This window comes from Indicator indicator, chromosome 9, assembly GCF_027791375.1.
Source record: "Indicator indicator isolate 239-I01 chromosome 9, UM_Iind_1.1, whole genome shotgun sequence".
In the NCBI taxonomy this organism is placed as follows: Eukaryota; Metazoa; Chordata; class Aves; order Piciformes; family Indicatoridae; genus Indicator; species Indicator indicator.
Genome location: NC_072018.1, coordinates 6,796,654 through 6,919,333, shown reverse-complemented (window position 1 = coordinate 6,919,333; position 122,680 = coordinate 6,796,654). Strand labels below are relative to the sequence as shown.

At 37.8% G+C, this 122,680-nt stretch overlaps 2 protein-coding genes across 2 annotated transcripts; one reads left to right on the top strand and one right to left on the bottom strand.

Annotated features, from left to right (window-relative positions):
- Positions 1-32,487: 32,487 nt before the first annotated feature.
- Positions 32,488-36,031, bottom strand: LOC128968858 (molecular chaperone MKKS-like). The gene is made up of 4 exons (XM_054383479.1): positions 35,020-36,031; positions 34,362-34,537; positions 33,586-33,696; positions 32,488-33,084 (listed from the first exon to the last, which is right to left on the bottom strand). Exons 1-4 carry the CDS (start codon positions 36,008-36,010, stop codon positions 32,644-32,646), a joined length of 1,719 nt encoding a protein of 572 aa, XP_054239454.1. The 5' UTR covers positions 36,011-36,031; the 3' UTR covers positions 32,488-32,643.
- Positions 36,032-56,409: 20,378 nt separating this feature from the next.
- Positions 56,410-114,962, top strand: SLX4IP (SLX4 interacting protein). Its single transcript, XM_054383747.1, has 7 exons — positions 56,410-56,523; positions 77,806-77,895; positions 81,268-81,391; positions 97,138-97,215; positions 99,882-99,970; positions 112,569-112,678; positions 114,149-114,962. The coding sequence occupies exons 1-7, from the start codon at positions 56,410-56,412 to the stop codon at positions 114,960-114,962; spliced, it is 1,419 nt and encodes a 472-aa protein (XP_054239722.1).
- Positions 114,963-122,680: the final 7,718 nt, after the last annotated feature.

The window sequence follows — 122,680 nt, the reverse complement described above, 5'->3', positions numbered from 1 at the left end:
TCCTTTCCTTGTTTCTATTTTGGATTCCTTTCATTTTCTCCCTCTCCTCATTTTGTTCTGTTTTGTTGGTTTTTTTTTTTCTTTTTTTTAAAATAATGTTTGCTGAATGACAACACTGTTGGAATGCTAAACGTGCTGTTAACCTTTAAATATACAGTATTGTTCTTGTAAAACTGTGACAGTCCACAGAGCTACTGCCATGCTCCTGTCTTTGGGTATCATGATGTTCAAGCACCTCCACCCGCTGTCTTCAGTTCTTCATCTCCATTATCTGTTGTTATGATTTCATGATTAGACAATGTGGAATTATATTACTATAACAAGCATTGCACTAAAAAGTGATGTGATTTATGCATTTATGCATGAGGAATAAATAGACTTTTAGACTCCTACTTAAACAAGATTTTTCCCATGGCAGTAGCACACCAACAATGACAACAAAAGCATGCTCAGTATTCGGACTCTTTTGGGACTATGTTATACCAGCAAGTTTGCAGTTGTGCCACTTTTTTCTTGTTGATATATATATAGTTATTAATCATGATTTTTTTTTTATTATATATAAAAAAAGGAGGGGTTTGGCACTCACCATTTAGCCATTGCCAGCAAAATAAAAGCTTGGCTGAAAATATGTCAAAGACAAAAAAAATAAGTGTATTATATTGGGTTTGTCTGCTGCTTTTGAAGACTATCTTTTGGAGGAAATGACTACCATGAGAAATGGTGCAAAGAAATGTAATTTTTATAAGGCTCTCTCTTATTAGTCGCTATCCCATGTGGTTTGTTATCGGTACAGTTCTCTGTTGCTTACCTAGAGCTATGCACACCAAATTGCTGAGATGTTTAGTAGCTGACTTAAATAAAAAAAAATAAAAAAATCTAAATGAATGAACTCTAGATAAACTGTGAGATAAATATAATTTACAGCATGTAATATGAAAATCCTTATGTCTCCTGTCAGTTTGTGACGTGATTGACATTTTGTAGCTAGTTTAAAAATTATTAAAAATTATAGATCTCAGAATCCATGCTTGCTTTATCCTTTGTTGCCATACATGTCAGGGACAACTAGTTATTTGCCACTTACCTGGAAAAAGGAGAAGTGCAAAGTCTAAAGACTCTTTACAAGCTGCTTCTGTAACACATGGGAAACTAAAGATTTCTGTTTGCAATACTGTATAAAAGCAGCTTGCTCTAAAACTAGCATTTTACACTCAGCACATTCCAAGTGACTATTATTTTAAATAACATGGCTTGAATTGCTAAACACTGAATCAAAATGTATTCTCTGTTCAAGGGAAAGAAAAACTGAAATAAATACTATAATACAGGTAGATACAGCTCCTTAGTCAATAAATTCTATGCTCACAGCGAATCTAGTAAACCTGCTAGTACACCACTTTTCAGGGAACACTTTGAACTAGTGTTTCTGCAATCCTGCTAAGAATAATTTTCTCAAATGACTGACAACAACTAGTATTTACTGGCAATGAAAAGTGTTAGATTTTTCCAGGGTTTTTTTCCCTATATGGGCAAATTATAATTAACTCTGCCTGAGTGACAGTTCACTCATGTGTCTCATGTCCCTAAGTCAAAACACACAAAGAACACAAATGCTTGAATAATTAAAATCACATGATAATGTAGACAAACTATACTTTCTTTAGTGGTTTTTTATTTTTAGTACCTATTAAAAATTTATTTATGCAAATGTTTTTCCCTCACTACTTCAAACCAAAGACTAAACCTGAAGCAAATATTTTTAATCTCCTGACCATTTCCAATCCTGTTCATTCAGAGGTTCTAGTATTTGTGACAGCACTATCACTCTACAATGCCCAAGCCTACTGAAGGAGGGCAATAACTGTGCTGGAAAATGCAACAATATGGGAACACACAAATAGAAGAATATTTGAGAAAGGCAAGAAATACATAAGAAAGTAATGAGGATATTAATGAAGGTATTAGTCCCATCTGTTTGACAAGATTGTACCCTATCTGAAGAAGATCACACTTCCATAAAGTTAATAAAAAATATAAGCTGTGGCTCTGAAGGAAGTCACTTTGTTTTGACATCTGTTTTTGTCTTGAGCAAAGATCAAAACCTAGGCTATTGGAACTTTTTTACCAAATGGAAGGTTTAAAGGATAGAAATATTGAAATGTTCTATTGCATTTATCTTAGTATCCTCCCCAACTGTATGCATGCTGTCTTAGGAGCTGGCTAAGAATAACTGAAGTAAGTAAGTTTAATATACTGGATTTCTTTGATGTTTTTGGAAATTGACTCTTCCAGGACTAATTACTTTTGAAATAATTCAAAGAAAGGCTTAATCTCATGCAGTTATTAGAACAATCCACTTCTGTATGTTAAGTTTTGTGCACAACAAACACCTGATGGGGCAGCTGACCCAGTAGGGAAAAAAACCTGCTGAGGGGCAAGACTCACTGAAAGGAAAGTTACACATCAAGGATCTGGAATTACAACTCTCGGAAGATAAAATGGTCACCTTGATTGTGGAAATATACCACCTCAGTTTTCTGAAAGCAAAGCCTTCTTTTCCTGGTAAGAAATTTCTCGTTGACCATGTCATATTTTCCAGTCAGTAACTTCTTTTGTCTCTGTAGCAGTGCCATCTGGAAATCCAGATTTGAAAGGGGGGAAAAAATGAGGGCGTTCAGAAACACAAAGTTCCATGAAATATAATTTATTTCTAGACTCGTAACACAACTTTAGCAACACTTTGTTACATCACAGGGTCCTCATATTGGCATTGGTTTGAGGTGGTCATATGGAAAAGGTTTTGTCATATTCTCAGGCATCACACCTGAATGAACTACTCAGAAGGATTACTTAAAATTTTGCTTGAGAACTGAAGTCCAACTGAAAGACAAAGTTCTGCTGAGCTCTGCAAATCCACAATTAATGACTTCTTACATACTATGCATTCCTTTTCCTCCTTTTCTAGTTTAGGTGACAATTGAAATCTCAAGATAATCCCAGCAAAAGATATTTGAACGTTATTCCTCAACAAATCAAAATTCATAAGTAGTGTGATACCTCATTAAAAACAAGAACAACAACAAAAAACCAACAACAACAAAAAAAACCCAAACATCAAAACAAAAACACCACACCTTTATTATAATATCTGGCATGATTCCAACAATGAAAAATTAAGAGAGAAAACTGGAAAAGCTAAGTAAAGGTTATCACAAGGAAACATTAAAGCTTTTAGGATGTTTATGATTCCTAACCTTAGAACAAACACACAGACTCCAAACTTAACAGGCACTGTTATGGCTTTGGAGATTGACACAAATGCATGAAAAGAGACTCTGGATTATACACAGTACTTTGTGGTTTGGTAGAACACATCTTATAAAAAGGAGATCAACATGGAGGTACAGAGGGAGAAATAATTATCATAGAATGGCTTGAGTTGGAAGGGACCTTAAGGATCCTCTAGTTCCAGTCCCATGCCATGGACAGGGACACCTTCTACTGGACCAGGTTGCTTAAAGCCTCATTCAACCTGGTCTTAAAACAGGCTGGAATTAATATTTCTTGCAGATTTGGTGGTGTTTCTCTATATAAGAGAAACTGGTAACTCTATGTCATGGGTTGGGTTGAATCTGCTGTGATGAGTTTAGATTGTTTTGGTTTTGTGTTTTTCGTTTTTTTTTTTTTTTTTTTTTTTTTTAAGAAATGTGAATTTTGTTAGCTTACATTGGCTAAATACAATGCAGCCTTCATTTCTGAAGAACTAAATATGTCAGAGTTTGCATGCCAAACTGTAAAGCACCCCCTTAGAGAGATGCCTGTGCCGTATGACACTTATTACAGATATACTTTAAATTTAAAAATATGGATAATTATCCTCCACACTACTGTATGCCACACAGGTAACTGATACTCTCCACTGGCTTTTGATTTGGACCTGAATCTGGAGAGATTGATCAAGATTTATTTGAGGAATCCAGAGGCAGACAAATATATTCCTTTTCTTTTTGTCCTCCTTCTTTCTTACCCTGTGTGTACATATGCACATATAAATCTTCTATTTAAAAGGCATGGAAAGGCGAGAGACAAGTACTTGGTAATAAGGAAAATTATCTGTATTAAAGACAGCTTAAGTATATGCACTGCTGCTGTGTGTGCCTGTGGGCGTAGGTGTGCAGGACGTGACTGCTGTCTGCTGAGCCATTTTGTTGCCTTTCTACAAAGAGATGAGGACAGTTTGTTTGGAAGTTAGTAGAATATAAACAGAGTATTTTTAAACCTGCAAATAGCTACAAGAAATGCAGAGATGGGAGATAAACCCTGATGGGTGTTGGGATGGTTTGATGGGGGATGCAGGCTCTAGCCAATTTTTTTTGCAAACTACTTGCCAAATAGTGTTGGATCCTCTCTGTAACAGTTTTCAGAGAGATATGCTTGTGATGTAAAATACTAAGCACTTTTAATGTGTTTAATTTTAAATATTTTGTAATTTTTTAAGAAAACAACCAAAAAACCTGAAAACCAACCAACTAACCAAAAATCTGAAGCAACCCAAAGCCCCCCAAAACATCACACAAGATGGCATAAGGTAAATTAAACTAAATCATTATGTGACACCATGCTGATTCTTACACATTTGAGATCTATTTCAAGATCACTGCTGGCCATGCAAAAACTGCACCTAATGCAGTAAAGAGTTTGGCCAAGCAGTGTGGAGCAGATGGAGGGGGTGCTCATTTGCCCAGTAGGCTGCACAGCTGCTTGCATAAAGCAAAAAGTAGGGCTCAGCAATTGTCTTAGTTAAAAACTGTGCTGGATGGAATCTTTCTAGGAACAGTCCCAGCCTTGAACTGTCTTTTTTCCCTAGACAATAGCTCCCTCCATACTGCTCCTACTCCAGTGGACCCTGCACCTCTGAGCTGCACTCTCTCTGCACTCTCCTCTGCACTCTCCCTTCTGCATCCCACAGCACCAATCCAATTGCTTGTTCCCTTCCCATTTTACTTCTGCTGAATTAGCCTGTTGTCAATTCTGTCTCTTCTTTCACTTGCTTCATGTCCCCTCACCTCCATGTTTTTCACAGAATCACAGAACCAGCCAGGTTGGAGATCATCAAGTCCAACCTATTACCCAACACCACCTGACAACTAAACCATGGCTCTAAGTGCCACATCCAATCTTTTTTTTTTTTAATACCTCCCTGGGCAGCCCATCCCACTGGCCAATTACTCTTTCTGTGAAGAACTTTCTCCTCACCTTGAGCCTAAACTTCCCTTGATGCAGCTTGAGACTGTGTCCTCTTGTTCTGTCACTGGTTGCCTGGGAGAAGACAGCAACCCCCAGTAGTCTACAACCTCCTTTCAGGTAGTTGTAGAGAGCAATAAGGTCTCCTCTGAGTCTCCTCTTCTCCAGGCTAAACAACCCCAGCTCCCTCAACCTCTGGGCTTCCAGTTAGGCTCTCTCCTCCATGACTTCTGTAGGAGAAGCACTGAAGAAACAACCAACATCCTACTTTCCACTCCACAGCTGAGCACCATGCCAGTGCCGCCTGGAGGGACACGCAAAAAGGCCTTGCTCAGCCCTGACAGTCCCAGAAGGCAACATGTATATACTGCCAGCTGAATCTTTTGGGTAGTCCTTCTGAAAAGATCTAAACAAAAATCTCCATAGGTTGATGAATACAAAGACATTAGGACAGTTGAGGGTAGACAGGAAAGCACCAGGTAGGTATTTTGTAGAAAGGCAACAACTGAAAGGTCCCTCAGTCTGCTAAATTTGATCCCCTTGATCCACAGCACAAGGGGTTAGTTGTGTTTCTCCAAGAGACAGCTAGAGAATCTTGTCTAATATGGTCAAAATCATATTAGATTTTGATCTTCTTCTTTTCCAGTTTTCATTCATTAAAACCATAAGGAGTTTTTTGTTTGTTTAGTTGTGGATTTTTTGTTTGTTGCTTTCTTTTTTTTATCATGGTGTTTGGTTGGTTTAAAAAGCACACAGATTTCCCTCACCCACCTAGGATAACCACCAAGTTCTGGGTTAATTAAAAATCCAGAATAGCTCAAGTTGGCATAAAAAAGCCAAAATTAAATACTATCTCAGACATGGTTTAGTAAACTTTTCTATAGGCAGTTCTAATTTAATATGCTAAGTATTAACTTAAATACAGGCAGCTGTAAGTTCCACTTACAGCACAGTAGGCTTTCGATGCAAATTCTATCAAAAGTTCATGAAAACGAACAGAATGTATTTTACTCATTCGTGGGGGGGTGATTAGACTTCCAAAACACATATATCCATAAATAGCACTGGACTGAATATTCTTGGGTATCAAACCCAACAGTGTGCAACCACGAGCAAAATACCTTTAAGAAACCTTACCTGGGTTTGACTTTACTGTATGAGCAAAAATAAATTCAGCTGATGACAGTATTTTATTAACTGCTTTGGATGCTCTGCAGGACCCCTAAAAGCCTACATGCCTCTAGAGTCTGTTTTATAAACTCCATGAAAACACATGCTGAAAAGTTAATTTTGAAGAAACAGCAGCTATCATTCTGAAATTAAGCCTTAAACCCGTATCTAAAAACATATTCAATGTTCAATGTGCATTTCTGTTTCTTGGATTAAATTAGAATATGAAGTGAAACTGAAAATATATATAAAATTTAATGAACTGCTGCCTTTTTGGGGACAATCCTTACAGTCTTATCTTCAGAAGACAGCTCATACTCACTCTCTTGCTGGGTCTTGAGGTGAAAAGAGAGAAAGCCTATTTGCCCTCAGTCTAAAGTATAATTAGGTTTAAAACCCCTAAACACACCCTAGAAGCACTGGGAAGTCAGACAGCTGGAGATGGGGAAAGGGCTGAGGCCAGAGGAAGGTGGAGAGGACAGGCAATCAAAGCTGAGAATGGACACAATAAAACACAAGCTGCAAAGCAGAGCTGCTACAGTGGATGTGAGAACACTGAGAACTTAAGCAACACCTCTGTTAGAGTGCTCTGCTCCACAACGACTTCATTTAAAGACACAGAAAGTGAAGAAAAGAGTAAGGACTTGATAGTAGAGACCACTGTAAAATCTGACAGCTACTTGAGTAAGCAAAGACTTGAGAAAGATTAGGGGCTCAGTTGATACTAAGTGGAAACCTAGACTGCCTATTACTGTATTGTGAAATTACTCCAGAACAGTCCTGATTACGCTCAATAATCAAAGTAAACCAAGAAAAGCAATCTGGGGATCAAGAGAAGTCTATCAAAGTATCTTAGTAGCTATTCAATATTCTTGCTTATGACTGCCTTTAAAATATTTGTTTAAAGCCAATCAGGAGAACTAAAACCAGTACTTAGTTCAACTTCAGTCGCTAGCAGTTTACTGCGGGAAAGAGTTTGACTCGTTATGCATTATGTGTGAGCCAGGTGTTCTTTGTGCTCATCAAATCCTCTGCACCAACAGGTCTTGTGTCACAGCAGCACCTCAAGGCTTCTACTGAGGTCAGCATCCCTTTCGTACAAGCACGTAAAGCCCATCACTGCCCCAGGCAAGCTTACAACTTCAGTAGACAAGACAGACAAAAACGTAGTTAGAGAAAAGGAACTGTATGTAGGCACTTCGATCAAAAGCCAACAGAGATCAAAGGGAGAAACTGAACTGGCACAGGACTATCTTCTTTCAGTCATCAATAAAGGTCCAGTCTTAGTTAAGTCTGGCTGGTGAATGTGTTGACGGTGCAGAAGTCGGAGTGAAGGCAGCTTTATTTTATGGTAATCTAAACACTCTGATATGATGCAACTCATCCTAGGCTGATCATGGTCCAACACAGAGCATGTTTCTGCAAAGTTTTAAAAATGAGAATGGCTGCTGAGAATTGACTCATTACTAAAGGAGTAACATACATAAAAAATACCATTGCTATCTATAATTTTTCATTTATGCCTCTTATTTAACTGTCCAAAACAAATAAGCATGATGCTAGTTATTTAGAGTTCCAGCCCAAAACCAACCAAACAAAATCCAAACCAAACCAACCAATCAAACAAAAAAATGCAAAATTGAGAAATGATGAGTGGGGTTACAGCTACCACAGAACTCTTTAAAGTGTACTTTACCTCTTGCTATTGCCTGCCAATGCTCACTTGAGCATGTTTTGCCTAAGACAAACTCCTGAAGCTCTGAATACCCTGAGATGTAAGAAACACTTCAACAAATTCAAAAGTATTTCTGCAAATCCTTTGAAATATAGACAATCTTTTGAAAGCAGACAAAGCGCAAGATGAGGGTGACAGGACTGAAGACTATGTTTTGTTTTGAATAAAATTGTGACAGAGCACTAAGCAGAACATTTGTTCTCCTTTCTTTTTTTTCCCTGAGACTTCTGACAAAGGCTGCTGGTCAGGTTTGCAATCCTGAACCAGCACAGCAAACTAGCTACTTTCAATATTAAGCCTGAAACTGGGTTCCTCAAAAGGAAAGTAAGTAACACAAGTGAATTCACTCCATGAAGTGTCACACGTAACAGTAAATCTGAAAAAGAAAGTGCATGTTCATACCAGCTCTGTAACAGATGCATCTCATCACAGGTAGTCTGAACAATTGTCATGGTCCTGCAAAAAATCTCAAGGATTAAGAATCCAGTTTATTGTATAACATTCTTATACAATCAGCTTTCTATGAAGTTAGTGATTCAGGGAGGACCCAAAATTAATGTATTGTGTAAATTACAAGAATTAAACATGACAGAAATAAGTAAATGATGGAATTACGTTGTTGCATGATACAGAAGGACAGTAACTTACTACCAATAAGTCATAGAAACAGAAAATGTTAATAACTAAGACAACGAAAAAATAAGATAATCTGAAAGTAATGTTAAGGAGGAAAACAGCACTCTGAACAATCCCTGTCCATCTGTTCAGTGAGAAGTGGCAGGAAGGGACACAAATAGATCATCAAATCCAACCCCCCTGTCAGAGCAGGACCATACAATCTAGCTCAAGTCACAGAGGAACACATCCAGATGGGCCTTGAAAGTCAAAGAGAAGGAGACTCCACAACCTCTCTGGGGAGCCTGTTCCAGTAAAGAAGTTCCCCCTTGTGTTGAGGTGGAACCTCATGTGCTGCAGCTTTCATCCCTTGCTCCTTGTCCTATCACAGGGGGCAAGTGAGAAGAACCTGTCCCCTCCCTCTTGACACCCAGCCCTCAGATAAACATTTATTAAATCCCCTCTAAGTCTTCTCTTTTCCAGACTAAAAACCCCCAGGTGCCTCAGCATCTCTTCATAAGGCATGTGCTCCAGTCCTCTAATCATCCTCGTAGCCCTCCGCTGGACCTTCTCCAGCAGGTCCCTGTCCCTTCTCCAGCAGGTCCCTGTCCCTTCTCCAGCAGGTCCCTGTCCCTCCTAATCTGGGGAGCCGAAGACTGAACACAGTACTCAAGATGAGGTCTCACCAGGGCAGAGTAGAGGGGGAGGGGAACCTCCCTGGATCTGCTGGACACTCTTAATAAACCCCAGGATCCCATTGGCCTTCTTGGCCACAAGGGCACATTGCTGTCCCATGGATAACTTGTTATCCACCAGGACTCCCAGGTCCTTCTCCACAGGGCTGCTTTCCTCTCTGCCCAGCTCTCTAGTTTATCCAAGTCTTGCTGGATGGCCACACAGCCTTCAGCTCTATCAGCGAAGCCTCCCAGTTTGGTGTCATCAGCAAACTTGCGGGGCAAACACTCTGTCCCCTCAATGTCGTTGATGAAGATGTTGAACAGCACCGCACCCAGCACTGATCCCTGGGGGACTCCATTAGTTACGGCTCTCCAACTGGACCTGGCATCATTGATCACCACTCTTTGAACTCTATCTTATAACCAGTTCCTAATCCACCTCACTGTCTACTCTTCCATCCCACACTTCCTGAGCTTGCTCACTAGGATGTCATGGGAGACGGTGTCAAAGGCCTTGCTATCAGGTTAGTCAAGCATGATTTCCCCTTGGCAAATTCATGCTGACTGAATTGAACACTTAAGTGACAACACAAAACCCCCAAAACTTTTGGGTCTGGTACAGTCTGTTTTTCGGTCCATCTCTTACAGAGTATCCTTGCAGATATTTTTTTCCTCCATGGGTATTGCTTCCTATAACATCTCCCTACTACCTAGATTATCTAGCCCTATTAAATTTATTTTCACACTAAAGAAATTAAGTATTCTGAGCAATCTCTTTCTTTCCTAAGAAGGGTTTCCTTAAGAAGAACTTCTGTTTTTCTGTTTAAAGCAAAACAAACCAAGCAGCAAACCCCAACACTCTGTTTAGGCATGTCTGAAACAAAGTCTAGTGATTTCAAAACTTGCAAGTGCAACTCTGGTTCTTATGTTTGAGCTGAATTTCATTGTTGACAGGTGCAGTGTTGGTGCAATCATAAGTAATAGGAAGTAATGTGGGACAAGGAAGATTATGCTTGGGGAGGTGAAGGGGGAGTAGCAGTAGTGTGAAGAGTAAAAATGATTTTAAAAAAACCCAAACACAACAAACAACGAACATTTCTCAGTCAAATACTATTGTGGTTTCCCAGCCCCTGTAACTTTTATATTGGTTTCTAGGTGAACTACACTTTGTTCCTTTTTTCCCCTTTTAAATTAAAATTAGTGAATTTTTGGCAGAAAAATATATTGTTTTCAAAATGTTCCTCCATTTTTCAATCATCTCTGTCTCCTTCAAGAAATGCCTAACACCTGCAGAGGCAAATACTGCAGCATCTGATTTTCACAGCTGAGAGTAACTTTGACAAAAAGGTTTGCAGCTCAGAGTAAAGAAAATATTCTGTCAAGAAAAACTGCAGCTGTTTAAATCATTCCTCTGTGCAGCAATGGTTCCCACAGGGAGAAGTCCAAGAAGCATATTTTTGCATCTGCAAATGCCTTAGCTGCTCTTCTGCCCAGCACAGCGTGGAGAAAACCGAGAAGATGAAGTCATGCTTCCAGAGCTTGTGGTTTGGGTGGTTTGTTGTCGCTGTTTTTTGAACAAATACTTCATAAGAGAAGAGGACATTCCTCCCAGTCTTAAGCAGCCCTACTAAAATCAGCATGGCTGTACAAGCAGTATTAAGCATTAAACAGAGCATGTGCACCCTGGCTGTCAATGGGTTTAATTCCCAACTGCTGCAGCTTATCACAGCATGGACCTAAGGATAGTACTGACAAAACACTTAGGGATATTCCTTCTAGTCTTACTCCATGGGATGTGGCTGCCACAACAGGAGACACCTTCAGGAGATCCCTATGGCTGTGCACCAAATTCTTTTAAAAAATGCACCAACTTAACGTGAAGTTGCTCTTGATAACAGATAGTGCAGGGTAGTGATTGCTTCTACACATCCATATCCATGGCATGGCTTTATGCCAGGCTGTGCTGTCTTGACACTGGAGGCAGTCCTGAGATGCAGTTTCAGGAAAAAAAAGTCAAGACCTCAACATCTATATTTGCCCCCCCCCCCCCCCTAAAAAAAAAGGAAAAATGTAAATAATAATTATTTTAATAATTATTTTCCAGCCAGAGCCAAAATATACAGTCTATACTAGGAAAGTAGGGCCATAAAAATACTTAAGTAGAAAAGAAAAATTCAGTCAGAAATAAGGACTTAGGGGTAAATTAAGAAATAAAACAGCTTCAAACCTGTCATTTTCAAAGAGGTGCTAAGATTCATAATAGTAAGAAAGGGCTGTGCAGCAGTAACCTGAAATTACATGGTTCCTGCGGGAGTACAGTCTGAACTCTCAGCTCACACTGGCTCCACTCGTGGAGCATATGTTCAGGTGTTTACTGCCATGTAGGGGAACTTCCTTTCTCCAAATGCTAGGAGGCATCTCCTGACAGCACAGGTATGAAAAAAACCAAACAAAAAAAGCAAACAAAAATCTTTGCAACTTTCACACTTCTCCCCAAACTACACTCTTTGAATTTGCACAAATTACTGTGACCCCCTTTGCTCACCTCAGGGAAACAAGTAGGATCTCTAGATAGTCTTTGGATTTGGCCATGCAAGGATGTAAGGACACACAGCACAATCTGCACGTCCCCAGAGATGCACTCATGAGGATTTGTTTTAGAAGTCACTGATGCAGAAGTCACTGTCTTGGCACATCAGCTCTTTGCTTTCAGTGCTGGCTCTTCCAGGCACCACATTTACTTGTGTTGCTGTTGGCTCTACTGGCAGAGGGCTGGGGAGCAAATCCGGCTGGGGAGCAAATCCAGCAGTGCAGCCCATGGCATTCTAGTGCAGCCTTGCCCTGAAGGGCTGTGGTCATCAGAGATGAACAGAGACCGATGGCTCTGCACACCCTGGCTTGACCTCCTCTGAGCTCTGTGCAGCACATGCTGTCAGCAGACTGCTAGCCATTAAGAGTTGAGCTGAAAATGCCAAAGTAAAATTTGTTAATGCAGCTCTTCAGGAAAGTGCTGGATTAGCTTGGATTAGCATCTGACATTGTGGCTGCACATAATGAATTATGTGAAATGGTCCTGTTGGTGTAAAGCAGATGTACTACCACATGACTTCAGCTGCAGGCACAGCCAGAAATAAAACAGAGCGGATTCAGTTAAGGGGAGGATAAAAAGAGGATTTCATATACTTTCCAAGATGCACTGTATCATACTGCTTATTCCAATGATATTTGAAAACAACACAATGCAGTGATTTCAGCAAGAGAGTGTTCAGCACTTACAATTAGAAGAAACCATTTTCCTTTGCCTCTCTGTTCACAGCTACATGACTCAGGAAATACCACATGAGCCTCCAGGGAAGGAACAGCAATTGTCTATAGCTACTCTTTGAAAAGATGCTGAAGATAGTCTAATCATTTTCCATTTAAACAAAAATGCTTTCACCTAATAAAATTAGTCTGTGTTTTGATAACATACTTCCCTTTAGAGTTAGCTCTTCTATCAACTTAAATGAACCCAGCTGCCAATTAAACAACTAGCCATCAAAGATAAATATGGGAAAATTAACCACTGGGAAGAACAAAAGACAGGACAGCTAATGTTTTCAAAACAAACTTAAATGAGATTAATTTAGATTGAAATGTGGTCAGCATTCCCTTTAGATATTACACAGGAAAACACTAATATTTGGAGAATATGACCCCACAGTTCAGTGATATCAGACTTTTCTTACCATAGGCAAACTTCACACAAGCAAGTGCTAACTGATGTAAAAATATATGATGAATAATTTGCCTGCAGTGACTAGATACAATATCAAAGGCAGCACATTACTCTGTATGGTGACTAAAGGTAAAAGCATGTGATTTGAGCCTTTCCCTTCTGCTCGCAGTTCTGGTAGAGAGACCTCGCCTGTTGCTGACCACTACCAAGATTTCCATTCCTGAACAACCTCATAAATGAACTTGCCAAATCACAGCCATTAGTTCCTCTAAAGCTTACCCTTTAGTTCTGTCACTGTCTGAGTTTGAGCTGAGACACAAAACTGAACATATATTAATATCACTTGTGCATGATGTGTTGTCAAAGGAAACACCTGTCTTAATCTTCTGAGATGCTGCTGTGCTATCCAGCAATAGGAAAAGACCTAAGTGCCAAGGTTTTAGGGGAATGTACTGGTATGTTTCTAGCCCTTCTGGAGAGAGAGATTTCTCCCTGTGAAAAGTACGTGTACCCTCCAGAAGGAAATTCACTTACCAGAATCAAACCTCTTTCAGCACCAAATGAGATATGCAATCCAAGACTCCAGGGCCAGCCATAGGCACACGTCATCTATTCCTCCACCTTATACAATTTACTACTAACACTAACAATTTGCATAAGATCATTTTAAGTCTTGTGGATAAAGAACAGCCAAAATATCCGAGGTTGGTGTGAAGAATAGAGAAATAAAAAGACTTGATGCTTATTTTGTTCAGCCTGCACTTCATGCTAAAGGCAGATACCAATGGAGAGTCCAGGAGAGGCTCTAGAGATTTCATCCTAGCTCAGGTGATGAGTAAGACTTGGACCTGTGTACTTTGTAGCATGTTTATATACATTACCTGACACTGTACTAGGACACAAGTGTTTACATGTCATAAATGAGCTAATGGCTAACTAGCACAGGGAAAAATGCCAGCATCAACAGAGCAGTGCTTAAACAACAACAATCCGATAATCCTATATTGCTATCTCACATCTGTGATAGTTTTGGCACAAAAAAGCACTATAGAAAAAAAATAATTAAAGGGAAAAAAAGAATTCCTAACGATCTGAGCAAGCTAGTCTTCATATCTGTCTGTTAAAGTAAATTGTGACAATAATTTCAAACCCATTGATTTTGGATGGCTTTTTTGCCTTTCAAATTGACTGCTTTCAGAACAATGTGGTTTATATTTTTCAAGTAACTACCATTCCCTGTAGGGGTGTGGCAGAGGAAATAGAGAGTATTATTAATGCTGCCTAGTTCAGAATCTAGATATTTGTCTGAAAATATAAAGTAGTTTGAGAAAAGATTTATAAGCAAACAAATCAAATGGCACAGAAGTTGCCTAGAAATGTATGCTGCAGCATCCTATATTGCAGCATTCTGAGCTGCCGACGAGCTCTGTACATTTGGGTAATTTTCATTTAAATTCAGCGCATTACATTGCAGGGAGGGAAGTCTGCCAATGATTTTATTTTTAAGATGCAGCAGCTACGTGACCCATTTATGCCTTTGACAACTAGTACCTTCTCTCTTAAAAGAGGAAAAAAAAAAAACCAACAAAACCCCCAACAAACCCAAACCACAAATCAGTGCAGATCTAAGTATCTGTCCTGTGTTTTGCTTTCTACCCCTGCCACAGAAATGGTGTGGAAAATCAGCAAGGATCGACAGTGGACAGCTACTGAGATCTGGCTCTTCTCCTTCTTGGCACTCCTGTTTTTCATCTCCTCATGTCTAGAAGAAAAAGTGAAAGACTGTAAGAGAATTTACTTTGTTAGCTGCCAAATAAATTAGCACATGCCTATTATTTGATGAGGTCCTAACAACAACAGAGATGTTGTCTGATAGCATCAAGATAACAATGGCATTTGCCATGTCCTCCAAAACAGCAGGGTTTCTCTTCTACTCCCACACATCCCAGTTACTGCTTTGGCTGCATGTCAGCCAGCTGGTCCTGTCACTGCAGACATGGCACAGGTCTCAGGAGTCCATTTTTTATATAACACTACAGTGAAGAATAGGCTGTTCCTTAGGTTTCCTATGGCTCACATTTTCAGGAAGAATTACACTCACTGCCCACTGGAAGGAAGAAAGTTTACTTGTTCAATTCCTAAAGCTGGGATGGACACAGCAAAGTCAGAAAGTGTGAGGGCTGGGAGAAAACCAAACCAAACCAACCCAAAAGCCTCTAACAGTAACTACAGAACTAATAGACATGACCAGCCGTGCCGTGGGAAAGCGTGTCTCACTATGCACATTAGTGGGGAAAGCAAACGTGCTCCTTATGCATTTCTGGGACAAAATTCATCATGCCTTCCCACCTGGGTTCTCCAGCACATACACTAATCTAACCTACATTTTAAAAATCAATATTAGTCATGTCAAAACTTTAAACCCCCTCCAATGCCCTTCACCCACTTCCCTTATAATCAAGTAAACCAAAAGACAGGCTTTATAGTTATAGATTTTCACCTGTTTGGGAACTGTCATATTCATATTTCCAAGCTTTTCTGTATTGCATTAAGTATACAAGGGACTCCAAATGCTTATAACTGCAGGAAGAAGCCAAGCTCATGGAAGCTTTTGCAGGAAGTGCAGGTATAGCATTTCCACTGCTTACACAATTTAACTCTTGATATTTGCATCTGCTAAGTTAAATCATTATATCTGACCATTTCACACTGCAGTAGAGGAATACTGTAGGCTCCATAGACAAGAGTGGACACTCGCAGCATGATCTACAAGGAAATAACCAGATAGGCACAAACTCCTGCTGCAAAAAAAAAGGTGGAACTACTTGTGTTTATGCACATTCTCTATCCTCCCAGGAGATACTCAAGATCAGTAAATGGGCATAAAAGAGAATCTTAACAGAAATTAAGAAGTTAGATTAGATTATCCCAAAACCAGAGTTATGGGACAGATTTCTTGCTATGTGCTGCCTGCATTTGCCCTCTGTTGCACATATATCCTCACCATAAATCTATTAGCTGCACAAGAACATATATAAAGGAACAGTGAGGCCTTATTTATGATCCAAATATGCCAAAAATAATATCACATTTTTGAACAGTTTAACAAAAGAGGCATTATTTGATTTTTCACTGTACTTCTGTAGAGATGATTAGGACTCAGTTTGAGACTAACATTTCACGATGGCCGCTTCTCTTGACTTGAACTCCAAACAAAACCCATTTATATACATTCATTTATGAAAGCATATTAAAGCATAAAACATTCCAGTGCCTGACTTCACAGGAATGGATGTGGCTGGTGGTGTGAAAATGACAGGATAAGATGAAACAAGGCTAAAGTAAAGCAGTCTAACTGCTTAGGAGAGAACTCTCCTAACCTAAAGAACCTAAATTAATTCACTTATTACTTCTTGGAGGTTAACTTGGATTTTTACCATTAGCTCCTATAATTTAAGCTATTATTATTATTACTATCTCAGAGTAGAGCAACTATGATTATATATATATATATTTTTTTTTTCTTAAAGAATAGTAAAATATCTCATCCAAACTCACAAATACCCGAATTTCCTGATATAGGTCTTGGACTCAGTGTTCATCCTCTGTCCTAGCTCTCAGGGCACTCCTATGTTCAGAGGCCTTCTGGTGGTTCACATTTTAGAGCTGCAGTAGTGAGAAGTAGTAAAATGAAAACCTCCTGCATGGTATTGCTCTTTGTATCAGACTTTTCCAGCAACTCTCTACGCATTTGTCACTAAAATGGCTAAGAGGCAACCTTCCTAAAAGCAGCAATACGCATGCATGATGGGTGTCTGAGAATCCAGATAGACTGAACATCACTTGAACCAGTTCTCTAAAAAGATCAAGGGACAGAAAGATCAGTGCAACAGGGCTTGGACTAATAATAGTCAATCCACTCCTGGGATGATGAGAATCAGATCTTCAGAGAGCTTTAACAAAATTTTTAGGCTTTCTATACTTCTGAATGTCTTTTGCAAAGTCAGAATAATTTGAGGAGGGAAAGGAAGACACTGGCTTTGGATTCAAGATGGGAACTGCCAAAGTCCTAGACCTTAAGTCACTTTAGAGAAGAAACTATAGGATTTAAAAATACGTGTGTCTAAATTCACAGAGTCACCGACAAAGAGGAGTATTCTGGAAAATTTTACTTGTAAAGTTTAATCTGGATAGAAAGCAAAAGCAACACAGGAAACCAGTTGTAGGAAATAGACTAAAGAATATTTAACAGCCATTTCTAAAGCAAGTCAATGGGCCAGAAATTCTGGTAATTTATGCTGTGAGTGCCCACGAATTTTTGTGTTCCTGGGGATCTAAACCAAGGACTTTTGGTGCCTCTGCGCATAGCAGCCTGAATCTCTTTTGTGTTTGTAAGAGTGTTTGCTTCTTTTATTTGCTGTTTTGAGATGGAAGAACACAAAAAGCTAGCGACAGACCATGGCACAAATTATTTTGGTAAAATGTCTTCAGCAAAAAACTCATCCTTGCTTTTTCAGGTTAAATTTAGAAATCTCTTGATCAACTACTAGACCAAGCACACTAAGGAGCCCTGTGAAGGGCAAAACTAAGACAATTGTGTCCTGCAATCTCAGATTTTTCCTTCTAGTCCTGCACAATCCTGTTCCCCACAAGTTTCTCACTTGACTTCTAATTAGAATGAGACCAATATTTTTCCATTACCTGCAGATATACCTATGAAATATCTTTTGGGAAAAAAAGTAATAATAAAGAAATCCTTGTAACTGCTATGTAATAACTTAGGGCAGCATTCAGTACTCATCAAGTAACCTTTAATGAGCATATTAAAGTGTTTAAACACTCAAATCACAGAAGTTTTCCTCAAAGCTCTGCAGTAATCCTCTTTTCACCATATCCTTGGGTAATCAAGTAACATTTTATTGTATGTAAACCTAAAACACACTGAAAAGGAAGAAATCACAAAGCGATAGTCTGAAATAGACTCAAACAAGTTCCTGCAGGGAAACCAGTCTAGTTAATGATTACTTTAATCTCATCAGTATTTGATGTTAAGCATTTATTTGCTCTGTGCTGTTAAAACGCTAACAAAAAGGACTTTGGATTTTGTTTTGCTTTTTCTTTTCTTCTTTGTGCAAAACACCCATATTTTCATTACAAGACTACTTCAGTAACATAAGTACATTGTATTGCCCAGAATGCTCTCTTTTAGCAAGCAGATTATAAACCATAGCATTGAATTCTGAGAGCTGGTTGAATAGTTTAACTCTGTCAACTCTGCCCCCAAGATTCCCATATCCAACTAACCAAGCTGGCGGAATGACATATTCAGGCAATATGTAAAGTCACCTGTCTTTTTTTTGTGTAAATAAATTCTGCTGACACCAATAGAGAAGACATCCAAGCTCCGGAGATAGGATACCCTGGGATAACCAGAAAATACAGAGGGCATACAAAGAAGACATGCAAGAAATTGGAGAGCAAGAGTGATTATTTTTCAGAGGAAACTATTTCTTGTCTGGTACAGCTTACTGTAAGGAATCAACAGGGACAGCCTGCCAGCAGGCAGAGTACTTAGGAAGCCCACTGACCACTTAACAACCAACATATTACCATTCATAGTAAGCTCAGAAGAAGCACTAGCCTGCGCAGATCTTTACTAGCTCATATCAAATAATCAAAATATATCAGAAAAGGTCTGCCTAGATGTGAATTGATAAAAATAGAACAAATAGCATAGCTGTAGGCCTGCCACAGAAGTGCCGAATCACTCCTACTGTTGAGTCACAGCAACAGGGCATTGTGAGTAGGTGTGAAGCAGTTAGAAAACCACAAACCTATCACGGGATGATGATGGTCAGAGATGACTTGTGATTTTTTGCTATGAAACAGTGTGTGACTACTGCAAAAACCTCAACACTGTCATTTAAGAAGTTAGTGCTTGGCAGCTTCTGCAGATAGGTCCCTTTGGCTATGGCAGCTGACTATAAAGGTACAGTCGCTTTACCTCTGAAATACACAAGGTCAGGATAACACGAGATGTCTTAACAGGGCTTATAGCTCATGACCAGCTCTTTACTTTGCAATAAATATGCAAATTTAAGCACTGAACCACAGTAACAAGTACCTATTGAAGTGACCCCACATGTTTGCCAGTACAGAAAAATCTATTTTAAAAAAGACAGAACAAACGATAGGCTACAGGGAGGGGATTTGCTTGAGCCATGATAATGCTGTGTAGGTGAGATACGTTACATGGCACTGCTGCAAGGTTATGATTATCCATCACATGCCAGAAGCATTGAACACTCATGTAACTCAGTCTTCTGAATCTCATGATGCTCCTAGCTGTGCAATTCACAGTATCACAGTATATCAGAGGTTGGAAGGGACCTCAGGAGATCATCAGGTCCAACGCCCCTGCCAGAGCAGGATCACTTAGGATAGTCCGCACAGGAATGCATCCAGGTGGGTTTTGAAAGTCTCCAGAGAAGGAAACTCCACAACCCCCCTGGGGAGCCTGCTCCAGTGCTCTGTCACCCTCACTGTAAAGAAGTTCCTCCTCATTTTGAGGTGAAATCCTCTATGTTCTAGTTTGAACCCATTGTTCCTTGTCTTATCAATGTAAACCACCGAAAAGAGCCTGGCCCCCTTCACTTGACATCCCCCCCCTCAGATATTTATAGACATTGATCAGATCCCCTCTCAGTCTTCTCTTCTCAAGACTAAATAGTCCCAGGGATCTCAGTCTCTCTTCATAGAGGAGATGATCAAGTCCCTTAATCACACTCGTGGCTCTCTGTTGGATTCTCTTCAGCAGGTCTCTGTCTCTCTTGAACTGGGGAGCCCAAAACTGGACACAGTATTCCAGGTGTTGTCTCACCATGGCAGAGTAGAGAGGTAGAAGAACTTCCCTAGACCTGCTGGACACACCTTTCTTGATACATCCCAGGATCCCATTGGCTCTCTTGGCCACAAGAGCACATTGTTGTTCCATGGAGAACTTGCTGTCCCCCAGCACTCCAAGGTCTTTCTCTGTGGAGCTGCTTTCCAGCAGGGCAGCCCCTAACCTGTACTGGTGCCTGTTATTATCTCTCCCCAGAAAAGTTCAAGTAAGTACTGAGAGGCATGCATTAAAGAAAAAAGTTTCTCAATTTCTCAAGGTACACAAACCATATGCCTTGCTTTCTGCTGCTGGAGATGACTCCTGCCAATCTCATGGAAAAGAAAGTATTTCCCCACATGCTTCACCACCACCAAACCAAAGACAGACCAATAGGTGCATCTAGTAAATATATTAGAAAAGAAAATAATTATATCAGAACAGTTTCAGGCTTGCACAAGGACAGTGAGTTAAAAATTTTATCTTAAAAACAGAAATCATGAGACAGAATCATGGTCAGATATGGAGGGGAAACATATGTTCAGTGGAAGTTGCTTTATATATCGCATTTAAAGAAGAAAAGTTGAACCCATTAGATAGTCATTTTAATACAAAACTCACTGTACACACTGAAATAGTACCTGGCACCCAAACCCAATACATTAGCTTGACCATATGAAAAAAACCCAAAGCATTCATGCTCTACTTAGTCACTATGGAAAGAGTTATTTCTGTTCATCTTGGACACACTGGTAGAAAATTCAAACCAAACCAGATCTCTAGTTTTTCTGCTTTCAAAACCACAAAAGAATGTTTTTATAGATAGATCTCAGGAGAATCTGGATATTGTTTTTACCTACTGAAAAGGAAAAAAAAAAATAAAACAAACCAAAAAAGGCTAGACTTTCCATAAAATGCTTTTCAGCCATCAGGACTTGTTTGATACTAGATTTGTTGGAACATATGGCACAACAGTACCTCCTAAACAGCGGCATTTATTAAAAAATGTGGCTATAAATATGGATCAAAATAAACACTTTCAATGTGAAAAAACTCCTTTGTTGAGCCAGGCTAGCTCTTCCTTAGAGCACAGCATACCACTCAGATAGCTAATGGGTCAGTGCAGATCATTACAGAGCACATTATTGTACACTTAAAATTGACTTCACACTTTCCCCTACTGCTGCCTGCTCTGCCTCCCTTTTCCAAGAACACAGATATGCCGAATTCCAAGGGAAATGTAAAAATGTACATTTGCTACTCAACTTTACCATAATTCCAAACTTTGCAAGCATCTTGTGCAAATTACTTCCATCAAATTAAACCCAGACATTGGGAGGTTGGTAAGGTGCCTGCCTTACCACAGCAGCATGACTACAGTCCCATGACAGTATTGCAGCAAGCCAGAGTAATTGATGACTTCGTCTTATCATAGCAACCGAATTTATTTATTTTGCTAAAATAAGATTGGATTTGGAAAGATTGGACACCTGCCACTTTCTCTGTCCCTCACTTAGTGCCCATCTGCAGCTGATAAAATTGTTAAAGTATAGAAATATCAAAGGAAAGAAAAGCTGCAAAAGTAAAGCATCGGATCTTTGCTTTGTGTAGTTACTCCAGACAAAAAGTCAGCCAAAGGCACAGATTTCCTCTCTTTTATGGTTTCCCTAGCCTAGGAATTTACAAAATAAAATACATTAAAAAAAACCCAACAAACAACAATAAATAACAAAAAACAACCCCACAACAACAACAAAAACACAAACAAAATCAACCACCCAGCAAATTCTAGAAGAATGGAGCTCCTCATCCTTGATATCAAGGGCATCTCAACTTCTAACGCAGTATGAACTTCAGTGTTAACTTCACACACAGGTATAGGACAACTGTGATACGGAGATGTAAAATCCCAAATGCCCAGATCAAATGAACACTTACTCTTTAATTTATAAAGATGTGGATGTAAAGAAGAAACTCTCAGGCCCTCTTTAGACAAGGCATGAGTTTAGGACTCATGAGACAAAAGATCAAATACCACCTCATCTCACCAAATGTGTGACCTACAGCATCTTAAATGAGTCCTCATCTCCCTGCACTTGCTCTGTTGTAAGGATTATTTAGCGAAGTAAGCCTGACTCTGCCCTTTATTTTATGTGCAGACAGTGCCAACTGAAAAGCAATTTTTGTTTGCTTTTTTAAAGTAAAACCAGGAAATATACATAGATTTTTATTTTTTTTTTCCTTTCAGAAGACTCAGCCTGGCAGTTAGGACACTACCATAAGCTGGAATGCTGCCAGAACAGAAGGATTTTAACTAAATTCTCAAGTGAATGCCCTAAGCATATCAGCTATATCAGCTATACTCAAGTGGGTCCCTCCTAACATTATCCTTGCTTAAAAAAAGCAAATAGGACTTATTACTGTATTTATTATCACAACAGGAAACAAGTCCAAAGTGAAGTCCCCAATGTGTGTTCAAAGATCTGGTAAATCCACTTTGTGGTCTCTTACTACTAGCGCTTGCATTCTGAATAATTCAAGGCTGCTGCAAAGGACAGTGCTCCATCATGAGTGGTTTCTCCAGTCTACACGGTGCATTGCAATTGTGGTTTTTATTCTGTGTTTTGCGCCCTTATGAGAACTTCATTTACTCAGAGCAACACAATCATTTAGGCATCAGGAACCAAATAAATCTGTTTGGATCTTAAGTTCATACCTCTTCTCCCCATTGAATAAAAGTGAATTCTATAACGTCATGAGTCTTATGACCAAATCAGAACCTGAAAATCTCTCACTAAAGCATGACCAAGGACCTTAGAAACAGTACAAATGCTTTTGTATCTCACCTGGACATTTCAGTCATTTCACCATGGCTTTTAGGTACTGGTGTTACTCAGGACTATTTCAAGCAAGGCTGAGACCAAGACATACTCCTTTGGGGAGCTGAAATTTCAATTGAGCACTTGCTTGCTTTGACCCCTTTCTTTTGAGCCAGATTTTAAAATAATTGCTCATTATGTGGACATAACTAAAGAAACACAAACTGAGGCATAACTGAGAAATAGTCCTAACAGTGCCTGTTAAAATTGACAATCCTGACCCAGAAGTCCTTAAATTGCCTATCACCAGAAGCTAAAAGAGCAGTCTAGGAGAGTTCTTTCTGTTCTTCCCTCAGCACTTTAAGGCCACTTGTAGGAAATAAAGATAATTGTATCTCATCTGAGAGTGTGCTTACTTTGCCTCATCATCAGTCATACCCTTTGAGGCCAGGGACCATCTTTCTGTTCTATACTTTGTTTTGTGCCTCCTGTACTCAAACAGTATAAAGGAAGAGACCAAATTCTCAACATGGTGGTAGGGAAATCACTTTTCCACACTTCTAGGACAAAGATGAGACAAAAGTCTCTTTGACATTCTTAAGATCTGGCACAAATTAAGAATTTTTCCTTTTTAAAAAGTTTGGGGGGAGGGGGGAGAAATTCAGATTTCTCACAAGTCACTGTAATCCCTCCATTTTAAAAAAGGGAAAAAAAGCTTAACATATCAGACAATCTATGATAATAATAAACACTCCACGTTTTTAACAGGCTAGAATTTCATTAACTCCAGCTCTTGCAAGCTAAGCTGAATGTCCTGTAACAACATCCTTCTTGCACCTTGTTTAAAGCCAAAATAAACCAGCAAGTGTTGTGCAAAACCTGAGAATGCAACAGTTCATGCACCTACCATCTAGCTAAAGCTGCAGCTCTCTTTGGAAGAGTCACTTTTCACACAGTCTCCAGGTTCTCCAGCAAGGCCTGACATACTCTGACAATAACCAGACCAGTGACAGTCTTCAAATCCATCTCAAGAAGAACCTTCTGTTGAGATAATTTCTTTCAATGCAATCTACAACAAACCTGTCCTTGAAGATTCTTCCAGGAAGACGCAGAAGCACAGAGTCTCCACTTCTGGATGTGTCCTTAGGAGCAGCTTGCCCACAACAAAGACAAACATCACATTCAGCAGGACATGTGCTGACAACCAGATTCATGGGGGTCTTTTTCCTTACACACACACCCCAGCCCCCCTATTTTTCTGTTCAGTTCATGTCAACATCCCTCTTGTGGATCAGGCATTTCATAGACAACAATTACATCCTCAAAATTTTCAGGACTGCTCACAGGCAGGAACTGTCAGGAATCACTCAAGCAGTTTCTTTCTCCCAGCAAATCACATGTAATGCCCCAAAGTAATTTTCTTACAACTATATTTAAGATTTTAATTTCAGGCCTTTGCAATCACTTAATGATGTTGTGAATTGAAAAGAAATGAAAAAACGGAGGGAAGAACTCCCCTTATCATCCCTCTCAAAATATCATAAGATTTAAAATAAATAAAATCAGGATCTAAAGGTAGAAAGAAAGAAAAAAAATCAGTTATTTAAAATACCAAGACCTAGTAAGATGATTCAAATTGTGCACTTACTTGAGTAGTCTGTATGTGCTTTCAAAGCTTTTAAAATAGCAGAATTTAAACATTAAGATCCAGGCCTCAGGAGAGAAACTAATAATTGAGGATAAAACTTACAGATAAACAGGCATCGTACACTTTCGTGCAGTGCCAAAGATGTTGAAAAGTACTAAGCTTTTTTCTTCTGTAACAACATAGATTCATGTAGACTAATTTACTTAAAACAGGATGATGTGGGGCTATACTGTTATTTTAGTTCAAAACCAAAACACCACAGTTCTTTTCCTGTAAAGCACAATTCGATATCGTAAAACTTTTTTTTTTTTTCCATTTCTTAACCCAATGCAGGAACAACTCCGTCTTCTTTCTTTTAAAGGCACTAGATTTGGACAGATGTAGTCCTGGGTGACTTTATGCCCATAAGTAAGAATTTTAAGCAACTTAAACAATCTATTAGGAAGAAATATGTTGCTTTCTGCTCTAGCATCTTCAGAGTAAATAGCAAGGTAGGCTTTAGATCCCTACCAGTGTGTAAAACCAACCAAAACCACCTACACATTGGAAATTACATTTTCAAGATTATACTGATCACTCATGGCATCTATTATGAGCTTGTGAATACTTGTGATACTCCTTGTGACACACAAAACTAATTTTGCCACCTTGCCATGAGATTTTTGGCTTATATTTTGCAGCATGCAGTACACAAAGTCACACAACATGTGCATATTTAAATCAGCACTCCTTTAAAGAAACTTAAACTTTACATTATGGGTTCCTATACAAATATATCTTTTATAAATTTAGCAATTATGACCAAACTATGAACACTGAAATGAACTGCTCAATTTGCTGTAGTTTGCTTAAAATGTTAACTTCATCCTGAACTTAAGAACCATAATGTAACCTTAACACAATTGCTTAGAACAATTCAGCCATGCAACTGTATCTTTTTATCGGTTAATAAATAAGCCCATAGTTTTAAATCAAAGCCATGCATTAGAGAAAGGTATTCATTGCCCACATCTCTTCATAAATTGGTCCACTCCATGCCAACACACAGAGATCAAGTGAAAACAGTTCACAAAGAATGTTTTTCTCGGACATTAAACAGCAAGCAATAGTTAATCTCGGAAATTCTGCAGCGCATTGTACCTATTCCTTGACATATGCCATATTAAACATCAGCAATAATGTCACACAGGAGTTACTCTTGTACAGGAGTGAATTCTTCTCTGGCCCACATAAAGACTGGAGTGACACCTGCTGTTTCGCATGCAGTTTCAGGAATAAGATTTTTTATTTAGAAGCCATTTTGATAAGACAGATGCAATGGACCTTCTTAACACCTAAACCCAACACACACACACACTCACTCTTCTCAGAATACTATTCTGTTTTGTTATAAAGAAGTCCTTGAAAAGACTTTGCATTCATAAAGATATCAAGTGCATATACTTTCTCATATTTGACCCTACAATATTTTAGTACTCAAAGGAAGATATTGCACAGAAATTCTCATCATTAAAAATCTAAACGAATTTCTGTGGTGCTTCACCTTGAAGTTGAATACTTTATTTGCAAAGGCCTGAGCCAAACCATTAAAATAAAATAAAATAAATAATTTTTAAAAAGACTGGATTAATCAATGCAGCGATCAATTATTCCATGTTCTTAGCATTTTGTACTCAATTCTTCTAATTACCAAGACATATAAACTTGTTTATTTCAAAGGTAAGAAACAGCAGAGACATCAGCTACTCTCTTAGATACTGCCTGATTAATTAACAGAGAGAACCTTTTAATTAGAAATGTTCCCAGACGAGCAACATTAACACATTTGAGTGGCCAGACCAAACACCTCAGTATCCTTGTGTAGTATTGAAAAGGCATAATTTATGGACAAATTAATCTTTAGAAATAAAAAAATCATAACAGGACAGTTCAAGACCAGTGAAGGCATCTGGAGCAAACACAAAATATGGAAGTTGAAGCAATGTTGATTACAACTACATACACTTCAGCCACACGGGAAGAGATGGTTTCAGGAGACATTTTCTAGGATCACAATTTTAAATACCTCAAAAGAATTCAGGTACAAATAATAATAATAAAAAATCCCTAATTTTCTTTTTCTCACCTCAGTTGGCTGACCCCAATAAAGAAGAAAAACAGAAGGAGAAGGTTAAGGCAGGTAAAGCCAAGTGAAGTATGCATTCTGCCTTTGATAGTTACAGAAAAAAGTATTTGCTAGCTTGATTAAAAATGAAAAATGGAAAAAAAAATAGAATAAAATGGCTGACATAGACAGACAGCCATGCCACACATTCCCCTATTTAGTAGGCACCATGCTGGTGTGAAGTAAATATAGAAAAACTCACCTTTTAAAGTCAGCTCATGGATTGCAACACTCATGCAAACGACAGAAGGGCTGTGGGTCGATTCCCTGCCTTTATCACACACGTGGTTGTATCCTCAGACCATGCTTAAGAAAGCTTTTATAGGTGCTGGTAGGTGGTCTTCCCATCTGAATTCCTGCCAGGGTGCCCCACACGACATGGTTCTGGCACCATCCTCCTTCTCAAAGACACAGAGGAGCCATCTCAGCCTTCCCAGAAAGTGCTCAAGTTCCTCGGTCCTTCAGCACACCCTCAATCCCTCATTTCTCCACAAATAGGTCTCAGTGATCTGCCACTTAGAGGAGCATGGCACCTTTTCCATGTGCCCTAGGTACCAGCCGTCAGTAACACTGAGTAAAAGGCGGGTTTTCCTTTTCCTGGTTTTTTTTTTGAAGCCTGCCATTTTGGCTGGTTGTTCTCCAGTAGCACTTGTCCCTCCTCGTTGGTCCATCGCACAAGGAACATCTTTTTCCCAGCACCTTATTGAGGATCAGGCCTTGCTAACAGCTTTAGTGAACTTCCTTGGCTCTTTTACCCCCTCTAAGTAACTTAAATATCTTCATATTCTTCAGTATTTTCCCACATCCTCCTGTGGCAATTACAAGGTCTCACAAAATGGTACCCCGTGAGGTACAGAAGAGGCACCAGCAGGGGGCAGCGCAGAGGCTGGGGGGAGAGGCAGGTTCACAGGGCACAGCCCAGCCCCTCCGCCATGTTGGCAGCACCTCTGCAAAAACACTTAGGAAGGGCAAAGTGCCCCTCAGCAGTCAGGAAAAAGGGAAAAAGTGAAAAAAGGTGGGAGGAGGGAAGTTTATCTTGATGCAGGAGGTTTTTCATCCTGTTGTCTTCCTCTGTCCTGTTGCAGCAGAGATTGAGAGCTGCTGGGTAGACAGCCAGCCATGGACAACCCACAGAGATTCACCTGCAAAAGCGCACCCATAATCCAGTCAAAAGTGCCACAAACCCCAAGATAAACCCTGATAGAACTTAGGGTCTGCTGGCACATGAACAAGGTGCAAGAATTTTGTTTCTGCCTCTCACAGTCACAAAGTCTTTCAAGAACTGGAACTACCACAGTTGCCATAATTCCCTGAAAAATCACTCAGCGGAGGATCCTGCATAGCCTCACACGCAACTGATGACTCTGAGAAATCACCACGGACTAGGAAACTTATTTTTTTTTCTCCGCAGACTCCCACTTTTTTGACCCAATACTCACCAGGTATAGTAAATCACAGAGATAATATCAGAAGCCTTAAGGGAGAAGATATCAAGTATGGCTTCCAAAAATTGAAGAGAAGTGATTCAACTCCTCCACTTGTAAAATGGCTTCATGGTTTACAAAGTTATTGATAAAGAATAGCTGTTGAGGTTTGGTATACTGCCACACACATGCTTAACAGACATGGAATAGTTAGCATAATAAGCAGCTAGTTGTTAATGTGCATTTAAAATGTACCTGAAGAGAACTGATGTTGTGAGAACAGAAAAAAAAACAGACACCACTAATCAGGTTGCAAAAGCAAGATAGTACACAGCTGTGTCCTGCAAGGCACATAAGGAAAGGTTTGATAAAAGGTTTTCATGTACATGCAGATTTGAAAGTTGGAGTTTATAAAGATCTTTTTAGTAACGAAAACAAAATTCTGCAGGAGGTATGCCTGTAAAACATTTACATATGTTTAATGCAAATCTAGGTCAAAAATAATGTAAATCAGCATAATTAAAAAGTGCCCAGTCCAATCATGGAACCTATTCTGCCATTAATTTTATTGGTGTCTGGACTAATGACATGGTGGCTGTATCTTGATATGCTGTGACTATATTTCTGCTTCCAGTACAAAGAATAAATCTGTATGTACTTTTGAGCTTCTAATGTGACTAATTCATCAAGTGCAATGTAGACAGAAAGTAAAGGTATAAACCAGTGTTACTGTACAAAAAGTTATTTCTTTGTAGTGTGCAACTTGCCTTTGTTTACAAGCAGGTGAACATAAATTGTATTTACATTGCTGGATAAAAGCTACTAGAAGTCTCAAAGGAAACATTTTAATGTGGCTAGTAACCAACTTCTCAAAAAGCTTGTCTGCACAGATTATGAGCATGCTGGAGGCAGCCCTTTTGCAATAAAAACAAACTGTTTCTGCATCTTCAGAACAGTAATAAATGCAAATCTAGTTAAAGTTCTTCCTATGACAGCAGCTGACTCATTGATATTGACTTATTCTAAGACTGAAAAGTATAATACTTACATGACTCATTTCACCTGGCACTGCTGAAAATGTAACAAACAGTACATTTTGCCACTGAGCAGAACAAAATATGGGCAAAAGTAAAATTCAAAAGTTCAGGTTTTGGGTAAGGTGACTTGCTCTGTATGTGCTCTGCTGTGCTTGCAACATGCCAGGCTTGTAAGCTTTGACAACCGTAAATACCCTCTTCCTTTACTGGGGCAGATGGAACACAGTAACAGCTGATTAACCTAAAAATGCCCAAAAACTTCTTAAAAAAAAAAAAAAAAAGAATTTAAGTAAGGTCATATATCTGTTTCCACCCTGTCTTCAAGGATTAGCATTTGGTCTGAAACACATGCAGAGCACAGATTCTGAAGACATGAATGACACACTAAGGATTGCTGAGATGTCTGACTGCTCATTTTGAAGTTCAACCATTCCTGCACAGGAATTTACAGTCACTTTTCCAGGTGTGTGTACTGAATATGTAAGGCAATAAACTAAGTTATTGTTAGCAACAGTAATACAGGGTTGCTGAAATTTCAGAGAAAAAGCATCTAAGTTCAACATAGAGGGAGAATAAGTGTTTTAGCTAGCAAACTAGTTTGAGTCTTATGTAAATTCCACTGAAAGTTCCCTTAAGTGACTAGAGTATTTTAGCCAGGATTCAAATTGATTTTGAATTATCTATTCCTTTGAAGCAAGTAGTTCTTCAGTTCACATCTGGATCTTACTTAGAACTCTTCACCCACAAATATCCATGCACTAAGACAAGTTACCTTTGTTCCCATTTTATAGCTAGGAAAACAGACAGAAAAACTTTGGATGTGGCTCAGAGTCAATCTGCAAACGCACAAATTAGTAGCAGAATCAATAAAAAGCAAGTAGTCTGCATTCTTTGCCAATGTCAGAATAGCAATATTTAATATTATGTCTACTTGAAACAGGAGACAATAATGGAAATAGTAAAGATCCCTAAATTAATCAGCATTTTTAGGTCGTCTTCACCTTGGGGTTTTAAATACCAAATAGTAACTGAAATACTGAACTGAGGAGTAACTATATTAAACTAGACTCTTACTTAAATATGCTGACCTGAGTGATTAAAATACCAGCACTTCTTTTTGTTCCTATTCGGCCTGGAGCACTAGTACAGCTGAGAAGGCTGAGATGAATGTTCTTATTCTAGTGCACTACCAGCAGAACTATTAAAATTTAAATTAACAGCCTCTGAGCAATCTGTGGGAGCCAACAGACGTAACTGGGGTCATGACCAGAAAACACTAGTCTCTTAATAATACTTGTCTAATTCTAATTACACAAGTAATTAGAACAAACTTTAAAAATCCAGGAAGTGCAGGAATAAAACCAGAGTGTCTTCTCAGAGGCCTTGCAATTCAGGATGTATCATTTCGTCAGTTTCAGAACACAGGAAAGTCCATCATTTTTAGACTTAAAAACTTCCATGTTTCTTGATAAAAATTATGTTGCTCTTGGATTGAGAGTCAAAATTCTATTTACTTGCATTTTGAACTGTATCCCAAGTTGTATTCCTCCCATGTTATGCATTTGAGGTAGGGTAGCACTAACCACTATAGGTTCAGGAAGAACTTAATGTGAACTGAATGTGAACTGGCCATAGGCAGCACTGCCAGCTGCTTATTTGTATCCTCTCCAGTCACACTGGGAGACAAAAATTCATTGCTATTAGAACTATCTATACACGAAACAATCTTTGGTTCAAGTATAAACATCTATTCACCAATTTTACTTTTTCCCCCACGGTTTTCTAATATTCAGTTCTTAGACCTGTGAGGGAGAGGGGAAAAAGAATGCAATCAGAGCTAACAACAGTTTTATAGAAACAGTGAATTGACTTTCAAATATCAATACAAAAGAAGACTAGCAACTTCTTCTACTTAAATATTGTTTTAATTTTCACTTCACAGCTGTAGTCACTAAACATTTTTGCACTGCATAACAAGCTGCTATTACAGGAAGCAAAATACTCAAATTCAACACTCCAGAGACTCATAATTAGATGAAGTATTACCAAGATCCTTCTGTGTCTTAAGATATACACCATCATTTGGCTTCATTATTGCTGATGTTTTCATATGGTTCATGGTATATGGGAGGATCACAATATGAAAGCAGTCTTTTTAGTAGCCAACTCTGAACACTCTTCCACGAATTCCCAAATGATGCTGCCTTATAGCACCTCAACAATCATTTCAAGTCATAAAAAGATAAAGAACTTTACATAACTTCATTTTTTCAGTGAGAAAATTATTATTTATGCTCTTAAAATGAAAACTACTTTGTACAAAAGGGCTACAAAGATCTGGTTCTAATTACATATTTCAAAACTGAGTTATACAAAACAATTTTACTGCTTATACTCAGTAAATATATTAAAAACCTAAGAGACCAGGAAACTAATACGCAGACTAGTCTACAACTAACTCTGATGTTTTCTTGTCATGAGCAATATGTTCCTTGTGACTGAAAACAGAGAGAGAGGAAAAAGGGCAAAGAAAGTGAGTTTAAGTAAGGAACTGTAACACGCTTTTTCATCTTGCATGCAAGCTGAGAATGAGAAAATGTTTCAATCAGTCTACAGCCTTATTTAAAGATCGAAACAAGCTTGTGCAGCTTAAAGCCTACTTCATTAAAAGAAAAGAAGCTATGCACAGTCAAAGAGTTAATTGAATGGTAAGCAGGACATGTGTCCTTCCAGCTTTCCTTAAATGGTAGGAACGTCATTATTTAGAAATGGTCACGTATTGCACAGAAGACAATCAAGGTCCACTTTACACAGATTTTTTTCCCCACAGTCTTACATTTCTTTTCAAATCTTCTATTATCTACCAGCTTCCATAAGATCTTCAGATAGAATTTTAATAACTTGCTAAATAAACTATAGGTACGAATTAAAATCTTCCAAGCATTTACAAACAGATTGTGCATATTAGTACACGGTGACAAACTTGAGAGTAAGAGGCTCAAGATACTTGCTAAGAAAAGTCATCTTTTTTACCTACAAAATTAAAAATACCAGTGATCAAGTTCTGCTGCAAAACAAAATTGTTAGAATGTGTAAAGCTTTTGCTAAGACTACATAAATTCTAATATGTAACATACGCTCTCAGTAAGTGAATCAGTTTTTCCCATTCCTTTCAATATGCCACAGAGCTAACAAACATCCAAAACTTTGCTTAATGCAGAGGGAGTATCAAAGTGTCATTCACTGTTCTGAATACACTAATTTGGATACTTGTAAGTCATATGTTACTATGATTCATTGCATTTTTGGCTAATCATTTAACAATTCCTAATACAACATTAAACATTTGAAATGCTTTAGGGCACAGTACATTACAAATCAGAAGGCCAACTTTGATTTAAAATTCATGTCTTGTGTCCACATTCTAACTATTTAAAGTATCTTAACATATATTACTGTGCTTTCAGTTAATTATCTTGCTGAGCAACACAATTCATGTAAAATCAGAGCTAATTTTGATCTTCAATGATGTAGGAGAGATCCAAAATCAAGTTGGCTGTCTCCACGGCTACTTGTAGGCCACTACACTTTGCAGAAAAACAGTCCAAAGTCAGAAAGTTAGCAACTTTATCCAAGGGCTCTTTAGGGCAATCCTGTATAACAGGAGAGCCAAACTGGCCTTGCAAAAGCCTCCATTTGATATTTTCAGTCTTACCTATAGTCCTACAGCCACATTCTGAAACTACATCTGACCAATCTGAGTCAGAGGGAAAACCTGATGGAACAAACCAACAGTGTCCATAAACCGTATCAGTAAGGATTTCTCCATCATCATGATTGAGAGAACAAGCTACAGACTCCAGGGAACGGCAAAACCCATCAGCAACCAAGTGGAATTGTGTCCAAGAACAATCTACATCTTCCAAACTGCTGCTGGACAGGCTGTAACTCTAAAATAAACACAAAACAATCAACAACAACAAAAAACACAAATGGGAAATCAGAAAATTAGAACACGGTTTTAGAGAAATAATCTTAATGAAACATATATTGTACTATTTTCCTAGCCAGTTCAGTCCTAACTAAAAAACCAAAAAAAACCAGTAACTGTTCATGTGATGATTACTCCACAAGAGAGCTCTAAAAAAGTCAAAGCTGAGTTCTACATGATTCTTTCAATATAAAAATTCTACATTTTTAATACTTAAACCCCACATATTTACTGTAAGAGATACTTAATCTTAACAAGTACAGATACAGTATTAACAAGTCTGAAAGATGTAAATAGCACTGAGTGCTTCAAAGAGACCCCTTTGGTTTATATTAGTAGTTAGCAAAAATGCAATAATAATCTAGAAAAGACAAGTGTTTTAACTGTAGCAGTGATTCTACATAAATTCTTACTTCTTAAATATATCAAGCAGCTCTAAAAAACCTTGTGTCTTACATACTTTGTGTCTTATGTAGGAAGCCAGGTGAGTTTCTGTACAGCCACCTCCTAATAATGCCAAAGGTTCCTTGATTGTTAACTGCAACACATGTTCTGCTGTTTCACAGGCACGCTGTAAACCATATGGGTTTGTTGTTAGACATACCATGATTAACAAGATTTGCCCTCATTGACAAAACTACTGGAATAAGATTTTTAGTAGTTTCTGGTACAAAGCTGCTGAGTGGTTTCCAAACCCATGTTCACTTAATGAGACATTGCCTTTATTTGTCCACAATAGTATGGAAAAGAAGAAATAAAAAGCGTTATGTTAGTCTTTCTTTTTGCAAAACAAGGTGATATATAAAAAGTCAATCAGTATCAATGACATTTCTATAGCAACAATGCAATTCAATGCAAAACTATATTTGAATACCATTGCAGGCATTGCTGTTGGCCTTTTATTGGGTAATTTTTACTTTATGCTTTCATAGACCAAGTAATGAGAATGAAAATGTTTGTTTTTACTGGCCTCCAGAGCAGATGAAAAATGTTTCTGTCTCTAAGCAATTTCCCATATTAAAACAGAGACATTAAATGAACATGAACACCTCAAGGACTTTGACATTCAGGAAGGAGGGATGTTTCTGAATTGCTTTCTTGATACTGTACACCCAGATTCTAACTGAACTCCCTTCATGTACTGAATAAAACCCACTTTCCTAAACTCACCGTATTTCTCATGATTTTGTTATTTAAAACATGACTTTTCAAGAAAGAGTAAGAAAATTTGCCTACCTTCAATTCATCCCATGCTGTTTCATTTCTGTTGCAGAGTACCAAGCTGGAGACAACTGCGTGGTTAGGAATTAGATGCAGGAAACGTTTTGAAGCCACAGTCTCAATGCGCACATCTTTCAAGCTGCCATAACTACTAGGAGACAACAAATGTGTGGATGCTATAGGCTTTGAACCTGTGCAGTTAAGAAAAGCAGAGAACAGTGTTGCTGCTATCAGAACAGCTATCTGTTGCATTTCATAAAGCAAGAACCCTTTTCCTCTTCAGCTTTTTAAATGGTATTCAACACCTAACATTTCAACCTATACAGGAAATGAAATAGAAACCCAACATGTTTTCAAAGTGCAAGACTTAGTGAGAGTTCAAGATTAAAAAAGTAAATGGTTTAGAGTTTGAAAATAATCTACATTTGCAAGCAGTTAGTATAATTGGATATTCCTCATGCAGCAATCACATATGCACTGTATCATCAGACCCTGCAAAAGACCTATCTCACCTTAACACATGGTTCAGACTAGAACAACTCTTGCTCAGCTGTCAAACTAGGACACAGACAGAAACAAAAGAATCCTTACTCTGCAATACCAATCTAGACATGTTTTGACTTCAACATGAATGCTAAAGGTGACTGTTTAGCACAGGAAACTTGCTTCTTACCCGTCATCTGACTGAGAGGTTCCATTGGAGATAGCCCAGCTCTGTCCACTGCGATGACGTGGTTCTCTTTCAGATACTGTTTCAAGGATGGATGGATAACTTTCTGGCACACTACAAGGCCAACCTCATCATTAATCAGCTGCTTTCCTATGTTAAGCAACTGATTCAGCTCTGACATTTCTAGGGAAATTCCACGATGGACTATTACAGTTCCTCCTTCAGGGTCAAAGCAGTCTCCTGACATAGACACAGAGAAAAGCGCTACCTTGATCACATTTGATGAAGTTCTTTTGACAATAGGTTGTTCTGCCAACGGAATTTCTGGTGTTTCTAGAAGCAGTCCAGGAAGAACTGTAGATTCCATAACTCTTCTGCCTTTCACAGGTACTATTACACATTTTCCTAAAACAGCATTAGTCTTAACATGACATGGAATTGTAAACATAAAAGCCTTTAAAATCAGCATTGTGAGATGATCGACTTCTGTTTTAGTAAGCATGCAAGCAGGTTTGCTTGTTAATATGCTACGTACCAAACAAAGAAGGGTCTCAACACAGCTAAAATCCACGGGCACTCGGCAACCACAGGCCTCAGATTTGAGGTAGTCCATGCACAAACTCAAAAGATGCTTGCTTATTTTAATGATAGTGCAAGCTCCAACATTTAGGCTTTTAAAGTTTTCAATCAAACTACAGCAAAGAATGGCAGTAAATAAGCCACAGTCACTGAAGCGGGATATATGGTTCTGTACAGAGGCTGTCAAAACCCGTAACACAGGATGACTGACGGAAAGATGACGGAGTACAGCTGAAGACTGTGAAGTTGTGCAAACATAGCCACCCACTCCATTGTGGAGCTGTTTGAGTCTACCAGCAGGACCATAGCATGACTTTAATACTCCACTCAGCACAGACAGTGACTGACTAACTCTACCTTTAGTTAAAGGTTCATGCGTAAATAACAGAGGCTTTTTAGCTTCCAGGCGAGACATTTTCAAAATAACGTTTTAATTCTGGCCAACAAAACAGATTTCACTTTTATTTGGATCTATAAGTCATAGTGTTTTTAAAATTTAAATTAGTACATTTTCATTCTTTGCATTTATTATAAATGTGAAACAGTACATATAGTGTATATAACATTCCTGTGACTGATCACCACCTAGCTCTTAAAACAAGGCTTAAATCCTATTGTGCAATTGATACATGAAACCAGAAGCCTATTTCATTCACGGTGATCTTTTTTAGCTTCTGAATGGGATCGAGCAGACTTTTTTGCAACAAAGTTTACAAGTATGCTTCCAAGATGAACACCTATAAGTGACAGTCCTGCTACAAGCAGAAAGTTCTTTCTGCTCCAGCTAGTTTTCCTCATCTCTTCTGACAACATTCACAGAGAAGCTTCAAAGCTATTATACCTATAATAAAAAACATAAAGGTATTAGGATAATCTCATTACACTCTTGCATACCCTGAACTGATATTTTCACCAAAAAAATGACTCAAGGACAAACACCAAACTAGAATGCTTCTTATTTGAAAAAGTCTATTATTATACATAATATCTTATTATATATAATATCTTTGTTAAAGTGTATTAATTCAATTCTGACCATTCATTGATACTGTTTTATCTTTAGGTCTATCCTTGATGCTAAACTGAGTAAGTGTGGTCTCGACAGTCAGGTAGCGAGGTGGATTGTGAACTGGTTGAGTGGAGAAAAGTCAGAGCTGTGGTCACTGGGACAGAGTCTTGTTTGTAGCTAGTGGAAGTCCCCCCCCCCAGGGGTCAGTACTGGGTCAATACTATTCCATATATTCATCAATGACCTGGATGAGGGCAGAGAGTGCACTGTCACCAAGTTTGCTGATGACACAAAACTGGGAAGAATGGCTGACACACTGGAAGGCTGCACTGCCATTCAGGGAAACCTGGACAGGCTAAAGAGTTGGGTAGGGAGAAACTGAATTAAATGCAAGAGCAAGTGTAGACTCTTGCATCTTGGAAAGAGCAACCCCATGCACCAGCATAGACTGGGGGCTGATTTGCTGGAGAGCAACTCTAGGGAAAAGGACCCGGGAGGTTCTTCTTCCCCACTGCTCTTCCTGATGAGGCTGCATCTGGAATACTGTGTCTAGTTTTGGGCCCCTTAGTTCAAGAAGGACTTCAGGGAACTGGTTGCAAGAGTCCAGTGTAGAGCCACATAGATGATCACATGAGTGGAACCTCTCCGTTACGAGGAAAGGCTGCGAGAGCTGGGTCTCTCAAGCCTGGAGGAGATTGAGGGGTGAGCTCATTAATGTTTATAAAGATGTGAAGAGCACGTGTTGGTAGGATGGAGCCAGGCTCTTCTCAGTGATATCCAATGATAAGACGGGGCAATGCATGCAATCTGGAGCATAGGAGGTTCCGCCTAAACATAAGGAAAATTTTTTTTCACTGTGAGGGTGATGGAGCACTGGAACAGGCTGCCTGGGGGGTTGTGGAGTCTCCTTCTCTGAAGACATTCAAAACCCTCCTGGATGTGTTCCTGTGTGACCTGCTCTAACAGGGGACTTGATCTTTCAAGGTCCTTTCCAACCCCTAATTATTCTGTGATTCTGTGAAGTATCAGCCCACCGCATTAAATTGTACGAAAGGGTCAAAAGTGTAGCAATGTTAACCTGGCTTTACTTGAGAACAAAACGTCTGAATTACTCAGCACTGTCTCCCACGCAGTCACTTGAGAAACAAAAGCTTTTAAGCCTCAAACGACTTTAAGAACACTACTTCTTAAAGATTCTTACTTCAAGATGCCTTCAAAACTTAAAGAGATGTTTATTTACTTTCCTATGTAATGTTTACAATAATAGAGTTCTCTCATACTTACTTTTGTTTGTTTTCTATTGTAATTGCCATCCCTACTAAGACCACAGAACATTTTACCGTGTAAAGTCACATGTCTGGGCAGATTTGAACTGTGGCATACCCAGTCAAAAGAGTCTGATCACTGTCCTGAAGTTACTGGAGTTTTTATTAACCCAGACTTAAGATCTACAATACCATCACTTAATTGATCCTACCACATGGGATTTAGCAGTAGTTTTTGACATGTATGATGCATTTTTTAGGCCCATATAGCTACCAGATTAACTCAGTTGCAAAAAAAAGAAACAAACTCTTGGAAGACTAAAGTTAGAGCCACAAGACTGAATATTAGAAAGTTCTGATTTAATTGATTCATCTGCTGCCTCAAAGAACAGACACAATTAAGCGACTTACCCACAAAACACAGGCAGGGCTGATGCTATTTTTCCTTGTTTTCCTGATCACTTTGCATCACATACGACACAATCCCAGGTTCCACAACAACATCCTGTGTCTTCACTTGGAAAATAGGACTGGACTTGATGTGCAACCACCCCCAGTGTACCAGCCCAAGGCCAGTTCCCATAACAATCAGAACTTTGTAGTCCTTCCAGATGGTTTTAAGACTCATTTCAAGCTGGCATCTACCTAAGTAAAGATAATTTAAGTATATTTGAAAACTTATTTTTGTACTCTCTAAGAATAGCACAGAACAGATGCACCTGAATGTTAATATCTTTAATTACAGTGCAGCAAATGATTAAAACACAAAATGATACCACAAAGTCTTACTTTGTTATTTTTTTTTAAGCTATAAAAATAACCTCAATTCAGACATCTTGAAACGTTAATTGTTGCATTTGCTTCAAGCTTTGACTTGCCAAAGCTTTGTTACTTTGTTATGTTTACCTAATTACAAACGTTACTGCATCAAATGATACCTGGTCTAAAATAAAGCAGTTTCAAAATGCACCATTTTCCCCCTTCACCCCAGTTAATAATGACTATCCAAGCTTCTAACACAATATGCAACTTCGAATTTGCAGGCCAAACACGTTGAAATGCTTCTGACACCACTTTACACTGCCCAGGCTAGCAGCTATGCCTACTCCCTTACTCCTTGATCTTTGGAGGCTACAACAGTATCAGTACAAATACAGTAAATTCACCTTTATTTAAAAAGGATGCATAAATCTCTACTTTCCACAGGATTTCGCTAAGAAATAATAAACAAAACGAGTAACAAAAACCCAAAACACCCCAATCGAACAAAACAAACGAAAAAAAAAGGGAGGAAAGAAGAGGTATAAGTACTCAGGTTTCATACCAGAGTAACTTCTTAGTTTGAGTAGAAAGGTGCAACTCAGAGTAAATGTTCCTATACCTGCCCAACTTCATCCACCTGACAAGCACCCTAGTAAACTCCCATCCATCAGGCTATGATTTTGCATCTTCACATCCCTTCTGTGCAAGCAAACAAGACTTAGAGGTCAGATGCATGAGGCAGCCGCACTTCAGCTGCGGACAGATGAAGAGACACTGAAACAAGCGACTGCGGCCCGGACCCAGCAGGGCGGCAGGGACTTTGCCCTCGGTCATACCGTAACGGTACGACTATTACCGATAATAGTACGCATACTTGTCCATATACTACTGCCCTGCGTCCAGCGACCTTGCAGCGCGGCCACCTTAGAGGGCAACGATTCCCCTCAGGCCAGACAGCTGAGGAGGCCCGGGTCAGCGGGAAGGACCGGAGCGTGAGAGAATGACGCCGCACCTAAGGTTTCTCTCCCATTTCCTCCCGCAGAAAAAGGTTGCGGTGTGAGGAGACACTATCCGGTCCCTTTAGTTGTCCTCCCGGTGCTCACCTCTGCTCTCTGCCCCAAGAAGCGAAGCGGAACCAGAGCTGCACGCCTCCCCGTAGCAGGAAACAGCCCCAGACAACCCGGAAGTGCGGTTAGCACCCCACCTTCCGGTCTGCACTAGGAGCGTTCACCCTCTCGCCTGCTATTGGCCAAGTCTGCGTCACGATACCGCAACACGCCCTCCCTTCCTCGCGGAGGCAGCCTCGTGAGGCTGCTTCGACGGCCATTTTAGGTTCGGGCAGAGTGGGGCGGGCGGTGGCTACTACTGGCAGCCATTTTGGATAGGGGAGAAGAAGCTCGTGTGTGGCAGCCATCTTACTTGGGGGCAGGAGCCGTTAGAAGCGTTAGAGACAGGCGCGGCGCAGGGAGGAGGTATGGCGCGACTCCATCGGTAGCCTTGCTACCTGGCTGGGACACTGAGCCCGGTCCTGGTCCTCGATCTCGTTTTCCTTCCTAGATAAATGTTTAAGGTGACGGCCTAGGGGAGCTGCTGCTGCGCGGCTGGTGCCAGCCGGCTTCCGCCGTGCCTCCCACACTCCTTTGGTTCCTTTCGGCGCCGCCCTTTGCGTGAGCTCCCCCTGCCAGGTTTAAAATTATGTGTATCTCCGTGATCTTCTTTCCTTGCTTAACTCGTGTTGTAGTCACATCTCATTCCTTCTGCTTTTACCTGCTTAAACCTACTTGCAGGTAGACAATATTGCCCTGACTAAGACAAGAAGAAAACTTTGTCGCCTGTCACAATTTTTCTGTATTTACCATTCTCCTCTTTTCCCCTATTCCTGCCGTTCGCTGTCAGGAATAGCTTGGGCTATATTCATGTGTTAATTGATGGGTGTAGTTTTGTGCAGAGCTTACAACTTTACAGGGAAGAAGTTTTTTATGCCCAATCTCCATACAAAAAGGAACATAACAATTCTTTAAAAAGTTTTGTGAAACAGCTGAATGCAGTGTTCATTGCATAGTTAATAAACGTAGCTGTTCTGCAAAACTTTTTAAAAAAGAGCTCGTTCAGCAATGCAAAAATGTAGTAGTCATTCTGATGTTACTCATATTCTCTCATTCTTCTAGTTCTATGTAGTTGTTTCTGAAAATGGATTGTTCAGCTTTAAGGTGAATTAGCAGCTCACGAATGAAGGACCACGGATAAGGAGCTAAACATATGCTAACCTGTTGGAAGAGTTGTTTCCAAAAGTTAAGTGGAGAAATTGACAACAGGGGGCCTAAAAATCTTTATGCTACAGAATGTAAAGATTCTGAGTTTTTTTTTTTTTTTGTTTTTTTTTTTTTTTTTAATTAGAAATACTTTACTAAATATATGAGTAACCAAGTGTTGCACTGCTTGTCCTAAGCGTGGGATGAGCTCTCAGAAACTGACAAGTGATGCTGGGTCTGGACCGGACAGCATTTGAGTATGTAAAGACTGGAAAGTTTAGAAAAACCCTATTTTATGTTGTGTGTGATAGTTAAACTACAAAAATAGTTAGCATGCTCTAGAGAATCCCTTCATTAGCACTTGTAATTTTGTTTCTCCCTTTTTCAGGTGCCCACCTCTCCCACAAGTGGGTATGTGTGGCAGGAGTTTTCAGTTCCTCGTTCCTGCTGAGTTCCAAATTCCCTCACCACAGGAAGCTACTTCTTTGCTAAGGTAAGGTGCAATTCATCAGCTGGCAGAAAACACTTGAGCTTGCTCTCTAGGAGGCAGTGTTTTCCTGGCTTCTCCTGATTGCCTACCATTCCATACTTAACACCAAATTTGAGAAAGAAAAATATTCTGCCACACTATTTTTGAGGCATCTCACTCTTAACTGCAGGGAACCGATGTGTTTAATTCTAAATCGTATTTTCTTGTGCAGACTGTCTTGTCAAAAATTTAGATGTTGAAATAATACAAATACCGTATCAAGACTTCTTAAAAAAATTACGTATATAATTTCTGAGAGTTTTTATTCCTTAAGTGCTTAACTTTGCATTTCCTCATATACAATTTCCTTTAGAGGTTTGCATTAATTTGCAACAGATACAGTATTCCATGAAACAGAGTCTTGTTACCAAGTAGTAGGAATTTTAATAAAGCTGGGTTTTTTGTGTTGTTTTTTGTTTGTGCGTTTTTTTTCTTTTTTTCCCCAGTACAGAAATTATATTCTAGATCTTGTTGTCCCTTTTTGTTTGGTGATTTTCCTCATTTTCTGATGCCTTAGTATCAGGTATTTTTTCATCTGTGACAGTTTAGTCATTTTCCTGATGGTTCACGCATTAGGTATGTTCTTTTTGGTTTTCTAAGGATTTGCTTACATTTATTCTGTCTGCTGTATTTCTATTTGTCTTATCCGTATGGCCAATGCAAAGAATGGGATAGTTGGCAAACTCCCAAAGTCGGCTTACTCCCATGAAGAGCCAGTTGAACCAAAGTTAACTTATCTTGTGCTTCTTTGTTGGTTTGTTTATTTTATTCTGTTTAGGTTGATTGTTTGTTTTGTTCGGCTTTATTTTCTTCTATCACTTTGTACATTCCTTTTAGAGAAATTTTCTGCCTGCTAGTAGTTATTCTGACATCAGTAGTAGCAGACTTGTTGCAGTGGTGTGGCAAATAGTTAAAAAAAAAAAAAAAATTGCTGATGCCAGGGTAAGATCAGCTGATTCATCCATGTGCTTTGTTTGTTCCTAAGCGGGACATGAGCAGAGATGTGATGATGCTTTGGCATACTTTGTTGCAATCTCTCTTCATATTATTGGTACTGTAGCAGTTAATGATAAAACATTAGCAATCCAAGTATTGCTCTTTAGATCACAGGCCTGCAGTACTGTGGCAGTTTAGGCTGGGTGCCCCCTGCCACTGCTGCATGAGATACACCTCTGGTGTCCTGGGTGCCCACCCAATAGGGGTGGACACAGGAAACGGCGTATTTCTACCCATAAATCCTGCACCCTATAAATCCATCTGCAAAGTCATTCTCTTCCTCTTTCTTCCCTCTCTGCTCCCATGGGAGATGCTCTCTCTTATTGGATAATGCCAGGGGAGTATCCTCAAGGCCTCTTAGGCCTGTCTAGGCCTAATGCTTGGAGGAGAATGGAGGGGGGGGGCAGTCTCAAACCTGGCCAGCCTGAGACTTACCTAGCAGTGGGAGGGGGAAGAAAGAGCCCTGGGGGTTTGGGTAGACCCTCAGGTGGGAGAAGGGAAGGATTGGAAGCCTCTGGGAATTGTGTAAGGGACTCTGTATGCTTTAGGATGTTCTTTGCCACTATGCTTTGTAGTTTTTCTGTAGCTTCACCAATCGCTTTTCCATTTAAACTCTCCATCACTCTCCAATCTGTTTGTGTGTGTCATTGTCTTGTCCCTTTCGGGGCAAGAGATGTTCTGGCTGGCCTCAAACCAGCACAAGTACCATCGTGAATTGTGTGACATATGCATCTCAAAAATAACATACAATCTAAGTGAACTGTATTCTTGGAAGCATGAAGCAAAGTACTTTGCATTTGACCATATCCCAAGGTATAGGTAATTCTGTGTTAATGTTGGCTTTGTTCAATACTGTCATTGCTGCTGTAGGAGCTCTTTGCTGATCACAGAATGTTAGGGGCTGGAAGGGACCTTGAGAGATCATCTAGTCCAACCCCCTTGCCAGAGCAGGATCGCTTATACCAGCTCACACAGGAACTCATCCAGGCGGGACTTGAATATCTTCAAAGAGGGAGACTCCACAACCCCCTGGGGCAGCCCCATTCCAGTGTTCTGTCACCCTCACAGTGAAATAATTTTTCTTCCTGTTTCCGTGGAACTTCCTATGCCTCAACTTCCACCCATTGCCCCTTGTCCTGTCATTGGGCATCGCCGAGAAGAGCCTGGCTCCATCCTCTTGATGATGTGCTCCAGAGCAAATTGTCTTTGGAATTACATTTAAGTTAGATTACCTTAAGTTAGATTTCAAAACTTAAGGTTACAATTCTAGCTGCTTGTAGAAGAGGCTGTACTATTCAACGCTCTCACACTTCATGCTGTTTCTTGTGTCCTGTTTTTTCTATTTATTTATGTATTTATTTTTTCTTTGGGTGGGGCTTAAGAGGAGGAAGTGGGGATTTGTAAAGCTCTGGATACTAGTCTTTCATTACAATTAAAAACCCAGTACTGAAATGCTGCTGAGACTTTTTTTAAGAGAATCTGGTGAGTTGTGCATGCCCAGGTTTTGTGGTGTTTTGAAAGGGCTGTGATCTATCTTCACTTTTTGGTTTTGCATGCTGGTTTGGGTAATCCTTCCTTGAAATTCTTGAACACCAAGAATACAATCTTGTACACTGGGATAAGGAACTGAGAAACGCGTTTGGTTTTCATTTGATGGCTGCCATTTCTCTTTGGCATTCTTCTGACGTAGTTGTAGCAACTGCCATTTAAAGAATTTCTGTATTTTATCTCCTGGTAAGATTCTTCTTAGAGTTGTTCTACTATGTTTACTTCTGTAGAGTAGCTCCTCATTATCTGACTGCATTGAAAATATGATGTCCCTAGTGGTCCAGAGCACTGTCCCTTACATATTCTGTCAAATAAGTGACAGAATTTACTCTGATAAGATAAAAATGTTTCTAGGGCTGTTTTGTGCAAGAAAGAATGATAGTTGTGTGGCACTGTTACTGTGCAGCTGATGAAAGCTTGAACTTTAATAAAACGTTTCAAGTATGCGCTGAAAACCTTTAACTATATTGAAGTTTATTTTCAGTAGCTACATGCAGTTTGAACTCATTTTGACCTGGTTACAGAAACAACCATTTTCCATCTTGCTGTTTACAATCCTTTTACTGTTTCTATCTCCTACTGGTTGGATAATGATATGATAAATAGGAAAATGTCATTGAGGTAATTGGGAGTTTTCTTTGACCCAGTGTATGAAACTGTGTCTTTGGTGGTCTCACATTTGATTTGAAATCTTAAATCTCATCATTTGGATATTTGGAAAGGAAGCACTGTGCAGAAATGTTTGGGTCAAAATAATTACTGCTGAATCTAAGGATCAGAATTATCTGTGCTATGCTGTGTAGTTATAAAGTGGGTCTTTATCTTGTTTTGCGCTTTTTTGAAGTTAAATAAGGATAACAACTGCATTTGATATGTGGAAGTGTAGTGCCTGACTGAGACACCTTATCACCAACCTGACTTGTATCTTGAAATTTTGACAGCTCTATCACAGTACTTCAGAATAACATGAAGTATGCACTAAGAAGTGGGTTCATCTTCCTGAATTCTTACTGTTTTCCTATATCATCCCTTACAAAATTGGCCAGATTTGTCCATTTTATAAGAGAGTAATCATTTATGAAATGTTAGATTGTAAAACACAGCTCTATTCTCAGTGTAGTTTTTATTACAGTTCCTCTATTTCAGGCAGCAACTACTGAGACTTGTTTTCTTTCTTGATTTTTGAACTGGATTGTTTGGGCACCCTGTATTTTGACAGTGTGTCGAGCACCTTGTTCACATGTTTTTCTGTCCAATCTTAAGCTCTTTCTTGTCTGTTGCCTCTTTCCTGTCCTGTGTAAAATGTTTTAATTTCTGGGCTTTTGTAGATACTAATTTGGTACCATAGGGCCCATTCCACATCTTTTCTGAATCCAAACATTGTGGGGGTAGCTGGAAGACTGATGAATTTAACCTGGTTTTAACAAGTGATTGTTTATCTCCCAGCAGTTTTAGTGCTGTCGCTGTTGTTAGTTTGGAAAACCAAAAAAAGCAGTTAAAAATCAGTGTGGAAGATGACTAAGACTTGTGGTTTGACTTGCAAACCAGCTTGAAGCATGTATTCATTTGAGTGAGATACAGTGGTCTTCTAAGGAGGTGGAAAACAGTCTTACCAATGAATTGAAGGTTTCTTCATGTACTCGAGAGGGTTCATTTGACTTCCAGCATGAATTAATGCTTCTTGAATTTCTTGTAATGGTCTAAGACATAGTCAGGGTCTGAAGAGCTAAATGTACCTCACAATATCCTAAATTAAGCAATGGAATTCCTGTTTGGGATAAACAAGAGAAGAGGATGTCCAAAGTTCACTTTTGTACAACCACAATAATTCTCAAGTCACATTGCTTTATGCCTGTAGTAATCTAAAATTTTAAATAGACCTAGTATGTGTGTATGTATGTGTGCATACTGGGTATGCCAGAAACCAAAGTTTCTTAATAAAATAAAAAGCTGGCTCTGCTTTGTTCTTGAACTGGTTTAAACATTTGATACCACAGCTTACCAGAGGTGCAGGTAGTGAATGGGTATCTCAGTTCTGATGTTTGCTTATTGCTGCTTCATCTGAGCACATGTGAAACGTTCTTAAGAGTTACTAGGCCCTTGTTAAAAAAGCATGATGGAAGGGGTTGTTTCTATAGGGCTACAGAATTATGCAGGCTGTTTTGGGCTCCCTAGCTAAGCAGAGATGGAGTAGCCACGAGATAGGAAGGGATGAATTGTGTGTAGGGAGGATCTAGAATTCTCTTGACAAAAGCAGGTATTTCGTGTATGAAGACTGCTTTTTCTTGAAGACAATGCCTTTTTAATTGTGTACCTTTTCTTCCCTCTTCTTTCTTTCTTAAAGCTATGCAAAGGGATTTTATGTAAAACTATTATTTTGAAACAGAAACTGCACCAGGATCTGTATACATAAGGGTCAGTGGTTGAGAGAGCAGTAAAGGAATATTCCAGGTTTAGTTTGCTGCTCTCTGAAAGGCTTCTTGAGCATACATTAGGTTGGTTTGTCTCTATTGGTACTGTCTGAAAAACAGTCCTGATTTTGTATTTCATGTTGGATCCTAAGTGCCTGAGCAGTTACACTGTTCACTAAAAGTAAGTGACACAGTTAAGTGAATCTCCTTTAAATAAGAGTTTTCCTTGGTTTTCTTAAAGCAGAATATAGCATTTGAAGGACAGCTGTGATGAAAAAGTGTAGTAATTTTTAAAAATCCTTATTGGTTTAGAAATCTGAGGTTTTTTTTCTCTAGTAGTGATCACTTTTAATTAATATTTTTATAGGACCTGCTTACACTGACTTACCATGGCATCCAACAAATTTGTCATTAAGGTAAGTACAATGTCATAGCTTTCATTTAAAAAGATCATAATCTGTAATACTGCTTATTATGCATGTATGTTAATTTAAAGGTTAATGATGAATTTCAGGCTTCTGATCATAGTAGCATATTTTTTTAACCACCTTTTTTCTCTGGAACAGAAATTGTATCACTGATTTGTTATGGCAGAGTATGTCTGAGGTCAGCCGAAGATTAAAGCTGTGTAACTAAAAGTGATTAGTTGTGTAGTGAGAACTAGAATCTGCATGAATTCTCACTAAAACAGAAATAAAATTCAGGATTGATTCTTCTCTTACTGTAATCTTGCAATATTATTTGTGTACTTCCCCGGTAATCTAAGAGTTCCTGGCTTAAGGTGTAGCAGTGTTCTTAAAATGTTGATTCTACTTGACTCATTATTTGCATCTTTTGTGCCTCTTTTCCTACTTCCAGGGACTAGTTATCTTGTATACTGTAAAATACCATTGCTGTTTATGTTGCAAATAGTCTTGGGCATTGTTTGGTGGAAAGTTGTGTGACCTTCTCTTTTGAACCTTCTCTCTTATTTCTGTGTTCCTGTATGTCCTGAGTAGTTCAGGTAGTGCATACATTCCTAAGTGATTAGTGCAATGTATTAATCTCTTGGAAGTGTGTTTGACAAGAATTTTCCTAACAGAAGAGACTGTGAATTAGCTTAGTAGTTTTGGAGGGCAGCTACAAAAGCTTTCATTGCTGATCAGGCTGTGGAAGCTGTTGAAATTTGACTTTGTGGGTACCAACCTGTTCAACAGGCAGACCAAATGTTAAATTTTTGTGTGCTATGTGTTACTTTCCAAGGATAACCACTGTTTAGTGGGATGTTTACTTCAATTTTTTTGCTGTTTAGCATGGTTATAAACCTTAAATTGACAAATACCACATCTATACTTTTAACTGCTTCTGAATTGATGCAGGAGTTAGGAAAAGTATCTTTTGTTCTGAACACAATTTAGCTGGTACTCTGAGTCTGTATGCTGCTGTTGGGGGTAACAAGATGAGCTGATGCTTCATCTCCATGCTGTGTTTTCTACATTATTCTTAAGTTTTTAGATTTTGTAAGCATGTTTATGTTAATCTTTTTGGTAAGAGAGCAAAAAGTCGAGCTTACCATCTTTCAAGTCTTAGTTGACTGCAGTGGAATTTAGAGGCAAACACCTATAATGTGTTTTAATGGCTTTGCTTTTGACCAACGCATATGTTATAGGAGAATTTGTCCCCCCAGTGTAATGGTCAGTTATTTTCAGTAGAGGGAGTAGTTGGCCTATTTTTGGAAGGCAATCCCATGATTGGTTTTATGGGCAATTAAGAGTGATTCAAATAACGTGATTGATGCAGTAGAATAGTTTTAAACCTTAATACAAGAACTGCACACTCTCCTAACACACTCTCTTCACTTGACAAGTGGCTGAACATCTATAGCACATCACAACACAATGGTAATATTTTATGCATATTAATTTGATCAGCAAGTTTCAACTTTAGGAAATACTGATACTCATGGCAAAATAAACCCAGATCTAGAAAATAAGGCATATGAATTTAATTAAGCTTTCTCTGTGTGTTGCTAAAATATTTTACTGCTGTTCTGAGACATAAATCTTATCTTAAAGCAAAATCATGAACTTTGTATGCATTTAAAAAACAATATCACTAGGACCTTGTTTAAAACTTTGGACAAACTAGAAAGAATTGCTCATCTAGGATTGTGTAAATTGACTTTATTCATGGCAAACTGCAGAGCTAAATATAGTAAATTTATGGTTGAAATAGAAAAATTTCATTTAATGTTTTCTGCATTTGTTTGCCGAACGCTGAAGACTTGAATTTGTTACTGCATTTCAATAGCACAGCTCAAAAGGAGCCTTTACTTTGTCATTTCCCACTTGAAAAATTAAGAGCTCTGCTCTGTCTTGGATTTGTAGGCTTTTGGTAGTACATATCTTTGATTAAGCTAATTATAGTTTTAGTGTTCTCTCTGGTCATTCAGCACACTGCAATCAATTTTGCAGCAGTGTTCCTTATTAACATTTGCAATTATTGCATAGTGGAAGTGTACATGAAACTTTTTTTGTCCTTTCTACTTCAGACTTTTTTATTTCTTTAAACTGCAGGTTCTTTGGTAGCAGTGAGCACATTTTTCTGTTTTATACTGGAAACAAAGATGGAAGTACTGGCAGACAAATGACACTACGGCTGTAGTGTGGTCAGTTTTCCCCTTCATTTTGCTTGTGTTTGTGTTCTTTACTTTTTAATGTTGAAGTCTATTGATGTAGTCAGTGAGATACTGATTTATAAGCAAGGCATCTTAGCATTTGTCTTTGCATATCTTAGAAGTGCTCCACAAAAGTGTGCATAGAAAGAGTGTTGGTTATAGGCCCTGTAAGTAGATAGAAGGAAAAATATCTTCCTGTCAGACAATATGCTGGTCTCTACTTAAAGTGCTGTGCGGGTCATTTTAGGGTCTGCTCACAGACCTGTAGAAGGTATCTGGAACAGGTTGCCCAGGGAGGTGGTTGGGGCCCCAACCCTGGAGATATTCAAGTGAGGCTTTACAGGGCTCTCTGCAACCTGATCTAGTTGAGGATGCGCCTGCTTACTGCAGAGCAGGTTGCACTAGATGACCTTTGAAGGTCCCTTCCAACCCAGACCGTTCTGTGATTCTGTTATTGTCTTCAGTCAGGAATAAGAAAATGAGCAGTTGATTTCAAAGGAGCATTTTTTTCTTTTAGCATTTCCATGTGTGTTTAAATATGTTAATAGGGTAAAGCTTTAACCTCAGGAATCTATCTCTGACCTTGCTAGTACTTTCTCTTATTCTAGCAGATAGCTGAAATGAAACACAGCAATAGTACATTGACAAAGATTTCTGTATCAAATATGTCTGTTGGGAGGATTCTTAGGTGACATCTAAATGGGCAAGACAGAATGAAGTTCCTGTTTCTGTGAAGTGTGTCTATTGAATTACCTAATCAATTTTCCTGTAAATATTTTGCTCTGTGTGAAAGTGATGTTTGCTGTTTCTTACAGGATGTTGGGAGAGGGAAAAAAAAGCTAGGGAGAGGTGTAGGTTTTCTTGTCTAATTATTATTTTTTTCTCTGATTCCGTATGAGAAATGGAGCATAGTAAATGCACCTTACTGCTGTATGAGGTCCATAGATACATGAATGCAGCGCTCTCAAGTGGAGAGCGAGAATAAAGAATAACTGTGTTTAATCTTTTCATGTGATAATTGCTTGGAGTTACTTGACTGATACTGCAGAAGCTTTTTCTACATACATAGTTCTGAGCTCTTTCTCATACTTATTTCTAGTTTGAGAGCTAGGTTTTTTTAGAGTGCTTAGTTAAAGTAACTAATAAATACAGTATTTTCTGATGCACATTTGCATGTGATGTTCCTGTAGTTGGAGTACTTACAAATGTTTCAGTAGAAATATTCAAATATATTTTTGACAAATAATTTGGAAAAGCTCTCCAAACTGATCAAAATTTGTTCAATTTTATGTATGCTAGATGTTCTTATTTTGCTTTTAGGGTCTTTACCAATTAAGAAAAAACTATATAACCATTTGGTGATAATATTTTAATGATAGTATGCTCCTGAAGAAACATTGCTCACAACAACCATTAATAGAGGTGGTTGGAATTGTTATTATCAAGCAGCATCATACACTTCACTCAGCTGTAATGTTCATTTCCATACAAAGAGATAAAATATGGTACTTTTCTAAATGGGCTTTAACATCTTAAGATAAAAAGGGATCTGGGGAAAAAATATGATTTTAAAGAGGAAGAAGGGAGCAATAATGGTAGGAGGCACATCTATTTCGTTCTCTTTCTTAATTTCCAATTTCATGGGACCAGATACGGAGTGACTAAAGTGATGAGTAAATAAATTCCAGAAGAAATAAAAGAGGAAACTGGGAGGGTGGGGAAAGGGGGAGTGTGGGGGACAGAGGGGAAGAAAAATTAAGTGTATGGTCTAATTCTAAACCTCCTGAAGTCAATGGAAGTTTCCTCACTGACCTCAGAGGGTTCATTTTCAAGCCCAGGGAAATGATGATTGGATGAAGAATTGAGAGATTAAAGGGTTAGCAGAAGGAGAAAGGAATGGGAAGCCAGAGGGATAAACATCAATAGTAGAAACATGGCTTGCACGGGGATCACTTCAAATAAGGAATAAAAGAATGGTTCAAGTTGCATTACCTTTTTTTTTTTTTTTTTTTTTTTTTAGTTTTTTTTAGTTTTTTTTAGTTTTTAATTCAAATAAATGAATCTGATTAGTTTTAGCAGTTCCAATTGTGGCAGAAAATGAGGTTTTTACTTATTGTAAGCACTCTACTGCTGTGACAGTGGTATGGGATTCTAAATATTCACCATACCAAGTGATACTAATTATATATTTATTTTTTTAGGTGTAGTTAATTCAAAGGTGTAATCTCCATGCTAATCGCCATGGGCTATATTTCTGGTCAGTACTACCATATTTTACGCTTCCAATGTTCTGCCTGTCGGAGTGAAGGAGGAAGGGGTGGGAAACTTAAAAACATTTAAATCTCCCAAGTCCAGCAAAACATGAGAGCTTAGCAAAGATGCTCTGTGGGGTCACTGAATGTCTTTAGGTCCTGGGAGAGGCTTCAGCTTGCGCTGTAGGTGAAATTCTTCAATTCTTTCCAGTGAGTTCAGATTGAGGTTAGTGGGCTGAGATAAAGGGATCCTTTCATGTGTTACCTGGTATCATTGTGTACAAACAGTTTAATGATGTAGCTTTTGCTCTTGTTGTTACCATCATGAAAATTAAATATGAAAATTATTGTATTGTTTTGTGTGGCTTCTCCTTGCTATGGACAATGCAGATGGATTCTGATTTGTGGAAGTTATATCTGAGAATTTAAGTGTGTTCTGACTGGTCTATGGAGTAAAAGGGAAAAGAAGACACATTTTTATTCTTTCCTTATGTTACATCAATGTGGTTCACAACTTCCTTAAAAGGAGTCTGTTTTTAAAAGCAAAATAACTGCTTGGTTTCAATTCACAAATAAAAGCTTAGCTTCTGGACATTTTTGTGTTCACTGCAGCACTTATTCAACCATGACTTTGCAATATTTTTCTTGACTCAATAGCCAAACTTTTTCTTAAATAAAGGACATAGCACTCTATTTCAGTCTTCTGCTGCAGTCATTGCTAAGCATGGGCACTGATGACGTTCAACTATTGTGAAAAACCTTTAAACTGCAGATAAAATGATGATTCATGGTCACCTGATGAAAAAAGATTCATTACCATGACTCCAGAAACTTTAGATCCCATGTAAGTGTTTCACTTCCCACACTAGTTCTTCTAAAAGAGATGACAATGCTGTTATTTTCTACCAGTTGACAGCTGCTCAATTAAGCTGTGACAATGTGGTTGGCAAAAACTATAAATTCCAGGCTTTTTAAATAGTAGTTTAAGGAACTAAAATTCTGTATGAGCTGTCACCGACATTTTCCACAGTGTTACTTGGAATGTTTTCTACTCAAATTATACATCTTAGATTTCAGTTACCACTGCTGAATTAAGTTTTTTATGGTGGATCTGCCCCAAACCTCACTGAAGTCAATGGGCTTTGGATCAGAGCCTGTAGGAGTATATTGGTGGGACTTTGTAGGTCAACTAATTTCATATTAATTTCATCCACAGCCTTCCTCAGCTCAGTTTATCTGGCTTTTTAAAATGTAGTTTGTGTGTAATGTTAATGTCTGAAGAAGTTAGTTTGGAAACATACTCAAATATGATACAGACAAATAATAAAATGTTTCTTAATCAGTTTTAATTTCAATATGAAAAGAAAAAATGAAAACCTCTTTGTTGCCAACTTGTGATTGCCTGGGGTCTGTGAAAATATGTTTAAGGTGAAAGTAGAATTATGAAAAAAACCCCATTAAATTAGACTCTAGATACGTATGATTCTATGTTATAGAGCAGAAAAAGGTTCTCAACATGTAATTGAATGTAGGGTGGTGTGGGATGGTACATTCTCTCTGAAATGATCAGGAGTTCCACTGGTAATTTTTGTCTTATGCTAGTTTCCTTCTTTTTCCTGGAAATACTTCTTAACTTCAGATTCTGTGAAACACCATGTTTAAGAAAATGAAAATAATTTCAAATGCACATGACTCAAAGTTTTGCTAGAATGTATAACCTTGAGGCAGGTATGATACCAATACAAAAATATTCTTCTTTTCACTATTTTTTTAAGAGGTGTTGGCCAAGTAAGATTCATGCTTTAAAATACAACACACAGATTCCTGCACTTGAAAAAGTTGTATCTCTTTTTCCATTCTTCTTTTCACAGTTATTTTCCAGCTAGCTAATTTCAAACTTAGATGATGAAAATTTTGTATTTAATTTGTACTAAATACTAGGGCTCAGTTTGCAAAAGAACAATCTGATCAGCATTGAACATTAGCTTCAGATACTAACAAAATAGGTAGAAATAAGGTAAGAATGAAAATCAGATTAGCTGTATAGGCTCATTTAGTCATACAGAGATATGGTAAATGATAGCTTTTGCCAAGCCATAGTGTCTGTATCTTTGCATATCAAGACAACCAATTTTTTTATTCCCCTGCTTCATAGAATGCAGTACTTTTAGTGCAGCCTACACAGAAAATAACTCTGCCTTCTCACTATGAAATAGTATTTGTAGCTGGGAGATTTTCACTTGGGAAAATGGGAAAAGAATGGTTTGTGGTCTAGATCTCATGTAGACAGTTTTGAACCAAAATCTTAAAGTGATTTGAATGCTTCAAGATGATATTTTTCAGTTGTCTGGGTGCACTTTCCTAGGAAAGTATAGTCCATTTATGAAGCCTTAGGAGCAAGTGTCGTGTTTCTTGGATTTGTACTTTCTTGTCTTTGTAGCTTCATTGTGTTTTTTTTTGCAGTTTCTGCTATCAGTACATTTTACAGACAGATTATCTTGCATGAAATCCTAAATCGACAAGCTGCAGCAAAACAAAACACAGGTTTTTTATTCCTTTTTCTACGTAACTTGCCATGTACTTAGAAAATAATCATTCAAGGGGACAGTTTCTGAAAAGATGTTGCTTCAAGTGATTCTTAAAGATGAGTTAGTTTTTAGTCTTGAGGGAGAATGAGAAAAGAGCAGAGGTGAGGAAGAATGACAGAATATCATTGGTTTCTGTGGAACAAAATGTGATACAGGCACAGAACATTTTCTAAGAATTTTTGTATTTTTTTTATTCTGTCCTCATTTTACTCTAAAAAACAGGGCAGTCATTAAACGAAGCTTCGTTCCATATGCCAGGTTCACTTTGCACAACCCCTCTTAGTTTCCAGGAAGTAGTAAGGTACCTGGCATATCTGACACCACTCAACTGGTGAAGCAGTAGTTTATATAAGATACAGTTAAATACAGCCTTTCATGTTCAAGCCAATATTCTCCTATTTAAAACTCAGCGGGTTGTCTTTGTTCATTGAATATGCCAGTGATTTAATAGCACTCCTAATTAACCAAATATACATGGTTGTGGTTTATCCTGCTTTGTATCATACAGATAAAGGCTAATAGAAGAGGAACATACAGCTCTGAATGTAAAATATTTGCTGAACTCAATTGTAGGGACAGAGCTAAGTCTCAGGCCATTAAAGAGCATCTGTTCAATGCCAAGATCCTAGGGTTTGACAGTTGGTAGGGTCATGCAGTATATAACTTTCCCTTCTTTATTTTGACATTCCTGTAGTACAAAAATACGAAGGAGAATAATGTAAGTAGCACTGCCATAGTGCATTGTCTTACAATAATCAGGTAGACTTCAGTACTAGAAAATTTGTAAAGTTATTCCCTTTGTGGTATTTGCTGTAAGTCTGGTTCTTGTTTTGCTGGATGTTAAACTCTCACATTGTCACAATCCATGTCTCAGTGAGTTTACAGACAGTTTACATGACAGCAGTAAGTCTAACACATCAAAAGTTGAAGCCAAAGCCCACAATTTAAAAAGAGCTATCAACCAGAACATATTTTCTCCTCAGCATGCAGGTGGTCCTGAAATAACTTCAGCTTGGATCCTCCTGAGTATTTCTATTATGTGAAAGAAGTGGTTCTGTCCTTAGCACTAGATTGTATATGAGTGAGTTTAATATGATGGAAATGGTAGTTTTGGAATAGACAACATAACGATATTTAAGAGGGTATGCTTGTTCACCATGAACATCTACTTTATAGGAGTGCCCACATCAACATCTTCCCTGCTGCTGCTGGTTGTCATCATCTTGGCACTTGATTTTGCAACACTACTTTTTCTCTTTGGATTGCCACACAGATTTAGTGGCTAGACCTTGGTCAGCATGTGGCACCCTCGTTTCTCTAATTTGGCCATCTGCAAATCAGTTCAGTAATCTTCAAGATGTTTGGATTAGTTCCCTTGTCTTTTCAGAAGTAGTGTGAACCTCTTCAAAAAGTCAGTATGCTTGTCCTGGTTTAAGGCAGAACAGATCCTCTATTGCCTCAAGAGGCCTGAAATACTCCTTCACCATTACCCAATAGAGAGCATCTCCCACAGGAGCAGAGTGGAAAGAAAGAGGAAGAGAATGACTTTGCAGACGAATTTATAGGGTGCAGGATTTATGGGTAGAAATAAGTTGTTTCCTGTGTCCACCTCCTGGGTGGACACTGGACACCGGAGGTGTAACTTATGTGGCAGTCCAGGAAGCACCCAGCCTAAACTGCCACAATGCTACATATTTAAATATTAAAGGAATAAGACACCGGTCCAAATCTATTAAAATATAATGTAGTTTAAATGTTATGCTATTATCTTACTCGTGTGGTGAAAACCAGCATGGTGTTTTCCAAATGGTAGTTCTGTTGTGGACTGTGTGGTGGAGGTTCATCTGTGTTTAAGGTGAACATTCCAGACATTTCCACAAAATGAAAAGCCTTTTGTGTTCTGCGTGAGCTTGTTCTCTGCAGAGAACATCTCCCTTGCCTTTAGTTTCGTGTTTATACCAGCACCATTTAGAGATGCACAAGTTCAACAGAACTAGAGAAAGGCAAAGCAAAATGGCAAGTGGCAGAGTTGTGGAACAGGCTGTTGAAGGTCAGTGTCCAATCAGGGGAGCAACTTTGGGATAAGCTTTCACCTGTATAACTGCTGCTGAATAGCAGGGGTGTATGTTTAACTTTTTTAATTGCAGGGAAAGTGTTGATTAAAAGAATGAAAATGCAATAATGTGCCATTAATATGCTAAGGAACAGACTTCACATGAGCAGGTGATGGGATTGGAATGATGTGGCTGCTGCCTAAACAGAAAGAAAGTCTGTGGTGGAATACTTGTGGGACCTTCCCAGTACAAATTCCACAGGAGACTTCTGCAGTCTGGAGTTACACAAAAAACTTCTCAGGCCTTTCTTTGTTGTTTGCAGCTTCCTTCAACCAATCCATGAAAGTTTCTGCACTAGAGCAAAAGCTGTACACAAATAATTCCCCACTGAAGAGCTGTCCAGCATAAAGTTTTATTTAGCTGAAAAATAATAATCATTAGAAAGTCCAGTGGTGTTGGGGTACAGTTCTTAGACTCCTCCTTTAATGCAAGATGACGTTTGGTGTGATGAGGTTTGCCTGGCTGGCCCAGTGGTGTAAAGCAGCAGGCAATGAAGCGAAGGCGGTCACAATGTCAGCTTTGGAGGAGCTGGCTCTCGGGCTGTGGGTGTAGTCTTGCTGACCTCGCCGGTGCAGGCCGGAATGGGGAGGTTTCAGCACCAGGTCCGGCTCGGACAGCGGATCTGGCCGCCCCTGCCCGCGGGCCCTGTCAGACTGGGCTGCTCAGTGCGGGGGGCCTGCGCGCTAAGCATCCTCTGCTGTTCATGGGGTGATTGAATGGCTTGCCTTGGAAGGAACCATAAGGATCTAATTCTACCCCTCCCCACTTCTATGGGCAGGGACACCTTCCACTACAGGCCGCTCAAAGCCGTGTCCTACCTGGCCTTGAACACTTACATTCAGTCTGATTGATGTGTACAGGTGTGGAGATAAAATGCAGCTTGGTTTGTTCCTCCCTGGCATGGTTGAGTTAACTAGTCCGCATCTTCAGAACAGAGAATTGGAAAGCAGTGTTAGTTCAGTTCAGTTCTGCCTGGTTACAGAGTCATACAGCTTCCTTTGAGGAAACTCAAAAGAACCCCTTTCAAGGGTCATTTACTGTTTCTTTTCATAGTGAATTATCCATCATGCATATTTCTTTTCTAGTGACTTGATCATTTTTCTAATTTGGGGAGGATACTTTTAAAAATATTAAGTAACATGTTTAGTTTTCTTAAATGCTTATGAAACAGAAACACAACCTCCTGAGGCATGTATGTCCCAAATGCAATTAGAATGGTCTCACTGTGTTCATTCTGTTCATTCATTATATCTTGGAATTTTTCTCTTGTAACTTTAATCCTGTAATTATCTAGTTAGATAAGAAACTATTTTGAAGAACCTGAATTTCCATGCATACATTAAAAATATCGCTAGCATATAAGCATATGGAGAACTTAATAGGCAATTTCTCTTCACCTTGTCACATATGCAAATATACATTAGGGTAAAAAACCAAACCAAACCAAAACCCAAACAAACAAAACCCACCAAAACTAAACTTAAAAAACAAACAAACAAAAGAAAACCTAAAAATGAGGACCAGAAGTCTCTCTGATCTTTTTACACTTGCATATTCCTGTTGACGTCTTGTTCTTTCATTGTATCTTTTTTCAAGACCTTAGACAATCTTTTTTCAAGACCTTAGACATTACATCCATAGATAGTGGCATTCACATGTGGATGCTGGAATGGTGATAGCCTCTGCATTTTATTGCTGGCTGTGGGAGGAAACCTCAGTTAGTGTGAAAAATATTGAGAAGTCTTGTACTGACTGATTGAAGAAAATATTTTTTTTCTTGTAATTCAATTTTTTTTTTAAAGTGTTTTCTCATTAGACATTAAATGGGATGAAAGGACAGTTTGATATACATAAGCTATGGCAACCTTGAGATAGAATTACGTGGATGGTAAAGCTACGAGTTGACCTCTCTTTGTTGCAGATACCTTGCATGTTCTTTTCACAGCACTCTCCATGGTAAACTAAGAGAGCAGTAGGGCTCTGGGTTTTATCAAATAACAATAAAAAATACCAGTAGTTGGAAAGCACTTCATAGTGATTCAGCAATTTCTAAGTAAATTAGTAAGAGGAATTTACAGCAAACATTTGCTCTAAATTTTTTGCAGGAAAAAGGTATATGCAACAAATCAGCAAATTAGAGATTTAAGACATTCATGTACAAGCACTGTGATTTAATAATTACAGTTGTGACAAAAATGAGAAGAATTCAGCACATTTTATGTGCTAAAAGAAAACAAGTGAAGTTATCATAGTCTCAGAATGTCTTGGTTTTTAATGGTGATGTTTGTTATTTTTAATGTCTTGATTTTTATTTTTCCCCCAAATTCTTATCCTTTCTAAACAATGTAAAGGGAAGATAAAATATTTCTTGTGAAATACAAGTCCTCCCTTTACTTTGTTTCAATTCAAGTTTTACTTTTCTAAAAGAGAATGAAGATGTAGGTACATGTATGCCATAATGCTCATTTGAAGAAACTTGTATCTCAGCGCTTCTAGTATTGGCAAGTCTGGCATTCATTGTAAGCATAATGGGTTATTTCATGCTGCTTCTCTTTATATTCATGGTTATGATACTGAAATGTTAAGACCACACACAGACAATAAGGTCTCTAGCCACTTATGCATGTAAACAGTCTGGCTTTTTACAAAGTGGAAAAATATTTCTTGTGCAGTATTTTAACATGATCAGCATGTTAAGACTCAATCTGCAACTGTGTCAACATTTCTTTGGCTGTAACCATTAATTCTGTAACCTCTTGATAGTACATAAAATGTGAAACTGGTTTGTTTACTACTGGGATTTGTCAGCAATTGCATTTAGCTTAGTACATTCAAATAGATAATAGATCAAAGAATTACTTTGCATCATCAGTCTGGTTTTAGTAAAGCTCAGGGTTGGTGTTTTTTGCTTTGGGGTTTTTTTTGTGTGTTGTTGTTTTGTTTGTTTTCTTGGTTTTTGTTTTTTTTTTTTTGAGCTGCCTTTGGGACTTTTAAAGGGACATTGGAGCAATAAATTTAATAACTCTTATTCTTGCACCTGTCTGTTGTTAGTAGGCATGAGTACAACATTAAATAACAATATGTAAGTGCTATTTGACACAAATTTAGCTGTAGAGAGAGGAATGTACATCTCTTTGAGGCATCGGCTATCATGAGACCTGGCATGGCTTCAACACAACTTAGGATCTGTTTTGCTTACTTCTTTTTTTGGCAATTAATGCATGTTTTCAGCATTCTTACTACCATTAGAAACTGCAAGTGTAGTGACCATATGCATATTATCTAAGCACTATATCATCTTCATTCCAAAGTTCTGATATATTGTTCATCTGTTTACACTCTGGAGCTAATTAGAGTAAAAAATGGCATAGAAACATTTTTATAGCCATCATATCTAATCAAATATATGGTTTTATATAGTGTCTTTTATATCTGTTCTCAAAGTCTTTGTTAATATATTTATAAAGTTTATTTCAGTGTGTCTTTGAGGTTTTACTGGTAACAAAACCTAGGCACACAACAAACACCCCCCAAAACTTACTAAGCTCATTTATGGAACTTTAGTAAGAATTTTTAGGTTTACTTTGAATTAGGTTGCATAATCCCTAACTAAAACATGCCACTGCTCCTGAGAAGATTGACATTAAATAATTCTGTGATCTCAGGACACTTAAAATATTTCACCCGAGCTTTTCCGAATAGTTTGTACAAATCTAAAGTATTTGTTTTCTTATGAGTATTTAAGAGATTAAAAATAACAGCATAGTGTAGATCGCATACGGAATTGCAGTATGGATAAATTTTTTAGGGGGAAATCTGATTTTAGGAATAGTCAGCTATTGTATGAATCTCTTAAAAGACAAACCTGTATTTTTGATGTCACTATTACAAAGTTTATAATATGTGTCACTGTTACTATAGGAGGTTAGTAAAGCTTTCAGTTGATAGATTGCTGTCTTTTAATTTTTAAGACTTAAATGCTCCTTGACGCTTAAATTCTGCCACTACTACTGATACCACTCTGAGTAGATGTGTTGTAAGTGCTAAAATTTGAAGGAATGTTTTGCCCAGTAAATGTACCGTTCTCCCAAACAGCATATGAACAAAGAGAGTCAATGTGTTTCATCATTCCTGTTCAGCTGTCTGGCCCAGCTTCATTTCCTTTGAAAAATAATAAATAAAATTTACATCTGGGAAAGTCAGCTTACATTTATTCAGTAGATTAAATTTTCAGTTAAGAAAACCCTCTACTGAGAGTGAATCTCCTGTGATCTTAGTGGCTTCTGCTGCACTGGAAATTTGAAGATAGTCTATCTAATTTGAAAGAGAAAATGTGGGATGGCTTACTTGAAACCCAAAAGCACTTACCAGAAAAAGCAAACAAACCTAAAAACTGCTAAAGATCTTTGTAATTTATGGGACAGAGACTGAGAGTGGCTGACATGAGAATGGGCAATAGGGATTCAATAGTTTGGGTGAGGAACAGAGCAGAGGAGCAGGAATGAGGAGAGAATTAATGATGGATGTCAACAGGGGCATGTAGGTAGTGTCAACCTGAAAGCAAAAAGGTGGAACGTAGAGAAGTTTAGAAGCAGGGCAATAGTCTTCTGCTTGCTCTTTGTGTTTCCAAAGTGTGGAGCAGAGAGAATAGAACAGGAATTGACAGTGGCTCAAGAGTGAGATGAGGATTAGGAGTAGTAAATGATCTCCAAACTGGTGGAATGTTTTGAGCATCAAGCTTAATTGGTTGAAAGACTGTTTGGAATAGGGAAAGATTAGAAGTATCTGGATGCTGGCAAGTGTCATTATTTGGAAGGCACAATTGTCTGCTTAACGTAGTCTGTGTTCTGCTTTGCACCCTGGAAGGAGGACCTAAGGCCCCTGAAATGAAACAAAGTCATAAAATATTTTATCCTTCTCCAGTACTAATCCAAAGAAAGGATGATGGTTTATTGTAGGTTAATTGCATTGGTTCAATTGGCAGAGACTTCTGTCGTGCTTCTAATCCTGCTATTTTCCCTCTGGGAGTCAACGTGTCACCATATGGCAGAGTTTTCTTTAATCAGATTTCCACCTGCCCTGACCAGGATCATACTCAGTGATTGTGTTTTTTAGTGTATCACTGCTTCACTGTGTGAGGTTTTTCTTATCAAGAGATAAGTGAACAGTACCTCTGTAAGGCTGGGGATAAAAAAAGTTCCATTTAGTGTGGTATTCTTAGAGGGACAAGTCTTTAAAGGTGTGCTTAACTGCAGTATAGGCAAGCTATTCCAAGAGTCCATTTTTCAGGACCTTGTTAGAAAGGTCAGACCCATTCTTGAATATTTCTTCTAGCTATTCCTACCGCTAATCAGTTAATGGAGGATAAACTAAATTTGGATAATCTCTGCATAGTGGTGTAGAAAGGCACGACTTCGTTAAAAGGGGGTTAATTTTTTTTTTTAAGCAGGAAATCTGGATGAGTAGTTTTCTTTTTTTTCTTTTAATTTTGATTTTTATTATGTTTTTGTCATCTATAGTTATGTAAAACACCTAACCTTTTATCCAAATAGTGTGTGTTGCTCTTAATGGCTTTTAAACATTTCTGTATTTCCGTGACTGTTTCAAAAGTGTATGGTTGATGAAATTGGAAATTTTTTTTGTAGGTTATTTTTCTTTTTTTTTTCTGAGGCATCAAATACATAATTTCGGTCTGTGAAAGGCTTTTCACTGAATACTATTAATTAATACTTTTTTTGTTAGTCATACTTATTCAGTGGACTTACTGTACAGTTTCCAGAAGGTGTAAATTCTATTAAGCTCAGGGTGACTTTGAAATATTTACATTAAAAATTAATAATGTAATCTTCAGCCTAAGGAAGGAAGGTTGAAGGCCATATTAAAGCCAGCAAGATTTGGAGTATCTAGCACTTCTACCATGTGATAAACATTAATATTAATGAATTATTGTTTTCACTCCCTGGTCTCTAGTGTTCTCTTTGATGTTAATTACTTTACAGTAGATCAGATAAATACATTCTTGGTGCCAGACAAGTAAGGAAGTATTTCCTCTTCATTTAACTGTGTCCCTTAGCAACACAGTAGGTCTTATTAGTTGGCTAATAACATGTATTTTTGCTGTGTTTGCTATATACAAATGCTTGTCTTTTTGTCTTCTTCTCTGAGTGGAATTTTGTTACTAAATTTCTTCAAAAAATGGTACCAAAATATAAGTATCTGATTACAATGAAGCCTTAGCAACATTCTCAGACATGTGAAAGCAAAGTTCATTCTTTTTTGGTTTTGTGTGTGATCTTCTTAATAATGGGCAGTGAGTTCATTTGTCCCTGTCTCTGTGGCACTCTGCATTCCTGACTTCAAGGAACTGTAGTCTGTCATGTGCTGTCATCTCCATTTTTTCATTCCTTTTAACAAAGTCAGTTGCAAGGCCAGCATACTATCAAATTTTTAATTAAAAAATGACCTGTTGCTTTCCGAAGGGTAATTCCCTCTCAATCTGTAATGTATGGCTGTTTTTTTCTGTTCAAGTCCTTAATTCAAATACTTTTTTTTTTTTTTAACTTAATTTATGAAGTGTCTTCTTTCCTGTGTTGGCTCTTTAAAAAGATGCAGACTCACAGGAAGTGAAAACTCAGCTTTGCAGATATTGTTGAAGGGCCCTGATTGGCACAGTCCTACCAGACAATGTCTTTGGTAGGTGATTTTTGCAGCATGTGAGTATTCATGCTTTGGTTTTACTCCTATAATTTTCATATAGTTATGGTGTTTGTTTGGGGGTTTTGTTGTTGTTTATGGTTTTTTACATTTTTTTGTTATACATTCTATTAGTAGCATCTATTATAATGTATTCTAATATAAAATTTCTGACTACTATGAAGCATTGCTTAAGTTCTATCAGAAATCTTATTGCTGTGTTCAAAGAAGCTTTTCTGCCTTGTCAACCTGTCTTTTTGAACTTGGTGGGTTTCCAATAACATGAGTACAGGTGAATACTGTAGCAGGAAGAAAAGAAACTTTCCAACATGTAACATGATCTGTCTATTGGAAGAATGCTTCATAGGTCTGTTTATCCACTGCCTGCAGTAAAAAGCCTTTAAACAGGGTACTACTGTTGTACTGCTTTAGAAAAATGACCCTGAAATTCATGGCTGAATATCTTGAGCAGAATACAAGTGGATTTGTGCTATTGAAGCTAATCGTAAAGCCTTAAAACTATAGGCTTGCATGTTTTCTGGGATTATTACTCATTTTATTCAATTGTTTCTAAAATTCTTCAGAAATATGAAACTCATACTAGATCATTTTGGTTTTATGTATCCAGCAAGTTATAAAGATCGAGGGATGCATTTTGTCCTCAAGTATAACAAATTGTCTTTAAGTGTGTGCTTGTAAACCTCTCCTGCATCTATGCAGATATGCTACAACATTGGGCAGAATTTGACCTTGTCTTTTCAAATCTATTCTTTCCCATTGCTGCTGCTTTGGTTGTTATGCTTTGTTTCTGAAGGTGAGATAACATGACAGTTTGAAGAAAATTACCTTTTTCTCAAGCAGTTTTCTTAACCAGAAGTACATACAGGAATCTCTGTATGTTAAAAGGAGCTGTGAAATCCAAGTAATTATGCATAATTCAGCATTATAAAGATGGTAGCCTTAAAAAACTCTGCCTTTGTGTTATACTAGATTAATTCTTAGTTCTAGTTTCTGTATGAATAAAAGTGCTATTTGCAGATATGGTTTACATACATAGATTCACAAAAAATTTTCTTCTAAAACTTCCAACACTTTGGTAATTCTAAACTGTAAGGATACTTAAGGCAGTTATTATTTATATTTAAAGCAATTATTATTTAATTTCCCATGCATATTTAGTGACAGTTCTTTTATAAATGGCTGGAAAGCAGAGCTAACTGCAAAAGTAGTAACATTAAAACTTCAATGGAGAAGAATCTGGCAGGTTACATTTCTTTCATATTTTGTGTTTCCTTTGAAAGAAAAATATTCTCAGATGGTCATTGTTGCAGAGTACTGAATGTGACCAGAAATTTTATGTAAGCATTTAAGTTCATAGCCCCTGTCAGAATTCCTTATTTGGGTGTTGGATTCTTTGCAAAGAGTTTTTCATTTTTTACCATTATCTTTACCCTATTAAATGAAGGCAAGTTAAGGGTAAGATTATCTGTAAGGTCATAGTGAAACTTAAAGCATGATGGACAAAGTATACTTAGTGAGGTTGGAACTAGAAATAAACACACCAAGGAGAGAATATGGCCATACTGATAGTTATAAATTAAGTGTCAAGTTTTCAAATCTGGGAAAGTATCATCAGAATTTATAAAGTTCTATTTAAATAGTCCATTCTCCTCACTCAGACATCTGTTACTGGTTATTGTTTGAGTGACCACCATGTACATTATACAAAAAGGAATGTGTTTTTTTGTAAGATCACTGCTAATGTGGCAGATAAAATCCCAGTGTTTGATAGCAGTGCCAAAGGGCAAAGAGGTGCTGAACAATATTCCTCATCTTTACCATAACTTTCCTTCCTGGAAAAATAGGCTTTGACAGTGGGAAAATGAAGACCAAGATAAGGAGAGGTGGAAAGAGGCTTGGGAACTGAGAGTGATACAGACCAGAACTGTACTTGCAAGTAGGAAAAAAAGTTGTCTCTTATGCTGATGCATTAATAATTTTTTTTGGTTGTTGATTACAAATTTGAGTTATATCTCCTTGCTATGGGAATAAATTATAAGGACTGGCAAGTTAAGAAACTGTTGTTTTTGTTGGCCTGTAGTGTAAACTGGGCCTATTTTTTTACAGTTCTGGCAACTGATTGACTTTTTTTAAAAGAAAAATGCACTATTTTTATTAATGCAAAATCCTATATTACTCTTAGAATTTCATTTTTCGGAGGGGTAGAATCAGATCCGATGAAAATTATTTAACCCTTGTGAGACATGAAGCAGTTAACAGTGAGGGTTGTCTCAGCTTTATTGATGATGGGCATTAAGTTGCAGCACAGCGTGTAGGCATGTTTGTTGCATGTGAACTATTTCTTTCACCCTTACTGAGATAAGCAGGGAAAATGCAGGTTATAAAAAAATCAGATGTACTGCAGACACTTTTAGTAATTTTTTGTTTTCAATTTTTAACATATTGCTGGATAGACATAAACATTGTGACTAAGCATTTCAGTTAGGTGACATCTTAGACACCTTTCATTCGATGGCAAACCTTAACTTCACTGAGCTGCTTTCTTGCTGTCACTTCTTCTGTCACTTAACACTCACCCATTTAGAAGATGCATTATGGAGGAATTGTGACCTTGGCAGGCACAGAGGAAATCTTGAATATTGAAGCATTAGAAGACCTCTGGCAATTTTTTGTTACAGGCTTACTGATAGAGCAAGGAGAAAAGAAATGTGGTAAATGTTAAAACAGATGTATTTTTGGCTAGAAAATGATAAAAATAAAAACAGATTAAAGAACTGTTTTAAACAAGATTAACATCTTATGTATAGAAAGTGTTTTTTTGTTGTTGTGGTGGTTTTTTTTCCCCCAGCAGTTTAGTCAGTATGTCTGAAGCAGAATTGGTCTCCAGAGGGAGAAAGCACTAATTTGAGCACCATTTTCTATCTGCATGCATCAGGAGAGGATGCTAATATGCATCTGTAGAGTTTTGCTATCTACTATGATATCATTAACAACACATTTTTGAAACAGACACATCGACAGCTAATAATCCAGTTTCATAATGTTCATAGCTGCCAATGAAACAATAGGTCTTAATATAGTTGTCTATTTTAGTTAATTTATCCTCTGCACTGGAATAAGTACACAGAAAGACAGATTTTTAGCATATGTGTGAATAACAAACTTTGGCAAATCTTGTTCTTTTTAAACTGCCCATGTTCTCTGTATTTGAGACTTTGTATGATAGGACTAGAAAGCTGTCAGATCAACGTCTAACATCTGTGGTAGGCAAATTAACACAAACTCCATTAAAGCAGAATACAGGTTTGCATAGCACATTGGGAAAAAGTCAAAACACCCATTGTAAAGAGAAGTCATGCATCACAGCCTCCTGGCTTCTTTACAGAAACTGGTGAGTGTAAGGAACAGGGTCATGTGGTTGGTATAACCCGTTCAAATTCTTCAATTTGATTGACAAGGTGCTTCAGCAAAGTCTCTTTCAGAGAGCTGAAGAAGAAGGTCCTCACATAGATTACCTGCTAAAAGGAGAAAGGGGGGTGGAAACAGAACTGGAGTTGAACAGGGAACTTTGGGGCAGACACTTTGTGACTGAGAAGGGAGCTGAATAACAAAGGCTTACAATGAAGTATTGTAAGATCAGTATTGATCAGTATTTTAATAACTGATCAATAAAATGACAGATTGTTAGGTGAATGCAAAGTACTTGGGGGTGAAGGAGAACAGCTTCAAACTTACGGATACAGGTGATAATGGGACCTGAGCACAAGGCCCACCACACAGGAATGACTTCTTAAAGTTTATAATATTTTCTGAAAGCATCAGCTCAATCCACAGAAGCATTTTAAAGAGCAAAGTCAGTTTGGGGGATTAGTAGGAATAGAATGAAGAAAACAGGAGTACTACCATCACTGTGCCATGGTACAAATTGGGGGTACATCTGCTTTTTAAACACTATGTGGACTTAGTTCCTTAGTGGAACTAAGAATTAATGAGAGCTGTGGAACTTCAGTAGAAGGAACAATTTAACTTTCTTCAGCCTGGAAAAGATGGAGCTGGTTGTGGGTGGGGAGTAATAGTGGTCTATTAAATCATGGGTGGCAGGAAAAGATAAATAAGAAATGACTATTCTAATTTAACAACCAAGGGCATATAATTAAACCAACCTGATAATTTCAAATTAACTAGAAAATATGCTTCTTCATGCACATGTGATCTGGTTTTGGGACTGCTTGCCACAGGATATTGCAGATGCCAAATTTCATGCAGTTTTGTAAAGCAGTTTAACAAATTCTAGGAGAAAACAATCACTGATGTCTGATACCAGCTATGGGATCAAAATCCATGGAATCTCGCATTGCTGAATGTCTAATACCTCTACTGAGGAAAGTATCATTATTTGCATATCTGTTCAGAATTTTTCTTGTAGGCATCTAGGACTTATTGCTGTCAGGGCATACAGGTCATTGTGGACATTTGGACTGACCCAGTATAACTTCTTATGTATTTAAAGTGTGCATTTTGCTATATAAAATCAGCACTGTTTATAATTTTAAGTGATCTTAATGTTTTCCACATGTGTTAAAATTATTGCTAATTATCGCTGGAACTTGATTTTTGTAAACATAATTGTGAGAAATATTTTTCACATATTCCTAATTAGTAATATAATCCACAGGAAATTTGAAAAAAAGGGCTTTGAAATGTAAAGCTTCAACTGTTTTTAAATGCATTCCCAAATACCAGTTGAAATTTTAGGTACTGATAGGCCTTCTGAAAATTACCAAAATTATGTCTTTTTTTTTTTTCTTTTACTCTTTGAGGCAGCAGCTTTTTTGATCTCAGTGAAATAGATAAATATTTTTGAGAATAATTCAGTCCCTCATGCCATTTCCCCCCACCCCAGCTTTAAAACAGGACTTACTTAAAATCTTGGCAGCATGTTATTTCTGTTATACTAAATAGCAGGTGAAAATGCGCCATGTGTTAACCACACTATCTGCACATTGTATTTAAAAAGGGCATTTTCCCTTGGATTTTCATTACTTGATTGACCACAACGAGAATGTAATAGCTATCAATGCAGGTAGTGTGAAAAAGAATTACAGAAACTGGCAAAACCAGTTATAGATTAAGCTGTATTTGTGTAAAGTATACACAGTTTGATTTTTTTTTTTTTTCTGTGTCCCTTCAACATTCATTCTAGTATTAAAAACAATCACACTTGGTTTGGGTCTTCTTTTCCCCCTACTGGAAGAGGTTTGACTAACTTGTTGTTTTACAAGTCTTTAGAAGGAAAGTGGTAGGCACTTAATCCTGCAACCTGAGGAACTGAGTTGTAGGAGAAAAAAAAATATTTACAGAAGGATTTGTTTATTTGTTTTTGTTAACAAAACAAAATAATTTTTGCTGTGCCTGCTGCACACCTGCCTTCTTCCTTAGTTGACGTGTTACTGGGTGCCTCAGGAAAGCCTGGTGCTGGACCACTCAGGTGTAGTTTCAGCTGCATCTGGTTTAAGATCTAGTCATCCACCACCTGCTTTTCATTGCTCACAGGTTTTGCTAGGAGAGATATGTGAATAGTCACTCCCTATTTATTTCTACCAAACTGAGTAAGTTTTTTAGTATGCATTTTAAAACAGATGTTTTATCAAAACTCGTTTAGTAGAGGACAGTTTTACCTGTTCAGTTCTGAAAGCAGTAAGGTCTGGAAGAAGTAAGATGAAAGTGGAATAGGCAAAGACAGGCAAATGGGGAGATAGCTTCTTTAACTTGCTCTCGCTTGTCACATACTCTTATGTGTTCAGCTATACATATTTTTATAAATAAATTGTTGCTCCTATTCCTTCTGTATCTTATTGTTTTTCTTTTATGACAGAGTCTGCTTATTATATACTTTGTCAATGCCAGATGAAAACTTTTTTTCCCCCTTAGACATTAAAAACAATAAATTCCTTAGCTTTCCAGCTGGTAATTCCTTGAGGTTTTTGCTGACCTGTTTCCAGTTTGAAATACAATGTATTCTCCATCCAATTGATTCTGCTTTTTCAGCAGCAGGATTTAGAGCATCACTTGCTCACTTGAAAAGCTCATCTGTTTCCTCCCTTGTAACTTTGTAGATAAAGCGCTGATTATTTTGCTGAGCTTTCCTCTGGTTTATGTTGACTAAATATGCTTCCACTTAATGGAAGGATTTTGTCCAGAGGGCATCACTTCTGTATCATGCTTTTTTTCAGTAGTGTATCACTTTCTTACATACGTTGTTTCTGAAAAAGCTTTCATGCAGTCGAAACTTTCCGGGCTTAGCTTTGTTTCAAAGACAAATAAGTTAAAAAAAATACCTCTTTTATGCACTTGGAAAATGTATCGTTTCAACCACCTAAGCAAATTTAACAGTATTAAAAATTTTGGATTTCTAATCCTTTTTGGAAAATAAATGTTTGCTGTATATATTTGTCTTAACTCTAAGTATGTATAATCAATGTATCTTTAATTTGTTAAGTTATTTTGGCATTAAGATTTAACATCTGCAAATATTTTATATTGAAACATGGACTACAGATGTTTGGTGTGGTTTTCTGCTGCCTTTTGCTTCCCACTTTAGTAGTTGCATGCTGCAGCAGGTAATATCTCAATGAGAGGGAGAGAAGTAAATTTTAGAGCAGGTGAGACCTTGTCCCATTGTATAAAAAGGAGCAGAGACTTTGTGAAACAATTGCAAAGTTGGGGAATGTGGAACGATTTCCTGCGTGGGACCTGCCCTCGCTTCCCTGTTCTGTTTTTGGGAGAGGGAAGTCAGCCCATCCCTGCAGCTGTTGTACAATAAACTCAAGAAATATGTTATTGGATCATATGCTTGAGAATTGCTGTTCGCTTCATCTTAGTAATGTGCACATTACCTTCCCAAACAAACATTGTGGTTTATCTCTTCTTCACATGACAGGAATTTTATAAATGTGTTTTCCATGCTATCCGATGGCTGGGTTTGGTTTTTTCCTGACGGTTTACATGAAAAGATACTGAGGTTGGTGTCTTCTAAGCTTCATTTTTATTAATTTTCTAGTCATGACTAGCATATGCAGAAACACATAAAACCAGGTGGTACATTACTAAGCTCCTTAGCTGTCCTGTGTGGTGGTTCTTTTCATGTGTTGAACGAATACATCAGTAGTTTGACAATACATACTTGGTGATCTTTTGTTTATACTTTAAAGTTGGCTCATTAGTCTTAAAATAGAGTATGTAGAGTATGTGAGAAGCTGTGAAAGTTATTTAACCACAAGTCTGAAGAAGGCCTTCAAGCTTTTATTACTGGCTGTAATTTCTTCAGAAGATTATTATGTCATATTACTGTTTGCAATTTTAAGATTTGTTCAAAGCTTAGTCCTCTCTGCTGTTTCTTAGCAGGACTTTAAGTAAGCCCTTCTATGTCTTATGAAGCTCTACTCATTTTAGTTGTTCAGTTTAGTTATTCTGAGGAAGTGTTGACAAAACTGATAGGTACATCTCTGATCTATAGTGCAGAAATCAAAGGAAGTAATGATCATTGTTAATGTTGTTCTCAACATTTAATATGACGATACCTATTGCTTTAGTATATGATCACTGCAAAATGAATGATTAAGACATACAGAGGCTTTTGTACAGGGAGTGCACTGCTTCCTTTGTCTTCCACCTGGTTAAGAAACTAAATCCTAGCAGTGACTTTCTGGCTAGAATCAAAAAGAATGTCCCAAATTCTAGTTTAGTACAGCAGTGACAAGGTCAGTCTTCCCATCATAAGTCACTTTCCTAATACCACAGGGATGCTGAGGGGACTGGAGCATCTCTTACAAGGAGAGGCTGAGAGACCTGGGGCTCTTCAGCCTGGGAATGAGAAGACTGAGAGGGGATCTTATAAATACATATAAATATCTAAAGGATGAGGTTCAGCTCTTCTCACTAGTGGCTTGTGACAGGACAAGGGGCAACAAGTACAAACTAGCACATAGGAGGTTTCAATTGAACTTCTTTACTTAGAGGGTGATGGAGCACTGCAGTAGGCTGTCCAGAGTGGTTGTGAAGTCTCCTTCTCTGGAAATTTTCAAAACCTGCTCAGACACTTTACTGTGCAACCTTATCTAGGTATACCTACATTAGCAGAGGGATTGGACTAGATGATCTCCTGAGGTCCATTCCAACTTCTGCCCCTGCTAGACATTTACAGTTGATAGCTACTAAGCTAGTAACAGGTAGGTAAGGTACTTCTAATCTTTATCTATGCCCACTTACCGAATATCAGGTGATACACAATCTCATGTTATCCTGTGACACTTTGTTGGTGTGTCCAAGCCCTAGGAAATGTCCTTAAAATTTACAATTAAGAATTAATTGCATTTAGATTGTGACTATGTTCAGCTATCCAGTTAATATGGCTTCTTGCTCTCTCCAAGCCAAAGTGTCATAAATTCACATTGCCACAGAGGTAAGTATTTCTTCATTGCTTGCTAGCTGTGATTCAAAAAATACCATAGGTTTATAGTAGTATTTTACAGCAAAAGAGTGAAAGCAGCTTGTTGGAATCTCATATTATCTTTTTATTATCTTGAACAAATACTGAGCTGCTATTTCTGCTTTTCTGGATCAGTTCTGACTCAGGCAGGGACATGGCGTATATCCTTTCAAAACAATGTTGAGATTGCACTGTTACTTGGAGACTTTGCCCTGAGGAAAAACTTGCTTTTTGCAATTGTTTCAGCTCTATGAAGCTCCTTTCAGTATGTAGGCTACAAAACCTCCTGCAGAATTGGGATTGGACCAGCACACATTGACAACCTAAGTTAAGCTTAATTCTCTCATGCAATTTAGGGCTTTTTCAACATTGTACTGCATAGAGCAGTTCTCTGAGACCAGTTCAGATGTTTAAATTAACTAATTACTGCTTAGCTTGACTGTGGGTGATGAGCTGAAGGGCTCTGTTTGCGCTGAAGCATTGTTATGTTGCTAAAAACATGCAGATCTTTTACCTCAGCAGATACTTAAGGAGCTCTTGAAGGAGTTGTCTTGATTAATGTATTTTGATCTGTTAAGTTGGGTGGATTTCTTACAATTATGTGCTCCAACAGCAGCATACTAGTCCTTAAGTTGAAAGTCTCCAGTATTATACATATCTCCATCAGATTTGAAACTGCTTAGATTTCTTTACGTTTTCTTCAGGGTTGTATCATTCACAAGTATTGTTGTATTTTTCTCATAATTTCTTACATTTGATATCCTGCCATCTAGCATCCTTTAAGAGTCTAAAATATTGCCGTGATGTTGCATTCTTGTGTTCTCAGACCACATTTCTCAAAAGATTGTTCTAAAGGCTCATTCTCTGCTTGCATCTCTTTGCTCAGCATGGGAACCTCTGAATGTGATCTTAATGCTCCTACAGCTCATTCATTGCATTTTCAGATAACATCTACTTTTCTTCTGCTAAACCACTACAAAATTAAACACTCCTCCCTTGAGGACTTTCTGATACATAAACTATACTCCTAAACAAGCAAGCCAACCACTTGCAAAAGATTACTTATATTCAGGTTATAAAGGAGAGAATTTTATCCCTACTTCTGCAAGGTCTGAATGCGTTATAGGTTGTCCAGTTCCTGTTGAATTTATGTTTAATTTAATATGGCTATCTTTGAGGGTAGATCTTTAAGTTAGACCCTCCTATGCCATTGTTCTGTTACTCTGATTTTACTGCTGCAGAGTGATCCCATAATTTTTTGTAAGCAGGGGACTAAAAAGATCTAGGCACTGTCAGCTACTGGCTCTAGTCTTTCTTTAACAAGACCAGCTATTTGTCAAAACATTTTTACAATTCTAGTAAATTAAATAGGGTCCCGTTTGAGATTTCCAAAGCTTGGTTGTTTGCTGGATGCTCACAAATTGCAACAGTTTCTTAAACATAGCAGAGGTTAGGCTGTAGGTATGAATTTCTAGTTACTTTTCCAGTTAAGCACATCTTCCATCTTTTCCCCTTATTTCCTATAAGTAGCTGTGGATTCTTCACCAATACAGAGTGATTCAGTGTTGAAGATGGATTTGGGTTGCAACTTGTCTCCCCTGAGCCATGCAATATTTACAACAGACCCCAAGATTTTAAAAATTTCCAAAACAGAGCAGTTCTTATCCAGAAAAGGCAAAAAGTCAAAAGTGGAATTTTATTGTTTTCCCCTCTGATGTTAGCTTCTTCCTTCTTGACCGTTCTGAAGGCTGGCCTTGGATTCTGAATTCCTTGAGTGTTCATGCTTATGGCATCTTCCAGAGCCTTCTCTCTGGTCTGTTCTGCTCTTTCTCTGAATCAGCTGGTGAGAAAACCTTTTACAATCACCAATTCCTCTTGTCAGATGACATTAATCTCATGCCAGTAAAATCAATCACTGGTGACCTGTGTCCTATACATTCTCCTGAAATTCAAAGTTGAGTAACCATCTTGCTTGGAACGGTAGCTGGAGAGGTATTCTTTTTTCCTAGGATAAAAACCAAACCAAACCAAAAACTAAGTAAACAACAAAACACCCCAAACAAACAACCAAAAAGCTGAGCCCTGGAGATTCTGAAAAATATATGTGGAAAAACTATGCATGTATCACATGGTAACTTTCTCTACTTCTTAAAACAATGAGAAATGTATGATGTCAGATGTCAAATGCCCTTTGCTCCCATATAGGCATCAGCAGTGGTAATGACATAAACAGCTATCCTGAGCTGTAGCAGGTTGAGGTATTTGACTACTTGAAAAGTGTGTCCTACAGTTTGGGAAACCTTCTATCTCTTGAGTGATAGTGCTCCTAGACACATTGGTCAGTGAAGGGCAAATTGATTTTGTGTGATGACAAATATCTCTCCTGTGTTGTACATTCAAATTATTTTTTGCCCATTGCTATTGCTCTGGAAGAGGAATCAAAATACTGAAAATTGCTGATGCTAATTTATAAACAGAAGGATAACATACCATTTTCTTTGGGGTCAAAAAAATAAAGGAGCAGAACAAATTTTTACTTCTGACTAAATACCACAAGTCTAAGGGAAAATGCAAAATTAGAAAGAAACAGTCCCTCTATGCTTATCCTGGAAAACTGAAATTCTCCAGTGTGGTGTATGGTTCTCTCCAGTGGAAACTGCAAAACTTTCAAAATTATCTTTAATGTTGATGATAAAGTAAGCTATTGTCTTTCTGTAGATCATTTTAATATAATCAAGTTTTTAAGCTTTTGGTGCTACAGAGACCAGGCTGATCTGAAGCAGAGATGACAAACTTCAAGCTAACTGCTTCTGCAGTGCTGATGGTGTCACTACGCTTGCAGTTATCCCTCTGCTAAGCAAATGCATGTGTGACGACTGCAGCTCACCCCCTTTCTCCCTGCTCCCTGAAGTTATCTAAGCTATCATATGTTTCCTTTTCAACTAAGCTTCAATTAGTTCTGACCCTACAGTCTGCATTTGTAGAATAATCACAGAAATGGGAAATGCTAATATGTGCCTTGGGAGGCTGGCTCTCCAGTCCTGTCTGGCAATAATGATACAGCACATTTGGAATGCTGTAACCGAATACGGGGTCACCATGCTTAGCCCCAGTATTTTTGTTTATGATGACTGTTTTTACACTATTTGAAATGGTGCAGTTTAAAGAAATGAGAGGACCTATGTAGGAGCCCCCTGATTGTAAAGATGAGTGTAGCAACAAAAATGGTTTTCTGGGTTTATCTGCTTATTGGGGATTTAAAATAATAATCCTCTATCTAATATGTGCTTATTCTGGGCCAAGGTTTTACTAGGTTATGAGTAGATGACTTTCCTTGACCGACTTAACCACTTCACATCGGTGTTCATTCTGTTTACATTACATGTCTGGTTATCTTCTTCATTTGCAGAATCTAAGAAGTATTTGATGTGTTTGTGTAAACAGCTCGATTTCTGAAAATATGTTCTGGATTGGATGCCATTATTGTACAACAATGTGTTAGCAACATTTTGAGATCATTTAAAGCCTTTTATTTAATAATAGTGAATGTTATTAAGCTATTACAGTGAGTAACATTAAAAAATGGCTCTTAAAAATGAAGAGTTTTGGAATTCTAGAATTGCAGAGGATACCAACTTGGTGTATCTGTTTCTGTCTGTAATTTTTTAGTGAAAGATTATTCTGTTGATTCTTGATAAAAGTGTTTCCATCAGATCACGCATTTAGGTTTCAGGTATGACAGTCACACCTCTAAAAATTAATTTCCAGTGCAAATTTTGAGATTGAGGTTGAATACAGAACTTTCTGTTCTGTTTGCCCTTCAGTTGCAGTACTTAGGAGTCACAAGTTGCTTCCTGCAGCTGCAGTGACTGGAAATGCTTCATTTCTTCTAAAATGAAAGATTCTCTTTTCATGGAATTGTGCATCTTCAGAATAAAAAATATTTAGAAACTTTTATAAGATCATCAAGTTGATTAATATAAACAGTATACCTTTTTATTCCACTTCCCTCAATTCCCCACAATTATTTGTCTGTACAGAGAACTTTGCCTTTGTTGCTGGAGTGGTGAAAGCTGTACTGAGCTGCTTAGCGTAAATATACGTACATCTGTACCATGTGAAGGCATATCAGCTATAAACACAAGTGAAGGCTATACAATGTACTGTATAATTTGAGAGCATAAAGGAACCCATAAGGGAACTCTTGCTTTTATCATGCTCAGGACTTAGGAAAAACAGGAGGTAAAGAGACTCAGAAATGTCTTTTATGTTCCTTATTCCTTAAGTTGTTGGGGTTTTTTTGTGACAGGTGTGCTTCCTTGTGTCCTGTCCCAAAGGTATTCTGAGTGGCAAAAAAATCCTGTTGGCTTTTGGATGTTGAAATGATTCCATATATGCTATATGCAAGAGTAGTGCTCCAGAACTCGGAGAGAAATCTTCCATTGGAAAAGCTTGTCTGTGACACGGATTTATGCATTATTCCTATGTATTTGTTTTTCTTTGATTTACTGCATATGCTTGGTTTCTTTAATATTTTTAAGATTATTTTAAACTGTTCCATTATGCAGCTTCAAATACAGTTCATTATTTTCCTTTGTTCCAGTTGCTTCAAGATTGGCAAATGAGACAAATATTGGCATTCAAAATAAAATAATTACAAATATTATTTCTCCCTGGAATCTGTATTTATGTCTATATATCTGTAAAGTTTCTGTAGTTAAGAGAAGATGATGCAAGTTAGCATTTAGCATTTGATCATTTCAGATTTTCTTGTATCAATTACTTGTTTGCTGTTGTAAGTGCTAAACTTTGAATAATTTACTGGTATTCTAATATGTACTGTCTGCAATCTTTGAAGTTTAGTAGTCAATTCAAAGGTTTGCTGGAGCTGACTAATGATTCACCAGAGATTTTTGAGTGTTATTTTGTGATCAATTTAAAGCCTGGAAAGGTTTGTTCTTGCAGCCATCTGCAATTCTTGGTTCTCTGGAGGAAAGAGAAGCCTTTTGATAAAATAGATCAAAGCATTCTGCTCTTTCAGTGACTGATACCTAAAAGTAACTTAGAAGTTTTTCAAAATGCCTGTTTCATTTGCCAAACTTTTCTGTTCTGGTTATGATACAATGTTGGTTGTGATTGATATTTTAATTATATTTAAATCTTTAAATAAATACCTCTTTTATGGATAATTTACGGAACTAAGTGTTTTGTTAAACCAGAGGTTTGTAATTTACTAAATATTCTGTCACGATTAATAACATCAATGCTAAACCTTGTTCTTTGTCATGCTAGCTGTACAGGTATTATGCAGGTAAGGGTGCTATCAAAGACTACACATCTGCCATACCATAAGCCCAAGACATAGGTGTACCTCTTGGACTGTAGGTGATATACAACTGTAGTTTAAATATCTAGATACTTATACTATTTCCAGAATTAATTCTGGTTGCAATTGGAATTCTGGTGCGGGGTTTGCAGGTATTTGTTAGTGAAGATCAAATATGGGAATAGAGTTAGGACAGGAAATGTGCATGGCAATGTCCACTTGAAATGAGACCAATCTCGTGCTGGATTGTACATACACATTTGAGATTTGTCAGGAATCAGGATATTGTTTCTATCCCATCAGATGTTCCAGATGTGTGATTGCCATGATCTTACATGTCCAGTCTTCTCAAAGAGTGAGTTTATTGCATCACAGTTGTGGCACAAGAAGCCAAAGCAGAATGATGAAATTGGCTTTTATCTTGCAAGTTAAGTTAAATGATGCCAGAGTGATATTTAGTTCTGTGTTACAGTAGAAGGAAGGGAAGAGCATTCACTTGTAACACACCATACCTCTGTTTATGGAAAGAGGCAGGATTTTCTTGCTAGGGACGAGTCAGTGCTCAGTGGGACCAAGGAGCTGTGTTTGTGTCATTCACCCTTCCTTCTGCTAGAAAATAGTCATTGTAATGACTGACATACTGATGAAAGAAAGCAATTTGATTCTGTATGTCACACTGTCCTCAAAACCTATCCAGGAATTTCAGAAGTAGTTGATGTGTCTTGAGATTTAGCCTGTATCATCCTAACAGCTATATGTATTGTTTATTAATAGGTTAACTTTGTTATCATTTAACCGCTTGAAATATTGGCTACACATCAAATGGCAGTGAATATCAGGTAGTTTTAAAGAACTTTATAAATTTACAATACAAACTAGATAACTAACACGGTGCTAAATTCTCTGAGAATGGAACAATGGGAGTTTGGTGAAGGAACAGCTGATTTTTCATGTTAAAATTTGCTTGAACTCGGATTTAAAAAGGGCATGTAGATAGCAGAAGAAAATTCCATGTACTTGCGCTTGCTGTTATTGTTTAAACCTCTCAATGAGCTATTGAAGACATATCTGGTGCTCATGTTTCTCATTAAGCCCACAATCAATGGTAAATTTGTAATTCCATACTGCATAGTCTTCCACAGTTTTATGTTCTGCCTGCTGTATCTCTGAATCAGATGCATATGCTTACCTGATTGTTTATGTCCTTGTCTGCTCAACATGTGCTTCCTAGCAGCTATGGTTGAACATTTTATTTTCTTTTTTCCATTTTTTTGACTTGTCATTTTTTTTTTTTTTCCAGTGTGGGAACTTTGCTGTTTTGGTGGATGTTCATATTTTGCCTCAAGGCTCCAGTAAAGACACCAGCTGGTTTTCAGATCATGAGAAAGAGGTACAACAAATACCATTTCTATTTCAAAAGCATGTGGCTGCAGAGAAAAAACTTGGATTGACTAGAACTGTTTGGGATTTTGCAGTGTTCTGAGAGGATTGTTAGTTATACCTAACGGTCAGCAGTTGCTGTGGAACCGTATGTGTTTTTTTTAGTCACTAATGACTGCTTTTAATTTGCCTTTTAATTTTTGTGCTCTGTGTGTGTGCATACATGCCTGTGCGAATGCTGTTTTGATTCTCCTGCCTCAATTGTTAATTTTAAAAAACATACATCTGATGAATATTTGTAAATTATCCGAAGTGATGTAAATCAAATTGTGATGGGTATCGTGTTTGCAGATCTTGTTGGTGAAATATCTTTCTATTAATTGTTTTCCCTTGTTCCAAGAAGTGTGAATGATGTTGTGTTTAGATAATGCAAGGAAACATAATGAATGTGCATGATAAGCTCTAGTAGAACCATTGTATTTTATGAAAAGAAACTCCCAGTCTTTAAGCATGTCATCTGTATATCCTGACAGTAATGACATTTTGCAAAGCCAGTGACAAGCAAAATTATGAATGTAACTTTCATCAGATTCAGTGTGATTTCTGCTACAATCTTGTGATGAGTTACTGGTGGGAGTTTTCCCCTGATTCAGTCTATGTGGGAACTTGAGAAGTTCCCTATTGAAAATGAATGCAGGACATGTTTCAAATGCCTGTGGACTTTCCCGCAAGTCTCTGTTACGGTAATTTTCAGCAGATACCTTTCCTAATAATGCTGTAATTAACTTGTCACTACGCCTCAAAGTAATTCTTTTAAATAAAATTAAAAGAAACAGTAAATAAATATCCTGAGGGAGTGAAAGCAGAAAAATTATTTAACAGTTTGTGGTTCATCTGATTTGTGGTTTAAGCAAAGCAAGAAGAAAATAGGGGAAATCTTTTAGACTTATTTTTTTCTGAGCAAATGAACACTTATTATCCCGTCTATTTATAACCAGTTTTGTTACCCTGGTTATCTGACTTTTAAGTGTTTTCAAAATGTATTTTGTAAGACTGCCAAAACAAAAGATATGAATTTCAGGAAATTAGATCATGATTGATTTAATAAAGAGGCATGACAGGGCAGCATTCATTACATTTCTGTAACCACATATTTTGAGTGAAGTACAAAGACTGCATATTTTCGACAGCAGGGAAGTGTGATTCCAACAGCATTACAATTCTCTTCCTGAAAGTCCTATGCAGAACCTTTGTTGAAATGGGAAGAGAAATATCAGTGAGGTATTCTAGGCAAATTATGCCTATCATTATATCTATCTATATAATATAACATAGATAGGGGGGGGTTGAGTGTTGTTTGGTTTGTGGTTTGGTTTTTTTGTTGTTGTTGGTTTGGGTGTTTTGTTGTTTGTTTGTTTTGTTGTTGTTGTTTGTTTCTATTTTTTTGTAATAGCTTTTACAAACTCATTGCAAGCAGTTTTCTACACTTCTGTTGTTTCCAAATTCTGGAAAATGCTAATGGTGGTAACAGCCTTCTTTGCTTGTCTGTGGGAAAAGCAGATGTGTCTTAGACCCCATGATTTCTGCTGATCCTCTACTTGTCCTGGTTGAAAGTCAGCAGCTGCTGTTTGAAGTCATGCAGTCCCAGGCAGAGGGAGGGAGCATTGCTGGCTGGTCAGCTGCCAGCCCCTGCTTGGAGCATGGGTCATCTAGAGTGGTCTGGGAACAAAATGAGTGCAAATAAGCATGAGGCTGGTGTGAGAAAATGCAGTGCACCTTGTCTAGGTGGGTATCCTGAAGAGTACAGTTGACACACTGCTGCCACATGTTATATAGAGTCATGCAGGGATTGCTGCAGCACACAAATTGATCCATTTTGGAGTTTTTCTGTTTTGGTGCCCTTCAAGTTTTCCCTGCCCTTTCTCTTCTATCTCTTTTGCCCTGGAATGACACAGTCAAACTTCTATCTTTGTACTCTGAGAAGCATTTATTAAACTGATTTCTATTGTGCCATTGCTATGATTCTCAATACGCATATAGAAGACCTCAGTAACAAGTTCTTTTTAGTGTTGGAAAGTATGTAGAGGTGATTTTCTTCAAGCCCACTCTTCTTTATACTTCCTTAAATATAGGTCTCTATGTTTCTTTATGGAGAATCATTTAAGTAATATTTCCATAAGCATAACAACTAAAATATTTTCCATGTAAATGAAGGAAGTGCATGCTAACCTTTATTGTTGCAGAAGGAACCAAATGCACACTGTTTCTGCTGCTTTCTAGACCTTTTCATTCTAACCTGAATGCATAGTCCTGAAAAGGAATGTGTAATGAGATCACTTTAGTGAGCTAAACAGAAGGATAAGTAAATACAGTCTTTATAGCTGTACTCTTCAAGCAGAAGGGAAAATGTATTTATTACTGTAAGGAGAAAATACTGTTTGTGGTTGATCAATGTAGGTGTGTTGCTTTTGTTTAAAGCAATATGTTAAAAATTTGGTTCTTTTTGTGGTCTCGAGATTAACCAAAACTAAATTTCAAACCCAGATATTTTAATTTAGATAGTGATAGTATAATTAAGTCTGTTGTCCAAATATTGTGAAAAGGTAAAATTTTTGTGCATCATGGAGTTGTCATTTCTGTGAGCACATAGTTATGCTCTATGGAAACTGAGCATACTGAAGGAAAAGTCTCAAATACTTGTGTATGAAGTCATCTGAAAACTTACTCCGCTATTGAAGTGATTAATTTTTTGCCTTTACTCCAAGTATATTTTTCTGTGCTTATTCTTGAACGATATGTGGATTTTACTGGGCTTTGTTGAAGAAAGAATGAAACATGAACAGTTATGTTCAGGAGCAGACAAATCAAAATGAACAAGAGAAATTAGGTTGCTGTGACCTAATGAATTCTCAGTTTGCCCCCAAAATAACACTGAATTGAACCAAATGATCTATTTATAGGTATGTTGACGTACAGGGATTCTTGCAGAGAAGTGTGTTGACAATTTCTGCGAGGATTTTTACTAATACTTTGCTTAAACACTTAATTTCAGAATGCATTTTTTCATACCTTGCATACAAATTAAATTAATTAGCTATTAAAAACAATTATTAGCATTGTAATATAATCTATTTCTCATTGGCTGAGAAATTCATCATCTATTTTGCCTCTTGTTTTGGCGCAAAATTGATTTATTCTTCCTTTCCTTGTTCCCATTCATTTCCTAAATTATGTGCTTTTCACCTCTGCTACTTCAGTCCTTAGCTGCAGATGTTTTTCCATTTTATGTGCCAAGGGAGTGATTTTTATATTGATTTCTCCTCTGTGTCTGTGGGCACGGATGTAAATTTAGAACTAAATAGGCCAATGGTTACTCTTTCAGGAGCTCTGCATGCTACTGGAGGAAGTTGTTGCTTCAAGGGTCAAACACTATTTGGAAACACCTAAACAACGTGGTCAATGGAAATCAATGGAACATGAATCATCTGGTCCTCTGTTTCTTACTGGTAAAATAAATTATTTCACTTATTGTGAAATAAAGTAAGATAAAGTATGATGGAAACTGCTACTCTTTGTTTTGTTCCTTGAGAAATTTGCCATTGGGAAAGTCAGTAAACCTGAAATAGCTGGTCTTTGACTCTGAAATTGTTTTAATGAAAAATTAAGAGGGTTTTATTAAAAAAAATAACATAGTGCTTGTGCTATTAGTATAAAGTGTAGAGTCTTGCCCCTGGGGAGGAATAACACTATACACCAGTATAAGTTTGGGGTTGACCTGCTGGAGAGTAGCTCTACAGAGAAGCTCCTTGGAGTCCTGGTTGATGAGTTATCCATGGGACAGCAGTGTGCCCTGATGTGTCTAAGAAGGTGAATAGTATACTCAGTGTGTCCAGAAGATTGAGGGAGGTTCTCTCCCTCTACTTAGCCCTAGTTAGACCACATCTGGCATATTGTATACACAAGGATGATTAAGGGACTGGAGCATCTTTCGTACAAGTAAATACTGAGAGACATGGGGTTGCTTGGAGAAGAGAAGGCTAAGAGACCTTATTAATGTCTACAAATATCTGAAGGATGGCTGTCAGGAGAATGGAGCCAGTGATACCCAGTGATAGGATGAGAGAAAACTTTACTGTGAGGGTGATGGAGCACTGGAACAGGCTGCGCAGAAAGGTTGTGGTCTCCTTCCTCTAGAGATCTTCAAAACCCAGCTGGACGTGTTCCTGTGTGACCTACTGTAAGTGGCCCAGCTTTGGGGGGGGGGGTTGGACTTGATGATATCTGGAGGTCCCTTGCAACCCCTGGCATTCTGAATAAATCCTGTATTTCTGGGTCCTCCAAAATTGATGGAAAGCTTGCTGGTTTGTTAAGTCTCCTTTCTGCTCGAATGTGTAGTTTAGAATTTTTTTTACATTTAGATATAACACCTTTACTTCCTGCTCTTCTGACAATATGTTCAATCTTAAAAAGTTACATGATGGTGGGATAAATGGTATTTGTCACTGGGCTGGTGTTACTGCAGCCTTGGTAGCAGTGTTGATGACCTTGGAGTAGTTACTGTGCAGAAGAGAACAGTCCAAAGAGCGTTTACTCAGTTGGAATTTTGGGGGGGGGGGGGTGGTGGTGAGGCTAATAAGTGCAATTTCAGTACATGCGTGCTTTAAACTAGAGGTAATGATGGCCATAGCTTTTGCTGTAATGTGAGGTCAGCTTTAGGGCCAAATGACTTGCCAGGTTTTGTTTATTATTATTATTTCGCTGGCCATGGTGGTCATCATGGTGGGTTTTACAGTTGATAGGCTTATCTGTTGGTGTTATATCACACAAGTGATTTTTCTTTAAGTAGTTCCTAGAAAATAATGACACTTTTGTGCTTTTTATTGTTTTGTTTTGTTTTGTTTTAATTACCAGCCTGAAGCACATTATAAACTTTTCACAGAAAAGAGCTGCAATAGTAAAGCCTTCTGTTGGCAATAGTTTCTCACAATTCTTTAAATATATTGAAATGGATGTCTACTGAAATATGAATTCCATCACAAAAGCAATTCCATAATTTCAGCATACAATAAATATACTGATAAACTTTTTGCAATTCAGTATGTATTATATTAACAATTTTAATTCTGAACATATTCTTTGTTTTTTAAAATGTTTTCAGTTCCTGAAAAGGTATATTCCTATAGAATTCTAGTTGCAGCTTTGAACATTACTACCAATATTAGTGAGTTTTTAGCACGGGTTTAAACAGTTCTTAACAGAGGTTAAATCCTGTATGGTTTGCTGCTTATTACAAAATTTTGGGTATATGTGGGAGCCAGATTATTATAGCCTGACAGGAGGGTTTTTTTTTCTACCCACAAGAACACAATACCACGTAAGCCAAAAATGCTTCAGGACACTAAAGGATTTTGAAACCCCTTTTTTATCCTTGCAATTTGTAACTATATTTTGTCCCTTTAGAATATTACCAATGTATGTAAAACACAGGAAGCTTCAGGTCTCCATACTTTTCTGGGTTTGAGTGAACAAACAGAATTTTCTTACAATGAGAGTACAGGTACATTATCAAGGGTGGGATCAGAATTTCTGAAATTTGTTGAGGTTCTTCTGTGTTTTCTTTTACTGGGTGGTGTTTTGTCTTGTTGGTTTTTTAAAGTTTTCTACCTCAGTAAAAAGTAGGTTTTAAGAACAATGATTTTGTAAGATAAAGCTGCCAGACATAATTTTTTTGTTTGTTTCAAATACGTAGACAGATGCAACAATAATTTGAGGGTGTTCATGGGATTTTAGGGTCCTATCTTTCCTTTCAGATTGTTAACTTTTTAGTAGCAATACTGGTATGACATCCCAGGGTTGTGAACTGATCTTCTGCTTGACTCTTCCCTTATTTCCTGAAAATTAAAAACTTAAGGATATGAATTTGAAGAGGTCATCAGTAACATCTATGACAGTTTTAGATTAAAGAATATTTACTTTGGATAAAGCAGAATTATTGTTCTACCAGTTTTCTGCTGTTAATCTCACTGTCATTAATTAACACGAAAGAAATAAAGGAAGAAAACGGTCTGTGATAACAACATTCATGTTGAACTTCAATTTCAAATCCATCTCTCTCTTCTTATCTCGGCCTGCTTTGCTCAGGGCTGTAATTTGTAAGAAAGGAGTGCTTTGTTCAAGTCCAAGAATCAAGTTTATTCAAGTTGCATTCAAGTCTGTTCTTACCTGAGAAGGAAATAAGAGAATATGCGGGTGTTCACTGAAGCAACTTGGACCTACCTCTGAGGCACTGTCCATTTTAGGTGAGCCACAAGTCTTTAACAATTACCATCACTCAAATGTGGCTCCAAAACCTCTTGTGTTTTGCCCTCCTCTGTGGGATCACAGGTTCTGTTTGCAGAGTGTAGTGAAATGTTTGTGGTTTTTTTCCCCACAAACAGATGAAGTTCATGAGAGCCAGGCCAGTGTTTGGCTGCCAAGTGTTTTATAGCATGCACAGAAATGCACAAGCTTGGCATGTGGCTAGTGACATGCATACTATAGGTGCTCCTGGTGATATATTAAAGCTTACAGCTATTGTTGTATTTGGAGGTTATTAGAAGTTTTTGAACTCTGCAAACTGAATGTGGTTTCTTTTGCTCAGAGTTGTGCAAGTCTGTGTCTAGAGTTCCACAGCTGTACAACTCCTGCTATTATAAGTAACAGAGTATGTATGGAAGGAACATTAAGATGCTTATTAGCCGGTTATTTACTACTTGAAGTATCCCAGGTCAGGATTCCATCTCTGTTTAAACTCACATCTTTTCAGGTCAGTTTTCACTAGCTTACTCTCCACATTGCAGGATATATCAAAAATTTATTAGAATCATAATTATTAGACTAGTGTTAGTAACATTTCAGACTACCCCTAATATCAAAGCGTGTGGTATTAGGATTTTCTTCAGAAACAGATGCCAACCTACCTTCCTTCGATGAGCAGATCTCACCCTGCTGTCTAGATCTGTTACGCAAAGACTATTGTTAAGCTGTCTTCCATAACTATTTTGAAGACAAAATTTTTACCTATCACCATTGCTTTTTAGTATTAGTGTTATATTATGCTTAATGTTATTTAATATCCCCTTTTAGTTTGGTGGCATGTAATATAAATATCCATGCATGTTACTTGTTAATTTACATTTATTTTTCATTTAAGTTACACCCACACAGCAGTGTGTGGTGGGTTGCATACCATCTCATTAGGAAATCTGTGGGTGTTACACACAGGAGAAGAAAGAAAAAAAGAATGGAAAAATGAGAGAAAGTAGCCAAGACAAGCAAGTTCTTCCTATGCTTCCTTTTGTCTGAACAATTTCTCCACCCCTCCCAAATGGCTAGTATGAACAATTTGCCAACGTAAGCTTTAATTTAGTCTTTGGACATAGGCTTTGGTATAAACTCCTGGTTTCCTGTGTTTAATTAATGTCCAAAAGTGCTTGAATTTTTGTTGTTGATTTGGTTTGTGGTTTTTTTTGTTTGTTTGTTTGTTTTTGTTTTTTTTTTAAGAAAAAATTTAAATCAGGTAGATTTTCAAAGATTTCATTTTGCCTGCATCCAGTCTGCATGGACAAATAGTGCAGGAAGGATATCTACCAGGTATGAATTCCTTGTGTTATTTGAAGCTGAGTAAACATAAGCTCTCCAATAACAAACCCCATGCATTAGTCAATTTCTCTCATTAAAAAACTTTGCAAATGTGTAATCTTTGAAGATAGGACTTTAAAAATGTGTGTCATACATTTTTGCCTTGCACCACTTGTGCACTGCTCCGTAAGACATACTGTTTATTAGTGAGGATGTCATGCACATTAGTGTGTCATATTGCTCACCTGCTGTGTTAAAAGCAGAGCCTGTTTTGTCGTGTTCTGCCAAAGGTGGCTGGTTTTGATTAACAGCAATGAGAATTAAGTAACAAGGGGCTATAAAGAGGACTGAGCTGAGATATTAAATACAGGAGAATGACAAAGGGAGGACTGTGAAAATTTGAAGAAGGCACAGTATACATTGGCACAGAGGAAAGAAAAAGAAGGATGCAGAATGAAAATATGGCCAGTAGAAATGTCTCTGTTAGAAGCGGAAGGAAGGAAGAGGTGTCTTCTAAACTGACCTTCTTCCCCCTCTTGGGGAAGGAAAAAGTTAATGATATTTATCCTACAAGCAATTTTCAGATCTTTTCTCATTCCATTCCCTAGCATCCTTGGTGTTTTTCTTGGCTTGAATGTGAAACATTTTTGCTCTGATTTCAGATCTTTTTATTGTACAGTCTCTTCTAGAGTAAAAATAATTAGAAAGCATGCTGTCACATGGCACAGTGAGCTCCCAGCTTGATTTTTATCTGCTTTCCCTGGGACCATGTATATTTTAGTATTTCTAACCTAATTTTCTAAGGAAATGGGGCATATTGTGGTCATATGATGATTTCATAAGAAAATACATTTCTATTGCTTATGAAACCATTTGTTTGGCTCCCAAAAGCACGCAGACACAAAATACAATAAATCATGATGGTAAATATTCCAAACTGCTTTGGCATTACATTTTAATTTGAACATTATGAAGGTTTTAAGGAAAACACCCTTTTTAAACTGGCCTAGTTTGCTTCAGGAGTGTTCACTATTACAGTAGAACTTGAATTGTGTAAGACATTTGTGGAATACGTTCCATATTATAATCTTGCAGCAGCAAAACTGATTTTATTCCCACCTCCCCAGATGTTAACTCTTACTCCTGTGCTGTGAGACAGAGTTTGGTTTGGTCTTAACTAGAATCATTTCAGCTATCTTGCTTAAAGAGCAAAAAATTTAGTGGGGGCATCTGGGGGGAAAATAAGGTATGACAGATAAGTACCACAAGGGACCGAGGAGGACCGAAGCCTTTTCAATGAACTTTGATGTTTCCAGTTGCATGTTGTATTTTCTGTCTCTCTAAATAATTATATAGTGGCTTCCTTACAATGGAATCATTTATGGTTAGTGGCCAAGTCTTGAAGATATTTGTGAACTTTAAACTTACATTCATCTGTCTGTGACAACAGGGCCTCATAGCTCCCTGAAGTATGCAGTAACTTATGCAATAGGTTATGAAAAATATTTTGATTAATGTCTTGTACTTAGTATTTCCTGCATTTGCTTTAGATTACTCTTTCCCATGTTTTATAGCCAGCTAGTGGGGAGTAAAAGCATCCTTTTATCACCAAAATGTTTCTGTTCTAGAAGATCAAAGTTGTATATCTGAATTTTTGTAATTTTCTTAGGTAGAGGTTATTTGATAATGAACAAACAGCCACTATCTTACACAGCTATATAAGCTATAGAGGTCTTTCTGTACCATCCAGGTATTTTTGCATAGTAATTTTGCTGTTAATACTTCAGTTTATGCAGACATTCATGCAAATTTCAAGTTTCTCTTTGGAGTTTTCATTTTATAGTTAGGCAAAAAGTCAGTGTCCATTAATTGTGTATTTACAAAGTGGAATTACGTCTTTTTCAGTTTATCAAAGGTGGCCAGAAGTTAATAGACAATTAATCACTATCAGTTAAAATCAAAGTTTAGGATGGTAGTTTGATGCAGATGCTGGCAGTTAGGCAAGATGAACCCTCCCTTTAATTCCTCCTTTCAGTGGAGGCAGTTAGGCAAGATGAACCCTGCCTCCTCCTGCCAGTGAAGGCAGAGCTACCTTGTGAATGAGCCCTTAGCATCTGTGTGCCCCAAGTGGGAATTCAGCTGCTTTGGAATCCACAAGAAGTGATTTTGAAAATCTGTCACTAGGCACTTGCTATTCTTACCTGACTGCCAGATTCTTCTCTGTAACATTTGTTCCTCTTGAAAATGCTCTTCCTTGTGTGCTCTGTGTAGGTTTTTAAAGCTTCCATAATCACTTGGAAACAGAGAATAGAATGTTGGTGTGGAGCTTCTATAGACTTGCTTAAAGCAGAAGGGCACAGCTGGAACAGGTAGCAGAGAGGTTTGGGAAGTTTTTGAATGTTGACTGTTTTAGTAGAAATTTTCTGAAGAAAAGTTTGACTTTTAATTATCTTCTCCTGTCCTTTGTGAACATGGCAAATAGGATTTCTGCTAGAAGCATTTTGTAAATTCTCAATTTTTATAAATGATCAAATTCTTTCCCTTGGGATGTCTAAAGTACCAGAGAATAAATTAATTGATCAGTAGGACACACCTGACTTTCCTTAGCTGTGGGATAGCTTGAAGTCTGTGCTGTCTGGAGTATGTTACAGATGAAGCAGAAGTGTCTGAATAGTGTCTGAATCTGCTCATAACTTTCATGTTTGTGCAAATTTTTAATGTAGTATATTTTATGATTTAATTTTTTTCAACCTAGGTGTGTGTGATTGCATATGCTGCATGCTTCATGGGTTGCATTGTTTGGATGCATACCAGGTCTACCTCTTGTGTATTAAAACCCCACAACCACCACCTTCCTTGTGTGCTTGTTGTCTGTGTGCTCTGTGTGTAGGTGTGGTGGCTCTGTGCTACTAGGGACTTTGGGAAAACCCTGTGGGTGTTACTGAGGCAGAGTTTTTATGATTTTAGACCTAAGCAGTCTTGTTGGGCAGTGATAGGAACTGTGACATTGCTGGTATGTTCTGGCAGGCACTAGGAACGTTGTCAGCATCTTAGGTTTTAGGGGCTTGGAGGGGCTTTCTTCTTAGTAAAGAAACCCAGAAAACCCAAATCAACGCCTACTATGAAAATGCAGATAATGAAAGTGGATGCAAAGGGAAATACGATTTCTCAGGGGAGAGGAAAGACTGTATCTCTTTTAAAAATGAAATAGATTTGATAGATTCTTTTTCTTTTTTCTTTTTTAACTAGTTCAATAGTATATTAAATGAGATGGAAAAAATAAGGATTTGATTTTTATTTTGAGGTGAAATGTCAGGTTCCTTAAAAAAAAAAAAGTCCTCTATATTAAATGCTTCTAAAGACAACATTATAATTTTGGTTACTGTGTAAGCAATAAAGAATAGGGATTTGAAATAAAACCTAAAAGCAATATGATTTCCCTAGAAATGTTTAGAGGAATCGACTTAATTACAACCAGAAGTTGGACCTGGAAGTGTAATGTTTTGACCTTTTAGCTGTCTGGTTTCCTAAATGTGTTGTTTTGCTCTCTTTAAACTGTGAGAAAATCTGTTTTACACATCCTTAACCCTTGCATTCCCTAGATGCCTCAATATAAAAGCCCTCAAACTATTGCTGGCAGTCCAAGAGAAACAAAAATTGTCATTGCATGTTACGAAAGAAAAAACCCATTATAGGTATGTGTTGAACACTAAAGTCTTTTCTATTTTCATTATAACTGCAAGCGATTGTGTGTGTAATTTAATGGTTAAATATGAATTTATTTTAAACTTTCCATGTTACTATATTACACAAAAATACTCCTTTGTTCTTAAGTTTCATTTGCATGTGACAAAGGTAGAGAGAAAATGTAGCTTTTTACATTGCAAACATTTTTGTGGGTTGGTTTATATTTGGAAAATTTTTATAAAGCTATACAGAATCTGTCCAGATGGAAATGAAGGGCCAATTCCTGACAGAAGTTCTTCATACTTTTTTTGCATAAGTGAGAGCAGTTGCATGCATTTGAGTCACCACCAAAGGTACTGTATATGTTGTTTATTATGCACTGAGTATTTTTGACTACAAAGACACAAGTTACAGACCATGAACAAAGTTTTGCAGGGCCTAGGGTTTAGTTTATTAAAAATGTATAGAAGTAAATAAAACTGTAGTAGTGCAGCAAATAGCAAAGACTTTTTTATTTCAAAAGAAGAGGGGAAAAAAAGTCCAGTGCAATCTTGAATATGCGTGGTGGGCATAGTAGCAGAATTTGATGTATTCCATCAACTTCCAACAGATAAGAGATATTCCAGTACAAAGCAAACTACTTTTATTCAGGGAAACATTCTACCTGTGAAATATTCACTATACAAATTCATGGGAAAAAAAAGTCCTTTAAATGATAAAACCTGCTTTAGAGAGTATAGAAGATGGCATTGTATTTGTTTACAGAATATATTTTTCGTGTTCTTTCATCTTAATAGATATTAAGGGGGGATATGTGTGTCATAGGATATGGGCAATGCCTGTCTCTTCCTTGCTGTTGTCTTCTGATGGCACAACACAGGCTCATAAGTTTTGATCTTTAGTATAGAAGACCTTAAATTTGATATTTAATATTGAGGAAGAGGATACTCTGTGTGCTTTTCTACTGCACTTAGCATTTGTCTGAAACTGCAAGATAGTGAGCTGAATAACTCAGGTGGCCCCATAACATTGCATTTTTGACTAAGCTGAAATGAGCAGTTCTCTTACAAACCATTTTCCAGTCAGTCTCCAGCTTTTTGTACCACAGCCAGCACCTGCTTTGATGCTAGAGCAGAGTGGCACTAATGAGATGATCAGCATCATGAGTTGTTTTTGGTCTTTTTGGTGATAGCCTCTTTGCATCAGAGCTTGTGAGAGTAGAAAGAGATTGCGACCTGTTTGGAAATAGAGCTGTTCAGCAGCTGACTGAATTATGGTCTGTTTACTAGCATTTGAAAAAGGAAAATACAGAAGGCTCCATTGTGGTGACTTCACCTAGTCGCTGTACTCCAGAATTTCCTTGATGTTTTAAACCTATAAAGTGCCATCTGTGTGAAAAGACAAAAACCCATGAACCTCTGGCACAGCTTACTTTGTTCACAATACAACATGAAAAGCTTGCTGGTTTAAGTCCCCTCATGTAGCTTAGAACTCATTTTCTTTTGAAGTGTCCTCTAGATGATAGGTTAGAAGAAAAGAGAAGACATGAAGTTGATGACCGTCAACATCTACCTTTTAACTCCACTGAGCTATTCCAACAGAAGCCCTAAAAATGAAAGACAAGAACATTCATTGCTAGCATATCTCAGGATCATCTTTGAAGAAACTACCTTTTCAGGCTCATGCTATCCTTTTAAAGTTCTGCTGAAGATACTTGCTACTAGCTTTTCTTTTCCTCTCATTCTCTCCATAATGTGGCCAGTGGCAGACTGTCAGGCTTTTTTCACCAAATCCATAGCTACGTGATGCAATATATTCCTGATGTTTTTAGTCACTGTTGCGCAGAGATCTCGTTACTGGTAGAAGATTAAAGTCTTGTCAGCTGTGGGAGCTATAGAATTAAAACCCTTTCATCTCAGGGAAAAAGTTTTGCAGAAATTATTTACTGTTGGTGGGGAAAAAAAAATAGAACCTGGAGACCCATGAAGGGTTTGATTGGCTTTGTTTGAAAATCTTTCAACATCATAGTATTGGCCCTCATGATTATGTTGTTCTAGTGAGCAACAGGGGGAACCAGCCATGTCTGTTACATTCTGGAAGACTCATTCCCACATTTTGGTTGAGCTCTTGTGCTAGAAGAGACCTTGCTTTGTATATGTTCCTGACACTTAGAATACAAAATCCTCCCTTTCAATGTTTCATGGCATCAAAAAATTCCACAAAACATGTGGGTATCCTCAAGGAGAAAAAAACCCAGACAGTTAGGCTGAAAGGACATAGTTTTTGAGAGAAGCGTGTGCTTTAAAGGTAATTGTAGTGCCCTGGAAGTCAAACTTGTCACCATCGCAGTGTTTGTGTTTCATTTTAGATACCTTATTTTTATCAAGGAGTTTGGTGATGTGAACTGCTTTTGGATACAGATGTGCTTGGCCAATTTGGGGGAGATGCTGAGGTTGGGGTGGCATCAAACAGTTTTTAACTAAACTGCTCCATCATGGTGATACAGCCACTTCAGATACTTTAGAGTTGTATGGTCATCGAGTCTGAGATCATAAAAGGGTGAAATCAAATCTTGTCTCCTATTTGAAACCAGTTTTCTGTTGTAATGGTATGCTGACCAACAGATACATTTGCTCTGTGTTTATCTGCTTGAACTCATTAGCAGGTGGTGCTAGCTGTTCTTTCTTGTATCTGGAGATTGCATCTTCAGAGCTGTTTTCCAGGACTGGCTCAGCCTGCCTCTGCATCACAAGAGGAAGATGGTATTTTTTCCTTCAGATCTGCTGTTTTCTCAGGACCTCCTCCATGAGGTGCATTTCTCATCTTGTGGCCAGATGGTCTCATAGATGCTGTTCTTCTCTGTCCTTTCTTCCAGAATATCCCTGACAAGCAGGCTGCAAAATGTCTTCTCCTGGATCCAGTTTGTCCACGGTAGTACTGATTTCAGAGTGAATTGCATACCTCTTTTGTAGAGGAGAGCCCTACAACCCTACTTTTGAATTTAATAGGATGGCTTAGTCCCGTTTCACTGTTAATGGCTCATGTTATGAAGGTTTTAGACCTTGTGCCATGTCCAGCTATCAGTGTTCTGGTAGCAGAGAGTTTTCTGCTAGGTCTGTCTCATCCTGACTGGATCAGATTCATTTAAAATCAGTGTCTGTCTTCCAGTCAGGGACCCTGTTTCCTGACAGGAACTAAATCTTGTTCCCAGGTCCTTGATGGGACAAATCTCACTTTTTTTTGTGTTAGCAACTGGCCTATGTTCAGAACGTTTTGCAAATGGAAGATTAGCATTAATAGTAATTAAATTTTGGAAGAGTAAGATGGAAAATATCAGTGACCTGTTTACTGTCTGTACTTGCTTTGAGTTGACTGTAAGGCACTCTGGAAAAAGGCAGAGGCTAATTACAACACTGAATTCATTCGCAGGTATGAGAGTTTGCAAAGTCCAACCTTGCAGCAGTACTCAATACTGCAACCAGATTTTTTGTGTTGGATGGTTGGTTTTGTTTGCTTGGGTTTTTTTTTTTTTTTAGCTTATAGTTTAGGTATGTAGCTTTAATGGCCTGTATGTTTTTTCTTAGATATTAAACATTTTTTTTCGTAAGTTTCTGGGCTTTATGTTGACCAGATGTTTTCTTGTGTACTTGCTTGTGATTATCACTTGAAATAATGAAAATTTGGGACAAAAAAAAAAAAAAAAAAAAAAGAGGATGTCATCTCAAGCTCTTTAAGTTGTTCTGAAACCCACTATTTGAAGTATAAAAATTTGCAGTCTGAAGATACTTCTTGTTATTAACTATGAAGATGATTTTGTGTGTGTGTGTGTCAAATGACACCACAATTCTGTACCATTCTACACAACAGAAAAGGCTCAGGAAGTCTCAACAGCTTTTTTTATCTGCTGTCTTGTGTCTGCTGTTGCTTGTCTGCGTGAGACTTGGTCTTAAGCTTACATACCAGCATTTGGTTTCGAATCTCTTCTAAATTAGAGATGACAGCCTACTCTGGAGCGCATGCTGTGTTTGTGAACACTACACATTTAACAATGGGTTCACAATAAGATACTTTGTGTTGTTTCATTTACAAATGATCAGGCATTTGGATTTGATGGTGAATAATTTTAAGTGGAGAAATGTGACTGCTAAAAAGCAGTGTAATAATATGTCTGTAGCGCACTTTGAAGATGAAGAGCTCTATATACTGTAAACATTACTACTAGTATAGCATAATGTGTGTGGAATAATTAATGCAGCATAAGCAAAATGTGATTTTTTTTTTTAAATGTACAATATAGTATTTCAGAATGTCTAAGGCAGTTATGGATTTACTTTCAGATTGTAACATAAGAGATTCATCCCCTTATTTTTTAATATCTCTGTGTTGCAGTGATTTACTTGTTTCTTTTCAAGTGTAAAGGCAGTCCTAATCCAGAACAACCTGTCAGAAATGTGAACTGTCCAGGCTAGGAGGAAAAGCTGTGATGAGAAATAGGTGCCTGTCAGTTATGGAAATGTTTGTGGGGCACTTGACCTCCTTAGGCTTGTGCTGTGGCTTTGGAGACTTGACCAAATTTAGCTACAGAGCCATGCAGGTGCCAGATTGTGCTGGGAAGTGAACACCTGCCAGGCTGCTCCAGATAACTCAGCAGCTCAGAGGCATTTTCCCAGGCTCCCAGATGAATGGTCCGTAAAAACCGTGGGAGAGGGCTTCCCGCTGCTCCATGCTGTACCACAGCCTCTTCTTGGCAGCCTTCTGGAAGTGCGAGGCAACTTGGCTGTGACTCCTTTGGAAAACAAGCATTGCTGGATAGTCTTACAGTAAAGAGTCGGTGTCTGATACTTCCTCTCAGTGTCGTGGGACTATGAAATATAACAAGCAGGGCAAATTACTGTTCCCTTAAAAGGCAACAGCTGAAACTGAACTCGCTTTTCTAGAACTGCTTTTATTCAGTCACAGTTTGGGTTTCAAGCTCTATTTATAGTTTTTGTTTGGAGTTTTTTGGGTTGTAGTGTTTGGGGCTTGGGGGGGATTTGTTTGTTTATTTGCCTTTTTTTTTTTTTTTAAATCTGGATCTGATGATTCAGGTGCACAGTTTTTAAGTAAGAAAAACTAACCTCCGGATCACTAAGAACAATTTTATTTCTGCCTCTGTGTTGGTAATTAGAAATGCAATGTTGTATGATGAAGAGGAAATTGAAGATTGGGCCAAATGGGTTTGCTGAGTTCTGTGAACTTGCTCTACCTTACTGGCTGCAAAGCACCATATGTAGGTTGAGGTTAAAACTTACAGGGTATGCTTAAAAGGAGTTAGTGATGGATCATTTGGTGCGTATCAGCTGGTCTCTCCTTTGAGATATCATGAACAGCAGCTTTTGGTTCCTGCTGAGTATACACCAGCCATCTTCCCTGGACATAATCCACAGCTTGCCCAAAGCCAACATGAGTATATAAACATCCTTGATGGGTGAACAAGTCTGGAACTGAGAACAGACTTAGAGTCATGCGGAGTAACTGTAGAGAGTTGCATGAAGTTGTCAGAGAACGGCTTATTGTTTAGGTTTTTATTTCATGAAGCAGAATGGTTAGTTGAATAATATATTTCTCTTGAAGAAAGTAGAAAGAAGGTAACACCGATTTATAGTTCTGCAGTAATTCTGCCAACTTTAGGAAAGTTTTGCAAACTCCAGTTGACAGTGGATTAGATCAGATGTCAACATACACAAAGGTTTCAAAAGATTTGATGAGTGTAGCTGTGTGAGACTTTCAAAATACAGGTATCTTCAATGTAATGCATCTTAATTTTCTTACAGTTAGCAGTAAGTAACAGCAAATATGTGTTCAGGCTATTTCAGCAAGACCAAGTAGTAAATAGTCATGGAAACTAAAATTATTTTCTGGTGTTAGTCCCTCTAGCTTGAGCTTATTAGCTCAGGTGCAGTTCCCTGTGAAGGCTTTATAAGACTTGCAGACTTGAGCTGACACTGCAAAAATAGTGTAGAGGTATCTTGATTTCATACATATTTATTTCAGTTAGGTTTTCTGCCAGAGAACAGTAGCAAGCTGAATCAAGGGCCTTGAAGAGGAATCTGAAACTTTGTTCAGGTCATTAGTCAACCAAGTATGATTAAACACTTAACCCCTTGGAGAATACAGGGATGTCAGGAAAAATAAACAGATACACATGTCACTGATTTGTAAAAGAAGGTTAGGAATGAAGTATTGTGCTTTTTCCTGTGAATATCAAAAGATTCACTCTTTTAAGCTCCTTTCAACAAAAATACATTTGAACTATCCCAGGCAAATGGAGGTGGAAAGACTCTTTTAGTATTTACTTTCTGTTTGAAGATATCTTTGTGATGTTTTGGGAATGCTGCTTTTTCAGCGTTACAAAGGCCACAGTGGAGGATGCTGTTATCACACTAGTAAATTATTTATATACAGGGCAAATTCTTTGATTTAGCTAATCCTCATAACAACGCTAAGAAGTTGTGAATGCCCAACTGGAAGTAGCTAAAAGTAATTTTCTTTAATTGTGCTCGTAAATATACAGTTAATAAAGCTGGTGGATTACATCCAAATTTTTCTCTAGTGCTCATCATTTTTAAGGGATTCTTCAACTTGTCACATCTTGACTTGATCTCTAAAGGGAAGTAATATTTTAGGGTTCTTCCTGAGGGAAAAGAAAAAAAGATGGCTGATAAATTTCAAAGGGATTGATTGTGATCAATAAGTACAGCTCTTAATGAGAGGTGATGCTGAACAGTATTAGATAGTGAGGTACAGGATGTGTTGTACAAGTAGGGGATTTATAGACTTGCATTTTGGGGATTGTACTTAGAATAAGACATGCCTTGGCACTTGTTCCACGGAGACTGAAACTGGAACAAACAAACTTTCCCTTGTAAATGATTGAATTAGAAGAACAGCAGGAGTGCTTAATTTTCTAACTTTTCTGTGCTAATTGCACCAAGGTTAGCTGACTGCCTTGGGAGCAGCAGTAATTTGAATCTTGCAAAACCCATCAGAGCTGGGGGAAAATCCCTCTTTTGCACATTAATTTTAGTGAGATGTGCAGAGAGACTGTGGAGGAGGAGTCACAGATGCTAACTTCTTTCAGTTTTGGTGGGAGTTAGGTTGCTAAATACCTTTATGAATCAAGTCCTAACTGATTTGCTCAGGGTAATTAGGGAATTTAAGTAGAAGAAAAGTAAAAGCTGATTTCCTTAGCCACTGTATAATAGGCTTTTTGCTGTAACACAACCCTTTCTGTTCTTTTCCTATGTTCCTTGTGCACAAAGACTTCTGTCGTTCTCAGAAATACAAACAAGAAGCCTCTGTGTATGTTACAGGTATCTGCTGGGTCAGCCAAGCTACCTGTCTGCTTGTAGATATGGAGGAGTTCAAGTGTATGCATTTCTCACTTAAGTCAGTGGAACTGTAGATAATGAAGATGTTCCATATTCATTTGTTTGGGTTTTTTTTATAGCCAGCATATATCAGCTTTGCATACATCACCTTTATCTAGAAGGCAGTTAAGTAAATGGTCATCTGTAGTGTTCTTGTGGAATATGTCTGAACACATTGTAGAGCAAATATTTATTTATTATTGGTCCAGTGACCATGACACTAGTCCATTAAGCATATTTCATCTATGATAAATTAATTGATTTATGTTTATTTCTATGGTTGGATACCACAACTCTGTGGATAGTGATTTGTTCAGGATTTTCCCATTTCAGGTACTAATTTCTTGAGCCTTCGGTATGAGCAGTTTGTTTTAAAAATACTCCTTTAAAGTTATGTTTTCTTTTGTGTTCTGGAGCTGAGCTATCAGCACTGCTTTCTCACTATCCTTTCTTTGTGGATGTGCAACAACTTTGAGACCAGAATGACCAAGATACCCTTACACATACTACTATCATGCTTTTGTTTTATGTTGCAGCCAACAGTTTTCACATTACTGCCTACTTTATGAAGAGATGGGTTAATCTCCGTTGTGCTCTAGGGAAACGTTATCGTGGTAAGAATCAGTTTCTTACAGTGTTACTTAGTCTTGCATTTATGGGAGAAAAAAAAGGGAACATAAACTAATGCTTTGACATATTTTGGTCTACTTAATCACAATTTTTTTTAGAGCCTGGTTTTAAGTTTGTGTGTGTGTGCTTGTTTTTTTCCCAAGAGGATGTTTCCTGAAAACAAAACAAAACCCAAACCAAAAAGAAAAAAGAAAAGTGTATCTTATCATATGATGGATTTTTTTTAAGGCTTCATTTGAAATTTGTGTATGCCTTCCCTCAGGGTAATCATCTAAGCCAACCAAATTCTCTAAGTATGATGAGACTCAGCGTTTTACTAAGTCTCTGCAGAGTGAATCAACCAGTGGTTGGACTATGAATCACTTCATTATTGTTTGAGTGTCTTGTGACATCAAATTTACCATACAAGTGTATGCAAGAAAAGGCTTTCATTCACCTTAGTGCTATAAAATCTTTACACAGATGATGTCATTGGAACAGATTTTGGATTTTTTCCGTGTTTTCTCAAGCCGAGATGCTCTGTAAGGAAGCAATATCAATCCTGTCCCACCAACAGCAAGAAAAAGGAGCTATAACAATCACTGCCCTTGGTGTTGACCTTTTTATATTAAAAAGGCAAAACAGAACAGTTAGGTGTCCTTAAAAATACTGTTATTTTTACAGGAATTAATTATATTCTTAAGTACTGAAATCTCCCTTCAAGTGGCAACTAGTCCATATTGGTTGAAGAGACTGGAGTGTTGGTTTTAAGTATTTTATCAAAGTCTCCCAGGCTCCTGAGAGAACAGTTAGAATAGAATAGCAGAGTGTCTACATTGGTGTCTCAACCATGGTTTCTGTGTATTTGAATTTTTTTTTGAAGTGAATATTTCAAGAAACTTTAATTTTTTAGCCAACAAGTGAGATTGTTATACAATGTAACAATATAAATATCTAACTGGAATTAACTTACCCTGCTAGTGCTGCCAAGAAGAGAAGCTCTGATGCTTCTGTCAAAACTTTGCTTCCACATGAAGTTCCTAATAAGAAAGGAACCTAATTTTGCTGGATTTGACTCCCAAAAAATAGCAGAATAAGCACATTAAAAAAAGAAATTGGCACTAATGTTTTCTTTCTGTAAGATACATCTAGCAATTCACAAACAAAAACTGGACATTGAGCCTAGCAGAACAAGTATCTTGCACACTTCAATTGGTGATGCTCACTAACAATCTAAGGTAAACTTACCTAAGAGGATATTATTGGAACGCCACATGACAAATTCAGTTCTTGCAACAGCTGTCTGGCTTTTCATTTGTAAACTATTTGAAAGACGTCTGTAGTTTGAAATCCATTGTACTAGACCTTTGTGGGTGGCTGAAAAGCCTTGAGATCTTGAGGAACATGTGAAGAGAAAGAACAGTCTGGACATGAGGCACACAACATGAATGATTCCTAAGACACAGTTTTGCTAACTGATGTTTCTAAACAGCTTACAAAAGACTCATTCATTATCAAGTTACAGTAGCTTTACAAGCTGTTGTGGCAATACAGATGCATTGGATGTCTCTGTGGCAAATACAGTGGCAAATACAAGGTAATCTCTTTCAACATCCCCATCTTTCATTGTGATGGCTCTGGAAAAGTTGCTGCTGGGAAACACTCAGGGTTTTCCAGGTACTAATGGAGGGAGGCTCTTGGTGAAGTAGCAAAACCTTGTAGAGAGGTGATCACTGTATGGATGACCTGATTGTCACTGGCAAATTGTGCACATTGTGCCTGTACTCAATTTGTTGTGAGGTGATACTCTAGCAAAAAAATCCATGAGGTTAACCTCATATTTTCTCTCTATGTCTACTTCTTGTCCCAGAAAATGAGGTGTTAAGGCTTGTTTTTGAAAAAAAAACAAAGATTAGTAACGGTCTTCTTAAAAAAACAAAACAAATTAAAAAAATCAACAAAAGAATCCAAGAAGGTACATGAAGATAGTCATCTGAAAATGATCTGATATGTAAACCAAGGAATAGCCAGCTATGCTCTTTACATAGCATTGCTAGGTACTTTAGTAAAGTTCTGTCTGGTCTATTCTAACCTGAGAACCCTTCAATTTTTAATCCTTTGTAAATAGAAACCTTGTTGTGTTCATAACAAACCATGTGATCTTGAGTAAAACATGTAATTTGGTAGTAGTTAACCAATCTGTTTAATTAGACTTCAAAAATCACCGCAGCTAGTGTTTGAAGCAGTTCACCTTATGTGGAATTTTGATGTCAAGTCCTGATTGAATGTGTTGTGCTGTGCTGCAAATGTAATTTATGGCTGTTCTGATGGAAAGATACAGCACCAGAATAGGACAAAAGAAATAATACTTGAATAGTTTGTTGTTCCTGTCCAGGGGGTGCAAGTGGACAAATTTGCAGCCATGCCTATCCTCTGGGGAGCTGAATTTACTCTGACTTACTGATTTCCTGGAATGATTTAAAAAGGCAAAATAAAAGGAGAGATGGGAATGTCAAAGAGAGCAAAGAAACTGGAGTGTGTGAAGTGCACAAAGTGAGTTAGTGTACAATTTAAAAAATAATTTGGTTACTAAAATACTGTGTTGTCATGTGTGGTTTTGAATATGCTTATAATTTTTGTAATGTTCTTACCAACTCTTTTTTTTGCACAGAACTACGTGTGTTTCCAGACAGATTTATAGTTTGTGTCAGTAAACTGGAATCTAGTCCAAGTGCCTGGACATGTGAAAATGGTGTATTGGTATGTACAAAACTGTTCTATACATTTTAAGTTTTATTTCATAGTGGTAAGATGAATATTTATATGTAGATGAATTTATTTGCATATTTGTGACTGTTGTCTTGGAGCAAAAAGTTACAACAGTTAAAAGGTTACCCTGAAGTGAGTCTGAAGCAGTCAAAAATGGGAATTCTCTTAATTATATAAGGCTCAGGAAAAGAGCATATATTTAGAAAGCTAAGTATTGATTTAGCACCTTGATTTAGGAATCTGTCTTCTCTTTTTATTTTGTTCTTGTAGTATTTTACTTTCGAAAATTATAATGGGGCCATTTTTATGGGTTTCTTGTGTGTTTTCTTATCACTTGTTCTCAAATGGATCAGTGCTAGCTCTGCTGGGGAAAAAAAAAAATCCAAAAACGTTTATAGAAAAAAAGGCACTGGTGTATAGTTAAATACCATAAGCAATTCTACTTAAATATTTCATCCTGAAGGCTTTATCAGGGTCAAAGGCTTATGAATTTTATGCTGCAGTTCACTGCTGATGGTCTCAGGAGTGCTCACATTTACCCAGGTGGCCTGCTCAAGGGCTGGCAGTCTTTTCTGTGCTCACAGCAGGAGTCAGAATTACACACTGAGGTCTATGTGTGTTTTAGTAGTTTATCTTAGATGTATTAAAGTATTTTTGACCTTTGAAAAAGAAAATTCTTTTGCTCATTCAACTAAGTATTTTTTTAATATCAAGCAGGGTGTTTTTGTTATGCTAAATGCAGCTTTTATTATCTTCGTTCCTAGATTGGTAAGTATCCTTAAATGACAAAGGATCAAGCAAACGTTTTTCTGTCATGCACAAAACCAATCTAATTGCTTTAAAAGCACTTAGCTGTTTTCAAAATTATTTTTCCAGTATTTTCTTGAAAATTGCTTAGGTTCTTTAAGTAGAAAATCCTATCTCCGCATTGTATCAGAGAATTTTTTTTTTTTTCTTGCTTAAAGTCTCTTTTAGGAGACACCCAATTTCCTTGTTTGGTGTTTTTAGTCTTCACATAAAATATGAAATGTTTTCTTTCATGTGATCCTGTCTAGTAAAGCAAACAAAAATAGATTGTTATGGACTTTAGCTTGACCATTTTAAATTTGACCTTAATCTATGATAACGTGTTTAAAAAGGGAGTTTAAACACTTGTGTTTGAAAAAGAAAAAAAAAAACTTCGAGGGATCATAGCCTGACCAATAATAAAGAGAGGATTTTGCTGTACTTACAGATGCAATATGTGTGCATAGAACTGGCTGGAATGGTCAGTTATCTGTAAGCTGATGTAAAGAACTAACAAAATGTAAGCAGACCCTTTTGATATTTTTTTAATTCTTTCTATACTTGCTTAAAGGGTTCAGTCCATGCTGGTTTGTTGATCGAGAATTTCTACAGCACATTAGTAGTGAATTTGTCTTATAGTCCAGTTTGATACATTGCCAAATTGGAGGAGTGGTTGATTGCCACTGAGAGGTAATTTCAAGGTTTTGGCACTGCAGAAGTAAAGCCTAAGGATCTGCACTTTGTGTGTGTACTTTTCTCTATGCAATTGAGCAGTGAGTACACTTGAACTCTAAACTAGACTTCAAGAGACCACCCAGAAAACCTTTCTGTTGATACACTCCAGTGTATTCTGTTGTGGGCTAAATGAGGCATATGTTTTATTTTCCTCTGTATGTTGTTTGAGTTTGAATAATAATTGGATGCAAGTTCTTTTTAAATGTTTAGTCAGCTCACACTCCTGGTTTTGAGGGACCGTCTGTGCTTTATCAAAGTAGCTGACTATATATTAATGGAGATGTTGTCACTTTTCAATGTTGCTGAATACTGCTGCAATTGACTTAGTCAAGACTTTTTTTAAACTGTTCTTATAATGATTTATGTTTTTGATCAAGCTTCCTGAGCTTTCCTGATCTGTGTCTTGGCAATTCAGGCTCAATGCTCTGCTTTCCCATTATTTGGAACCAGGTTTATGACAGCCTAATACATATTTTTTTTTTCCACTGACAGCAACTGTTTCTTCACCTATCTTCTGCACTTTGTTCTTTGTCTTTTCACTGCCTCTCTATCTCTGAATTAGGCTGTACTTAAACTAAGAGTTTCAAGGGATGTAGCCAGATAGGAAATGAAATTCTTACATCCTGCATTGTACGAAAGATCATAATTAGATTGCTTTTGAGATATTCACAGGCACAAATCTTAGCATCAATTGCCGAGATAAGCAATTTGAAGCCTTATGCAATGTATCTTGTAAGATCAAGGAGAAGCTGGATTAGGCAGTCTCTGACAAATTAGCTATAAGGATAAACTAATAAAAGATTTGAGAGTGCTTCTAAGGAACAGACCTGAAATCTATTGGTATGTTAATTTTCAATTTCTAGAATCTATTTAGAAATGAGTGTTTCTGTGGTCATATCTAAAAATAAGGCTTCAAATAGCAATAATAATTTTGGAAGAAGAGAAATCTCTCTTAAAGAAACAAGGCAAGTTATTGAAAATACATAAAGCAGATTTAAAGTCTGAAGGAAAAGATGGAAGACGAGCCTGGCTGATTATTGCTGAGTTGAAACATAAAGCCATTGTATTCTGTTCTGTCAAACTATATTTGAAATCTTGAATAGTTTTATCTTGCAAAATAAGAAATTTTTGGGAACATGGCAAAAGGTGAAATCTTTGCCAATGACGACGTTTTCTTGGTGATTATTATGTAGAGAGCTAAAACGGAAAATTGGACATGGGTTATCTGAAGAAACAGTGGAAATGGGTGGAAGCCTTATTGGAGTGTTGTGTGCATTTTCAATGTGCTAGCAATGGCGTATTCATTGATAACCACATTGGCTTTATACTAGAATCTATGAGAGGAAGCAGTTGTAGAAAAAGCATGGAGGTTAAGCTAATAATGATATTGAAGTGGAAATTTGAATTTACCGTTCATGTGAAACCAGAAAAGTGTAAAGTGGGTGATCCTATCTTGATTAAAAGGCTTTCAGGGTTTCCATGGAGCCCTGATGTATTACAGAGAATATTATGCAAAAAGGAAGATTCTTTTCTAATCAGAATATTACTCTTTAAAAAATCAAACGAACAAAAAACTCCACATAGGTACACAAAGGAGAAGAAAAGTGCTGAAGATGTACTCAGTATTTCAAATCCTTAGCAGAAAAATAAAAGCAAACTATGTCATTTTCTTCATTCAGGTCTGAATTTATAAATTGTGTCAATTCATAAGTTAGAACAACCAAATACATTACAAACTCATAGGAGCAAAAATGACATGATTTGCTTTGATATTGACTATGCTGAGAAATGGCTTCTGGTTCTTTCACAAAAACGTGTACCTACCTGTAATAAACAAGAGATTTAACATAAGAGTATATGTTGTTGGAATAGTGTGCCTTTTGAAAGGTAGAATTAAAACTTTTCAGATTAGCAATAATTTGTAAAGATTAGTAGAAAACTTCATGTATAGGATTTAGTTATCCTGAAGACTGTTTTATTGTTAAATGATAGATTGTATGATGTATGAAGGTGGAATATGTGAAGAAGGAAATGCTGCGAAATGCAGTTTCACAATTCACACTTGGCCCTTCTGTGTGTGTATGTGTGCATATATGTGTTAATATAAAATATATGTATCATAGTTAAACTGCTTTAACGGTGGGCTACTTCTGAAAAGGTCACTCTACATGCCTAGTTCCACCTACATATTTCCTGCCTTCCTGGTTAAAATGGACCAAGTGATTCTTTAGTTAAGAATGAATTAGTTCATTGACTTGATCCAACAGAAAACTATTTATTTGTGAAGTTTCTCTATTTTTTTATTAAAGGATTAGTTTTCTGTCATGTCAGTTCAGTGAACCAGCTCATCCTGTACCCACACAGCTGCCAATTGTGACACAAAAAATGTTGCAGGAGCTTTGCTGCCAGGATTTGGATGAAGAGAGCAGGACCATCCCTTTAGGTAGCAGTTGATAATTACCCCAGTTTGGAAGTAACTTCCAAAACACACATTAATCTTACATTTGTTGCAATACTTGTCTTGCTTATGTGTTTTAAATTTCATAACATTTACTTTTCATGTGATTGCATATTTTGTACCTGATTCTTTTCAGTCATTTTAGGAAACATAGCTAGAGGAAAACAACATTAAGCTGTAGTTTGGTAACTGTATGAATAGGGTTTACTACTTTTTGCCAGAAAGAGAGGAAGAAACTGCAGAGTAATGGATGCTATCTGAATACCACATAGTGGAGCAGGTAAAGAAGAGCTTTTCTCTTTGAGTTTGTGCTTTTGACACTTCAAGTTTCTGTCACATTTCTTTACCTGTTCTTCATATTCTGGTTGAGCTGATGCAAGTCTGACAATACTGAAACATGCAGTCCTTCCTGCCTTTTTTGCCTTTCTCTTAGCCACGATTTTTGTCCTCAGTGTCTGTCAGTACTGGCATATGTGGGAATCTGGGTTGATTCACTGATCCCCTGAAAAAAAGGGTATTTTGAGAGGGTTAAAGATTTTCGATGTTTTCTTGGTTAGCTTTCAGCTGGATCGCATCATCGTGGCTGTATAAACTCTGGTGTTGATAAAGAGACTTGGCAAGGCCATGTGCTGGGTAAGGGTGAGATTCCCCTCTCATTGTCAGGATGGCTTTAAATTAGCTTTAACTGTAAGACTGCTTTCTCTGAGCAACTGCATCAGAAAGTAATGATACTAAGGTCTTCACCTTGCTCATAAAGAAGAAAGCGGTGGCAATTTTATAGTACTGCCTTTTATCCCAGCTGTCTGCCTCTGCTCCTTGGAGATTACCACTCCTAGAGCAGAGTTTGCCAGAAGGGCTGTATGCCTGCATCTCATCTTGCTGCATATCAGTCATGTGGATTCATGCAAACCAAAATTCTCTGTTTTTTAAAGTAGTGCTTTGAACTGCAAGCGGAAGCAGCTAGAGCCTGTGTGTGCTCTCTTCTGCAGACTCTGCAGTGCGGGTAGGAACCTCCTGCAAAAGGGGAGGGACGATACCTGAGAGTGGTAATGCTGAGAATTGCTTCAGTGAGATCTGTCTGAACTTGTTGTAGTTTCTTCGTATAGCTTGCAAACTGACTGATTTATTTTCTACATGGCAAAAGTCTAATAGCAGTCTGCTGTTTGTTATGTTAATGATCCAAAGAAGTGAACAAATGATGAAATGAAATCTGACACCATTATTTCAATTAGTCAAGACTGGAGAAGACTGTGGAGAATTTCAGAGCAACCTCACAGAGCTGGGTAGAGGGGCATTAGGTTTGTAAATGAAAATCATCTGCTGATAAATGCACAGTATTTTTACTGAAAAGAGCAATTACAGTGTTCGTGTATGCTGCCGAGTGAATTAACTGTATGATCTCTGGAAACAGGCCAAGGTATTGGTATAAGGAACTGATTTGAAAATCTTTGTTCTTGAGCCTTATTATCTTAAAAGCAGACAGAATATTACAGTATGTATGGAATCAAATAGAGAGTAGTATTTAAATTGTCTTCAAGCTAATAGGTAAGATGAATTAATCTTCAATAAAAGATTATGTACCTCTGTGCAAAATCCAGATGAAGGATAGCAGAAATACAAAAGGCCCTGTAACTGCAGTATAAAAGATTAAGCATACAAAATCAGTTCCATATGAAGCAATCTTCAAAAAGTAGGAACAAATTGAGTATCTTGTACTGATTTTTGTCAGCTGCTGCTTATATGGAGTGCTCTAGTTGATTTAAATGTAACTACTTAGCAGTGTTCATGAGATCTCATTTGTCAAGGCCTTGTGATTATTTAAGATATTATCATCCGTCATCATCCTTTCACCTCCCTCATTTTCTTCTCCCCTTTCACTCTCCTTCTGTCACAGCTTATGCTGTTGGTTAAGGTGGATTTGAACTAAGATTCTGGACTTTGCACTGAAGTACAGATCTTTCCACTCTGCAGACTTTGAGAGGACAGGCACATCCAGCAGGGTTGGAAGGCTCTCAGTGATAATATTTAAGGTACATTGAGGTAAAGGGTTTATTTAGCTGCTGTGCATTTATGAGATTTTGATGACTCTAGGTTTAAATTATTTCAGTTTTTAAATAATAATTCTCTATAGTCCTGTTTGGCAAAGAATATTTGATGGATTTGGGGTTTTAATTCCTTCAAAAAGCACTCTGTTCCTTACCCTTCAACACAAACCTGTTGCAACTAATAGGAATTTCATAACTTGACTGAGCATTAAGCTAAAATATATGATGGTAAAGTTCACTGAAGGATTTTTTAATAATCTGTTATGATTTGAAAGTATTCAGAGGGAGTGATCTCCAGTGTGAGCTCAAAAATCTTGGGGACTTCTGGGGTGGTAGTGTTTGTTTTGGAAACCAGGCTAGAACATTGATTTAATTGTCAAACAGTAATTACCTCCTGGGCTATGCAGTTTGGCCTGTTTTACATATTTTGCTTCTTTATAACTAGGAAGATCAAGGGTGTTAGTTATTCTTTCCAAGACTGCCTACAGTTGTTAAACTCTCTTGTATAAAGAGAACAAGTTTTTCAGAACTGAGGTATTCTTTTCCAGACTTTTTTTCCTGTAAGAATTGAAATGTTAAGTATATGAATCATGTTGTATACATCATGTAGCCAGGTAAGTCATATAATCCATGCTTACGTCTGGAAGGATAAATACAAAGTTTGTTTCAGCATTATTGATAGCTGTTTAGATATTTGTACTCTCATACCTGTTTAGATCTGGCAAGCAGATAGAGGATCCTCATGTCAGGCTGTGGAAAGCTGTAGTACAGAATTACAGGAATTACACTTGCTTTTTCTGATACCTATATGACAACTGAGATTGCCTTCCCTTGTGGTTTGTAAGTTGGGGAAAGGGGTCAGACTTCATATAAAACTGCTAACTTGTTTTATAAAGAGGTCTTTAAAGTATAAAACATGTCCTCTTTCATAACTACTGGAGGCAGGAGCCTTAAAATTGATGGGAAAGGCTATCTAAAGATGCAGACTTTTAAGACAGTGGTTTCTTAAAAATATGAGTTCAACATTAATGTGTTTTATGTTTTTCTTCATTGTCCTTGAGAGAAGTTGGTTTGGTTGAAAAGCTATTGCCTTTTCCTCTGTTTCTTATCAGTGGACCCTTCCTCTGAAGATAGAATCTGAGTCTTGTATCATCAGCATATAAAATCAGAATGATTAATAGCTCAATTACTTAACATTAATTTTAACGCTTTTTGCCTTCAAGCAAATACGGCACGTGTCACGTGCTTCTCAGCAGGTAAATAAATCACTTGTTTTAGGAGCACCTTCTGTGGCTTTAGCAAGTCTTACGTATGTTCTTGCTCTTTGTTGCATATGTGTGTCAATTTTTAAAAAAACCCTTCCCCTCAGCTTTAGGTTTTGGGTTTTTTTAATGCAGTATCACGTTTTTGTTTGGCTTATGGCATTTACAGCTTGTTAGCATTTTTTCTGTTTTCTGTTACCTATCAAGCATTCAAATGCAAATCTGGAGAAGTTATTTCCTACATTCAGAATATTCAGTGATTCCTGCTGTATGTAAAATATCATTACAATCCAGACAAAAGGCTTCAAAAACAAGAAGGCATTTTCCTCATAGAAATCATATGCTTTAAGCTAATCTGATGATACTTCAGGGACCTTTGGAGTGTTTGGAGTTGCCATGACTTAGGTACTCAATGAAAACCTAGGTTCACACCTTGTATTTCATGGTATATATCATGGTATCATTAAGGATGGAAAAGACCTTCAAGATCAAGTCCAAGTGTTAATCTAAACACTGCCAAGCCAACCAGTAAAACATGTCCTTAAGCACCATATCTATGCATTTTTATTGAACAGAGTTTTGTAATTGACTCTTGGACTAAATAGTATGGACCACAGGGACTCTTCACAAGCAGAATTTTAATAGTTAAGAACCATGGTGTCAAATCAAAAGGAATTTTGGTAGTAGATAGTGAAGGCTGTACTGATCCGGGAGTTTGATTTTGCTTTTTTTGGTAGGCCGTGGTTATACAGTTCTGTTCCTTACCAGGGAGATGCAGTTTTCTCTGGTTCTTTCTCTAATTCCATATTTACAAGAATATATTTTAAAATAAAATCAATATTTCTTAAAAATAACTATTTCAAATGAAACATCAGTACTCCCATGTGTAACATGGAATGATCCTTATCCTTAATATTTTTTACTGGACTTTGCTGACATTTGGAACAGGACACTCCGTTTTAAGATGTAGAGCAGTATTTTGCAATTCCAATCAAGGAACTGTATTTCAGTTTGAGAATATTATCCATCTCTGTACTGGGAAGAGTTGTATAAGTATTTTACGATGTAGCAGGAGTTCAAAAGTAGAATTACTAGGACAGCTACATCACTGTGTTAGAAATACTGAAAATTTTGCATTGTGCATTTGTGGAAAGCTTTTCCTTCTTGTGGGGTGGGAGAGGACAGAAGACTTGGCCTAAAATCCTCTCTGTCAATTTTCTGTGATGATAGTATCCAATTCACCCTTCACTGACAAGACTCTTCACTTGCTTTATGAGTTCTTTTCTGTTTATCAGTTCCAGAAAGATCTCTCTGGTCTGCCAGTCATGTTTTAGAACTGTTCTGAGACCTAAAGGTTATTTTAGATGGCTGAGCTCATGATACTGCCAGAATGACATTAAGAGAGGTCATGCAATTGCAAGCTCACATAAAGCTCCCCTAAATAACTGTTTCTGTCTGATTTGTTCTGCTAATTATGGTTTCATTCACTTGTGTGTGCTTGAGATAATACTTTATTTCATTGCTTACTCTACAATATTATATTCTGAGACCACTTCCATATGGTACTTTGATACTAAATGTGATTTATTGCACCCGTTGATGTTTTCTATGAAGGTATTTTTTTTGATGAGCAAGTTGAGCCACATTGATAAATCCAATTGAGAAACAATGTGTTGGTTTTGTTCTGTTTTGTTTGTGATTTTTTTTCTTTGTTAAACACATACTGAATTTAAATTTATCCCTTAGAGTTAAGAACAAGCACATAAACATGTGCAGCTGGTATCCTGAGCATAGGAAGAGACAGCTAGAAAGTATGAAATCAAAGGAGAGGCAGGAATGAGGGCACTGTTCTTTTAGCCCAGCATCCCTAGTCTGAAAAACAAGCAAACAAAATAAATCAATATTTGTGTGTACTATTGTCAGGCTGAAAAGGCTGAACCTTCCCCCTCCTTCAGGATAAGGGGTTGCAAGGATTCTTCACAAGTGCACATCCCTGAGTAGTTCTTCTACAGGTATTCAGTGCTGTGTTGCTGAGCTTGGCCATCCTGGAGAGAGCTGCAGATGGCAGTCACCACTTTTACATTTCTCAGGGTTTCTTTTGAGTGAGATAGTAAGGTAAGACTGTAGACGATTGAATTTTCAATTTGATAAGACTTAAATAAAGCAGGTATGTTGTGTGCCTAACAGTCATATTTCTCTGTAGGTCTTATTCAAGTCTTTTTTCCAGATACCTCTTAATCCTGATCTTAAAATCAGGATTTGAGAAGCCAGCATTATGAGCAGGTAGGGCAGTCAGGCTGTGTAAGCTTCATTTCTGCAGGCCCTTCCTTGCTGAGTTCTAGTGACAAAAAGGAGTGAGCTTACCCTAGGATTTTAAGAGTGCATATTTCTAATAGAACTTGGCAGTTCAAGGGCTAAAGAAGCATTTTAATCTTTTGTGCCCACCCAGTCTCCATACAAATGTAAATACATCTGCCTTTAACAATTTGCCAAGAAATGTGGTTTTAATTTGTTAGCAGCAATCCCACTCCCTGCAGCTCTTTCGGAGTCAAGTCACAAGTCTGGCGGTGCTTTGACGTTTTTCTCTGTCATGGTGTCATTGTTTATACGATGTCTGCTTCTGCTGTCCTCCTTTTTATGCCTGGAATATTTTTCTTTAATTATTTCACTGCCTAAAAGGAATTTGGGATTACTAGGCAGGATGAGAGCAGATCAGCTTTTTTTTTTACTTTCTTTAACAAGTCCTGAAGTTCCCATAGGAAATAAATAGTATTCCCAAAACAGACAATGTTTTTTTATATACGTATTTTTAATTAACTAAAATTATTAAGTCTAATAAAGAAAATAAAGGAAGTTTCACCAATAATGTCTGAGTGTCTTAGTAGTATATGGAGTGCCCATTGTTGTTATTTATGACTCTCTGCCTTCTATTGTGGACTTATTCCAGCCTTAGGGAGTTTACATCACTCCTAATAGCAAAAGGCTCTCTGGTTCCCACAGAGTCTTTCAAAGACTGAGTCATATGCCTTATGTTAATTGTTCAGCTCTCAAAATACTGCACTTACAGGGTGTGGTTCCAAGGGGAAAATCTACAGTACTTTGAGGGCATGTTCAGAAGTGTTTCACATATAAATCATTTTGATTTTTAATTTTTTAATGCCTTAACCCTTTTCTGTCATTACTTTGTGATAAGCTATTTAAAAACAAAATAAAAGGCCGGTAGTGGTGTAGTGAGGGAATGTGTTGGCCCTTCATCTCTAGACCATTAACTCCGGTCTTACTCAACTCACAAGTGATGTGGCACCATTGTTGTCTTCTCTCCAGGGTCTGCTCTTCGCACCCTGGCATGACAGTACACTGCAGGCAGCAGTTGTGAACTGCTCATCATCTGCAAGTTAGAACTGGGGTTTATCCCTTATCTGTGGTAGTGAGTATGTGTGAACAGGAACTGTCCCCAATCCTACTCTGGATTTAGAACAAAGTGCTTTCCACCCATTGCTTACCACAGCTACAGGAATTGCCTTAGTGGATTGGTGACACTGTCACAATCTGCTGTGCTGAGGACTGAAGAATGTTTAGTAGAATTAGCCTTTCCAGTTACCATCAAGCAGGAATTCAAATACTTCTGCCTGTGCTTCTGTTCTCTGGCTAAGTAAGAGTGCTCTCCAGCTGCTTTGATGCAGGATTATTGTGCAAGATCCTTCAGTTATGTGAATGTTACTGGAAATCTGAATAGTTTCTACATTATGGTTAAGAGTCTGTGCTTTCTTTTAAAATTAGAAACGCTCTTGAGTATCTTGTGATATTCTCTGCTTTAATTGTTTACACAATACGAAAACATACTTAGACAAATGAAGGGAGTCCATGCCTCTGACAAGAATAGAAGCATCAATTAATCCCCTAGATTAAACTAGTTAGGCTTTATTTCTGAGCTTGAAATCCCTTTGCCAGTATGTCGCATGTTTTTTCTGCCTGCTGTAAACACACAAGTTGCACCATTAGTGGACAGAACTTCATGCATCTCTCAATACACACAAAGAGGTTGCGTAATTTGCCTCTGAAGAGAAGGCTGAAAACAGCTGTACTTTTTTAAACTGTGGAAAGGGCTTTATTTCTTTGCCTGACTACCCTCTTTTTGCATACAAAACAGGAAGTCGTTTTCACTGGCGTATTCTTCTGGATGGAGCAGTGAGGTTTACCCCCTCTCCTTTAAAACAGAAATAACAATAAAAATGGGCAAGCCTTAATCACCTATAAGTGACAGATTCCTGAGGGATGTTCCAGGCAGTGTACATGTACGTGCTTTGGCCTTGTGCCTCCATAGCCCTCCTCTGCTTTCTTCAATTCTTTATACCGCTTGGCTCCACTGTGCTGGCTTTGCAGTGCAGAGCAAGGAACAGCATAAATAAGCACTCCCTACATTTGATGTGCCCCAAGGAGAAGCTGCATCAAGCAAGCTGATGAAGAAAAATACTGTCAAAGAGGAGATACACCAAGCCTCTTCTCTTCTGGACTTTGCTGTATTTTTTCCTCTCCTATCCTTAGCTTCAGAGATAATATTTTTTTTAAGTACGTGGTAGTTAATAATGAAGTCAGCAAATGGCTCTTCTCTCATTGAGATTGTTTCATTGTGAAAGGAAATGCTCACAGCTTGAAGAAAAAGAGCATTTTCCTTCCCTCCCTTTCACCCCAATCTCATATTATATAAAACCATGGTGCTGCTGTTAGTTGAGACCAGAAAGAATTCCCCTGTTGTCTTATGGTGGCCAACCACTACAAGCTATGAGCGTTTGAATGTTCTTATTAAAAGTTTTAACCCTTGCTTTCTTAAATGAGCAAATAAGAGTCTGTTTATTTTTTTAAGTATGGAAAATTATGGGAATTCTGCTGAGGATAAGCGTATAGACCACTGCGCCAGTCAGTCTCTTCAGAAAAAAACCTGACAAACATGCTCCTGTCTGCAAGAGAGATTCCTGGCATTTGTCACAATTTGAGCCACAAAGATGTCAAATATTTGCCAACAGTTTCCTCAGACGGTTTGGAAAACTACATCCTTTACATTACAGTCTTGTTTGTTTGTGGTATATTTTAGCATATGAAATATGTTCATTGGGAGTCTGAAAGGGGAGGGAGCTGACTAGACTCTCAAATACTAAAAGATTAAAAATAATTGTTTCTCTTAGACTGCTCAGATCAAAATAATAAAGAACATCTGTTAGTCTCAGTATTAGAAATGGAGGTTTTTGTTGAATAATCGTAGCTTGGTGTGCCTTGTTTTAAACCTGTATTTTCTTTTGGAGCAGAAAGAAGAACTTTCCAGTGGGACGTCTGAATATTTTACTGAATCTACTGAGAACAAGAGGCTTAAGATTACTCTGAATGACCAAATAAAACAAGACATCTTGAAAGAAATGTATGTCACTATTCATGCCAAGATGTTAAATTTATGATCTGGAAAAATTTGGGTAAACAGAATTGGGCCTATGTAATTAAATTTCAAACAATATAAACACCTTTACAAAATATTATTTCAAATTACTAAGAGCCTGCTACTCTAGTGTAGATAAGCACATCAAATGCTGGTTGTTGTTTTGTACAGCATGACAAAAGATATTACAGCCCACATGGATGTCTCACATAGCACTAGGCAGAATCAAAACAGGCTGTTTTTCCCTTGAATGAAGCTCTAAGCCAAAACAAATATGTGATGTTTGAATCTGGTGAAAAACACTTTGCAAATGTATTATTTTTGTTCATTTTGAGAGTTTACAATGTACCACGAGAATGTTCTGGATCTTTGGTTGCAATTAAAGTGTGTCACAGGCATGGTGGATGGGAAGGGCTAGTTGGTCAGCTGATGATGTTACTGGTCCTTGGCTGTGTCAGAATGCCATTACTTGTGTGAGCTGCCAGTAGCCCCAAATCAACCATGGAATTGGGGATTTGCTGTGAACCCTGGCAACTTTTCTAGTTACATGTTGTCTTATCTGTGTTGCCTTTAGAAACAAGGTAAGATTTGGAGGTGTGCCAGCTTCTGCCTATTTTGGAAAAGTTGGACATGCCAACCTGGAAACTGTTTGGCATCAGCCGAGCAGCAGAACGGGGTCACAGCATGGGCTGATCTATAGTAATATATTTGGACTCAAGCTCTTACATAGGCAGCTTCAGTACTTGTGCATAGTGAAATCTGGATTTGCAGGTAACACACAGCTGAGGAGTGTTTATGTGCTGATACTCCATCAGATCCCTTGTGATCCCATTTTCCTGTATAATTCCTTTTAGAATATCATCTACTTGCATTACCTAAGTCCTTCTCAGATGAATGAGCTTGATACTAGACGAGCAGTGGTTAACTTTAAAGTAATGCTTTGAAATGTCCTGGGAAAAATTCCAGAGGAGCATTCTTAAGCAGATCAGAAACTCACACACAGAGATGCACACATTGCCTCTCCCTGCCTTCCCCCTTTATTCTTTAGATGTACATTATGCATGTGAATATATGGAAATGGTTTGAAATTATTTAGGCACTTATGAAATAGTATTTTATCTAGCCAGTTTGGGAAGAAATTCAATATACTGATGTCGTGCTGACCTTTAACATCTGTAATGAATCCAGTTCTGCCTCTTGGAATAGAATGTGAACTCCTTCATGGCTTAGTCATTAATAAATAGAGTTCCCCTAGTGCAGCGGAAAATCAGATGGATAACACTTGATATTATCCACACTAGACAAGCATTACTGTTTGTCAAGGTGATATAGAGGGGTTTTTCCACATTCAGAAAGAGGCTTGTCCTAGTGGTATTTTAGAATTTTTCAGAAGGGCAAATTGAGGCAGTGAAGGTTATCTTTTAATTTAAAAGCAAAATTCTTTTTTTATTGCAGTGTGAAAAGGACAAAACCACGGAAAACTATCACAAGCAAATCTCAAATCAGCAAGGACTACAAGAAAGTATATCTTGGCTCCGTGGACTCCCAGATGGGGAACAGAAAGAATGACTGTCAAACTTCTCTCAGTCCTCCATCTGAAGTGAAATGTAGGACTACAGGACTGCTAAAGGACTGTATAAATACAGCTGAGAGCAACTCAGAGCTTCCTGCTTTAGAGCTGGGAAATAATGTTAATCAGACACAGCCAGCTGATACTAGCAGCCAGCAAAAACATCACTCTGTGGAAAGGCTGAGATCAAGTCTTCTAAGTGAGAACCCTCCTTGTAGCTCTGAGTCAGCACTGCTAGATCCAAAACCAAGTCAAAAAGCAACCAAAACACAGGCTCTACAGATCTGTGGTGCAGAAGAAAACTTAGAGTATTTCCAAAAAGTATTTTCTGAAGGGACTCCTTTGATCCCTAGCAACACAGAAATAAGTAAAAAATATGCTGGTTGTTTAGATCCATTCCTGGAGGAGACGACCTCATTTAATTCCAGGTTGTTCTCTAAACAAGATGTGACAAAGACTGTATCTAATGAGGGCCCATCAACTTTGAGCAAAACCCTTTCCCAGCCTCTTTCTGTGAGGAACAGTGGAGTGGAGAGAAGCCAAAATGAGCCAGGAACAAAAACTGTGGAATTGCCTGTGATGCCATCATCTTGTTTAGAACTGCAGCTGGTGTCTTCAGAGAAGCTTGTCCAAAAAAGAAAAAAAGAAGCTGAAAATGGCCTTAGGAAGTTAAAACTGCGAAGGCTTAAGAAGTCATGAAGTTTGAATTATTACCTTGGGGGTGGCAACCAGGTTTGTGTTTGGAAGGCAGGAAGCAGTTCAAAATAGTGAAAAATAATAAAAATATCAAGTCAAAATTAGATAAGTTTTAAGGAAAATGAATTATCTTAGTCGTTTGGAATTATAATGAAGATAATTCTGTTTAGACTTTAGGAATCAGATGTTAATATTGTACAAACCAGTGCAATATTTATAGACAGAAAAATCTCTTATAAATAGTATTTACTAAGCAAAATTTTAGGTCTGTATATGTTTTAGTACTATTTAAAAGTCATATCAGCTGATGACAGCAAAAGGTAAGTCCACTTTAGTGACCAGTTAGCAGCTGCAGCTATTCCGTGTTTTGTTTGTTTCTGAACGCATAGTTTATCTTAGTAAAACTTAATCCTTTCTGTTTTAGGAAGTTCATGGTTTATTCACATCATCTTTACAACAGTGAAGCAAATTGAGGTTATTTCAAATAAACCTTTAACCAGAGTTTAATGTTGGTGATAACTTTAGGTCCACATTATCAGTGGGGTTTCGAAATAACTCTGATTTGTGCTTGTGAGGTTGAGAGATGAACATTTATTTCTAACCCAAGTTGTAGATACAAGTGGTCATGTATTCAGGCTCTGGGAGAATGAAGAGTGGGCTTATATGTGCAGTTGCCTGCATGTGCAGACATTGCTAGTGGGAAAAGCTCACACATAAACGTGCATCTACACTTTTGTGCATTCATGTTTCAACATCATGAGTGTATGAGGACACATGTCAGTGATATCCACATGACACGTGTCACGTGTCAGTGATATCCAAGCTATTTGTTATTTTAAGATACAGGTAGTTTTTAATTGCACGGTGCCTTTTCATGCTGCTTCTGTAAGTTACATGCTGATGAGCTAAGGAAATGTAGCTTTTTATTTCATGTGTATCTTTTCTAAATGTTGAAAATAAAATTATAACCAGTTTTCTTTTGCCGTTCTCCTAAAATCAGTGTGACCACAGACATTTGATACGAGGTAATTTTGAAAAATTACATACATGACACATACTTAATGACTGTGGACATCCTTATTTAGATTAAGCATGGATGTTATGGTTGGTAGTGAAATACAGGTCCTTATAAGAGTCAGCAGCTCAGCAGTTGACAGCAAGACACTGTCAACAGCGTCTTTCTGCTATAAATAATTTCTGCTTTTCTCTAAAGGGAAACAATTTTGCATGCCTACTAGAAGACTTTTTTTTCTTTCAGCCTGTTTGCATAGTGTTTCTCACAGTGCTTTGCAAAAGATTGTTAATGCTTTCCGATCTCCAGGCAGCACAAAGGTCTTTCCAAGTAACAGCAAAACGCAGGCAGCAAATGAACCCAGGTTTGGAGGAGAAATAGCCTGAGGTGTGGCTACTGTCTTTTGTATGGACATGATACTAGGTAAGGAAGGAAGGAAAAAGCGCCTTTTTGATGGGCTTTAAAAAAGGTACGAGGATGTTTAATTGAAAATTAAGAGTAATTAAAATAGAATAATTTGGTAGTTTATATTGTGGTCTTTGCTTAGATTTTATAGGTGGCTTCTTGTAAGTTGTTACAGGGAATAAGCTTTAAGACAAAAATGGAACAAGCATATATTGTAGATTGTAGTTTTAAATTTACATTATTTCTACTTTGCTTTTCCTTGGATCTTTGTGATGTTCTTGATTGTAACAGATTCTTACAGGAGAGGTTTGCAGATTATGCAGTAACAGACACAAGTAGAGTTTATAAAATCACTTCAGTTGCTACTTTTCATTTCATTCTGGTTAGGAAAAGGACCTTGCACTTGCTTTTGTAAACTGGCAAACACTTTGATTATATGTGTGAAGACTGTGGATGGTCTTGAGCCAAGCGTGCCCCGGAGTGTTACCGCTAATAATTTTGGATTCCGAAGCTTCCTTGCTTCTTGCCTCTCTCCTCTCCTAATCCACTTAACTCAAGAATTAGAAACCAGTGAGCAACCACACAGAGTTTGTATCATCATAGTTTCTTACTATATATAGTTCAGCCTTGCAATGACAATTTAGTTCAATGCTTGACTGAATAGCATACCTGTGTGCACATCCCCCTTTTAAAACAGTAATTGTAGGGATAGCTCAATTAAGGGTCTGAGAGCCTAGAGAGTCAGAACAGATGCAAGTGAACTTCCTGCAAAGTGATAGTCACATCAATACTGTAATTACTGATTTGTTAGGTTCTGAGGCTCATTGTAGCTTAGAGTTCAGTAACTTTAAAAAGATGACTCTTGGATCCTCTCAGAAATGCAATTATTCAGTGAAAAATCTATAAATTCATGATCATTTCTGCATTTTAGGTGGGTTTGCTGCTCCAAGCTCTTCTTTCTGTTTGTGCAGTAGGAGTGTTACGCAAGTTTCCCTTTAGCGATGCTGTGACAGGCAGGCTGTGTTGTTACTGCATGTATTTGTTATCTGTGTACTTCAAGTCCAAGGTTGCCTTCACAGTCTTGTGTTTTTCTTTAGCAACGATCTACCTGCACCCTGATGACTGGCAGAGGTGTGACCTAACACACTCCTGGACCACAGACCTGATTTCCTAAATCAGGTGTAGGAAAAAAATGCAGCTGGATGTTGAGCTAGGACAAAATTAGCAATTTGCAAGTCTTGGCTGTGGCTTTCTGTTGCAAATTTGCTTCTGAGCAGAATTAACGTGCATTTTGTTAAAAGTAATAAATATTTAAGGTGCTGTTCTGTTCTGAAACTTCCAGTGAAGCACAGAAACAATTTCTTTGGGTCATTGTTTTTCTTTCACGTTTGTGCATTACGTGAATTTTTTTTTTTTTTTTCATTTTCAGAGCTTCTTTGAACTCCTCTGAAATTTGTGTAGATCTGAGACTGGCCAAAGCCTGCAATGCAGAGCTTGCATTGAAAAATACATGTTTGTCTTACACAACTGTCAGCTCCAAACCAGCCAGCTTTGGGGGTTTTCTTAGTGAATTATCTGGTTCATTTGCTTTGTGCTGTTTGCTGATACTGAAACAGTCCTTTCCTAGCCAAACGCTTTCTAATGTGTACAGACTATCATTTCCATTATTCTTTATGTCAAAGTAGTTAAAAATACTTGTTTAGTGAACTTTTATGTTTAAACACGCATCGAAAGCTAGACCAGCTTTTTACTTTACATATTTATTTATAAAGAGGAAGCAAGCTGATGTAAAAAAATCCCTTGCCCAGTGTGGGTTGGTAGGAAGGCTGTAGCTATCACAAGAGTTATTTTGAGTAATAAGCTTTATGCTAGTTGTGGCATTTTCTGTGGAGTTGTAGGGTTGCCTACCAGGGTTGGCAGTGTATGTTGATGTGTTCCTGCAGTTGCAGAGTTGCATTTCTGTGTTGCGGTTGACTTGAATCATTTCAAGAGCACCTGGTTCTGAGAGAAAAAAGGAAAATTCTAAGGCTTTTCTTTGCTGCAGCAGGTTTTGAATAAGTAAGGTGTTAAATAGCCTTCTGAAGGTGTTTATTTTGTCAGCATGAACTTTCTTCCCTCTCACTGCTCTGCATGTGGGTCGCATGGTCTGAGGTTGAATTGACATTTTGATATCATCATCCCAGACTTTTGACTGGATTCTTTTTAAGGAAAAAGATGAATGCATTTTGCTTGTCTGTTTGAAATTGGAATACAAAAGCTATAAACTATAGTTAACTTATCCCAGGCTGCATGTTAGGAATAGTTATCTCCTTACCCATATCACTATCTAATAAAAGGTTTCATGTTGTAATAAAACACTTGAATGCAGGCTTGAGCAGAGTTAATAGTATCAGGAGTCTTTTAGCCAGCAGTGGGAAGTGTGGGTTGACCTCAGAAATTAGCTTTAATAAAATGCACTCCTCACTTCTTTGCTTTCTGCTTTTTTCTTCTCTAATAAGCATTAACTAGTATCCAGAAACTATAAGAATGAGAAGCTGTGGGATGGGGGAATAGCTGCACATGCAGCCTTTCATCAAATGAATATCAAAGCCTTCTGCAGCTGAACCTGGGAGGGATATGAATATGCTTATTTTGACAGTTAGGATAGCATTGAGGGTAAGCAATTTCTTCAAGGTAAAGCAAGCTGAGTAAGGAACTCAGACTGCAAATTCATCAGCTCATTTAGGTATTCCTGAATACAGTTCTCCCATCTTGTTCACTTTTTTCCCCAGATAATTAAAATGGAACCTGATAGTGTGTGACCTCATCCTTTCCACAGTGGCAATTAAGGTGTTATTTTTAGATGGGGTATGGTTGGTTGGTTGGTTCATGTCAGCTTATGCTGAGAAATTGTAAGAGTTGTGAAAATGATGTATTGTCACACGGCATTTCAGCTGTAACCTGGGAATTGTCCAGGGAATTAACCTCCGGCATCCTATCTCCTTTACTATCCATTTAAATTATTCCAGAGCTGGTAGCTGGCTCCTGTGAGAGCTGACAGTGCACCTTCTTTGAATAAGAATTTCCCTGATTTGCTCCCATTCTGTCAGAGATAGATCCTTTAGCAGAGATGAGACATAGCACCTCTGTAGCATAATCTAGCTCCATAGCTGCTTTATTTGCTGCTGTAATAATTATCATTTTGATTTATGCCTCAGATCTTTCAGGAAGAGTGACTTGGGCTATAATTCTAGGATGGGCATGCCCCTTTTTAATATTAATATGATCTCATAGTACTAGAATGAAAAGAATAGAGATTTATTTCTCCACCCTGTAGAGAAACTGGTTGAAGCAATTTGCACATCACAGAGAAGGCGCTCACTGGAAGATCCGGGCTGGAACTCCAGTCTGACGCCCTGTCTGATACCGCATCACTCCATTGCAGCCTCAGTGCTAGGTAAGCTGTCCGCTGACCCTCCATCTGCTGGCCCACAAACCATACAGAACCCCCACTGTTTTCTTCCTCTTTGCCCCCAGCAATGGGAATGAATCATTACACAGCTATTTTACTGGTTTTTCCCTTTTGGGAACAGTAGCTAAGCTTTGAAAGCAAACTCTGTGTGTGCTAGTGAACAGTCATCATGATGGCCACTCCTGTCAATATTGAGAAAGAGGAAGTTGACAAATTCTTAAATGTACTTTAATACTCTTGCTCCGTTTAAAAAGGGAGGGGGGAGCTTATGCAATCACTTCCATCTTCTGGGGAGGAAAAGGCTGAATTTGATACTTCCCTTGTCAGAACTTCTCATCTTTGCATACACCAGTGAAAACATGGGTCTCTGCCTTGCGACTTGTTATAGAGGGACTGTGCAAGTGGCAAGGGTAGGGGTCTGGATCGCTGACTTCAGCCTGCTGGCTGGGGCAGCTGTGCTGGGGGCTGGCAGGGAAGAAGCTGAATCATGCAGTCTTCAAGGAGCAATGAGTGTAACCTTGTACGTCTTCTAGCTTGGCAGAGAGACAATTAGTAATATTAACTCTTGGTGTGCAGGTATGCCAGCTGATGTAAGAACAAGTGTTGTTTCTGGGGAGAGGAATGTAGCTTCATCAGCAAAATTGCTTGAAAATGCTCATTTCATGTTTAGGCCCTAAACTGGTTTCTGTTTCTCCTGTGCTAAGCTTCAGTTGCAGAGGTGCTCGCTGGCTGTTGCTTGCCTCTATTAGCAATGCAGAAGTAGCTGTTCCCAGGGCTGGCTTTGCTCCAGTACCATGAATAGATTGGCTTTAAGGCTGATGTAACATGCATACTCAGCGCCTTTTGCTAGGTACCTCTGTATATGATGGGCCCTTTCCACACAGAGGTGCAGTGGCTTTGATGTGGCTATGTTCAGCTTAAATTAACCCAATTTGACAGGTTCAGTTAGAGCAAAGCTGGAGGTGGGAACGGGAATAATTTTATTTTACTTGTAAAGCTCCTTTCAGTGGCAGCTCAGGAAGTACACATTCCTGGTTGTTGATTAAGGGTCTATGAACAAGCAGTGGGAAACTTCTGACTTGAGCAGGAGGTATCTTCCTAGAGTGGTAAACTGTGAACCAGCAAAGTATAATTTACACAGAAATAAATGTCTTGGTATTCTAAGGGGAAAGCCTTAAACTTTGGGTTTCTATTTATTTTCATGACAATAGAAAACAGTCCCTATATCCACCACCACCACCTCTTCCTCCCTAGTATGGTGGTGGTTCCAGGTGTTGGAAGACTAGTTGTGTGTTATGTTCACCAGTGTCAAGTTGGAAGATAGAAGGATATGTTTTTAAAATACCATTATAGCAATTTCACAGAATTCTCTTCCCCTGTACAAATTCTGTGGCTGTAGTCTTATAACACTGTGAGGTAGTGATGAAATAACTGATATGGGGAAAATAGACTGTGTGGAGAAACACTGCAGTAAGAGTAATTAGAATTTGCTCCAGCAGGTTTTGAAGTTGCCTGTTAAATGTGTTCCCAGGACTAGCAAATCCATGGATTTTTTTTTTGTTTGTTGAATAGAAAGCAGACTCAGATTTATTCCTACAAATTAAATGTTTCTGTTATTTAGAAGGGGTAGTTGGTTTCTACATAACTGGAGACCTACATGAACACCAGAAGCCACAAAGATGGTTAATTACACATTCAAAGCATGGAAAAGCGTTCAGTTAATAGCCTCACTCTGTACTTTTGATGCTGGTGGAAGATTCTATTATCTTTAAGTGGCTTTTTTAGGCATGATGTGTTTGCTTTATTGTAGATTGTAGAAGTCAGGGAACAAAGGGAAATAAATACCCATGGGATTTGTTTGATGAAGAATTATTGAAGTGGTCAGATGAAGCTAATCTTGTTGGCTTCCCAACCAGCAAACTGATGATTCCGTGGTAGTGAAGTTACATGGCACATGATTGCGGAAGGTAAGAGCAGTCCCTCTTTCAGTGGAGTACCAACGAGTTGCTACAAACAAATTGTCCTTTCAAGTCAGCATGAAATAAAAAATTAACACTAAATAACTTTTTGTCAGTTTCTTTTAGACAGAGGGTACAGAACAAAGTATGCCTTGCTATGAGATTGTTTGTAGTATTCATACCACAGCAAAGTGAAGTATCCTTTCACACACAGCCCCTCTCAGGAGGGAGGGACTGCATAGTTAAGCATTAAAAGGCATTGTGTTGTATATTTTAGAGTTTATTTTATGCTTTACAAAGCAGTTTCTGCCCATTAGATCAGTATAATCTGTGGCTCCTTTCCCACTCAGGTCAGCAGTTTGTATCTTGCCTAGCTACTTAGATTTGGTTACTATCTGGCGGTAGCTCATTGGCCCACACGAAGTAAACTCATTGCACAATTCCAGTCACATCACGCTCCCCTTAGAAGTACATCAGCCAGATGACACTGAGAACAAGGGACATGCTGCTTTCTAAGCCCTCTGGTCTGTTTCAGAGACACCTGGAACCATGTAATCATCTAAGAAAACTGCCTCCACCGAAATCAGAGGCAGGTCTTAGAAATGTAAACTGGCACCTGCCACTTTTTTTTTTTTCACACAGCTCCTCAGTTGGGAGTGGCTCCAAGCTCAATAATCTCCACGCTTTTTTATGTTTTCATACAAAAAATTTAATAAATATTACTTTTCAAGATTTATTGCCAGGAACAACACATCAAAGATGCATTTTCATATAACACTAATATCACAATACAAGGTATCTTCATGATCTCAATGGTTAACCACTGAGATTACTATGTTTATAAGCCTTTTGATCTTAAATGTTGTAATAGCACTTTGATTTCCTCACTTGTTAA

Bases quoted from the DNA above. Each gene is read 5' to 3' on its own strand.
- LOC128968858 (XM_054383479.1), bottom strand. From the start codon at position 36,010: ATGTCTCGCCTGGAAGCTAAAAAGCCTCTGTTATTTACGCATGAACCT. The intron at 34,538-35,019 runs GTAAGAAGCAAG...TTAACTGCACAG, and splicing joins ACCTCTCAGTCAGATGACGG to GTTCAAAGCCTATAGCATCC. The intron at 33,697-34,361 runs GTAGGCAAATTT...TATGGTTTACAG, and splicing joins CAGCATGGGATGAATTGAAG to CGTGCCTGTGAAACAGCAGA.
- SLX4IP (XM_054383747.1), top strand. From the start codon at position 56,410: ATGACGTTTGGTGTGATGAGGTTTGCCTGGCTGGCCCAGTGGTGTAAA. The intron at 97,216-99,881 runs GTAAGAATCAGT...TTTTTTGCACAG, and splicing joins TCTAGGGAAACGTTATCGTG to AACTACGTGTGTTTCCAGAC. The intron at 112,679-114,148 runs GTATGTCACTAT...TTTTTATTGCAG, and splicing joins CAAGACATCTTGAAAGAAAT to TGTGAAAAGGACAAAACCAC.